This window comes from Dermacentor variabilis, chromosome 2, assembly GCF_050947875.1.
Source record: "Dermacentor variabilis isolate Ectoservices chromosome 2, ASM5094787v1, whole genome shotgun sequence".
Taxonomy (NCBI): domain Eukaryota; kingdom Metazoa; phylum Arthropoda; class Arachnida; order Ixodida; family Ixodidae; genus Dermacentor; species Dermacentor variabilis.
The window spans coordinates 106,958,120-107,093,303 of record NC_134569.1 but is presented as its reverse complement, the minus strand read 5'-3'; the positions used below and the strand labels follow the sequence as shown (position 1 = coordinate 107,093,303).

Genomic DNA, 135,184 nt, shown 5'->3' with positions numbered 1-135,184 from the left:
TGGCCGCTCATAATGTGCTAGAAAATTTTTGTGACGCGCACAATTCCAACTACGCCAAAGTATACAAAGGTGTTCTAATTCACACGGTTGCTAGTGGTGTGGTCATTGGTGCTGTACTGGCCCAACGCTGCGGTGGCAGTGAACATGTTATTTCTTACGCCAGCCACTCACCAAGCAAGCCAGAGCGTAATTACACCGTGACCGAACAGGAATGTCTCGCCGTAATCTTTGCAGTTCAGAGGTTTGGTTCATACTTGTATACGGCCCACACTTCACAATTGTCTTGGACCAAAACTCGCTCTGTTGGCTTGTGAACTTGCATGACCCATCTGGTCGACTTGCCCACTGGGCCCTTAGACTGCAAGAGTGTGATTTTACTGTGTCGTACAAGACTGACCGCTACAACGCTGGCGCTGACTGTCCTTAAAGGTTGCCACTTGGTTCCACGGACCGCGACGCTGACGACTTTGACCACTACGCTTCCCTGTCCCCTGCTTTTCCCGACAACGATATGTCCATGGTTGATCAGCCTAAGGACTCGAGTTTGCAGCTGTGCTTTTCTGCCACATGAAATTCTGCACTATGGCACGCTGTTTTTGTGTTCGCGATGGCCTACTACATGTGCAAAAAGAAATACACTATAACTGGTGCACCCCTACTATTGGTGGTTCCTGAGAACATCCACGTATCATGCTCACTGACCCCATCAGACCACTTGGGATCAGTGCGGACTCTGTTAGCGGGCCCTTTTATTTTATTTAACGCTTTTATTGGCCAAGAAATGCGTCAGGCTACCGATCAATACATTGCCAGCTGCACGACGTGTCAGCGTCATAAGCGACTGAACAAAGCCACCGCCGGTCAAATTCAGCCTGTGCTGCCTCCAAGCTCCCCGTTTGATTAAGTTGACGCTGATCTCCTGGGCCCTTTTCCACGATCCTCCACCAGAAATGTCACAAGGCGGGCGGCGTTTACTTGGAAAGCTCAGTGCTAAAGCACTGGATGGGCGAGGCCGCCAGACCAAACGCGAAGACCTCGTCTTCCTTCCCTTTCACAACTGCTTCCCCTCCTATTCCTGTGTACAAACGCGCTGTTCCAATATAAATCGTTAATTCGGCCGATACTACAATATGCATCAGCTGCCTGTCGTCTTAATTTTTTTTTTTTTGTAATATAAAAAGTCGAGACTGTACACCTGAAGGCTGTGCACATTATACGTATACCGTAGATACGACATATACTGTTCACCGTCCTCTTCTCTTTCATTTTTAAAGCTAACGCCGCACGCCGCCTGTCGTAAAATCGATTTCTTTTAAGTTGATGTGCAATATCACCGATTTTTCATGTTTGCTTTGAAATGATGAATTCTTAATTTTCTTCTAAACATTCTTCAACCCGCAGTTATGATGATCTTAATCTGAAACCACTTCACGTTAGTACTGGCGCATTTAAACAGTTTTTTTTTTCACGTGTGAATTAGTACATGACCGGGGTTGTTGGAGAAGTATGGGAGAGGCCTTTGCCCTGCAGTGGGCGTAACCAGGCTGATGATGATGATGATGATGATGATGATGATGATGATGATGATGATGATGATGATGATGATTTTTTCACGTACCACTGACTGTTGGAGTTATTACCTGATGTTATCCGCTCTTTTCCAAGAAATTGGATTTTTCTCCGCACTTCGTGGCAAGGTGGCTTCGTAGCTTTTTGTTTTCATTGTTAGTTTAATTTCTGATTTTATTGCTCGAAACATTTCTACAGTTTTTAAAGCATACTTCCGCAATTTTCTATTCTGCACCTACAACTTCAATAGGCCTTTCTGGGCTGCAGTATGCTCGAACAAAGATTAAAAAGTCCGTTGCTTCGCGCCTGTTTTTGCAAACCGCTCTATAGTACGAAGTGCTTTGTGCACGCAGCTTTAGGCTTGCTAAAGCTTTTGGTTTCTGAAAGCCACAATACCGACAAACGAGTCTATGGCTCCTGAGGAAAGCGATGACCTCTGTGTGTTCGTTCGCAGATGCAGAACGTGGTGACCGTGTCCTACATGACCATCTCATCTACGCGCAACTTCCGACCAAAATGAAGGCAGCCGAGTACGCGCCGAGACAGCATCACACGTGCTGTTTCGCGAAGCAGTTCGAGCAAGTTCTGCGTCACGTCAAAAGGACGTACCATAATCGTTTGCTTGAATTATAATCGTCAATTGTGCCTTTCTGGTGGTACCAGCTCCCGATGAAGACGAAGCTGCCGATTAAGTGCCCGCGGTCACCTGCGATAGGTGCAGTTCGCGAGTGTTCCGTGTGTATAAATATTTTATGTTCGCGCGTACTACGTCATCTAGCATTCCAGGAGCAGCAGAAACGGGACGGGAATCCTGCTAAATGTGCGAAGAATATGGACGCGATAAGTTGCGTTTTTTTTTTTAATCCGACAAAATGTTTACGCTATTACGACAGTATTTTTAATCGAAAGTATGTTCGCTTTCGTTTTCGGCTAGGATAGCAAGGCGACGAAAACAGCGTTTGTGATTAATCTGAAACCCTGTATTCAGAACTCGAGTACAAAACTATACTCCGCAGCGTACCAACTGTCGCACGTGTGCCTACGCTGAACTTCGTGGGAGGATGGACGAGGCCCCGGAAGCGCCCTTCTACGCCATCCAGTTTTCCGTGAAGGGTATACGCGAATACCCGCGTGTAATCATTAGCTTGCGCATATGCATTCTCAGAGGTCGCTCAAATCTGAATAAATATTGCTGGAAACTTTGAGAACGCTCTGTTGCTGAAGACTAGTCAACTAGGCAAGCTGTTAAAACGGCAAAAAAGCGAAAAGTTAAAAAAAAATTACGCGATTTAGGCAGGTGCACAAAGAACGACGACACCATGTTGCTGCTTCCGCGGCGCCCGCCAACTTAGGTTACAAAGCTTTATTGCTTTGGTAACATTTTACGGACTTTAGCATTTTACTATACACTGCTCAGTGCTCTCAGCAGTACGTACACACACTATGCTTACTCTGTTGCTGCAATGTTGCTTGAATGAACTTTATTAAATGATCGTGGTGACTAGTTGTGCCTCTAAGTATTTTATCTTTATATTTACGTCGTCTGGTCCGCCTATAGTGGTGTGGTTTGAAAGCATCCCGCACACTCCTGATGGAATTAACTATTATTGGCTGACGCTGGCATGTGCAAATGGCTAACCCGGATAGGAAAGGACTTATCGGGATGGAATAAAATGCTTTTTTTTTTTCGGCTGAACTACATTAAACGGCTGGCGCAGTAGCTCCCGTCAATATATAAACATATTTTATTTGAATATATTGTGGAAGCAGTGGAAGCAGATCGGCCTGTCATCAGGGGTACGCCATTCGGACGGGTTGCGGCGAGATGTGGCAGAAAAGGACTGCCGGGGACGAGGAGGGCTGCTAGAGAACTGGGGAACCGTGGGTGCAGACGATGAACGCACGGAGTTGAGACCCATGTTCTCAAATTCCTGCCTGACGACGGCCTGAATCATCGCAGTCGTGGTTGCTGGTGGATCGGGAGGCGTCGCGGAGAAAGCTGGCAAACAGGCAGCCTCGAGCTCGCGGCGAATACGGGTTACGTCGTCACAGGGGGTGGTCTGACGCGGTCGAACCCCACATGTCGACGTAGCAGCAGTGTTGGGTAGCCGCGTGATGTGATGTGTGGTACGGCGGCTCTTAGCTTGTTCAGGGCGACGGCATTCTTTGATGATGGCGTCGATAGTCGAGACGTGGCCGAAAACAAGCAAATTGAAAGCATCGTCGGCAATGCCTTTTAGCACATGCGACACTTTATCTGCTTCAGACATAGTATCGTCCGCTTTGCGGCAGACAGCCAAGACGTCGAAGATGTATGAAACGTATACGGCTCTGTAGATGTCTGAACACGAGACGCAAGAGCCTTTCTCGCGGCAGCCTTGCGCCCAATGGGGTCGCCGAACAGTTCCCTGAGCTTTTCTTTGAAACTGTCCCAACTGTTTATCTCGTCGTCGTGCGTTTGGTGCCACACGCGTGGGGTGCCGCCGAGATAAAAGATGACATTGGCGAGCATGATCTTTGGGTCCCACCTGTTATTAGCACTGGCGTGTTCATAGCTCTTGATCCATTCGTCAACGTCCTGTGCCTCCAGGCCAGAGAACACACCAGGGTCGCGATGTTGGGCAGCCGTGATGATTGGAGCAGTCGGACAAGCCGAAGCCGTTGCAGAGGCGGTCTCGTCACCGGAAGGCATGGGGACAAGCTCGATGTACCGACCACTCCGGAGCTCCGTGGCGAGGACGGGGATCGCTGACCTCCACCAGAATGTTGCGTGTGGAAAGACACAGATGAAAGAGGCTATATACAGGCTATTTACACTGGAGCCAGACCACCAGGCTGACACTCGCTCGCGCCAAGGGCACAGACCCACTTCGTCGTCGTTCTCGCGCCGGCTCGTCCCTTGAGCATCGCTCGATGATATCGTAATAATATATTACATTGGTCGGCACCGCGTGCTTTATTGACAGTGTTCTTCCGCGGCCACAGGGGATTCAGCCAGATCATCGATTTCAGTAGCCCCCAGTAGTAACAGCAGTTTTAGCTTGTGCGTATACGTATACATGCACTCTGATGTTGGTTATTGGCATCCCATTTGAAACGGGGCCGGGATACGTAGGCAGTTAGCCTGCTTGAAGCTAACCTTTAACCTAACTTATAATGGGCACCGCAGCGACGTCTTGTGGCACGCTTATTCAATAGCAACTTCTTATAAAAGGCTCAGTTCCATGAGTGTTTGGGTCGGTATGCATTGCGCGGTAATAATCATGTTGCTACCGATAGTTTGGGCCAGCAGTTGTAATTCGAATATGGTTGGTCGTTGCAGGAAGCTGTGTGTGCTGTGGTTGAACTCGGTGCCACCAGATAGCGCCGCCAGCGCGACTGCTCGGCGTAAGACTCCAGTATTCCGGTATTCCGTAAAATGACCATAAATGTGCGGACAAGCTAAATGTGTCTAACATAGTTACGGATTGACACGCATATTTCCTTCTTGTCGCCAAGATCCCAGGCTGCTCGCGACTAAAATCAAACGCTAACAGTACCGATAAAATTCAATTACCCAAAGGGAAATATTAAGGAACTCATTTTGCGCGAACATGTTTTTTTTTTTTCTTAAATGAACAATTGTCGATCAGTGCTCGTCTACTGTGTGAGTGTGCCTTTATATGCTGGTCGTCAATTCGCCCCCCCCCCCGACTCCCCACCCTAAGTTTCTTGTAATCCATAGCAATGCCCCAACAACTAAACTACTGCAGGTAGAGGTTCTGCACAGGCATATGAATCGAGGTTCTATAAGCTTTATTTATCGGTGTGAATTATGAGCAGAGCGCTCGTTCGTTGACGGTTAAAAAAATTTACCTCGCCCGCTCCCCAGCTCAACGGGAGTGCATTTTTTTTTTCTTAAATCCGCGCCTTCAATAATTTCGACGAAAAGAATGTCTGTAGATGCGCGCAGCAAAGGCGGGGGGGGGGGGGGGGGGGGGAATAAAAAGCAATAGATGGCTGCGCTTGCATACGCGTGCCCTCAGGCACCTTCAGTCGCCATATTTCAGGCTCACAGTCTCGAGGCAAATCGCCCCGCCGCTATTACACTGTCGCGGAAGTTTCCTTCCGCTTTTCTGATTTCCGCCGAGCGGCCTTTCCTCCTCTCCTTCCTCCCCGACGTCGTCTCCGCTACAGCATCGCGTATGTGGGCGGTGGAAGTAACTGCGCTGGCGCCCTTATCGTGGGAGGAGATTTCTCTCATCAGCGAGACGGCAATATAGCGCTTTCTGCTGATGCGCCTGTGACGCGTCTTCAAACCGAATTTCGAGAACCAACTCGCAGAATATATATATATATATATATATATCGAGGCGCAGATTACGAGCGTCCGCACGACCTGCGAGCTTCGGTCTCGCGCTGTCGATTCCATCCAATTTGTCATATCGCATTTATCGGGTACGCTCCCCAAGCTTTTCGCTTTTTGGGCACCAAACTCTCTTCGGGCGCTGAAGTTTGCGCCGACTTATAAGGGAACTTATTTATGGCCTCGCCTCGGAGATTTACTTTGTCAAGATGCCCCGCGGCTGATGGAAAGAAAGAAAGAAAGAAAGAAAGAAAGGAAGAAAGAAAGAAAGAAAGAAAGAAAGAAAGAAAGAAAGAAAGAAAGAAAGAAAGAAAGAAGCACTAGAGAATCCGGATAGCTGATTTGATCCTCCATCGTCAGTGTGCTTTCTTTATTTTTTGTGTTGTAAGTTTTCTCATCTCCCCCCGGCCCCCTCTTTGCCCTTCGTTTTAAGCCAAACTTGGCTAGTGACGTTCCAAAGGGCAGACTGGTGGGTTAGTTGGTATGGCATTATCTGCACTGCAGCAGCGCAGAAGCACACGGACGGCGAAAGAAAAAGACGGTAAACAGCGCTAACAGCTGAGTGTGTATTGCACGAGAGCAGCTATAAATATGACCCCGCAAAAGGTAGGGAAAAGTTATGCGGCTGCAGAACGAAAGCTGTCCAATTATTCTCAGGAGGATTCAACTTGAAACGCATTGCGTGATGTACGTGTAGCGCAAACTGGGCATGCAAGACGACCGAGATTACTAACTTCTATGTCGCTTAGCGTGCCCCGTTTGAGCTACGCATCGCTTCATTCTTAAGGTATCTCCGTGGAACGGAAGCAACTTAGGTACGATTGACCGATAATGTTTGCCAGCCCACCAATCGCTTGCCCCTTTGATGTCTATCGTTCGCTTATAGTGCGCGTGTGAAGCGCACGATGGCTCTTCATGCCCCGCCTTTTCAATTCCACGCAATTTTCTCGCGACAAGGCAAAGTACTGCCATGTATACAGTTCGGTGACAGTGCAGGAACTTCAAATTATTCAGCTTTTCTGACAGACAATACCGTTTCCGCCACTTCACTCGAATACACGGGGGCAACTTGCGGAGCACATGGTGAGTAACCATGGCCGTTCATCCTCCCGTTGCTCTCTTTCCGACGCAGGGAGGGACTGAACACTTACCCTCCGAAATTTTCAGACGCCGCGCACACTGCTGCAGTTAGTCCTTTGAGGGACGAATGCGCTTTTTTGTAGGACTAATTGTCCAGTCTCTCCCGTCTTTCCCGGAACTTGTCTTATGGAGTGTATATGGCCCCATATAACGTGAACAGTGCGCGTCTTATCATATCGGCTTCTCCTTTACACACGCTTAGCGCTCTCCATCTTTCCTGGTTCTTTCTTTCTGTTGTGCTCTCTCTCTCTCTCTCTTAGGTACGTGACTTCGAATATCGCGACTAATATGGCGCCACGCGCAAGGAAGAAGCGGATCTCATTTCGTTCGCTTGTCAGGCCGTATCAGTTCACGCCCCGTGCAGCACGATCATGACGAGACTCGGTAAACTCGAGGGATTATCAAAAAGCCTCCCGAACGGAGGCGTAGGCGCTGCTCGGAGAGTGCTATGTAGGAAGGGCTGAGAGGCAGGAAAGGAAATTTTCAGAGAAAATGAAAGAAGAAAGAAAAAAGAAGGCCGGCGCTATTTAGATAAGCGCAATTTGTTCCCCGAGCCGCAATAAAGAGAGATTTATTGACTGGACGATCTCGCCGCATATATACACTTGTCTTCTGGTTCAAAGAGCAGGTCGCATGAAGGGGAATCGCCTCATCCGAGCGAGCGGAGGCCTGCGTAAGCTTCTTAAGCACTCGACCCAGTTTTTTTTTTTCTCTGTGTGGGCGTGTGTTTGTGTGATTTTATCCATTTCTATATATCTGAGGCGCAACCTGCGCACGACGAGCTTCGTCCTTAGCGGTGAGGCGTATATAAGCATCCAGAAACTCTCGCCACTATACTTTCGCTATCGCTCGATCGAGCTCCTCTTCCTCGTAATATTCTTCTTCTTTGTAGTAATCTTCTTCATTGTGTTATTCTTCCTCGCTGCTTAGATAACGATCCGCTTTCTGCTCCGCTGGAGGACAAGCGATATATATAACGTATAGTGACTGGCCGATTACGGCAGCTTACTGCCACCCGTTTAAAATTTGCTTCAGCGGCAAATTACGTTTTCACGTAGTCAAGGCTACGTGAGCGAAGAAATAGAAGCAAGACATGGTGGCTTAACGAATAGGCCAAATGTCAAATCCGCTAAACTAACTTTTGGCATCTGTCCTTAAGGTTCAGGACTCAGAACGTATTAGATCGGTTTAAAGGTGCTTTGACGGGGGCTCGTTTGTATACGGCACGAGTGTATACGGTTGCGCTGCTCAGGTGGCCGCACGCATAGACGCTGACACGCGAGCTCGCAACGCACAGTGATTCGGCGCACTGTGGGAACTATTTCTTCATTCGCTTGACGCAATATCCGTTTCGTGTGTGCGCCTCAATGTCCCCGTGTGTGCCACTTTAACAGCTCAACCATCTACAATATATAGATTGTTTCGTGACAAGAGCCGATATTTACAGCGGCACAAACTCAAACAATTGTTTAATGAGAGATGTACAGCGTTTGCTCCTACTCATGTGCGCAAAGACGCGATCTAAAGTGTGAAATAAACAAGCAGTATATGTTTGAAATGTGACACACATTAGGATCTCGTTTTCTGTAGTGAAGCAAATTTGGTTTGGCAGGTGGGGCATTCATGATGTGCCTCGGCTGTCAAGGTCTACGTCTTTGGAGTGGTTGCATGCCGGCTCATGCATCAAATGCTTCGGAGAACTACAAGTTTTGCCGTGGCACCGATAACCCGAAGCTTCATTCGGTGAATGGATTTGCTCGCTTGCGGAGGAACAAAGGTTTTTAGTGGAAGACAAATCTTGTCCTATTTTAAACATTTATTTGGTCGCATGACTGGGCTTCGTAGGTCGTCCGAAAGACCGCGTGACGATAGAGCTGCTTAGCGTGATCACTTCTTTTTTAACACGATTTGCGACGTTTTTTGCACAGTTATGTCAGGAACAGGTGTAGCCGGCGCCATCTGCAGGTGTCAAGGTCTCTCTGAGCGCATGCAGCTGGCGCTGCTGATATTGCTACTACTTCCACAACCACAATGCGACAGGTCCTTTGGCTCCTCCATGGAATGCATCGAGGCACCCTATTTCTACAAGGTTAATCACGTGATGCAATTGTGATTCAACAGGTTCTAATGCTGAATAAATGTTCCACTTTCTCCGCACAGTGGCTGGGGGACGTGTTCGTCACTGAAATTTGCAGCGTGTCTCTTGTCGTAACGCGCCGTTATGCCTTGATGGCCCGTGATAAGCTTCGCCTATATATACTGATTCCCAGTGTGAGATCTGCACAATTTTCATTTAGGCTGCCAATTTTTCTTACCAAAATTATTTAAAATTTCAAAACAAAAGAAAAACTATAGGTACCAAGTTTACGACTCTAGCTCGGCAATAAAAAACGCTAGCACAATTCTGTAAACCTTATCTAATTATACCTTTAAAGGGGACAAAACTGATTTATTACTCACTATTCTTAAATGTGCCGCTAATTTGTGATTAAAACTTCGGCGGAGCAATTGTAAACATAGTAACAGCTTCACGTTAAGTTGTACATTCCTATATCAAATTTGTCAGCTTCAGATGCTATAACAAATGCAGCTTCTGTGATATCTGTTTTTGGTGCTACGTTACGAATTCTTAAACTTAGTGCTTCTATCCTCCTTTTTTTTCTTAACTTCATCAATTAAAAAAAATTGTCCGAAATGAAAATTTTGCTTCCTAGACTTACCATACAATTTAACTTCCTCTTTCACATGCAATAAATTTCGTTCAAATTGGTACAGCAATTATCTCATAAACGCATTCCTGCGTTTTACATGTGCTTGAATAAGAGAAATTGGAGTTGGTCTAGAGGCTATAAATTTCTATTAACAAAGAGAAAGAACGAAACAGTTATTCATCACACACACACAAAAAAATAAAGAACTGCGAGAATTGCACCCCACATACTCGTTATATTCCCATTTTTTCCCCTTATGTATAAGGTGTACGATTTCTTTGCAAAATCAGGACCTTCAGGCCTATTTCTGACTTCCCTCGCTCCTTCTTTGCTAACTAGAAGCAAATGGGTTTTATTGCTGTACGGAGGAGATCCGAAACCTTGCCAATATCTCAGGAATATGCGAAAACATTTTTCTCTTGGGGAAAGCTGATCCAGCAACTAGCCACATCCTTTTTGGTTTTGTTTACTTGCTGATGCCGTTTTTTTTTCTTTCCACTTCCGTTTTGCCCTCAACAAACTCCACTCTTAACTCCGAAGAGTCTTAAATTTGGAATGAGTTGCGCGGCATCTAAAGCAAGTCTTGTATGTGCGCTAAGCAGATCCTCCTTCGTTCAGTAATTAAGAACTTCCGCGCACCCTGCTTAGACATTTCAAAACGATCAAGCAGCACTAACCTAATGCGCAGTCGTATTCTGCCGCAATTGTCCTGCTGTTTATTTTTTTATCCGCATTTATTTTCCCGTAGGCATGGAGTAATTAAATCTGGCGAGTGCGCATACAAAACACTACTGACATGATTCGGCAAGCGACGTGTTTTTAGCTATTCTACATTTTCGCTTAACCATACCAATTTATTTTTATTCTTTCCTACTCTTTTTTGTTCTCGCTAGTCTCCTAGATCTCCTATTTCCCTAGGCAGCACTGTAAACGAGTACTGCGCCTTATGATATGTTCGTTTCTATGATTACCACTGACATGGGTGGTTCTACACAGAATTCCGCCACATTGTCAAATTCGCTATACCTTGTCAGATCTTATTGGCCCAGAAGGCTGCTACGGCCTCTCTGATTGGCTCAAAAAGCCACCAATGAAGAATTCGACAATTTGATGGAAATTTAACAATGTCCATAATAAGTCGCTACTTCTCGTCAACCGAATAACCCCGCTCCCCACTGAGGCCACAAGCCAGCCCTCTCTAATAATGTAATAAACTGTCATCGATCCATCGATCCATCCATCCATCCATCCATCCATCCATCCATCCATCCATCCATCTGTTCATTCATTCATTCATTCATTGATTCATTCATTCATTCATTCATTCATTCATTCATGCATTCATTCATTTGAACTGCGCGATCCTTAGTGTTGGTAGTATCATTGAAGCACAGGCTGTAGATGTACATCACTATGTTCACACTAAAAGAATGAAAAAGCATTAAGAGCAACACTTTTGGTCTGGTTTTCACCTTGGAATGGATTGTCTTGCTGCTCCGCAGGTAAAGTAGCAAAGTGTCGCAGACGACCTTTAGGTGGGCCTGGGTCCTTCTTAGAAAACCTAATGCAGTGTAGACACACCCAATCACTCCTGCTAAGGCGCTATCGGGACTATTTGCATTCAGCTAAATGTTGGAAATGCTAAATACTTCCAGTTTTAATTTAAACGAGTAAGAGCGTCACCGTGGCCTGGAAAGCAACGTATACCGGAAGACACAGCCCACTTAACGTGCCTTTGCAAGCTATTAATGAAATAGCCCTTACGTCCGCGCTGAATATGCATAAAACACTCTCATCCCCTGAACTACGACGCGTACACTTCGTCCATATAGTCTAATGCCGCCTGTGCAACTCGCGCAACGAATGAGCCTTTAACCTTGCCACAGGCACTCGCCTTAATTAAATATACTTTATTTTGTAAAGCGTTGTAGTATGTTTCGCACATGTCGCGTATCTGTCACATGCACACTGTTCATGTCGTTTCATTTTTCACCATACCCATCTGGAGTAGCATGCTATAGGTATGTCGCCACGCAAACCTTTTCAGGATTCATTAAAGACACAAGAGAAGTTGACCCGCTGGTCCTTGATTACGCATAGGTTGAGCATACACGAAAAATATAGAAGCAAGCGAATCTTTCCAGCGAGTGAAGCTCCCAGACTCGGCGATCGGACATGACGTCTTGCCTTGAGCGATAGAACATCGCCCCTGCGAGACCTTGGAACAACGAAGAAAAAAAAAAGGAAAACATAATGAAAGATGCGCGCAAAGTGAGTAAACGAACTGCTCTAATGGAAAGCCTTGGTCTGCGAACCTTTCTTTTCCGGAAAGCCGTGCAAGTGTAGACTGATCTCGATTGGTTCCGGCATGTATCGAACGCGAGCGCTGGCGTTCAGCCGAAATAATATTCCTGCGCGGCGAGTGATGGATTGCCTCATTAATGCCAAGGCGCAGTGCGGCACGTTCGTGGTGATCGTTTTTCTTTTTTTTTTTTTTGGTCACTGTTATGGGCACCTCGGGCTTCCTGAACGGTGGAGGGACGCCCGAGGCCCTGGTCCGAAGGCCATGATCGGGAAGAGTATCGATCTCATCATCCACACACTCTACCGTCGACTCGGGAGGACAAAAAAACGCAGCAAAACGATTAAACAAACCTCTACTCAGGCGAACGACGGCATAGTCCATGTAATGTCCAAATGCCGTCGGGGCGCCGTGACCGCCATGCCTTGATGAGAAACGATTTGATTGCTCTGCTGGGTGGCGAACGTCGTTTTATGGTCATTGAGTCATTGGAAAAGCCATCGCAATCTCCGTGTATTCCTGCAGTCTAGCAGGGCTTCGACGTGTATATAGTTGAATGGATATGTGTGCCACACCAACGATTCAGCGGTTATCTAGATGACAATGTGTTCGAGAGTGTCAGAACGCAGGTAGACAGGTACAAGCGTGTAGGAGGGGCGGACCCGGTGTGTATACTTTCACTTGTCCCGTCTGCTTCTGCCTATTTGTACTCGTTTCGATTCGAACCAATCGGACGATGATTAGTGCAGCAGCCGTAGCCCAACAAAGTGTGCGGTAAGCGCACTTAGCCTTCCCCGCATAAACTATGGAATATAGAGATGGAAATTATTTGTTCGAGAAATGCAAGAAATACAGAGATGGAAATTATCCGTGCCTTGTTCCGCAGCAAAAAAGGTACATGTAGGGCGAACAGTTAACGAGGCCATATTCATGTTGCTGGAATCAGATATTGATCGGGTTGCTGTTGTACTTACCAAGAAACTAGAGATCATAGCCTGAATGACCAATTTCCAAGCGACATTGAATTTAGGGCGAAAGGTGGCACAAACCATGGACATACAAGAACTTACGCAAAACACGGTAACACAACATAATAATGTTGCAGTTTTCTTTTTTTTTTTATGAAAGTGGTGAAACATTTAAAATTAAGACGGGGGAAATAACGCTCGTGCAATGTATATTATTATGGTTATTTATTATGTATTATGGTTAGAAAAAAAATTACTCAGGTGCAACGTGCATGTTGGAATACTGCGTGAAACGAAGCTTTAGTGAAGTAGTTATTTAATTAAGTGCAAATGATGCCAGTGTTTAAAATTCATCCTGCTTAATTAAGGTGTAATATAATGCAGCATTTATGTTTACACAGAGTACAGTCCTAACATTAATGTATTGTAACGCTTACGTTTATGCCCTACGCCGCTCAGAATGTATGCTGAAATGGAAACACGGAATGACGACGCGATGAAATGACCATGACGCTATGACGAGGGTGGCGCAACCATCCTGATCTGTCTAAGGTCCCTCTTATTGAGGGACTTTAGATCTGTCTATATTTCCGATAGTGTGCGCATATATATATATATATATATAATTAGCACACAATTACTAATTAGTATTTTAACTAATTACCTGATCGCACATATTGCAATTTACAAATTCTAGCGGGTGAGACTCCAAGGAATGTCCACTTAAAAATAACTGTGTGGACGACACCATTTACGAGATATACGCCATCAAACTTGCGGTAAAAATGCACTTTCGTTCTACTTGCTTTCATTAAAGAAGTCGTTTTATGCATTGAAGCGCAAAAGTAACTCGAACGCCAATGCATTTCCCCGCAAAGCTCGGGAAATGATATCTCGAAACTGGTGTCATCTTGAGAACTCGTTCCAAGTGGATCCGCCTTGCGAACTCCCCGGCTAGAATTTGTCAATTGCAATATGTGCCACAAGGTAACTAGCTAAGAGCCTAATTAGTGTTCTTGTTAATTAATCGATTATGCATTTCAATTTTTTTGCAAGTAATGTCCACCTCTTGAAGTAGGCCAGCTCACGGACTAGAATTGTATACTATCGGCCTCAGGCTACTTCAAAAAAGAATTTGAAGGTGTTCGCTGAAACACACGGTATTTATTAAAGGGAAAGTCAGACATCCACTAGTTCCTAGCAAATGCTACAAAGGAAAGCCATACGGGTTCCTCGGAAGAAAAGCCTCGCAGTTGAAGATTATTAGCCTTTGTATAGCATTTGCTACGAATGGGTGGATGTCTGATTTTCCCTTTAATAATTACTTCTCTCCCCGTTGCGGGTTTTCCGCAGAACTATTACGTCAAACACATGGTATGTACAGGGTGTCCGACGTAACTTGAGCCAAGCATTTAATCCAACTATCATGCAACAAGATTTTAAAAATATGCAAACACGAAGTAGCTGGACAGAATCAAGATAGTGTTGTTTGTCGTCGCTTGGAGATACCCAGATTACTTTTTTCATTCTGCATAATGAGATAATTAGCCTGAATTAATCAATCAGCGTCTCAAATATTATATTTGGATGAGAACTGTCAATGAGAAAACTGTAAAGCAACATGAAAAGCTTCCTAAACAGCTTTCTGTTCTTCTATAGGAGCTACATAAAAGTGTTTTGCCGAGCGTCAAATTGAAAAAAGAAAAAACCGCGAATATACGCAAAGCGCCTCGAGCGGCCAGTAGCGCGGAAATTTTGTAGCACTCCGTATACACAGCGCTTCTGAAAAAAACAAAAGCGTGATAAAAATAACCTACGCAGAATACTGTTATCTGCTGTCATGAGTGTCATCGAACCCCGTCGCCGCTATACTGGTGCGTATACTTTGGTCTGACGGGCGCGTCATTTTAACGTGAAGACAGACGAGGCAAGTTTGTGCGAAAGAATAAGAAAAAGAAAAGCACACGAATGATCCGGATCTCTAAAGAACGGACGTGCAAATATTCAAACGCGTTGCCCAAGCACTTGCGGAAGCTCTAAAAGGGGGGGAAAAAAACGGCGATAGCCCTGCATTAAAGGGTGTCGTTTTTCCTCCGAGTTGGCTGATAGCATTGCGTTTCCCAGCCGCCGTTATAACGACAGCTTCGCATAATTGGTTTCTTGTTTATGCAATTCTTCTTATGCCGTTTTTCGGCGATGAGCAGGCTGTTCGGTTCAGTGTGACGCACAAAAGCCCGCGCGCTAATAATGCGCCCGTCTTTTCTTGTCCTCCTCTCTATATATATGGTAACGTTACATAATGATGCAGAGTCGGCGGTGTATATACGTTGATCTCCGATGCACTATAGACTTTCACCGTTTACTTTCCTTTCTCTTTTATGTATAGCTCTTCGCTTTCTTTCCTCGCGAGCACATTCTATGTCTAAGTGCGAAAGCCCAGCTCCGAGATTCGCTTTAATGACACAAGCGATTTCGTTTCACCGAGGAAGACTTGCGTTACAGAATAGCTAACGTGCGTCCGCGCACGGTATAGTGCGCATATAAAGCCCAAGGAATCGTTTACAAGGAAGCAAGCGTATAAAAGCGGAGAAAGTCTTGATTGCATGCAGAGTTCTATACGCTTACGAAGAACCTCGGTGCTATTGAAAGTCTCGATACTTCGTTGTGCACCGTCTTCGAAATTTATTGTTTTGACGGTTTCTATAAAGCCTTTTAAGAAAAGCTGAGCTGAATTTTAGAAGAAAAAAAACAAACAAGCAAAACAAAAAATAGAATACCTAAATGGCTTGGTTCCGGTGAGCAGAATGAGGAGGCCTAATTCTTTACGGTTCCCTGAGTTTCTTCAACGCATGTCATTTATATCCCTCCCGTTCTCTCGTTCTCCTTTACTTTGTCTATATATTGCTCCCGTTAAATCTGGTGCAGTCAGCAGATAATGCGTCGGCAGAGTTCACTGCATACGCGTTCCTGCCGCAGGACACAGCGTCAAATTACGTCTCCGCCTTTGCAAATTTCATTGACCTTGCAGACGACGTACAGGAAAGCTAATGCCGCGTTCCTTTATGCTAGTGTTGTTTTCACTGACCTAACTGAACTTTCCTGTCAGGTCGTTTTTTTTTTTTTTTTTGTCTGCTTGCTGATGCGTTTGCTTTATAGCTATAGCTGCGCTTTAGGGAGACTAGAAGCACTCTGAAAACGTTATATGCGTGTTTTCGCGACGTCTCGGGAGAACTATAGATCATTCGCCGTGTTTGTGCTCGGAGGGAATAAGAGGCATGTTAGAAGCGCTGTGCGGGCAAAGTTTTGAACTAAGGTGGAAGTTTGTTGCACCCTGAATGATAACGGCTAAACCCTCATTTTGTCTCCACTTAGAGGCGTTTACGAAACGCTTACACTTTCCGCACTGTACTCGGGGAGCCAAACATGGTAGCCACCGCACGCTGATTAGGGTCACGTAATGGGTGATTATTATTATTATTTGAACACATATACAAATATACACAGTTAACATGAAAGGGAAAGCGAGGAGCAGGCTGGAAACTGCCACCGGAAGGGGCACAACGCCTGCCTACTTTTCTGAAGGGAGGTGACAACAACACAGAAATGGAAGATAGGAAGGAGGTGAGGAGAGAGGAAAGGAAGAGCAACAGGAGAATTCGAAAGACTAAAGTAGAACATAGTACACTACGCACGTTGTTCTGCCGAGTTTCGACTCTGCAGCCAGAATTAAAGTGATGAAACCAAGCGTTTGAAATACAGCAGAATCTCGCCGAACGGAAATAGTTGAAACAGCATTGCCGCCTAAACGAAACAACAGTATCTAAATAGGTTGTTTTTGTATTCGGGTAATGCAAAATAACAACAACAACAAAAAGTTCGCTAATCGGAACCACATTTCTCGCAACTCTCTGTAAACGGAACCGCAGAAGGAAGCTCTGAAGAAAAAGGCAAGATTTGAAATATAGCCATCCTCAAGGAAGCGGTGCCAAAGACTCAAGTAAGCAAAAATTTTCATAGGTTTTGATGCGCACGTACAGACGGACAGCTTCGCGGTACCGCCACTCGCCCCAAGCACAGACGACTAAAACAGGGACAACTGAAATTTCTGACACCTTACAGCGCATTGCTGGGTAGCTTGGACTCCTCCTGCACGATCCAACGTGTTGTATACTGTACCACCAATTGAATCACTAAGAGCTACATGTTTTTGTTTTAATACGTCGCCGCGGCGCCTCCTTGAAACCAAAACTAGCGAAGCTACAGTTTTCCAGTAGCCGTCAAGTGCTCGAAAACCACGGGACAAAATAGCTGCTATATTCACTACATCGTGCTTAACATGCCTAACAATGTTTGGAAGGTACTATCGTGAGAAATATGAGCGGGAACACGCGAACGCATGGCAAATAGCCTCGAAACCGAGTTAGCGCGATGCGTGGATGGCGCCGTCGAAAACATAGGGGAAAGGAAGGCGCTCTTTCGCTAACTGTTTGCACTCCCTCTTCGATAGCGTTGCTACGAAACGGCAGCCGATTGCGTTTCACCGGCCGCTAGCGATGATAAGGCGGCTATACTACGCAGGGCGTGGCAATGTGTTGCTTATAGTTCCGCGCAAAATATATATATATATATATATCTTTCTCTTTCTCTCTCTCTCTTTATGACACGCACGGACTGTTTGGCAGTGATACCTGCTTGATACTTTAGCACCTGTAATAGCGTTCACGCGCAGGAAAACGCAGTATTATTTCTTTACACCCATTTTGCTGTATCCTGGTTCTCGTGAACGGAGAGTAGTTGCACGCAGCAGTCGGTTGAAAAGTTTTTATTGGGCGCTTGCGACATAGTAACAAACTTTGATCGCACATAAAAAAAGTACCCAATTATATCAGCATTAGCTTGCCCTTGCGCGTTTGGTGGGCTAATAACGGGCCAGGGCTCCACCGGCTTGAATGGCGGCCTCCATTATTTCTGGCAGAGACCCGTAGAGAGCCTCGACGAAGGCTGTGTCACCTTGAAGACGCTTCCATTCTTACTCTATAGCTTCACACAGTTCATCAGCGGTCGCCAAGTCCAAGGACAGCGTGGAAAGGTTAGCACTCATATGCGCACAAATATGCTCTATTATGTTCACGTCCGCACCCTTCCCGCACCACTCAAGACGCATTACCCCTCGTTCATCTAAAAGACGTGTCGCGACCTTCGCTGTATGCACAGGAGGCAAGTCCTTTTGGAATAGATAGTACCCATCCGGGCGTGGAACATTCAATGCATATGAGATCATCTCGTGCTCCAGCAATGCGCAATAAGCAGCACTCGTAAATATGCCAGAGATGCTTACAATGGGAACTTAGGCCGTCTGGCGAAGTAGCCGCGGCCACACGTTTACAGACGTGCGTCCGCTTGCGGCCACCTCCTTGATGTTCTGCGAACAGAAGCATGTTCTCCATGAGACTCACTCTATTCTGCTGGTCCGAGCGGCTCGAGAAAGTAGATTCGTCGGAGAAGATGACGTATCTCCAATCCGTCACGTTCCATGCGGCGGTGATCGACAGCGAACTTCAGGCGAACAGTTTTCTTGGCAGCAGCGAGAAGAGGCTTCTGAGCGGCGATGCGACTTCGGAGCGTGGCTTCCCTTAACCTTCGTCGTATACCGTGCTGTCAGTTACATTTGCCAGTTCGACATTACTGCGCACGTCCTTCGCAATTTGAAATGGCTTCTCATTGACTGCAGCAACAATTTGTAGGTCTTGGTCCATCGACGTGGCGCGGGGTCCCCTCTTGTGCGGCGCATCCTTAATGCGTCCTTCACCTCGGTATGCTTGGACACAAGCACAGGTAGAAACGTTCTGTCGGGTTTAGGCTACCCATTGCGACCGCAGTACTCTAAGGAACAAACGACCGCAATGCCGGATCCAATACGCGAGCGCATAGTGGTCTCCCCAATCCCACGCAACATGAACAAAACTTATCACACAGCGAGAAGACAAGCGAGAGCTAAACATCTTCAGAAAACCTTCGGCAGTAATCAAGACGTAATGTATACTGATGCAGCTAGATTTAGCAAAGGACATGTAATAGTGGCAGTTCAACCCACACGCCACGGAACGCTTCACACATCAGCCTCGATACGCACTAGGTGCACTGCAACAGCGGAAGCAGCGGCGATTGCTCTCGCTATCGCATACAAGGAAAAACAAAACAGCTCAGCTTTAATAATGTCCGACTCACAAGTGGCATGCAGAATGTATCTACAAGGCAACATACCACAAGTCGCCCTTAAGATCATAGGCGACACATTGAAAGAAGATCATGCAATTTTATGGTGTCCTGGCCACGAGGGTATCTCGGGAAACGAACAGGCACACACTCTAGCTCGAGGCTTTACTAACCGAGCTGGAGATACGCACAACGATGAAAAAGACAATTACCTACTGGTCCGCGATATACTGGAGCACCAGCGAAGAACCCGGCAACAGTACGCCCCACCACACAGGCTACTCAATGTAGAGGAGGCGCAAAAATATAGAAGAATACAGACGGATACCTACCCACATTTGGGTAGATACCATAAAATAAACCCAACCTTGTACACTAACTCTTGCCCGTGGTGCGGGTCATGGCCTTCATTGCCTCACGTAACATGGGAGTGCGCCAAAAGACCTCATGCCATTAATTCACCTTTGGTACTCACCTTGCTAAGGGAGCCCTGGGAGGCCATCCTCGCTCTTGCTGACCTCGAGGCCCAGAAGGGCCTCTTGGACCAAGCTGGGCGGGTCACGATGGCCACTGGAGTCTTGGAATAGGGACCCACCCTGCACCGCTCCCTTCCGCCATTTTTTTTTATTTTTTTCCTCATCAATAAATGTTTATTCCTCCTCCTCCTCCTGGACTGTCTTGTTGACGGTCTTCAACTGGCAGCCTGTCAAGGCAGCCATGTTGCGCTGCGTGTAACCTTTCTTTGACAATTCGACGACCTCTTCCCGCTTACGCAAAGACACTCGCGACATCGTTAGGCGCTGAAACGCAGACGGTTTTATAAGCATATTCCACGAAAAATAATAAATTATACAGCCAGCGCCACCTAGATATGAGCAAATCATGTGTATCATGGCAGGCTACGTCACGGCCGATCCCTCAGTAGTTACGTAGCCTGATGGGTCATTGGATGTGGCTGCGCGCTGATATGAAATCATCCAATCGCTAGCGGCCGGCGACACGCAATCAGCTGCCGTTTCGTGGTGACGCTAGCGAGGCGGGGAGTGCGAACAGTTAGCGGAACAGCGGCGTCCTTCCCACTTTGTTTCCGACAGCAGCCGCCGCGAATGGCCTCAAGTCGGGTTCGAGGCTATTTGCCACGCGGTCGCGCGCGTTCCCGCTCATATTGCTCACGATAGTACATGATATAGTACAATGCTGCTCCATGTTTTTTTTTTCTTCTTAGCAGTACAAACATGGAAAGGTATCATAATCAGTAAACATAACTCCTATAAATCTGACCATATTTCTCCGATACCTTGAGGTTCCCTTTATCAGGATTCTACTGTATCTAAGTTAATTGGGAACATTGGAAATAACATCATTAAATGATCGCTTTCTTCCTCTTTAGGCACGTAATACGAAGCACCGTACTTCATTTGCCTTCTGCTCGCGAGCGCTACACGTAGCACGGAAAGTCAATTTTCATGGGAACTGCGATCATGTTGGGCGCGCGGTGTACTATATCACAGTCGAAACTCTGTAGGTTAATTGCAGCCTTTTACCAAAATTACTTATTCAACCGTTCCAGAGCGTTAGACGCATACTTTACTTACCGCGCACACGAATTAAGTTTGCCCTTGCACTGCTCTGAGAGGAATGAACGTGCCACAGAGTTCGCATTTTGATGAAGATAATCAAGATTTTTTTGGCGGTAATACGCAAACGGAGCTTCAAGAGCGTCAGTGTATTGCGGACTTTGAGAAAATTTCCATACGCAATGGCCCAAGAGGGTTATACTAGGAGAATGCCGTCAAACTCGAGAGTAGATTCTCAAGTTCTCAACTTAGAGTAAGCTTGCAAAACTATGCATGAGGGTCTCGCAGCACAGTTCGCGAAAGGGTGCGTGCAATACCAAGCATGTCGGGAAGCACCGCACGTGCGACACATGTGTGGTGTACAGTATTCCTTTGAAGTGTTGTAGAGATTACATAGGACAAATGGTCGCTGTGTGAATGATCGCATGCGTGAGCATGCAAATGTAATACCCACAGGCACAGGAGATAATCTTCCACTGCATTGTAAGGAGTGCGGTTGTAATCCCATCTTCAGTGACGTTTCAATCTTGGCGAAGGCTAAGACTCAGCAGGAAAAAGAGCTGATTGAAGCCTATCGCATCTATAAACTTGGCCCCGAGAAGTGTGTAAGCGCGCCATCTGTGTTCCTAACCAAGAAAGAGCTTTTATTTCTTGATAAGTGTAGGCGTGTATAGATCCACCTATCGAAACGTCGGCCAGCCTTTCTGAGGCACTTTATCCCTCCTTATGCAACTTCTATACCAAAGCAGTTGCAATAAAAATAAATCATTCGTGTGTAGTAAAACCACATGCGTTGCACGAGTATGTTTAGCCTGTTTGAAACCTTGCCCGCATACTGTATACGGTGAGGTGAAGAGGAGAAGGAGGACGGCTCCGAAGACGACGAAAAGTTAACGCAGGATTAAATTTAACTACTTTAGTCCTGTTCTCCTTCGGAACTTCCGGTTTACAGGCATAAGGATGTGTTTGACACTATTTGTGATTTTATTCAAGCGACAAAGGATTTAAAGGGTTATCATGTTGATCAGTTTTCATTGCAGTGCTTATTGTGCTTCTAAATTCTTGTCAGCTGAATTGTTCAAGGAGCCTTATTATTATTGCGATAATTTTTAAAAGTTGCAGTAATCTGTTCACCTCTGTCAAATTTCTTCGCAAAATTATCAAGTGTATTAATTATGCTTTATTTCCTATATATGTCAGCTAGTTCGATCCCTCCCCCCATTTTTGGCCCATCTCGCGCTGTGAGTACGTGCCATATCTTGAAGGTACATGATCATCACTAGCATCATCATCATCATCATCATCATCTGACTTGACTCTCTTCCGTCTCCGCCAAGAAGTCAGGTTGCCTTCAATATTGTGTAGATTTCGGTTACTGACGGTGCAAACAGTCTTGAAATTGTATGAATCCCCTATTAGAAGATTGAAATACATATTCATTTCTCAGCCTGCACTTTTCTTCGGAGTACACTGGCATCGTTTTCATACACCACAGGTCGTCTTCGTACAAACATTGATAAATCCCTTAAATGTACGTCTCTGGGAGGTACCGCCTATTTGTGATGTGCGAGAGAACCTAGAAATTATATTTGATGACATCTACCCAAATAATGCAAAACATCTCCCTTATAATATATTAAACGGCTTATTACAGGATCATTTATTGAGTTTAGCTATAAGTACGGTCATTGCGACAGACGCCTCACAGTGTGAAGAAAAATCTGGAATTGGCATTTTCTCTCCCTCTCTAAACTGGTCATTTGCAATCAGGATTCCGGACTTTTATTCCGTATTTTTGGCTGAATTTCTGGCTGTAGTCCTAGCCTTACGCAAACTAAATCTGTCAACATCGGCGGTAGTAATTATAACAGATTCTTTATCCTTATGTTCCTCGCTCACAGCAAATGGTGTCACTAACCTTTTACGTACATTTCATTTTCTAGTGCCTGCCCACATAAATTTAATTAGATTGCTTTGGGTGCCTGGACATGAAGGATTAGTCATGAATGAAATGGCTGACAGTCTCGCGAGAGCGGCCCTCAGTGGCCCTGTATTACCATTACTTCCTACAATAGCTTACCTGACGACTACTAGATTCAGGAGATATACAATTACTCAAGACTTCTTGAACCCAGCTGTAGCAAATTTTTCAGAATATCGACACCTCCTATTCCCTTGGCCTAAAAATTCCTTTCACACCAGAAAAACTGAAGTCATCTTTACCCAATTACGTTGTCGAATACCAAAATTAAACTTCTATCGTCACAGGGCAGGTCTGGTGCCCTCCCCTCTGTGCCCAGTCTGTGGAGAAGATGAAACAATAGATCATTTTTTCATATTCTGCCGCCGTTTCACTTCTTTAAGAAAAAATCTAGAATCAAGATTTACACAGCTTGGTTTGAGCTTTTCAATTATAAATATCCTTTCTCTAGGAGCCTCCTCTCTTGGACAGTGCCACAGGGATATTTGCTCAACCGTGGAGGATTTTATAATTGCTACAAAGAGATTGTCTTGAATTCTTAAACATTTTATTTTTGTTGATTTCCTCCAGTTAGCTTTACCATTTTCAGTTTTTTAATAAAGATAGCCTAATTTCATCCAAATCTTGGCCAATCCCCCACAGTGGGTGTGCGCCATCGCATAAGGAATACCATACCATAACATACTGGAAAATGTAGAGAGGTCGGCCGGATAATGGAGCATCTGGCCTGCTACTCTACGTAAGGGAAGGGGAAGAGGGGAAGAAAAAGGGTCACAATGCGGGATGATAATAGGAGGAACGAGGTGAAGGACACATTACACAACTGGTATCACAGGCGTGAGTCCAGGCCCGTGTCACCTAGGAAACGTGAAGGAGCACGCATTGTCTCTGTCGTCTGCCAACTCTGTGGCCATGCGCGTAGCAAGAGGTCCTCCGACAGTGGTCCATTGTGTAAATGTCTCAAGGTATCTGCCATTGTCAGTCTTTCGCGCGCATACTCAGGGCACACCACGAGCACATGTTCTATAGTCTCCACAGCGCCACATACTGAACAGTCCGGGGAGTCTGTCCGTCCAATAATGTGCAAATATTTGCGCGTGAAGGCGACGCCTAATCGCAGTCTGTGTATCAGGCATGTATAGGCATGTATGAGGGCGAGGAATTCCACGCAAAATCAGCGTTCTCTATCTTTGTAAATACATCCTGTAAACAATTTTATACGCATAACATTTCGTGGAGGCGCTGAATATACATCTTCGCAACGGATAATAACGGCTAACAATATACATCCCTTTCGAGCACATGTTAAGAATTTTGTTTTTTACAGGGGCAGTAATTTATCCACACACATTTTATTTCGCGGGAACAGTGGCCATAATGTTCGCCCCCATTTTCGCAAAATTTGATCTCGGAGACGTTCATTGTTTCTTCCCGGACGGCAAGCTGTTCGGGAAACAAAACAATGTCATGTGCGCGTACCATGCCCAAAAAGCGTTGTTCGGTCCAACTCCACATCGTCATGTTTGTACGAGAGATTATATTCGATCTAACTTACTTTCCATGAGGATAGCTATAGGGGCTTGTTGGTACGGCATATCTTATTTTTTTCTATCGCAAGCTCAACAAGGACAACCGAAAGGCACATCAGACACACACAGCGCTGTGTGAGTCAGATGTGCCTTTCTGTTGTCTTGGTTCAGCTTGCGCTACAACAAAATACGTTACATTTACATGCAGCTCAGGCACATCATGAAGGATGGAGGTGATAAGGGGAAACCCTGGCGCAAGCCTCTTTGAATTTGAACTCCTTAAGTTTAATATTCTCGGATGCCATGTGTCCCAGCTGACGTTCGCCAAGCTATTCGACGAAAAAAATATTTTAAAAAACATAGTGCAAGATACGAATTTAAGGCCTATGAGGTTCGGTCGTCAGAGGACTGACAACCGAGTACCGTAGGTCTTGTATTTGTATCTTGCACGGTGTTTTTTCTTTAATATTATTTGTAGTTGAACAGCTTGGCTAACGTTAGCTGGCGCACCATACATATAGAACTTGAGCGATGCTGCAGGGCAAACAGAATAAACATTTAATTTCACCAGTTTCGACAGGTGGAACGATATTCATCAGGGTTCACAAGAAAATTTCTTGTAAACCTTGATTAAGATCGGTCCACCGGTCGAAACTGTTGAAATTAAATGCTCATTCTGTTGGCCCCGTAGCATCACTGAAGTTTTTTACGTTTGAAAGGTGGCCTGAAGAACGGAGAATGGAGTGGTGCCTGACACCGACAAAAACGCCGAGAACCAGTGGCGCTATGCTAATCCAATTAGGAAAGCCCACTAAGTTTCAACAAAGACACTCCCTCACCAGAACAGGAATTGGCCTCCCTGGTGCAGTATTCGGCCACCACCTTCCTGATGATTCCTACAATTAATCCATGGCCCTTAGTCCCCAGCATCTGCGGAGCACCTGACCAAATCGGCGGTCAGTACTATAACGCAGTAGAGGGTGCTAAGAATCTCTGGACCCGGAGAGGCCGCCAATGGAAACTGACCCTTGCAACCATTAGCACCCGAACTCTCTCGAGTTAGACCAGCTTAGCAGGACTCTTCGAGGAACTATCAGGCATTGTTTAGGGTATCACTGGCCTTAGTGAGGGTAGAAGAACTGGGAATAGAAGACTCCCAGATAAGAAGCAATACAGTGCAGGATTCCTAATACATAAAAACATAGCGGGCAACACTGATGAATTCTACAGCATTAACGAGAGGGCAGCAGCAGTCGTAATAAAACTTAATAAGAGGCATAAAGGGGGTACGATCCTAAGCTCCAGCCTCTAGTCATTATGATGATGAAGTAGATCAGTTTTATGAAGATGTGGAATAAGCCATGATAAAAGTGCAAACTCAGTATATATATATATATATATATATATATATATATATATATATATATATACTGTAGTAATGGTTGACTTCAATGCAAAAGTGGAGGAAAAGCAGGCTGGTGAACAAGCAGTTGGCCACTATAGCGCCAATTCTAGAAACACTAGAGGAGAGTTATTGGTAGAATTCGCGGAAAGGAATAAGCTGCGAATAATGAACACCTTCTTCAAAAAGCGTACCAACAAAAGTGAACCTGGAAAAGCCCTAATGGTGAAACAAGGAATGAAATTGATTTCATTCTTTCTGCCGATCCCGGCATAGTGCAGGATGTATAAGTGTTAGGTAGGGTAAAGTGCAGTGATCATAGGTCAGTGAGGTCTAGGATTCACCTCAAGTTGAAGAGAGAAAGAGTAAAAAGAGTGAAGAGAGAAGAAACAGGCCTACCTAGACGCAGTAAGGGTAAAGGCAGACCAATTTAAGCTAGTACTTGCAAACAAATATGCAGCCTTAGAACAGCGAGATGACGATGACATGGAGGTAATAAATGAAACCGTAACTAGGCTGGCTTCAGAAGCAACAATTGAAATGCACATGGAAGGCAAGGCATCAAGGCAACCAGTAGATAAGCTCTCCCAAGCAACGAAGGGCGTAATAAAGAAAAGACAAAGAATGAAACTGTCCAACTCAAGAGATCAGATAGAATTCGTGGAATCGTCAAAACTGCTCGAAAAGGAGAAAATAAAATATATTCGAATTTACAACGTAAGAAAGACTAAGAAAACAGAAAAATATGGACGCGGCATGAAATCAGTGAGAAGAAACCTTGGCATAGGACAAGCCAAGTTGTATGCACTGAATGATAAGAAGGGTAATATGATCAGCAATTTGGAAGATACTGTAAAAGCAGCGGAAGAATTCCATATTGACCTGCACAATACCCAGAGCAGCCAGGATACCTCCATTTGGAACTATATGAACAGGCTACAGAGGCTCCTTCTATAAGTTGCGATGAAGTTAGAAGGGCCTTAGAAGACATGAAACGAGGAAAAGCGGCCGGAGAAGATGGAATAACAGTCGATTTAATCAAAGATGGAGAATACATCATGCTTGAAAATCTTGCGGCTCTTTATACGAATTGTCTCACTACGTCAAGGGTCCCAGAGAACTTCACAGCGTGAGCAATCTCGGTGGTGTAATCTTCCTTCGTGTCATTGTCGCATATTTGCCTATCACTAATACTGTTTCGCCTTTCCAGCGAAACTGTAGCGTCTCTTTCTTTTTCTGTGAGTCCGAGTATAAGCGCTGCTGCACATGAGTGCTGTTCATTCTGATTTCGAGTGAATCCAGCTTGGCCTCATTTCGGTTACTGAGTGAATTATCGAGTGTTCCACAACTATCATGCACCAAGACTTAAAGAAAGAGCAGTTGCGTTACTCCAAGAAAACCTAGTGCATATTGTTTCCGGTATACAGTGGAGTATATCGGCACTAATTCTTTCGTTACTGAGATTTAATTCGGTAATTGCAATTAATTCTCTAACTCGAGAAGTACTGTCCTAATCTTCAAAGTGTCAATGAGGAATTTGTAGGCACCCAAAACGCCGTCTAACGGCAGTGTTTTCAGCAACGTACTAATTGAATATATAATTTTTTTTTTCCGAATGGCAAAGAAACCTCATGAAGTATGAAAAATACCACGTGGCTGCGCTCCCACCCGCATCATAAAGCATCGCACTCAAAAAAACTGATTGAAAGCAACTGCTTTGCCTGTAGCAAGCCCGAAGAGACAGCGCGTGACCTTGATTATGGCACGGAAGGAGCAACAGCAGGTTTCGCGGCTTCACAGCTATTCCTTCCTCTCATTTCTATGTCACACTTAATATCCGTCTCTCAAGGGCGACTGATCCCATTGATGACAAAAGCCCCTTGATAACGCGGCCGAAGCGCCGCTCTGGCCACGCACGAAATGCTAAAAGCAATGTAATAGGCAGAGAAGGTTCCAAATCGCGGCTTTGCTCGCACCGCATCGAAAGAGTGCGCGCGAAGCTATATTTTGCGCCGGAAACTTCCTTCGGACCTAAGCCAAATTAAAGTGACCGTTTTATTTTTCATGAAAGTCTATGCGTGCTGCAAAAACATGTTCGTGTAAAAAATAAAATAAAAGTGAAATAAACAGACTGGGAAGCGACCAACGTGTAGAGAACATGCGATACCGGTGCCTTCAAGAAAGTAAATATACAGCTTCTAAATGAGCCGAATTGGCAATCACAATGTCTACACACACAAAAAAGAACCCACACAAAAAAAAACCATCAGATTTCAGTGTGCCCTTATTATCTACGAATTCGTAAGCTCCGCTAAACACCGCCTGCTGCCTACAGGACGTGTTGGAATAGGTCTCCTTTTGCGTATCACGTCTTCAGTGGCTTTCTTAATTGATGACCGACGCCGGAATTCTACGGCAGACATCCGTTATCCTTGCCTTGAACTAATCTGACGTCCGTCTCGATCATGTGCGCACGATCTTTCACATAACCCCTAAGAAAGAAATCGAGTAGAAAGAGGTCAGGTGACTATGGCCAGCCAGTTTACAGGCCCGTCCCTTCCAATCTATTGCGCATGAAAAGTCGCATCCAGCTAGTTTCGTGCTCGGCTGCAGCTGCGTGCTGGCGTCCGATCCTGCTGAACAGAAGTGGAAGATGTGACAGCGGTACTTCGCTGGGAAAGTCATCCACCAGTCCTTTAAGGATTTCGTCCATGTAACCCTATCCAGTTCAGTGTGCGATCAAAGAAGCTGGGACCGATTATAGCACCGGCGTAATTTCCGCACCACACATTGAACGACCACTCGGTACTGGTGCCGATTGCGTTTTACCCAGTGCGGATTGGAGTCACTCCTATACTGTGCGCTGCTGTGTAAATTTACCCGGCCGTTTCTGCAAAAATTGGCTTCATCTGTGCACATGATGTTGCTCAAAAATTCCGGTGACTCATCGGCTTTTGCGAGGACGCAATTCGAGAAATCTAGACGATTTTATAGGTCCCTATCTTCCAAGGATTGGTGCTGGTTAAAGTGGTACTAGTGAAAAGCCGTCATTTAGAATCCTCCAAACTGATGACTTGGAAATTGATACCTGGACCGCCACGTCCCACACGCTAGCATGAGGGCTTGAGGCCATAAATGCTATAATCAGTGCCTATAGGCTATAGGACTCAAAGATGGAGTCCTCCGCCACTGTTTCTTGAAGCTGCCGGTTTGTCTCAGGTTTTCATAATTTCTGATGATAGTCGATGCGTTTGGTCTACCGCCACACTTCCATGACTGACATATATATATATATATATATATATATATATATATATATATATATATATATATATATATATATATATATACATTTGCGGCTTTCCTCTTGCACGCCATTTGCAGATCCCAACGCGATGATCGTGTTTACCTTTTGCTCATTAGAGAAAGGCATGGTGACTAGGACGAAACAAAACGCACCTTTAAACCTTTGCGCTGACTTGGCCAATTCGCTTTTGTGGTGATAGGTGTTGTGGCAAAAAAAAAAAAAGAAACATCCGTGCACTTTATCTATGCTAGACAACAGTTAATTATCACAGCTTGTTTCCAACTATAGCGCCAAACGCGACGTGTTACTTCGGCCGGCTATGGTGTTGGGCTGCTGAGCACGAGGTCGCGGGATCGAATCCCGGCCACGGCGGCCGCATTTCGATGGGGGCGAAATGCGAAAACATCCGTGTGCTTAGATTTAGGTGCACGTTAAAGAACCCCAGGTGGTCAAAATTTCCGGAGTCCTCCACTACGGCGTGCCTCATAATCAGCAAGTGGTTTTGGCACGTAAAACCCCAAATATTATTATTATTACTTCGGCCGGGGCGCGGCAGATAAGGCACTATAGCTCAATCACGATGCTTTTTTTTTATTTCCTTTATTTCGCTCTGTCTAATCGGAAGGAACCTGTTCGAGGGCGCTGCTTTATGATGCGGGTGGGAGCGCAGTCACGTGGTGTTCTCCATATTTTGCGGGGTTTGTCAGTCGGAAACAAATTTGTACGCATTTAGTACGTCGCTGAAAATACCGCAGTTAGATGTCCCTTTGCTGTGCCTTCATCTGCCTCATTGACACTTTGATAATCAGGATGGAATGTCTCGAGTTAGATAAGTAATTACAATTACCTAATTAAATCTCAGTAACGGAAAAGTTACTGGCAGCTAGTCTATACTGTAATGTAAACAATATGCACTAGGTTTTCTTCGAGTAACGCATTGCTCTTTTTTTTAAATCTTGGTGCACGATAGTTAACTGGGACATCCTGCATACATTTATGACATTTGCATGCAAGTGACGATGTTTCCGTCCTTAATAAATGTTGCAAATTATTAGAATCTTTTTTTCATGAGTCGTTAGCATTTCTTACTGGAAAGAGAAGCGATAGTGAGACACACAACATTCACCTGCATTTCACACGCCATTGATAAGACTCTGCCGAAGGGGTCACTGAAGTCTATAGGTTTTTTTTTTTTTTTCATGGGCAAGAAAGGCCGCAAAGCAATTTGAAGCGTGCTGAACGTACAGCAACATATTCATTCTCTAGGCATAGGCTATACATACTTTTAGAAATAATTTTTAATTGGCTACCCCCCTCCATCTCTTTCAAAAATATAATAAACTTTGTCCTGTGTATATAGCTAAATATATTCTATTTGTGCGTGGTGTTTACAGTGGAAATCTAAAACAATGTTGAAGTGAGAAAATACCGATGAGGCAGCCGCCGCTAGTGCTTCTAATGCGCGTGTCTACCTATTGGCAGGACTTGCAGAAATAAAGCGAAAGTATGAATTAAAAGCCGTGCAGATACGCGCCGACAATGACGCAGTAAGTTATTAGCCCCAGTAAAATTTCAAATGAAAAGGCCGACGAAAGTCAAAACAAACCTCAAATGATGTGGGTGACAAAGCTCTGGTAATGGCACTTTAAGTGTGCGTGTCTGGGCGAGGGGGGGACTCAGCCTCCCTCACCCCCCCGGAAACTCCGGAGGGGAATCGGGCACCCTCCCCCCCCCTCCTCTCCCGGAGTCGGCGCCTACGCATGAAGGGGTAAGGCGTTGATGGATAGTAAAAAAAGAAAAAAAGAGGTGGACCAAGGACAGACCACTAAGGGACACCTGAAAATACCGGAAGGACGGAAGACTGGTCGTTGATAGTAACGAATTGCTCGCGGTTAGTGAGGAATGTTTCAGGCCATTACAATACGTGCATCTTTAAATCCAAGAAAGAAAGTTTATGTAATAAATGATGGTGAGAGACTTCGTCAAAAGCGTTTTCATAGTCGAGGAAGATAGCGTCAGTTTGTTGATTACGGTCGAGATTCGCATGAAGTTCATCAACGAAAAGAGCCAGTCGGATCTCGCAAGAAAGGCCCTTGCGAAACCCATGCTGTGCAGGATGAAAGAAATTGTTGGCGTCTAAATGGTCCATGATGAGTGAGTAAATGACGTGTTCCATTATCTTACAAGGAAGACTCTTTAAGGAGATGGGGCGATAATTTAGTGGGTTATTGCTGTTGCCTGCCTTATAGATAGGGATGACCTTTCGCATTTTCCAGTCATGAGGGATGCAGCCTGCGGAAAGTGATCGAGCAAACAAAAGACACAAAAATAAAAATGATATCTTTAGTATTTTTTAACAGTTTCGAGTTAATTTTATCGATACCGGCGGAGGACGAGAGTTTGAGGCTATCAATTACATTGGAAATACCATCTATATATGTATACGCAGAACGTGATGGCCGGCATTACAGATAGTATGTTGCTAGACAATAATGGTAGAGGAGCACTAGTACGTACCTTTAGTAAAAACTGAGGGGAAGGCATTGTTGAAAGAAATGGCGCAGTCGGCCGGTATCAGTCGTAATATATTCCGAATAGTCAGCAAGAGTTATGGCGCGAGCTTGAGTGGGGTTTATTACTTCCCAGAATTCCTTGGAGTTTTCTCTGAGTATTTTCGGTAAGTTAATTGATCTTAAAAAAAAGTGTGCTTGGCACTGCGAACAGCAGATAAGCACATTTCTTCGGCAGAGTAATACTTTTCCCATGTACTGGCATTCGTACTTTGCTTGGCAGCTCGAAAAAAATATTTTTTTCTTATTTTCTAGTCTCTTTGCATGATTAGTGAACCGTAGGCTCTGACGATTGGCACGGAAGGTAATTTTCGGTGTATGTTTATCCGCTAATTCCATAATTTTACTTTTAAACAGCATCCAATTATTGTGAATGGGTCCTTCGTAAAATCGAGATTGAAAGTTTGTTAGCAAAGCGGTCAGTTCGTAATCAATGGCTTCGAAGTTTCCTTTATCGTACAGGCTGATAGTTTTGCTATATGTTGCGCTTCGTGGTGCGGAAAAAAAGAAGGTAGCCTGAAGAACGTTGTGGTCACTGATAGCAAGAAGGAAGGTTAAAGATAATAAGCTTTCTGGATGATTAGTTAGTATAAGGTCTAAGATGCTTGCAAAGTCACGCGAGACACGTGTTGGTTCAGAGCAAGCTCTGAAAGATTGAAGTTCAAACAGACGTCGATGAAGTCTCTAGCCTCAGCATTAGTTGATGCTGCTCAAGAGAGGTCACGCCCAGATGTCATGCCGATTGTGCGATACTAATCTTTCCACGAAGCTGCCATTAAATCGACATCGCTGGGAGGGCGGTCTCGGACAATGGCACGATAGCCCTTACAATTCTGCGTGCGGATGGCTTCCGAGATTGCGACGTTCGCCAAGCAAAAACTAGTTTCGAGTACACTACCAAAAACCAATCATCATCTCGCGAGAGAAAGGCGATTAAAGAGAACAAACACCCTTCGAGAAAGCCAGTTTCACTAAGTGTACCGAATTTCAAGATTCCGCAAAATCCACTCTAACGTCGTTTCCTGAAGTCCGTCGTCTTTGCTTTCCGTGGAACAATAATGGGTGCCCTTCAAGGCAATGCGAAGTTTCCTTAAAAAAATTGAGATGTTGATATTACGCCATGTTCCGTCATTCAATTTTCATTCGCACAGGTCTGGTTGTGTCCCCTCTGCGTTATTTTTGCAATATACCCGAACATATGGAGCATTCTTTTTTCTCGAGCCACTGATTTTTAATCTAAAACACTCTATAATAGAAGCATAATTTCGACAAATTGACTGTCGCTAACCTCACCAACCATTCTCTCTTTCGGGGCGTCTTCGCCATAGAGTTAGTATACCAGTATAGTAACTCTATGGTCTTCGCTGAGATTCTGCCGCAGCGATGCTTTTCTCGCGATTTTATTGGGGACACAAAAAAAGATGAATTTGTTGAGTTTCTAAGAAAAAAAAAACCAATAATTCCCATCATGCTAATGATGTTAAAATATTTCATCTCAAATTTCTATTTCTTTTTTTTTCGTAATTTCAAAATGTATCGTTCTTTGACCCACGCTCTGCTATGCAAATTTTATTTTTGTTTTAATCCTAATACATAATATGCGAAACCGCGTGCTTCTTGGCGAATCTTCCGTAGTGGATATGAGCCAGTAGGGTTTGGACAAAAGAACAAGAATTTACAGCGTAGAAAGGCATGGGTGGTCAAAAACGAACTTCGAAACTCAAAGTAGTAACAGGTTCGCTTCGGCACCTTTTGAACTTTCCGCGATTCACGGCTTCAAACCCCAGAAAAGCGTCATCGTCATCGCCAACGTCTTACCGATCTTACCGATGATTTTAATTAGTTTAAGGAGATGGGGATATAAAAAAAAAAGGGGGGGAGCAAAAGGCTAGGTGGCGCCAGCCGCCGCCCGTTACAAAAGGTGTAGCCGCCATCCATCCATCCACCCATTTTGTTTTCACGTCCGCCGTCACAACAGAGAGCACCCGGTGCTAGTGCTGCGAGCTGCACTTGATATCAAGAGCGTCTGTAGTGTTTACTAGTGCTTGTTTGCGTATACATCACATAGAAGGTCACAGACGGTAAGCGCTCGGGTGTTACGAAACCTAACGACTTTTTTGAAATATGTAATCGATGGCGCTATTCTTGTGGTGCATGTCGTGAGTCATGTTGTTGACCTCGTTCGCTTATCGCTGTGTGCGTGTCGAGTGTTTTATGCGAAGGGCACTTTCCAGATCTTGACATGACATTTGACTGTCACCAGTCGATAGCCAACTGCTTTAATACTGCTAGACATATTTTGCACGATTGCGAGTGACTGTAGTATTCTTATTTTAAAACCTTTAAAAAGCTCAAACGCGGAAGTCTCAATGTTAGCACCTCCGCAATGGCGTCTTTCTTCGTCTCACCAGTCCCGTAGCACAATAAGGCACAACGCCAATATCAATGCTCAATGTTATCGCGCAGCATCTCGTCTAAGCTGTGCTGTCAGACGTAAATAGGAAAGGAGATACCGGGGGTATTGGGGGGTATTTCACAACCGTCTGCAATGGCGTCACATCGTGTGCTGGCCGTGCATTGTTTGTAAATCGCCCAGCTCAAATTACTGCGACCACGTTCGCGGCGCAGTCGACTACTTTCCTTACGTTCATGACTGCGCCTTCTTTTCCTCCGTACTTATGATGTACGCTTCTTGAGTCGCCCGCTCTGCGTGTTCAACGATGTTTCCTCCTGTCACTTGCACGCAGAGCGATGATGGCCGTCAGCTCTCTTCAGGAGCACAACACCGTGCCGGCTGGCTCGGATGGCAGCGACGACCTCATGTCGGATTTCGAAGTGCTACCGGCGAACGACGAAAGCCTCGCGTTTGGGCCTATCGCTGGCAACGGGCCTCTCGAGACCCTGCATCTGTCGCTGCCCCACGGTGACAGCACCTCGCTGTCCAGCGCGAGCGATGACCTGACTCATCAAGAGGCGGAAGAGCGCATCGCCAAAGTGCTCCAGGAAAACGCCAATCTAAAAGGTGATCTATGCTGCCTCTTTCAGGCATCAAAATATGCATGTGTATGGTATGCTGCGCACAAAGTTGCGGTTTTATTTCACTTCCGAAAAACACTGAAGATGCACTGCTTTGATGCCCGCGAATACATGGAATTCTCATTGTTCAATATCTTGATTTGGTTGAGATGACTTACGCGGCACTCACGGTGCAATCCCCAGCGTGATCGCCCAATAAGGATTGTGAAATTTACTATACAATTGAGTGCCTACTGCAGCTGTTGTGTTTTGCCTCATGTACTTTCGACATGTCGAAACATGTTTTTTTTTTTTTTAATGAGGATATGAGCAGAGGAATCAATGGTACAGATAAAATTTTACTGCATGTCAGTGCCAGCTGCTTCACCTTATGCTTGAGTAGTGTAGCATGGTAGGATAGGTATTCCCCTTAAGTAGTACCCCAACATCTTTTAATGTGACAAATTTAGAAAGCAAGCCAAGTGGAATGGGATTTGGGTAAAAGGCTTCTTTGTATGTCACAAAATAGGGAAATTGGGATGGTGGGTCATGTAACACTGTTGTCACTGTTGTCGAAGCACAAGTCATTGCTGACTTGTGCTTCGACTCATGCTTAAGGGGTGTTGGCACAGTAGATGAGGCAGTTCTGTGATAGTTTTCCGAAAGCTTCAAAGGGGGTATGCGGGGGCTTAAAGTGGACTTTTGAACCAGTGCACAGATGTTTATAAAAATTTATAGGTCTGTGTATCTTCTTGTTATAAGTACATATCCTAAATTTTATTAATGCAGATTAAATAGAAAAGAACTATGGAAGAAGAATTGTGGCTGTAATATGGACCGATTAGGCATGTCACCTTGGGAAAACTGTCATTTCAATGATAATGCAGACACACTGGTTGTTATTGTTAGCTACCTTCTAGGGGAGTTCTAGTGCAGGATAAGGCCAGTTGCATGTTTTTCATTACATATCTGTAACAATGTTGCCACTTTGAGGCTAAGTTAGATTCTTTGCATTGACATTATGTGTCAGATGTGTAATACTTTTCGCTGTGAATAAAAATTCAGAAATATAAAAAGTGCCTCACCTTGTTAATGACAAAATTTCATCTCTGAGTCAACTTTGAAAGCAGGTTTTGGCAAAGCAGTTTGAATATGATAGTTTTCCAAGAGATTTTGCTCAGCCAAAATGTGCAACTTGTGAAAAATCAGCTTGGCGATTTCAGAACATGCTATTTGTTCTTTAAGACCAAAAAGAAATTTAGAGGACACATAACTGTTGCCATTAAGAGTGGAACACGATAGCATTCAAAGACTCCTGACTGCTTCTCACACTTCCAGGGCAACTGCGCCTTATGTAATCTTAATGTCTAACGGAAAACGCTGGCGGCGAATGCTGTGCACGTAGGTGAGCTTTCTGGTACAAATGTGGTCTGTTGTTCGGACCGCACCAAAATAATTGCATCATTTTCAGGTTTCTGATATTGTTTTGTACATTTAATATTTCAGTCTTAGACGAATTAACATAAATGGCATGCACTCTCGGTGTTTTGTTTCATTACATTTATTTGTGGGCTGTCATTCTCAAAATTCTGAGGAATAACTTTGTCAAGAATGTTAGACAAGGTATGAGCAACTTTAGTGATAGAATGGTGTTGCAATATAGCTCGCATATACCGCATGTCATATAGCAAGGCATGGCATATACATGTACCTAAATATGTAGGAGAATTTTCACACATGGGGACACCACTGATGGACGATGACACTGGATCTTCTGCGACGCAGGGCCCTGAACGCTATCGCATTAATAATTGATCCAAGTGCCCTGCTCCTTAGGTTGGATCCTCCTCTTCAGTTTGAACCTGCTCTGTGGCAGTTGTTTCCAGGTGTTTTACATTTTTTCTTTTTTTTCAGCTTCAGAGCAGTTCAGCACCCTTGTCTGCACTTGCAGACAAGTACGCCGCAGCCAGAATTATGCCTCTTTTTTAGTTCTTACTTTGCAGTCTGCTGTACTTTCTATGGAAGGTCTCCCATGATCAAAACACGCGAAAAAGCACCCTTTCCAATGCAGGCAATCACTCTGTGCTTGGTTTGGGGCACGCTCTGTGGCCGCGTGTCGAATACAGTGTTTGTGGACACTATCGACAGTGAGCATGCGCCACCTTCACGAGAAGAGAATTCATTTTATTCTTTTCCACAGTGCAAATTGTAACCAAACCTGGTGATGAGCTTCTTTATACGTACAGTAAAGCCTTGTTAAACCATACCCGCTTAAACAGTAGTTTCCTTTAAAAGTAGTAAAGTCAAATCCCCAACTCAGCGGCCATTGAACATATGTTTTATATCCGGGTAAACAGTACCAGCTTATTGCGTACGTATCGGTTAACACATAGTGTTCCCAATTTTCGTCGCGCAAACACGGCGGTGTGCCGAATCCATCGAGTCACCCGGCAGAACAACAAGCCTCAGAGATCGGAACCATGTATCAGAACAACAGCCTCCAAGTGCCCTGTGCGTTTGCGCATGAAGCCACATCAACATCATTTCGCTGCCATGCCATAGAGCGATGTGGCGTTGTGCAAACATGGACTCGCGTCATGCCGAAGCTCGGATAAAAAAAGATGCCAAGTGCTCAGTATAGAAGAAAAATTAGACATCGTTCATGCTATCGAATGTGACACGAAGAAGTCTGTGCTGGCACGCGACAGGAATTTACTGTTGACTACAGTGTGTGACATTTGGAATGCGAAGAAGTTGATTGGCAGCGCTGCTGCGACTGCGAAGAGATGTCGGCTACGAGGTTCGACTTTTCGCCATCGTTGCCTCTGTTGCCGAAGTGTTGCCTAGTGACAGTGAAGGACGACATGGAAAAGTAACAGCACAGGCAATTCAGGCCTGACAGTGGCAGAAGCTGCACATTACGTCAGCCTCATGAATGCAATCGTTGCAACGAGAACAGCACCCCACAATGAAAAAGGCACCCCGCGACATCTGCAGCACTACCGCGCTCGTGCATGGAGAAAATGCAATGCCAACAAGGAATCTGCCCTGCGAGTGTGCCAGGAAGAGGGGACTGGCTGAACAGCTGGCTCGCAGCTTCAGTAAGTTTGAGGCCGTGGTCGTCGCTGTTAGGCCGCTGCAGCATCAAACGAAAATAACACTTTTGTCGCGCGAAGTCAATAAATACTGAATGTTTTTTTCCTTTTCGTCACACTCTCTCTGAGTTCCGTTTTTGACAGGTAAGTGGGGGATTTCATGCTATTTCGGTTAAGCAGTACTACCGTTTAGTACATACTTTTTTCGAGCTCTGGCCAACTATGGTTTAACGAGGTTTCACTCTACATGAATCGACAATAAACTAAATTGGAAAATGCTTTCTTCTGGCGAAAATTGCGACTTTAGCCCCGTATCCTGCCTTAAACAACAGCAAAGGACCAAGCTTATTATCCCCTGTCGAATGTGAAAAAGTGCAGAGTTAAACAAGCAATAACAGTTCGTGCAGTGTCCATTCTGTGCTACTACATTGTAGTGATGCCTTTTCTCCTTAGTGAGTGGTCAAAGCGGTGCTTTAATTTGGTCCGCATCGAACGCGATCACTCGCGAATGCAAAGGGCAGCACCATGTTCGAACAAGGCAAGATGTGTTTACCGCTAGCACTCAACCTTCGTCAGTCCTGTAAATGGACATAAGATATCTTTAACTAAATGTTTTACCAGTCTAAATTGACTTCAAGTTACTCACCACTTTTCCTGTAATGAATTGCTCGCCTCCAATGACCCCCACAGAAAAGATGGCACATAGCACGGCCAAAATCCAGCAGCAGTACGACACCTTTGTGGCCTGGCAGAACAAACTGGCCGAGGCGCAGCTCGTGCTTAAAGAAGAGCTGGCAGACACGCACCGCAGGCTGGAGGAGAAGTGCTGCTTGGAAGTCCAGCTCAGGGAGATGGTGGAGAAGCTACAGGCTGCATGCACAGAGGCAAGTTGCAAAGCTTTACCTATGAACCAATGAAAATTTCCCTATTCAAGTACATGTGAATCAGAAGTGCACTTATTAGACTGATTAGAAAGCTGCATTCTACTGGCTATTTGAAGTAGAATTCAGATTCGTAGCCTAAAGTTTTTTTTTTGATTGCAGCGAAGTTTGAGCTTAAAAAAGAACATTGAAGTGCGAAGTTTGCAAACTTGGAACTCTGTACCAAGAACAGATATATTATCAAAAGTTATCTTCAAGCTAAAATACATTGGCCTTCTCTCTTTCACAATAAACTGGATTTCTGCCTATTTAGCAAATTGCACACAGTCGGTTTAGATTAATGGTCACCACTCGCACCGTTTGCTGGTTACTTCCGGGGTACCGCAAGGTAGCGTACTGGGACCACTTTTATTTTTTAATTTTTATTAATGATATTGTTAGCGTTATTACTGATCCAGTACAAATACGTTTGTTTGTCGACGACTGCATTTTGTTTCATGAGATCGCTTGCCAAGAGGATCAGGAACTTTTTAAATACTAACTTTCATAACATTTATTCATGGTGTAAAGAATGGGACATGAAGCTGAAGGAAGAAAAAACAGTATACGTTAAGATAAAAAAAAAAAAACGTAAGTGAGCATTTCCCTAGTCTTCCTTCTCATCTTCTCGTTGAAGTAAATGAATATAAATATTTGGGTGTGACAATAACTAACAACCTAATTGGAATTCTCATGTCGTAAGTGTATGTGCTACATCATTTTGCAAACTCTGTATTCTGCATCATAAACTAAAACAAACGTCCCTAGAAACTTTCATGCATAGAAATCACTCATTAGGTCGAAAATGGAATACGCATGCACCGTCTGGGATCCACATAATAAACACAATATTAATGCACTGGAAATGATTCAGTGGAAAGCGGTTAGATTTATTTTTTCCAAGTACCATCTAACTGACTCACCAACAACTATCATGCACGATCATGGTATACAGACATTACAACTATGGTGGAAAATTCTAATGATTAAATTTCTTTTTCTACACAAAAACAATAAACTCTCGATCCATCCTTCTCCATATGCCCGACCATTAACCACAAGGCAGACCAGACATCACCACTCTGAATCCTTAACTCCCTATCAAGCAAGAACTAATGCCTTCAAATTTTTCTTTTTTCCCTATACTAAAGCATGGAACGCACTACCATTATCATTCTTACGCAGCACTGACTGAATTGATCTGATTAATTTTTTATCTGTTAATTTTCCAACAACGATGTCAGCGTTTTTTCTTCTGATGCATGTGTGATCTTTTTTTTTGTAATTTTACCACTCCTGCTTGGTCCTGCATGGGCCTGCAGTATGTTGTTCCTAAGTAAATATTGCAGTTCTGTAATGTGCGTCTGTTAGAGCCTGCAATGGACAAATTAGGTATGAAGGCACGACTTACATGGAATAGTTTATAATGTTTACAAAGGTTTTGCAAAAGTCATACCTATAAATTACCTAGACCTATCTTTTAAAGCAGTGCATAACACATCAATTTTGTCCACTTTAAATGTCTTAATATGTACTGCTTACAGAATTGTGATATTCTTTTATTGCAGAGTTGCACATTTAATATTTCAGTTCTCTTTTGCTTTTTTAATTGCACTATTTCCAACAAGCTTTACTAAAAAAAAAAATGTATGCCCATAATAAATTATTTGTTCCCGACTCTTGATAGATGTTAAGATTCTTCATTAAATGCAGCGAAGTTGCCCAAATTTGATGCAGTGGGTGCCTAGCAAGTTTCCATGTATTTCAATGGGAGCTCCTGAACTAAAGAACCCTCCTATAGCATCTACCAAAAACTGAGATATTATTATAGCTGATGTTTCCGCGCCAACTTGACATTGTAGAAGGCAGTGTGCATGCTCTATCTGTAATGACAAAGGCAACTCGTAATGTTGTATGTGAGTCGTTTCTGTTAGCTACGTCCGATTTCATTAGGTAGCTATTGATTTCCATGCTCTTCTTTTTTGCTGCCCCAGCATATTATCACCATTTCCTCCTTAGCTGCGGTGATGTTTGCACTTGAGCTAGTAGACAATTATGATAAGCCAATAGCATGAGCAGATGGTAAGGACCACTTGTCTTCTGCGTCCTTGTCTTTCGCTTTGTGCAGTTAATTTGTTCTTCGTGTTGGGATCTGTGTTTTCTTGCCAACTTTTCTTAAGAGGGGAGACGGGCTCAGCGCCGAGCAGCAAAGATGGACTGGCGCCGCGCCCTGCTTTCTCAAAGGTTTTCAAGAAGACATATCACTCAAACGCATCTAAAAATTCTATATTCTGCTTCATGAAGTTGTACGGATCCTGTAGATATCAGAATCTTGGACCAGGAACAACTTTACAAGGAGAAACCATTTTCGGAAGTTTGGAAGCACATGTAAGGACGCTAACCCTCCCAACAACTATGGCCGGCATTGCGCATTGCGGGAGACTCTTGCATGTGCAGGGTGCGATGGCTTTGTCTATGTAAGGGCACACGGACTAACAACCAGTGACCTTTAGACACTTACCGACACGGACAAAGAAGTCAAGGCGAGTTATATTTACCTCGCCTTCCTGCCTTTGTGTGTGAAACGATAAAAAAAAACGGCAGGAAACGTGTTAGCCTAATACCAGGCCTAGCCGGGCTTGATCTCCTTTTTTGCCATATGTAAGTGTAAAGAGCTTTCTGGCCACTCTCAGCTGCCGAAATTTCTAACCAAGGAAGTTCGGACAAGTTCGGATGAAGAACAGGCATCTGCTGATGCGACTCTCGGAAACGAGAATAGCAACACAAACTGTTTGGAACACCACGCTTGGATTGAGGACGCTTGACACACCGTCCTCTCGCACAGGCAACAGAAGAACCAGTTAAAAAAGCAGAAATCCGAAATGGAAAAGCCTGCGAACATAAACGCAACATCGAAAAGTGATCCACTCGCTGAAAAAGAAAAAAAGGCAAGCCATTCAGGGATTCCAACAGATGAAATGCCGCGGCCCACCTCCTCTGCCAAATGAGGATATCAAGGTAATTCTGAGGCCACACATGGGTCTTTTGGTGAAAAACATGTTGGGACTGGAACTCTCCAGGGCGGTAATAGCTGCCTGCCAACAAAGTTTCAACGGCAATGACTTTCTTTTGCGGATCTACCTAGGATCAAACATTGTAATCATATCTACGCCAAGCGAAGACGTGGCAAGCAGGCTGCGAGAGATCTGCCAATTAAACATCAGGGAGCTAATTCCCTCCTTCGGCGCACACGTGGCCGACCCCGAAGGTGTCCGGCAGGGAATAGTTCACAGAATACCGCCCGAAACTTCTCAGGATGACCTTGGAGAAACTGCGTGTCTGGACACAAGGAGTGAAAATTCAGAGACCAACGATGTTGGGCTCGTCAAAGACGGCAATAAGCACATTCATTGGCAGTGTACTGCCAAGGAGTTGAGTTAATCTGCTACCCATACAAGCCAACAGTACAGGTATGCAAGATATGCCTCTTAACCGGACACCTAACGGACGTGTGTCCAACTCGAAATGTCAACGTGTGCCTCAAGTGCCAGGCAAGAGATCCAACACTAGGATACAACTCCACCCCCAAGTGTGCCATCTGGAACGGGGAACACACCATAGGAGACAGTCTATGCAAGAACAAACTAAGCATTGCTCCTCCCAGAAAATTGAAGATAGAGCAGCCAAAAAACAAGGGAGGCCAACCTGAGTGGACCGGCGATGCCTACTCAGAGATTTCCCTCAACTAGAACTCCACAAGCCTTGATGGTTCAGCTCGGATTGGCAGGAACAGCACCAGTCGAGATCAAGATCCCAATCCCCAGCGAGTTCTCGATCAAAGAACGGGTGTCAAAACAACAGCACGGTACTTTCTCCCGCCGGGACATCCAGCCTGAACAAACAGAACAAGAGTGGAGGACCCCAGACCAAAATGGGCACCCTCCAGGCCAAGGAAACAGAAAGCCCGCAAGACCTGTCGAGTGCCTTTGACAATCTCATGACAGGCATCTGCTGATGCGACTCTCGGAAACGAGAATAGCAACACAAACATGACATATCTCATGAAGCTATACTCTCAGAGTTAAATATAATTGGTTGCAGGCAAAACATATACAGCTATATAAGGGCTTTCATCACGGAGAGGAAGGCAACACATGGTACTTCACAAGTAAAGTCTGAAGCTTTCCAAATGCCAAATAAGGGCACACCTCAGGTAGCCATCATATCTCCATTGCTGTTTAACATCGCTATGTGCAGACTCGTGCGGGTCTTGGACGGTGTCCCACAGCTGGATTATACCCTCTGCTCGGATGGCATCACTCTATGGGCCACGCGCAGATCTCTGGCCTGCAAGGAGCAGATCCTACAGGAGGCGATCCTGGCCGCACAAAACTTTGCCAGAGCCAGCGGTCTCAGCTGCACTCCCGAAAAGTAGTAGGAGATCCGCATACATGGAAAACATTACAAAAGTAACAGAGAAATAGAAATTGAAAATTAGACACTTAAAGAGGTCACCGTTGCCTTGATCCTGGGATTGTGGGATCAGAGCAACGGTAGGGCAGATTCCACTACTGATCTCCTAAACTCGGCAGCTAAACAGGTGGCTACGATTATTCAGAGGATCACCTTCCACAGGAAGGGGATGAAGGAAAGTGATAGTGTACGTTTAGTGCAGGCGCTTGTAATAAGTAAGTTGACATACAGCTTGCCATTCCACACGCTAAACAAGAGTGAGGAAGGGCAAGTAGACTCTATCATCAGTGGAGCCTACAAGGCGGCATTAGGTTTACCGGTAGGCACTCTGACAGACAAGCTCCTCGAGATGGGCGTGCATAACACGTACGCCGAGCTCAAAGCAACTACATTAATCTCTCAGAGGAAGTATCTCAGCCAGACGAGGTTGGGAAGGGAGATCTGGATAAGGGCGGGCATTCCACCGCACCCCCAAAACTTGGAACGAGGTGCTGGCGGACATACCAAAACCTGTTCGACGCAACATCTCAGTCGCCCCTATTCCGGAGAATATGACCAAAGACCGACATAAAGAAACGGGAGAGGAACGAATAAAATGGTTACAAAATTTAGTCACAAGCAATGAGAACATACTATTCTTAGACATTTCCAAATATAATTGGCAACGCTCAGTAGTTCAATAGCGACACGAGTAGCGTGGTGTCAAGTGTCTGCATGTATACGTCCTCGACAACCAGGGCGGAGTCTTTTGCCATCGCCTTGGTAATTAAAGATTGAGAGTGAAAAGTCGGGAAGGTGTACATCATCATCATCTCAGATTTGCAGGAGGTGTGACGCCTCTTGGCGAATGGCCGCCTCCCATTAAAAATACTCAGCCTGTTAGGAAAGGAACTGAAAAACACTTATACGCTGGTCTGGAGCCCGGGACATGCAGGCCTAGAGGGTAACGAGAGGGCAGACACTCTAGCTCAAGAGCTCGCAAACCAAGTGGAGCACCAGCTGCCTTCCCAATTACGACCAACCCACACGACTCAGGATAGCAAGGAGCAGGACAGTGACCCTGCTTGGTTGACCCCGTGCAAGATTTTTGCTCATCAGCGAGGCGCACAGCAAAAATATGGCACCCTACACAAATCTCTTGAAGGGGAAGACACACTGGATCTCCGTAGAATTCAAATGGGGGTAAATCCAAATTCATTTCGATTGCACAAAAATTTCCCAACTCTGTACGGGCCTGATTGTCCATGGTGACACGACTCACCACCAACCCTCTACCACATCTCATGGGGATGTAGTAAAAGACCAGATCCACTAAATTCCTTACAGGATAGGAGGCACTCCTTGCTAGCTCGGACCCGGAAGTGCAACTAGCCCTTCTGGGCCACGTCTGGCTGGCAACAAAAGCCAGTGGAGCCCTGGACTTGAGGCCCCACCTATCTAGCTTGTAAACCCTTTCCCTTTTATCTCAATAAAGGTTAGAGCCCTAATTTCCTCATGTCATCTGAGTAATTTGTCATAACCCTGTATGGCTTTTGTCCTTCATTATGTTAATGTCTTATGTGGTCATTTTGTACTTTTGTCGTAATTAATTCAGCTATTCCTCAGTTGTCGTTGGCTCGAACTTTTGCCTTGCCTGTCATTGTGTTTCCTTGCGTAGCACTTACACAGAGCTAGGGATACATTTTTTCTCTCTGTTTAGCAAGAACTTTAGCTATTATGAGCATTACATTATAAAAACCCACACAAAAGGACTGATGCAAACAATATACAAGGAATAGCTTTAGGAACATACTGTAAAGCAAGCACACATTTTCAAAGCCTTATCAACTCAATGCGATGCACCCATTCATTAAAGCATTTTAGCATAGCACAATACATGATCTACCACAATTTGCGCTGGTAAGCTGCGATTGTGAACATGCACAGATGCAGTCCCGAGAGACGGAGGGAAATGGGATGAGATAAAATGGGAGAACTGATGCATCACTTGTGGGCAAGCATTATAGCTTTTGCTTTTTCTTAAAAACGCTCGCAGGCATAACAGCCTCTCACATGAGTTTTCAAAATGTAGAAGCCAAGGAAGTGTACTTTATTTTCACAACCTGAGCACACAGCTGATAATTTTAGGACACTGCTAATGCTCCGTTCAGACTACGTTCGTAAGGCGGCGATTTTTCGTAACATGCGTGAGCGGAAGCACAACAAGCATATGCGTCTAGTTCAGACTGCGAACGTAAAGGTACCAACGTGCGCAATTCACGCGAAAATCGCGGGTGAGAGTGTTAAAGGGCCAGCAACATTTACGACTGTGATATTATGACAGTTGCGACACAGCCAATGACCGATAAGCTTTCGGTTTTCAACAACCGGTGACGACACTTCCGTCCTCCCGTCTGCAGACAGCTCCGGCCGCAGGAAGTGCCATTCCGCCGTTCTGTGCGCACAATTAGCTTGGCTGTGTTCGTGAAAATTTGTGCAGTGTGCCTTGCGAGACTGTTTTCAGTTCATGTGGTTTATTCGCCGAGGAAATCGATGGCCGCACATGCATGCTCCGAACTTCGATGAGTGGTCTCACTAGGTTTTCAAGGAAGCGGAACTGCTGGGGCGACATGCGCATGAAGTTATGAAACATCACAGCGTCCCCAACTCGGAGCTTGGCGAAAAGGTTGTAAAAATCGCCGTTCACGGCCCTGTCGAAAAATACTTGCCGCACCCAAACCCTGCTGCGTTGCCTTCGTCGTCTTTGGGCGATAGAATACATGACTATAAGTTTGTTTTGAGCGTGAATTTCTTCGATCTCGGCCAGCGCTCGCATGTTGACAGGAGCCATATTGGACCGCTGGTGACGTCGATTCTGCAGCTCCAAATTTGATTGGCCTGTTGTAAAAGCCGTAATTTACGCAGCAGTAAATGTGAACAAAGGTGCCGGCTTAACTGCCGCAAAGTTTTCTACAGCCGTTACGTTCGATACGCCGAAAGAGCTGTTACGCGCGTTACGACCGTAGTGTGAACATAGCTTTAGATCGCAGGACCTAGTACATCCAACAACTGATTTCTCGGACCTGCCTGATAACTTGTACGCCTTCGCGGCAGTGCCACATACCCAATAGAGCCAATATATAAGGACGTCTGAAATTTGAATGTTGAAACCCTTCGTTGTCCAATTTTTCACTTTCTTCCATGACTGCAAGTCAGAAGCCACTATCGCTGCCATTTTGATTATTTTGCAGCCTCAAACCAGTGCTCTCATACGCCACTCCACTGGCAGCTCTAGTAGCCTGTGTGCTTTTGTTAGGCCTAGCTGCTTAAGATGTTCAAAACCAAGCTTCCTGCATAAAGGGGCCTTGTTGATTTAATCCTTTAAGTACCATGGACAATTGTTAAAGGGGCCCTGAACCTCCGGCTTGGTGAAAAAAAAAACAGCTCATGGATAGTGTGCGCCACTGTGAAGATCTCAGCCAAGTTTTGCAGTCGTGCTTTGTGCATAGAGCTTGCAAGCAGAGCGCATAGTCACCTTTCTCTGAAACGCTCTCGTTTCAACAGAAGCCTACTCCTCACTTTCTTTTGGGTGCTTTATTTTGTAATACAGTCGAACCCGGATATATCGAACCCACATATTTCGAATTATTGGCTACATCGAACACACAGATTACCCCCTTGAAAATACTATGTAAAAGTATAGGACAATTGCGTAGTATATCGAATTCCATTTTCGTTGGACATTCGATATATCGAACGGCGCGCTGCGCCGTGCCCCTGGAAGGTGCGCTTTTCCCAAAGACATTCGTGTCCGGTCCTCAGAGGAAAACTTTTCCGCAGAGTCAGTCAGCAGGCTCCTCCTCTGCGCATGCGCGGCCATCGCCTAGCGACGGAGACGCAGAGCCTTTCCCCTGTTCTTGCGCCCCACCGGCGCGAGCTCTCTCGCTCCTCCTCTACTGCCGGCGTGTGCATTGGGCAAGGGCATTGGAGCTCATCGAAGAGAGTGCGCGGCATGGAGACGCGGCGACGTTTCCAAGCCACGCTTCCTGGGAAAAGGGAGAGAGAGAGAGTGAAGGGTCGGCACGGTCGCTCGTGGGCCAGGGGAGACAAGAGAGCCAGAGAAGGCTCAAAAAACGAACATAGCGCCTTCGACGGCATATTCGGCCGATCTTTTTCCCCGCTCTCTTCTTTCTTTTCCCTTTGTCGTTCCTTCGCATCCCCGTTGACTGTTGCTCGAACAGGCTTCGCTCGGACTGCTCCATCTGCGCATCGTGCGTGTTGTTGTGCGTACCTCTGTTTCAACGTGCCGTGTGTAGCATGTGTGATTGCAGTCATCTGGTGAGCTATGGCATCCGCGGACATAAAAAAGAGGAAGAATCTGGACTTTGCAAGAAAGCTTGGAAGTAATACGGCGTGTCGAGAATGGAGAAAAGAAGTCCTCCGTGGCAGACGCATTCGGCATTCCGCGGAGTACTTTAAGTACGTTGTTAAAACACAAGCAGGACATCAACCTTAAAGCAGGTGAGGAAAGTCGCTCGGGAGCGTGTCGTGTGCGCCCTGCTGCTTTTGACAAAGTGGAGAAGGCACTCTATACGTGGTTTCTTGAAATCCGAGCGAAAGATATTCCCGTGGATGGCCCGATCTTAATCGAAAAGGCCAAATGGTTTGCTACGGCTCTTGGCGAAGAGAACTTTTGCGGTGGCACTGGATGGCTGCAACGGTTTAAAAACCGCCACGGCATTGTAGGAAAGGCCATTTCAGGCGAAAGTGGGGCTGTCAGCAGCCAGGAGATACAGCAGTGGCTTTCTGAGGAGTGGCCGAAGATCACTGAGATGTTTTCGCCTGCAGAAATCTTCAATGCAGACAAAACTGGTCTCTTTTGGCAAATGTTGCCGAATAAGACACTCACTCTTCGTGGAACCTCATGCCACGGCGGTAAAATGAGCAAAGTGCGTGTGTCGGTGCTGCTTGCAGCCAACATGGACGGCTCGTGCAAGCTACGGCCATTCGTGATCACGAAGAGCAAGTCACCGCGCTGCTTCAAGAACTGTAAACAGCTTCCCATCCGCTACGGCTGTAATAGGAAGGCCTGGATGACACGTCAACTTTTTGTTGAATGGCTGCAGGTTTGGGACGCTGAGTTGGGCAAGTCGGGCCGCCCAGTTTGCCTTCTGGTAGACAACTGTTCGGCCCATCAAACAACTTGCAAGCTGCAGCACATCGACTTGAAGTTTCTCCCGCCGAACACCACAGTGAGACTGCAGCCCCTCGACCAGGGTATCATAAAGGCATTCAAGGTAGGCTATCGGAAGCGACTTATTCAACGGCTCCTCATAAACCTCCGCATGGGAACCGACCTCAAGATTGACCTGCTTGGCGCGATCCAGATGATTACAGGCGCTTGGGGCAACGTGAAGCAGGCCACAGTAGCCAACTGTTTCGGCAAGGCAGGCCTTGAAGTGAGCCAGAGATGAATGTCCGGAAGCTTTAGATGACGATGAGTGCTTGGAGGATGCGTTCCGCGACTTGTCAATTTTTCCGGCACCGCCCCGTCCGTAGTTACTGTTGATGACTTCATTAACGCTGACAGCGAAGTTCAAGCGGTAGCCGACCTCGCTATTGAGGATATTGTGGCCGGAATAGCTGGCGTTCAAGACAGCAATTCCAGCGACAACGAGGGCAACTGTGTTTTCGAAGAAACGCGTCCATGCACAGCCACTGAACTGGCGTCAGCGTTGAGCCTGATTCGGCGCTGATGCGGCGAAAGAGAAGGCACTGGGCTCTCGCACCTGGACAGTCTCGAGAAGATTGAAACTAGTGTTTTAAACTTCATTTCCCAGAGGAAAAAGCAGCCCAAAATTAGTGATTTTTTTTCCGTGAAATAAAGCGCTTTCATATTGTGTGCACATGCTATGTGATTCGCGGCTGTTCCAATCGGTAAGCCACAATTTTTTATGATTACGAGTGCTTTTTTGGCCTATATCTGTATATCGGATTTTCGCTATATCGAACTATTTTCTGATCCCCGTCGAATTCGATATACAGTCGACTCCCGATAATTCAAAACCGCTTAATTGGAATTTTCGGTTAATTAGAAGTGAAGTGCTGGTCCTGTCAGTTTTGCATGTAATCCTATAGAAGAAATCGCTCGATAATTTGAAGTCCTTATCCAGTAATATTGTTTAATTGGAAGTTAATTTTCAGCCGGGATCCTCGAGGTGACCGTCATTCTTTGGTAGAATGTGCAATTTTTCAAGTGTTGCAACAGTTCCGTGCTCCGCGTTGGTGTCATCGCCACCGCAGCCGCCCGCAACGCCATCCTTCTTGGAGCGGCGCGATTATTCATTGCTACGGCTGCCGTGGCCTCCGCGATGAACTCCGGCGGGAGGCGAAGCGGCTCCCGCCGGAGCTGATTGCGGAGGCGACGCGGGTGCCATAGGTGCACGCAGCGCTGCATACTGGCAGTGGCGAGATTGTGCGAGATTAGTCTTGCAGCGTGCGCAGCTCGAGGCGTGTGTTGGTCGAGCGCCTTTGTGCGGGAAGCTCGTAGGCTAGGTAGTTCCACGAGTGATTCGGAATTGACTGTACCTAGTCGCGCAGTTTATAGCCATGGCAAACCGTGGCTCTTATCGCACGCTCGACCTGGCAACGAAAGTCGAGGTTTTGAAGGAAGTTGAGAAGGGAGGTGCCGCCAAACAAGACATAGCGCGGAAGTACGGGATCAAGCCGAACATGCTCTCTAACTACATCAAGAACAAGCGCACAGTAATGGATGCATTTGAGAACGACAAGTTCAAGACTTCTCGGAAGCGAATGCGCACCAGCGCTTACCCAGAGTTGGAGAAGGCTCTGCTGGTTTGGATTAGGGAGGCTAGGAGCAACAAACTTCCTCTCAGCGGAGACATCGTTGCGATGAAACCCCGAACGCTTGCAGCAATGTTGGGGATCGATGACTTCGTTTCGTCAGATGGATGGCTGACGCGCTTTAAAGATCGCCATGACCTGGTTTTCAAGAGCGTGTGTGGTGAAAAGGCGTCTATTAACCAGGAAACATGCGCCACGTGGAAGGACGGACAGCTGCGTGAATATCTCGCCGAATGCAGACCGGAAGACATCTTCAATGCAGATGAGACTGCACTCTTCTATCGGCTTCTACCAGAGAAGACCCTGACCATTCAAGGACGACGACTGTGCTGGGGGCAAACGCAGCAAGGAGAGAGTGTCTGTGCTGATCGCGGCAAACATGACTGGCACGGAACGATGTCAGTTACTTGTGATCGGGAAAGCCGCGAAGCCGAGATGTTTTAAAGGCGTGAAGACGCTGCCTGTGGACTATGGGGCGAACAAAAAGGCGTGGATGACGGCCGAAATCTTCAAGAGCTGGATAAGCAAATTGGACCGCAAGTTTGCTGCTTCGAACCGCAAGGTGTTGTTCCTTGTCGATCACTGCAGCACTCATGTGAATGTGCCAGCCTTGAGTGCAATACGCCTCGCATTTTTGCCTGTAAACACAACGGCTGTTTTGCAGCCAATGGACCAAGGCATCATCAAGAATGTTAAAGTCCTGTACAGGCGGCACCTACTCGAGCGCATGATTTTGTGTATGGATAGCTCCACAAAGTACGAGGTGAGCCTGCTTAGTGCCATCCACATGTTGGCACGAGCATGGGATCGTGTGAAGCAAGAAACAATCGGAAAGTGCTTCAGGGCTTGCGGTTTTGTGGCAGCTTCTTCGGAGGATGCCTCTGAAATTTCAGCGGAGGAAGCGTCAACAAGCGAGCTTGACGGCACTGATTTTGGTGATGCTCTCGGGGACGTCAGTTTTGAAGATTACGTCGCCTTAGACAAGGCGGTCGAAACGTGCGGTGCGCTGACGGATAGCGAAATTGTAGAGATTATTCGGCCCCAGGAAGCGACCCAGGAAAGCGACGATGACGTTGAAGGCGAGCCGCAACCTAAGGCTGCCGATGTAGCTGCGGGCCTTGCTCTTGCGGAGCGCTTCTTTGCCGCTGAAGGTAACGCGAAAGAAGCGTTCCGCCACATCTACAGCCTGCAGAACTTGCTTTCAGCAGCGCGATTCGGCCAGAAGCAAAGCAAGATGACCTACTATTTTTCTTAGAGAAAATACTCGATTTCGCCACAAATAGAGTGCTGTTTTTTGTGTTTTGTGCTTAATTGGAAGTTCGTTTAATTCGAAGTTTTTTGCGGTCCCCGTGAACTTCGTATTAACGGGAGTCAACTGTATCCGGGTTCGACTGTAACAGACTCCATATGGATATCAATCAAGAAGTATGTTTGATCAGTGCGCTTCTTCCTACCATTGCTGTGTATATTTATTGATGCATTTGAATAAACAGGCTGACATAAGAGAAAAACTGCTTTGGAATTTCTATAATTAATTGCGTACTTCTGGAAGAAGCTGACTATCGCCTGCTCATGCTCGGCCGTAGCTGTCCAGGTAGGAATTAAACTTTGGCTACACTGCTTATCAGTGTTGTAGCCGTTGGGTACCGCTAATTTCGACTAGTCTTGAACATTCAACTAGCCTCAAACCAAGCGAGACTTAAGGTCAGACCACACGCACTCTTGCCACCGCGCACTCACTTCTGGCCACTTCTGGTTACCGTAAAAACCGGACTATAGGTCAGACCGGAATATAGGTCGATCCCCTAACTAATGAATTCTAAACATGAAAAAATCTTTTTCAATGGCAAAAGTACTGAAAGACACCCTTACGTTGAAACAAATGCGACTCAGCCGGTTGCACAATGGTGATAGTATTTATTTAAATGCTGCTCGTATGTGCAGCTGGCCAAGATTTTAACAGTATCCAGTGACCACCGACCCACGTGTTTGTCAGCACCCTATTAATGGCACTGAGCAGCGAAACAAACGAGATACGCGCATGTGTACACATGCGTTTACTTTCGCTTTTTCGCCACTCCTTGCCGTGATGATAAGGTGCTGATAAACATGCGGGTCGATGGTCACGCGATACTGTTAAAAATTGGCCGGGCGTACAGTACACAGAAGGGCACGACGTGCGGAAGCGCCACTCCGAATCGGAGCAACGTCTTTGATCAGAGTCGTCCAAACTAGAGTCGGGTGATGAATGCTTCTCACTGCCCAGTCCAGAGGTGCGCGCGATCTGTACTGCTTTCAAACGGATGCATTGGCAGTCACAGGAAGCGATCTTACACGCAGCTCCCGAACGAACTCCGCATCCTTGTATTCCAGTTCTGTGGTCTCCTGCAGTCCGCCCATGAAATGACATTTTCTTTTGGTTGCTGCAAGTTGTAATATGCTGCTTCTGCCTCCGCCAGTACCGAATGCTCTTTTCGGATACTCCAAACTCACGCTGTGCCGCCAGGTTGCCGTGGGCTTCCTCATACTCAATCGCCTTTTTCTTGAAGGCGACGGTGAATTGCAGTCGGCTTCCGCTCATTTTCAAACAAAATGCGAGAAAGCAGCCTTTAGCAAATATGACTTTATGACAATGGAAACGCAAAATTTCGGTGCCACAATGTCGCACGCCGCGCTGCTGCTGATGGTGATGGCGGCTGTTTACTTTGTCTGCCCATTGTTGCAAAACTTCCGCAGTTTTTCCATCAGTGTTCGGTATATAGGACGAGGGTCGACTTTTCGCAATGTTTTTTTGAAAAAAAGTTCGACCTATATTCGGGTTTTTACGGTAGATGCTTTGGCAGACTTTGAGCTGTTGATAGCGCTTCAGAATGTACAAGTTCAATGTGGCTGCTATCCGTTGGCCAAGCTAGTGCAAGACTAAAGCCAGTCTGCACCATGTAGCACAGCCAGACAGGAGCATATGAGCAACATTCCTCCAAATTCATCAGCTTTTTACTCCCAGTTATGTCTAAGAAGCTTCACTGCAGCACCCAGCAACGGTTTTGGTAGCTTAGAAATGTTTAACATAAGCTGTAGCTCTTGATTTCATGTTGTGTGCTGAATAGAAAGCATGAAAACTGGGCTTGTCCTTGTGTTTAATGTTTGGGAAATAGGCATGAGCAGCTGAGAAAACTTGTGGCGAAGTTCCTTGTTAGCTAGCTGGACATCTTTGACAGCTTTGTTTGGTTCCCTGTTCATTGGACATGCTTCTTTAAAGCTAATAAGATGATAGTCTTTAGACAAGACGCACTTATGAAATTCTTTCATGTTCTTAAGGAGACTCTACTGTATGTGTTCATAACGCTGCAGCTTGCAGCACGTGCAAAGCGAAAATGCCAAACAAGCTGCTGCAGTGGCATTCATTTCTGTTGCCAGGTTGCTTTGAAGTGAGCAATGTTCTTTTGATGCGCAGCATGAAGTGGAACGCCAAGCTTGGCTGGAGGCGAACAAGGCCCTTTTACAGGGGGATGGCAAGGCCACAAAACAATGCAGTGTGGTTGAAGGAGCAAGCATTGTGTCAGGGGTGAGAAACCGTCGCTTGGCATTCCTAACTCTTAAACCTGCCTTATAGATTTTATGGTTGCAACTTGTGTGTACTGGTTGAGATCAATTTGTTGGAGTATGTATGGTTTACCTTTTTTTATTTGACCCTGATGAGACCAACGAAATTGATGGGATTATCTAGCGGATTGGATTAAACAAGGAAAAAACAGAACACGTGGCTGATTTACTTGGCAGTGTTTGCCCTAACTTAAACATGTCCCCTGATTGAAAGCACATCCACTTTTTATGGGTTCGTTCTGTTGTCATTCTCGGTCGCATTCTGTGGTCACCATCTCCGATGGCTTGGCAATTGCACTTGTGATGCTGTCTTTGACAGTAGGCTGCTGCTAATGCGGTTTTGGTTTCGTCTTGGCTTGCACCACCCTAGCGATTTCCGGGTGAACTTTCTTGAAGATGGGAAGACATGAGATAAAATGGGGTAAATTCTATAATAATTCATTGTGAGCTACCGTTCTCACTTTGCAATTTTCCTTGGGCAGGCCAAAGTTCTCAACGAAAGATGCCGTGTGTTCGACGCATACCCTGTACCTTAAGCATTGCCAAGACAGACAATGTCGCTGTTGGCATTACCGCTGCAGTCACTGTTGGGATTGGGCGTGCGTGTGATGATGACCAATCAAGTTCGAATTATCCAATGAAGGCTTATTTCAGCATTGACATTGGAAAAGATTGGCCCCATAGAAATGTATAGGCACCAGCCTGTACCTTTGATCAGGTTCGGAATAACTGAAAAACTTAATTAACCCAACTCTACTGCATATGCTATATATAAGCTTAAAAAAAAAAAAAAAAGCTTGCTTCTCTGTAGTGTTTCTTTAAGCCACATACAGAGCATTTTTACCTGATAACATATCTTTTTGTGGGGAGTTTAGCGGCTCGTAATAAATTGGCTTGCAGAAACTTGACCATGCAGCATGTTCTTCTGATATAAGCTTGCTTAAATTTGCAGTTGAGCATGAATATTTTTTGGTTTTCTTTAAAGATAAGGAAAGAGATGGCACTTTAGAACAGGGCATGGTTAACCCTTTCAGTGTCAATTTTTTTCGTCATATGCGACAGCCCAGGGTCGATTTTTTTTTTTATTGCAGATTCCAATAATTCTGAGGGACCTATTTCGAAAAAAATTGCCCCTAATTTTTCTAGGGTGACTGTAAAGTGAGAAAAAGATAGTTTGCATTGGTATATATGTACTGTTTATTCATGAATAACAACAATAAGAAAAGGGAACAAACTTATAAGAATAAAAAATTTGATGCGTTGTTATACACACAGTAGTTCCAAGGCTTAGAAAATGCGTGCACGAGCATATTTCGCAACTCTCAAATAAATGTTCCTGCTCTTACACTAATCTTTACGCCTTTAGTGTAATCGAACTGCTTAGTTGAGTGCACTCAAGAAAACTGTGTGGTTGTGTGTCCGTCAACAAAGCAAAATGTATGACAAACTTTCGCTAATCTTCATCTTATTGCCAACCAGAGGCAATTAGTTTTCGCGCATCTCCAAAAAAGAGAAAAGAAAAGGAAACGCATGCATGGCAGCATCCTTCCTATGTGCACCCCTGTGAGCACTAAACGAGCAAGAAACAGGCGGTCGCCCTTTTAGTGATCAGTAACAAGATAGCCATCAGTTTTGCGAGCGCAAGAAGCTGAAACCGCCCGCAGAACAAAACCCAAACCGCCACCCGCCGTCGTGCACACCAACGCCCGAGTGGTAGTATACAGATGCGCCAGAGCAAGCTAACTCTAAAACAAACCATGCAACGAAAACCAAGAGAGGGAGGCATGAGAAAAAAATTCCCTGTATTCCCACATAGTGGCAGCACATGCCAGAAAAGGAGAAGTTAGGAAATAGGCACGCTTTTTAAACGTACAGACGACGCCGTAAATATAAGGCATCAACCATTTTGGGCTTGTTCGCGGCACTGTATATTTATGTCATTGACCCTGAAAAGGTTAACATACGCAAGTACTCGTGTTTATCAGCATCTGCATGTCCTGTTGTAAAGTGGTGTCCCGCCACTTCTCTTTTTTTTTTTTTCACTCATGTATGCACTAGCCAGCCTCGATTAGCGCTCTATCTTTTTATATCCTGTAGAATGTAATGTGAGAAGTTAGGTCACCGACCATTGTTATTTGTTAAACAGTGTACACTGACATCTGCACCTCTTTAGCATAAAGCACGAGCAGAGAAGTACAATGTTCATACAAATAACATGAACTATAGTGAGTGACAAGTCAAGAATTCAGGAGTGGAGCTTTCAAGAAAGTGCATTGCGCTTGCCTGCCCATCGTCCCTCAGCACTTCACAAAGAAGTTTGTGCCATTGCCACGAAGGGGAAGTTCCCCATTCATTCACCAACATAATGAGCATGTCATTCGTAAACCACATGCAGCAAGAACAGTCAAAATCGCTAGATACAAGGTGACAAAGCAGAAAGCTCACAGCACAAACAGATTATTTGAAAAGTTACTTTGAGAGAGAATTCCCTTACCTTCTGTACAGAGTACCACCTTCTGAAATTGCACAACCCTTCTCTTGTGTTTGAATGCATGCGATTGCCTAGAAGATCCCCCATGAAAGGTTGAATGTACCTAATGGAACCGATCACAGGGAAGCCATGTTTGTTTATCAGTAGCGCCCAATTTGCAAGAAGTCCTCCTAGCATGATCAAGAATTAATACCTGCTAACTCTCCTGAATTTAATGTAGTTCATCAATTTCAGCACATGCATTGGGGCACGTTAAAGATCCCCTGGTGGTCAAAATTAATCCAGAGTTCCCCACTATGGCATGCCACATAATCAAATCATGGTTTTGGCACTTAAAACCCCAGAATTTAATTCAACCAGTTTAAGCTCATTCTATGATTTCACAAATGTTTCGTATAAGTTATACGAAAAATAAATTGTGCTCCTGAAAACGTTCTATTAAAACTTTTGAGAAAGGTGGAGACATAAGCTTGCAAGAAATGCATGCAAAGAAAAAGAAAGAAAGAAAAATTGTGACAGTACCTGCACTGCCGTACTGTGGTGAAAGGCACCATATGAACTAGAGAGTATACTTGCTTCAAGCAAGGTTTTTCAGAAGTTTCTTCAGTAGGCAAAATCTGCAATGGCAAAGTCACTGCAAAAGTGTCTGTAATCTAAAAATATCTGTTGCTTGTCTTTATATGCTATTTTACATTTGCTGCTGCTTGTGTACTGCTTCTAAAGGTAAACAATCGTTCATGCTGTTCGTATGTACCTCACAAAAGGTTCTGGAGATGGGTTTGCTTAAGGCTCACCCTATGAGTGACGGCTAGAAAAGGGCACAATGCCAAGCGTGAAAACGAGAAGTCGTGGGAACGAAGCTCCCATGTAACCAACTCATTGCAGGCCTGTGAGCATCTGCCGCACAAATAAAGCACTCAGCGGAAGAGAGCTCGGGTGGAAAGGGCGCCTGGGGGCCACCACTCAAGAGGCCAATCAGGGCTCGTCCCGGTGACACTTGCTCACGTGGTGATTCAATCCAGGGAGGGAGAAGCACGGTTTGCGTGGGAAATTAGCTCCGATGCACCAGCTGTGTCCGCCATGTTGCTGTTGTGGCAGCGGTTCCCGGTTATCGAGCAAAGCACAACGTGCAAGCTGGGGGACGAGGCGCGGGAAGGCACCTTGATCCCCACAGGGTGTGGGCTGAAGGCAAACTAGAAAAAAATGCGTTATATAACCCCTCCCCACACCTTTGTGTTCACAAGATATTTATGAATTTTAAGTTTATAGGCTGACAGGTATGGGAATTGCATGACTAGGAAGTGCTTGAGCAAGGTAAAGTTGGTGAAATAGATACAAAATGACCAATAAGAAGAGGGAGCAAAACTAAAATGACATTAGTCGCTGGCACATTTATGCATATTTCCTTCGAGGGGCACTTGTTATTGCAATCTTTGGCTTACCTTCCCTCAATATAATAGTTCCTAATCGCATACAGTTCTTACTCGTTTCTAACGTACACACTAAGATAAAAAACTATTTGCACCCACGCCTAACACTCGCCTGATATTATAACTCATGGAAAGTAGCATGCCTCCAGTTCTTGTGACCAGAAAAAGATGCAAACCCATGCAGTTTGCCGTTGCAGAAGGGAAATTTATTTGCAGTCGCTCTTGAAAGGTTTCATCGCTGTACAGTTGAAGCTTGCAGTGACGAAATCGGCAGGGAAAGTGAAAAAATTTCCTTTCGCAGGAATTTCATGGTTATGAAATGAGGCAGCAAGAAATGCACTGAAAAACAAAAGTTTATTGTCAACATTCACTTAGTCTGCTTTGGTGAGCCTTGCTCGAGGCTATCCTGAACTGCATTGCTGACAGCGTAATGTGCGCCCCATCTGCCAATTAGCAGTGGCAGTACTGGCGTGGAGTGGTATTCTCTATCGCTTTCGGGGATACGATTTCGTGTATTTCAGCACCGGATGCATGGGCGTCTATGAGCAGTGTTCCTGCTGTGCTAAGCACACTGCCTTGGCGCCAGGGATGCTGTTGCCTTGTGCGTGAAACAGTGTAGCCAGTAGGCACCGACACATCTGGTGCTGACTCACGTGAAACCTTGTAAAAGTGATGATCGAAAATATGAGCCTCTTTCGGGAAATGTCTATCTGACGACACCAAATCCTCATGCCACGCCTGCTCGGTGGTACTGAAACCAGCATGCTTGAATCAGGGGCAGTATTCTTGGACGATCCCTTTTGGTAAGACAATACGGCCCCAGTTCGCAATCAAGGCTGGAGGTGTGGCAGCCACCATCTCAAGTGCCATAAACTAGTCCACATCTTTGTTTTTGCGGCACTTTGTTTTCTCTCAGCCACACAAATCATAATCTTCATCGTCAGCTATAATTGCTTCCGATAATTTGCTGTTTTTGTAAACAGAAATAACGGCAGCCACACAAGTGCGCCGTGGCAATATAGTATGCAATTAAAGTTGGCAGAAAGTGTATTTGGCTACTTCTTGGACTCTGTAAGCGATACACGGGTAGAATTTGATTTCAGGCAAATTTCGTTATTGTGAAATTACGGTTAATTGATGTTCCATTGTCGAGAGATACGAAATGCATTGAATACTATGTGCATTCGCCAGAGCACAAAAATATATCATTTTGGCTAAAATTTCCTTGTCTCTGGCTTTTATTATTGGGGGTTCGACTGTATTATATGTATCACAATGTGTCATCCGTTATGTGGTCCACTGCCTTTGATATTTCACATTTCTTGTACAACTTAACAACAGTCTCTAATGGGATGGTGGCACATGCCTCTCTCCTAGCCACTTCACCAATTTGTCCGGTGATATGCACTTCTCCAGAACGGCGAAATTGGGTGATGTGGCTATGTTAACACTAGTTTAGTATGTAAAATAACTTCCCTTTTGAGTGTGCTTTTATTGCTTTCGTAATGAAAGCGGCACTTCATTGTTGCCAATTTGCATGAAAACCTGTTCTGTTGCCATATTGTGATTGCACTGGCACTGGCTTTGACAGTAGGCTGTTGTTGGCTCCGCAAAAGGATTTTACAAACGTACGTATATCATTACAGTGCACAGGCAATTTCCAGACCCATTTCCTTGGGTAACTTATTTATTTAAAGGGACCCTGAAACACTTTTATGAGTAATCATAGAGTCACCTTACTATTATGTTATCCCACAAATCTTATGTTCCCAAACTTGTTACAAAACTTTAACTATTTTTTTATCGCACAAATACCCAGCTTTCTCTCTCTTTTCGTCTCCGCTATCGTACTGGAAGCTGCACAACGGAGAAGCCACAACGGCAAAGCCCTGGCCGAAATTTAAGTGTCGCGACAGCGAAAGGGTTCGTCGCGGCAATCTGTGGTGGCCGCAGTAGACTATGCTATGCAGTTTGCCTCTGCCATCTCCGAGGCAACGTGCATCTGTCGCAGCTGCGCACAATGCGAAGGTGAAATTATTTTTCTGTCTTATTGGGATAGCATACAAATACATTTTTCGTCTATTTAACTCAAAATTAGCAATTATGTGTTACAGAGAATGCTCTCGCAATCAGAAAATCAGCCAATAACATGGGTTGGCCAGCTGCTTTCGATGTGACGGTATTGCAGAAGCTAGGACAAGTGATTTTTCATTGTGTTTGACACGATATTGCAAATTCCCTGCTGCATGCAGTGCAGTAGCGGTAATATTTGGCTCACATGTTCACAGCAGCCTCCACGAAAGATCGGCAACGTTCTTTTTACTATGTTAGAAAAGTGTTTCAGGGCTCCTTTAATAGGCATGGTGATCCATGAGTTTGGTAAACTAGCACACTTGTTTCATACACCTGTTTATGTCCCAATCATTCATGTCTGTGTGAACGTCTTTGTCCTTCAAGTGGGCTGCTTCTCCAAAATTCTTAGGGGAGAAGTGTGTATTTGAATCGGAGAAATGTTATTTGTAGTTGGGGGGGGGGAATGGGGGAAAGAGCAAGCTGGGTATATCAGGCTTTCCGTTCCGTTAACTAATTTAAACATGCGCTGGCTCCTAACCTTTCCCTGTATGTTGTGCTCATATAATTTGGTTCCGTGACTTGGACAAAAATAAATTTAGGTGCTAATCACTGCAGTGTGTGTCCTGCGACCTTCGGTGAAGCCCCTGCCTTTTTTTTTTTTTTTTTAGGACAACTTAGATGCTTAGTGCACTGTGTTTTCTGTATATTCTGCTGGGCTGTGCAAGCCCACTTGTCCTTTTAGACTTAATTTCTCTTATTCTTTGTTGAACCCCTGGGCTATTCTCACATGCACCCTGTTGTGTACAGTACAGGCAGCACTCCTGTTTTAGTAACGATTGTTTTTATCTTGCCTCTACATAGTGGTTTGCTTGGTTTCTATCTTTTCAGGATCCGACAAGCTTTTGTGAACTAGTCCCTGGGCTCTTGCCAAGCAAGGACAAAACTGAACTGGTGGGCTGCTTTCCGTCTGTCGCATATAAATTTATGATCATAAAATCCTTGCAGTATTGAGCTGTATTTTCAGTTATACACTCAACAGTACTGTCTCTTTTCCTTAGAATAGTGCTTAGCAGTGACGCCATGGTGTAGTGAAATTTTGCTTCAATTTATCAGTGGGTATAAGTTAAGTCAGGACCTGCTGAGCATGCTATCAGTACCGTTTTAGCATTGCGTATGCTTCAAAATAACTGTATATCATTGTACCAGAGACATTTAAGTACTGTATTTACTCTAGCAAAGCCCTTTTTCCACTCTAGAGTGCAAAAAATCTCCAGTAGGTGCCACTTGTATGAGGGTGCAGCCATAATTCTGACTCATGTAAATGCACCCTGTGAAAAATTTTTGAAGAGATAGTGTGTTGTGTCTTGCAGCTGTAAAAAAAAAAAAAAAAGGTAGATTCAAGCGGGCAATCTGCAGAGGTCATAACGAGTGACTCATCGCTACAAGTGTTTATACTGGAAAGTGTGACTTCGAATAAGCGCAAAAAGTGTCTAGGGCATGCAGCACTTTGCTTAGTCCTGGAAGTAGACGGTAGACAGTCTCTTTAAAGTATCTCATTTATTGCCATCTTCATTTCAGAGTCTGTCACAGACAGTTGTGATGCTTCATGATGAACAGAGCAAGACAGCAGAGCTCGCTGAGAAAATAGAACAACTGAGTGACCGGGTGAGAGTGCCTTTCTTCTTGAAACATTGTTTTAAGAATATTGGTAGGAGAATCTATTTCGTAAAAGAGCTTAGACACATACTGTGCTCATTCTTTCAGACGTTGATGTAGTTCATAGGTACCTGGCACCAAAGTTGTTGCCTACTGTACAACTTACAACTCTCGCATAGTGAACTTGAAATGTAAATTGTGTGACTCTTCTGCTTTCTCATTTGGAAATATATAAATGTAATCTGGTACTATTCCACATTGGCTGGATACTCTTTATTATTACTCATAAAACTTTATCATCAGATTTTGAGAAATGTTACTGCATCATGTGCACCTTAGTACAAGATGAGAAATATCAACCTCTGGTCTTCGAACAACTGCATATTCTTAGTGGCAGGTGCCTAAGTTAGGTAATGGTTAGCAGCTGCATTTTGAAGTGTTTCTTAAATTTTAACCATGTCCTGTTGCAGCTCGAGGCTAGGGCACAGCAGCTAGAAGACTCGGAAAAGCTTGTCTCCAAACTAAGACAGCAAGTTAGTGAGGCCGAGAGCAGGAACTCGGCTATTACTTCACAGGCGACTAGCAAGTAAGTCACTGAAATGGCACCGGTGCTTTTGGGATCTGTATCAAAAGAACACTAAAAATGAATGTTAAGTCATGCTAAAGCAATAAGTTACCACTGTGAGGTGTCCAGACAACTTCTGTTTACTAAAAGGTATTTTGTATGTAAGAAGAAGGCTGTAAACATAGGACAGCATTGGTGCTAGCACTATAAAAAAAGTAGTGCTGGCTTCTACAGCACTACATGTCTTGCTTTTAATCAGTGAAGTTTAGTCATCCGCTGCAAGTAGAGAAGTTTCACGTTGAACACAATGGTTCAGTGTGAGATGCAGTTCAGCTGACTTAGATTGATTTTCCTGCAAGAGAATTCATTCACACTAGCTCGTCACATCAATCTTTAGGTGCTGCTTGCTTGGTCATGGCACTGTCTCTGTGCTGGCCTCTGGCTCAAAAGCAGGCAGAATGTGGTCTCTTGGACTGATGGTATGACTTCGAAGGTTGATGGGGCTGCCTATGTGATGATTCACATTTATTGAGGGGACTTCTTAAATTTCGGAGGAAGTGTGTGATGCCTTCGGTCACTATTTCCTGTGCTACTTAAATCCTCAAGTCCTCTCTTGGAATAAAAAGGCATCACAAGGTTTCTAGGAGGGTATTCTAACAATTTAGTAGCAGTTCAGCATTAGCCTTTTGCATCCTTTTAAATATGTTGATTTTACTGGACCCATTAACTCTGTAAATGAGTCCTACAATTTCCCTGCATCAAGGGAAGGGTCCTTTTTGCTGCATCTGTTATTAGGCATGATGTTTAATGAAACTTTGCATCAGGATGTTAAGAAAGCAGTGTCCGCGGAATGTTGACTCATTTCTTCCTCGGCAGTGGCAGGATATTGCGAAAGCCATCACTTCCAAATTAAATACTGGCACGGCTGGCTGGGACAACTCTCTGCGCAAGTAATACAGTCAGAGAAGTGTTGCCACCCATTCCCATTGCGTTAAGCTAGGCCCGTATTTGGTGAAGTCAACATTTTAGCGCACGGCAACCCCTGCATGTGGAGGGATTGTTGCTTAGCATTTAAAGACTTTTGCAGGCTTTCTCATTTTCATCAGAGAAAGGGACCACATAAGACCAGTGTTGTTTTGAACGCTACTATTGGTAGTTTCTCGACATTCTGCGCAACTTTTACCATTCATGCTCTGTGAGGATTGAGGTGCACCCCAGCGCCTTCGTCTGGGCTTTCACCTATTCTGTCGTCCCTACGCCTCACCCTTTCAGCCTTCCTCCCGCAGCAACATGCTAGCGGTGCCCTTTCCTGCATTTTTGCCCTGAGCTTCCCGCACTTCCCCGGGGCTGGGTGTTGTACACAGTACCAGACTGTGCTCAGTGACAGTGGGTGGTACCACTGAAGACAAATAAACTTGTTTCCCTTAACTTAGGGCCCTACTGTGTTTTGTTGCCTGTGCAGTGCTTCATGCCCCTTTTGTAGGCACGCTAGATGGCACTAATTGGTGGCTGATGGGGCCCTGAGGCTCGCTAAGCCCGAACCTGTGGGGGTCAGTACTTCTATGAGATACCAGACTTCCCACATGTGTTATTGATTAAAAAGGTAATTAAATGTTACCTTATTAAACTTAAATAAATGCTTGTGCAAAATGAGAAAAATACTCTTGTCTAGCATGAACAGGGCTAATCAGCATGCATTGTTAACCTTTCTCGTAAAGTCCTTTGTTACCGTATCTACTCAAATCTGGGCCGGCCCCGATTCTAAGACGACCCCCAAATGTCTGAAGCCAGAAAATTTTTTTTAAACACTTACCTCGAATGTAGGCCGAACAAGAAAGTGAGGACAGCGTTCACAAAATAAAAGTAGCATTTATTTAATATGAACATGCTGAGCTCACTCTACGTCATCATTGCCGCTAACCTCGTACACATCGAAATGCGGTGCGATCTTGGTGAACAGCTTCTCCCTGTTATCGCATGCTTATCTCCCTTATCTATGTCGTCTCCTCATTGCGGCACAGGCAAATAGTGTCTACCGTTGCCCCTTCCTATGACGGTTGTTTTTCTCATCGACGCTGAAGTCCCACCTGTCACCAATGTTTAACGATGCCTCTGTAGCTAGCACAACTTTTCATTTGAAAGCGGCGCTAGATGGTGCTAGCTATGCAGCATATTTATCATTGCCAATTACAATATGGCGCATTTTTTTTATATCCTCGAATCTAAGTTGACCCTAAAGTTTGGTATATGATTATTTGAAAATAAAAAGAAAGCTACATTCAAATAAATACGGTAATAAATCTTGGTGACATTTATTGTACTTACTTGTGTAATGCCTGCAGTGTTTCTCTCTTGATAATTTTTACAGGGTGTGAGCCTTAAACGAAGCAAGCTTATGACTGCTTGTTGAAGCCTCCAACTGAACATACCGTAGCCCCTAGCAGCTGACTATGAACACATTTTTTTATTCATCCTCGTCACTTCCACTGCCCTCGTCGTTTGACGAGTTTGGCTCACTCATGATCTTCCACAGCTGGTCATCCTCAATACCATCCATTACTGATTGATATTCGTGTCACTTTAAAGCACTTGACAGCAGTCTCAAAAAAAGAAGCACACCACAAATTGAAAATTGATGCGCACGCTTCTTGCGGTGATGCCCTCTTAATCCTTTGAAGGTTTTAGCCGTACATGTACGGCTGCGGTTTTCTGTCCCGCAAGGTCTTTGCCGTACGGGTACGGATTCGACCCTCCGTTTGAAATTTCGTGCCATAATGCCGATGTGTGCTTACTGGGAGGTGCTGCCACCTCTTAGGATTTACAAGAAGCGTCTGAAATTTGTGCTACGTTCTTGGGGAGATAAACAGAACTGATTTCTAGCTTCAGCGCGTCGCGCAGACTGCGGCTACACCCCTTTTGCGGTTTCGGTTTTGCCACGTGATCGCAACGAAGGCGCGGGAAACGTCATTTTTCTCTTTGTTGGCACTCTCTTGCAGAGGTAGTGGAAGTTAATTTCTATCTTGATTGGTGCTGCTCTTAGCATGTTTCTAACCGCCGCTCGCGAGGTGTTCTCGCTCTCAGCGGCAACACGGTTTCGCGGTTTCGGTTCCTCCGCGCGATCGCAACGGAGGCGCGCGAAACGTGATTTGTCTTTTTGTCGGCACATTATCGCAGGGGTGGCGGAAGTTGATTTCTATCTTGATTGACGCTGCTCTTAGCTTGCTTATCACCGCCGCTCACAAGGTATTCTCGCTCTCTGCGGCAACGCGCTTACGCGAGAGGGTGCCTCAGACCTCAGCCCAAGGCAGCCGCACGCAGAGAAGATGTCATGTGTGCGCCAACACAACTCTTCGCTCCAAGAGAAGAACATACACGCATTTTAGGTGTGCAGACTGTGACAAGGCTCTGCGCGGAGACCCGTGTTTCAAGGAGTACCACACTCTGAAATACTATTCAACATTTTGCAGTTCTGAGTGATGCTGGCACCCAAATACTGTTCCTAATTTTCTTTTACTATTTATTCCCGACTTTATACATCTTGTATGTTGAAGATCCGCAATAAAGTAATTTGACCACCTGGGAAAGTTTTTTTTCAAAATAATTAGACCCTCAAAGGGTTAATGCACCTGAAAGCATGATGCAGCTTCTAAGACAGCATATTGCATTATTTTGTCCCAAAGTGTATTCAAAAGTGTAATAAGAAAAGAAATCCTTCAATTAACAGGGAAGTAATTTACATGAAAAGAAAAGTTCAAAGAAAATGGTATGCATGTTTCAGAAGTCCATGTTTCAAAAATCCATGTACCTTTCATAAATTGAGGCACAAACTAATATGCCATATTTGGAATAGAAGCACTAAGATGTAATGTGACATCAAAAGAACTTCCTTTTTGAAGCACCATGTTCTGGCACCATGTAAATCTACCTACCAAGCCCATTATTAGCAAAGATATGTCTTCGTTATTGGACGAGGGGGAGCGCATCCTGTGCTTGTCCACATGTCTATCCTTCCCAGTGGTGGCGGTGATGACCCTATGTGTGCACAGAGTTGTGAGCATTGTGCAAAAGGTCTATTCACGCTAGTGCTATCAAGTGGGGTCAGCTTTTTTAAAGCAAAGCTTTCTTTGCCTCTTCCTTCAACTTTCCCACTGCTGCTGCTGCAGTGGGCTGTGAAGTGGGGGGGGGGGGGGGAGACAGGAAAAACACCTTTTCACCCCACCACATCGAATGTGCACAAGGCCCTGCCATATTGGCCACTTGGCAGCTATAATTATCCGTGACTCCCCTCAGAAGCATTGCAAAAGCTGCAGCGCTTCCCTTTCTACTAACCTGTGTGTGAGGTCAGAGGGGATGCAGACAGAACTGTAGAGAGGAGAGGAGAGGGAGGAGAGGCAGTTCCAATATAAGAGAAGGGGGAGGTGACGTGAGAAGGCAAGGAAACCCCACTACTATACGGCAGCGGTTGCGAGGAAACGGGATAAGCTTAAGTTCAAGATACGGTACAGTACGTTGCTGCTATTTCTGAAAAATAAATGCCATGCAAATATGTCAAGCAGGCAACTTGCGTAAGGCGTGCAGAAGCAGAGCCGCATTATTTTAAAGTGCACCGCAGGGTCCAGGAGACGCTACGGAAGTGGTCGGCCGTCAAATCAGCACTTCTGTGGCCACCGCATTAGTTTTGCGGCATGGCATCGCTAGAGGTCGTCGATTTGCTTCCAATCGTGGCAGCTGCATTTCGACAGAGGCAAAATAGAAAACGCATGTGCACTTAGATTTTGGGACACGTTAAAGAACATCACAGTGTCAAAATTAATCCAGAGTCTGCCAACTATGGCTTGCCTCATAATCCGAGTGTGGTTTTGGAACGTACAGCCCCATGATCGAATTCAAGTTTAATACTTCTGCCGCAATGCGATGTGCCGTGTTAGCAAATGACAACGCTCAACCCTCTCAGAAGTTATAAAATATGGCGCACAATGACACCTCAGACAAACACCTCTCCTTGTGTGTTCTGTGTACTATGCAGACAAACAGCAGTGGTGCACGCAAGGTAACGTTGAAGAAATTAAGCTTTAGCCATCAACATCACTGCTAATTATCGTCAATTAAAGCATCCAGCACGGAAAGCTTCGCTTACATCGATTTCCACAGTGTGTGGGATCTGCATAATTTTTTGTTGGCGACTTAGAGTCAACTGTGTTTATGTGGTATCCGTTATGTCCAATTTCTTTCTTTCTTATGTGTTTGTGAGAGTTATATGAGAAACTTGGCTGACTCATTCACTAATAGGCATTTGTGTTTAACTCTGGTCCATGTCACTCTTTATACCATTTTGCAGGCAGGCAGAGCTTGAGACAGCACTTCTTGAGAAAGAAGCCCTGGTCAGGGCTCTGCAAGGACAGTGTGAGGGGAAAGTCGCCGAGATTGAAGAGCTGAGGTGAGCAATCCCTGTGGACATAACCTCCTGCGTGCAGTTTTTACTATACAGAAGAATGGTTGACTCATACTCGTAAGGAAGTTGTGGTCGTAGTGTGGTAGATATAATTTTCAAAATGCATTCTCTTCTTACAGGCCCTCGTAGCTTGTGTCATTATGTTGTGAAATGTTGAGAGTTAATGTTTTTATTTGTGTGTGTCCCCTTTCACATCTGCTAACTGGGAACAGCTTTCCATGGCATTCAGAATTCTCAAAAAGAAAAGACGCCGGTTGTTTCACTACTGTAAATTTCTAGCAAGCATCTGGGCTTGGGGATAATACATGCCTTGTATTGTTTGCTTGTATTTCATAATTGATTCTGTTTGCTTGTATTGTATGCCTGCATTTGGCTAATTGCTTCTGTTATTTTGTATTATCTTTATGCACATTTTAACAAGAGGTCCCATTGCAGTATTCACACTAAGGGACCTCTTTCTGTATACCTTTCTCCATATATAACCCCCCTCCCCATGTGACGTTCAATAAACTCAAACTCATACAGTAGTAGCTCATTCATACGTTTAGGGAAAAAATAGCGAGAATAAACATACTAACCAAGAAAACATATGATTAGAGGTCACTAAAATATTTAACAGACTCAACTGTGTTTGACGTACCGTATTTACACGATTGTAAGTCGACTCGAATGTAAGTCGACCCCCCCATATCGCATGACCGAAACAAAAAAAAAAACCGAGGGCGCATTCGATAACGAAAATTTATTAGTAGCTGACATGGTCACTGGACTCGTCTTCACTAGTGCTGCCATCGTCATCGTTGCTGCGGTCCCACAGCGCGTCGTGGTCCAGCGAAATTTCAAATTTGGCGAACGACCGCACCAGGAAATCTTGCAGAACAGCAGCCCACGCCAAATGCACCCAACCACACGCAGCTGTCAGGGAGGCTCTGTTGACAGGTCCGGTTGGCGTAATTTCGCAGTCTTCTGCCGCCAGCCACTCGTTGCACTCACGGCGGAGCAGAACCTTAAAATTAAGGCGAAGGTCCGGGCTTGTTTCATGACCACGTTGCACTTCAATGGCAGGGACCGATCACGCATTTCAGCCGCATTTCAGCGAAGTACGCCGCAAGCTTAGCCTACAGCTCCAGAAAGCGTCCAGCTTCGGCACGTGGGAAATTTCTCACTTGCCGCCACAGGGTGAAAATCTCGCTTCGCTGCAGTTGCCACTCTCGCACCATCTGTTTAGAAACATCGGAATTGCGGCCCGCTGCGCAGTGATTTGTTTCTTCGGCGTAAAGGATGGCAGCCCTCTTGAACGCTGCTGTGAACGAGTGCCGAAAGATTAGTCGGCCTGCAGCACTCATGACGACTGGGGAAGCATAGAAGTAGCACGTAGCCGGCAGTCAAGTGGAGCGCGTGAAAAAGTTAAACCAATACCAATGCACCCGCAAGCGGTGTCTGCTCTTCCATGAACTACCGATACTCCCCGCAAGCGCCGCCGTTCTGAGGGTGCCGCCGCAAATGGGAACAGCGGCGCTTCCATCAACTATTGACACCCCCCCTCCATGAGTTTTGCATGCACTGTAAGACTCTAAAAAATGTTGAAAAACCCTTCCGAAAAGCGAACAAACAGGCGGGATAGCGAAAAGATACGGGTAGGGCCATAGAGCAAACATAAAATTGTAATTACATTGTAGCTCTCGTTGGTATCGCTTTTTTTTTGGCGGGGCCATGTTTTGGTTTCGATTGTAAGTCGACCCCCCAACTTCAGACTTTCAAATTTTAAAAAAGGGGTCGACTTACAATCGTGTAAATACGGTACATAAAGCGGAGCGTCGCCCGAATCATTGCAGCACGAGATGTCGATGAGCGCTGCTCACATTGTCGTTTTAATGGCTTTGGCAAGCTTACATCTGCACTCCCCGAATTCTGCCTTGGCCAACTGCTTCTTCGAGCGGAGCATTTTTGGCTGGAGATTTCAACGTGCCAACTCAGCACAAATAGTTGCGGCATGAGATGCTGATGTGCGTCTAGCTGGTAGGGCCCAGGCAACCTGAGACACACATTTTGAAAGAATGCTTTATCTTTCCAGACTGATTTAGAGTTTCTCTCTAGTGCCCCTTTAATAAGCTCAGCTTGCATGTTGGTCTCTCGTGTATTGCATCTGACACAGCTGCTTTCAAGGATGCTGGTTTCATTGCTCTGTCTTGGTGCAGACGTGCCCTGCTGACAGCCGAGAAGAACTGTGAGCGTGCGCGCAGGGACTATGCGGAGTTGCTGCGAACTTGGCAGGAATTTGAAAACACCAATGACGCTGGCGAGGTGAGTTGTTGGCACAGGGCAGTGGCCTGTGGTCGAAATAGAATGGGAACTAATGTGGTGGAACTACGATGGAACCCAGTTGACACATTCCTCACTGCGGCGTTTGCTGTTGCGTTTTCGTGTTGCGACTCCCACGTATTGCGTTCCCCTTGGATATGTCACCATTGTGTAATGTTTTCGGATCTTTTGTTGCGCTGGAACGCGGCGGTCACATAAATTTATGGACACAGCCAGCCGGTATACTGTTGCAGCAAGCGACCTGCACTTTGCAACAAGCAACTGGACCAAAGTTTGCAATATGCGACTGAAGCTGCACAAGCGAAGCACTGCACGAGCATATAGGGAGAAAACATGCACAGAGCAGTTGGCAAAGTACGCGATGAGTGCATCCATTAAATCCTACCGGGAACTACGCATACAGGACCAGGTCCACCCAGCACAGGGCTACATTTGTTACAACGAAGCTGTTTATAGCTAGGGTTTCCGTGGAGTTTTCATGTGCGCCAGAAAAAACTATCATCATCAGCAATGGCTTGTGCCACTGCTCGCTTGCTTGTCGTCATCTTCTTCCACAGCTGGCTTTTTGGCGCCCCTCAGTGCAACCGCATGAATGCGCTTGTGCCACAGCCCACAAGTTCGTCATGGTCACTTCTTCCACAGCCTGGTCCGATACCCCCTCATCATGCCAGCATTTTCATGTTGCCCCTCGCGCTCGTGCCACTGCTTGCGCCTTTGTTGTCGTCTTCCACAGCTAGCTCCGATGGCACTCATCATGCCAGCGTTACCATACTGCCCCTCCCTCTGTGAAGGCACTGATGGTATTGGCCTACTTCCAGTTGGTGCAGTGATTTCGATCTCAAATTCTTTACCTCATTATATCATTTGCGCCTTTGTCATCGTCTTCTTCCACGGCTGGCTTCAATGCCGCTGATCCTCCCTCTGCCGAGGTGCTGACGGCACTGGCCCACTGCCAGTCGGTGCGGTGATTTCGAAGGCAAATTCTTTGCTTCATTATATCGCGAAATGAAAACACAAATGTATATAATGAATGTATAAAAATAAATGTGTGCGTACCGTATTTACACGATTGTAAGTCGACTCGAATGTAAGTCGACCCCCCCATATCGCTTGACCGAAAAAAAAAAAAAAAACCGAGGGCGCATTCGATAACGAAAATTTATTAGTAGCTGACATGGTCACTGGACTACTCGTCTTCACTAGTGCTGCCATGGTCATCGTTGCTGCGGTCCCACAGCGCGTCGTGGTCCAGCGAAATTTCAAATTTGGCAAACGACCGCACCAGGACATCTTGCAGAACAGCAGCCCACGCCAAATGCACCCAACCACACGCAGCCGTCAGGGAGGCTCTTTTGACAGGTCCGGTTGGCGTAATTTCGCAGTCTTCTGCCGCCAGCCACTCGTTGTACTCACGGCGGAGCAGAACCTTAAAGGGACCCTGAAACGCTTTTGACGATTTTCTACAAACGTACTGAGTCGTTAGAGTAGGTCCTTCTGATCATTAATTGACACGTCTAAGTTCCCCGCGTAAAGCGTGTAATTTATTATAAGGTTTTAAAGAAGCACATCGCTGCCGATCGCAGCACAGTGCTCGGCGAAATTTTAAGCCGCCCCTACCCATATGACCGAAATCACCCATACGACGTCAGTGGGGCGAGCTATCCGATTGGCTGACAAGGGCGCGTGATCGATAATTTTTCCAACTTTATGGTAAACAAATTATCTTCATAATTGTTGGAATGTTAGCTAATTTGTTTTTATGAAAGGAAAGTAACATAAAGAGAATGCACAAGAATAATTTTTTAGTACACTTGAGCACTTCCGGCACACAGCAAGTGTCGTCTGCTTGTGTTACAACGTACTCCATTTTGACGAGAGCTCCGCGGTCAGAATCGGTTTCAGTCTTTTCGCGAGCACTATGATTCGACTTTGTTGCCTTGTGGACTGCAAACGTAGCGAGTGGCAATGTGTCAAGCTGCGACATCGTGTCCCTCTGCAAGGCAGCGTACGAGCGAACTGGCTGCTGGGCATCGGACTGCCGCCATCCGATCGGCGCCAGGATTTGCGCGTTTGTGGCCGTCACTTTACACCGGCAGATTACTAACGCAATAGCGTTTCGCGAGTCCGGTATTAGGGCCAACGCAAGCGCAAGGGGACAGAGTTTGGCCGCTTGACTGTGCCGTAACGGGATGACCCATGAGATGAGCAGGGCAAATGTGAATGGTCTGCACGGTGCAGCCACCTGGTGGCAGAGAGCTCAACCATACACAGTAGCAGCAACGAAGTGTATTCTTCTTTGTTGCTGGTGTGTATTTTTCGCAGGAGTGTAATCATCAACACGTTGTTTTTATAAATGTTTAAAATGTTTTACACTTGGTTAGAGCAACATTAGCGCTGTGTTTGGCTGGTTAAGCGCTGCGCCAACAAGTGTATGGACCGTGCAGACCGATCAGGCCGCTCACGTACGTCTACGCTAAAGTATCTTCATCAGCTTGAGTTTATGCCTCCAGTCATTTGCCGAAATGACCAGCTTGCCTGTGGTTACCGCGTGTGTAGTTAACGGAATACCAGACATGTTCGGCGCTACGACAGAATGCTCGCAACGCACGCTGCTTCGATAGCTCTCGCTTGGAGTTTACGGCCAAGCGGCTAGCGGAGAGGTCTCGCGCGGGCGGGGGCGGGCTCCAAAACAACCGGAAGTGGACGATGTGACGTCGCATCGTGGCGCTGAACCAGTGAAGGCGGAGCTTATCCCCACTCGCTAGGCGAACGAGTTGAGGAGGAAAAGCATGGCTAGGGAGGAGGGTAACTTCTAATCGCTTGTAGCTCCTTTAATACGTAACGCTTCATTTAAATTGTGGTGCGAATGTTCTACTTAAGCTGAACCCTACGCGTCTACAAAATTTGTCCGAACCGTTTCAGGGGCCCTTTAAAATTAAGGCGAAGGTCCGGGCTTGTTTCATGACCACGTCGCACTTCAATGGCAGGGACCGATCACGCATTTCAGCAACGTACGCCGCAAGCTTAGCCTACAGCTCCAGAAAGCGTCCAGACTTTGGCATGTGGGAAATTTCTCACTTGCCGCCACAGGGTGAAAATTTCGCTTCGCTGCAGTCGCCACTCTCGCACTACCTGGTTAGAAACATCGAAATTGCGGCCCGCTGCGCAGTGATTTGTTTCTTCGGCGTAAAGGATGGCAGCCCTCTTGAACGCTGCTGTGAACGAGTGCTGAACGATTAGTGGGCTTGCAGCACTCATGACGACTGGGGAAGCATAGAAGTAGCACGTAGCCGGCAGTCAAGTGGAGTGCGTCAAAAAGTTGGTCAAACCAATACTAATGCCTTTAAACAGAGAAAGAGAAACCCGCGAGCGGTGTCTGCTCTTCCATAAACTACCGATACTCCCCGCAAGCGCCGCCGTTCTGAGGGTGCCGCCGCAAATTGGAACAGCGGCGCTTCTATCAACTATCGACACCCCCCCATGAGTGTTGCATGCACTTTAAGACTCTCAAAAATGTTGAAAAACCCTTCCGAAAAGCGAACAAACACGCGGGATAGCGAAAAGATACGGGTAGGGCCATAGAGCAAACATAAAATTGTAACTACGTTGTAGCTCTCGTTGGTATCGCTTTTTTTGGCGGGGCCATGTTTTGGTTTCAATTGTAAGTCGACCCCCCAACTTCAGACTTTCAAATTTTAAAAAAGGGGTCGACTTACAATCGTGTAAATACGGTACCTACCTTTCGTCACAATGACCACCGATCAAGACAATAAATGTGTTTGTACCTTTGTTCAAAATCCTGTGTCACCACTTTGTCATGTGCTACACATGCCAATCTGCACGACAGACGGAAGTGGAGAGTGCTGTTGGATACGGGCTATTAAATAGCATCAGTCAAATTCTCCGAATGCAGCCACTTTGTGCTGAGCACCCGGCATCTTTTTTATCCGAGCTTCAGCATGACGCAAGTCCTTGTTTGCACGACGCCACAACGCTGTCTTAGCTTTCTGGCACGGCGTCGAAATGATGTTGATGTTGATGTGGCTTCACGTACAGCGTGCTTGGAGGTCGTTGTTCTGATCTCTGAGGCATGTTCTGCCGGGCCGCCCGATGGAGATGACACCACCGTGCTTGCACGACGAGAAGTGGAAACACTACGTGTTAACCGATACGTATGCAATAAGCTGGTACAGTTTATGCGGATACAAAACACATTATATTCAATGGTCACTGAGTCGGAGATTTAACTTTACTACTTTTAAAACGATACTACTGTTTAAGTGGGTACGGTTTAATGAGGTTTTACTGTATACTGTTCACGATCACATGTGCCTCGCGCATTTTCTTGTTTACGTGGGATCTAGCGGTCGGAGAACGTATCATACGATCGCAGTTTGGCGACATACTGAACGTTGGTGCCGAAAAATCTTGTTTCCTGGGAAAGTATGAAGCAGTAAGAAATGAGTGTAACTCTTTTTTTTTTTTTTTGTATGTGTGTTCTCAATTGCTAACGTTGGCGCCGGGAAAATGGACGTAATTGTATTGTATCAACGAGGTTTTACTGTATTTGGTATTTGCACACTCCTAATTCATTCACTAATTCAGTGGGCAATGGTACATTAAACAACTAGCATGGGACTTGTCAGCGGTATTTTCACATTGCATGCTGGTCTAGCGCATTGATGGTATGCTAAGCTCATTGCTGCAGCGAGGCACATAGGGCTGCACACCACGGCATGCAAAAGTGAAAGTATCCCTAAGAATGATCCACCTGTAATGTGGCCACAAGTTGCACCCAAGAGTAAAATGAACTTGCACATGAACTAAAAGAAAAGCCTCTGAGGCACACCAGCCTGCTAAGAGTAAAAAAATTGTCTTTTGAGTGCTCAGTGCATTGAGTGTTCACAGGGAAACTTTTGACGACATGCAGCGGACATTTGTGCGTGTGGAACAGCAGTCCGGCGCGGCTGCATGGCGTGATGCGGAGAAGTTGCGCCGCCATTCCGAGAGGCAGGCACAAGAACTGGCCGAACGTGAGAGCCAGGTCGAGGTACTCCGGCAAGAGGTGGAGCGACTCAGGAAGGACCTGGAGATGCTGGCTCCTCTCCAAGCACAGGTAGGAAATGGCGACAATTTTTGGTGTGCAATCGATTTCAAGCTGGCTCAATGTTAAAGGGACCCTGAAACAATATTGATGATTTTGTACAAATCTACTTAGATTTCAAATATCTCTCTTGGAAGAAAATATATGACAGAATACCATAGTCCTAATTAGGTCATTTCTTATGGGCCTTTGTAGTAATCTCACATAATAATAAAGTGTTCTTGAGAATATGCAGACATTTTCAAAGGCTCACTGCACATCGTAAAGCTAAGCAAATGCCAATAAAGTAATTGTGATTATCACAAATAAATACCAAAGTTGGGAAGAAAGAACGATGTGGCAGTGGTTAGATTTCATTTGATCTAATTAATAATCTATCGCATTTAAGAAAAAGCGGGAAGCTTTAGGATGTAGCTGGGATACTACTAAAAAAATGATGCCTAGTTCACTGAAATCAGCTGATGCAAACATTATCAAAACTTCCGTAAGGCAAAAGCACTTGACGAAAAAAAGAAAGCTGAGAAAATTGCATTTAAAGTTTTACTGCCACTACCTCTTTTGTCCATTGAACATATGAAAAACCTTTAGGCTCTAGCATGTTACCCAGGTGTCGCTGAGCACAAGAACACCAAATTTACTGAAATTGATTCATGAAAACTATCAAACCTTTCATAAGGCAAAGGCACTTGATGAAAAAACGCATCCAGGAAGTCAGTTTCAAGTTTTCACTTTCAAGCGTCGCCCCTTGAACGGAACTGCTACTGAAACGGAGCCTCGTGATTGGTTGGTTTTGTATTCATGCAATGCTCTTGAACCATGCAACTTTCAGGACACATCTAATCTGAGGTGCTGCTTACAAATATGCAATTAAGCTTTTTCTAAAGTCAATAAAAAAATGTGGTTACACTTTTTCTTGCATTAAAAATTAGGCATGTGACTTGCAAAAAATGTACTGCAACAGGACAGCTAAAAGTAAGCAGGCATGTTCCTGGATGTTCAAATACAGTCAATGACTGAATTTTCGGACACCCAAATTTTCGGACATGCCTGATATTTCGGACGTCTTCGCGGCACTGCCACGAGCCCCATAGAATCAATGTATAAGGACATTTGAAGTTTCGGATGCTCGAATCCCCCCCCCTTCCAATTTTCCGGACTTTTTGACGCGACGGAAGGTCTTTTGGCTCCTCGCGCAGTGCCCTTGCGAAGGAAATCGACTTGCAGCCGAAGCATATCACCGCTTTGAACCACAACTAGCCGAATCTAGCCGTCATACACCGATTTGGTCTGGCCACGCTGGCTATGTTATCGCCGCACTTCCGCCTCCGGCGGAGTTTCCGGAGCGGCGCCATTTCGTTGGTTTGCTCAGGCCATGTTTTGGCTAGCGTGGTGTGTGATTGTGCTGTTGTGTCAAGTGTGTTCTGCGACGTAAGCCTAGGTGCTTCGACGCTCGTCAGCGAACTCCGCTTTTCGCAACTTCAGGATTTCGCTTGCCTTCGATGGCCCCCACTCCGTCTTCGTGGTCCTCGCCGATGGCATCGAAGCCTGGAAAGCAGTATTGTCGGTTAACGATGGAGAAGAAAGCCGCCATTATTAAGCAAGTCGTGAGCAGCTGATCGCAGGCTGACGTGAGCGAGGAGTTTGGCATCGGCTCCGCTCTGCTGGGGTTTCCATACCCGCAGAAGTAACTTTTGAACAGTTTGTTGACGCTGACAACGAGCTCGACTTCTGCGCAGAACTGACTGACGAGGAAATAGTCCGTCAGGTTGTGGGGGATTCAGAAGACTCCGATGTTGAAAATGAGGAGCCAATGCCTGCGCCGCCTACAAGAGCCAAGTTGATGCGAGCACTGTTGACTCTTTCATCGGTGTACAGTGCTGACATGACCCTTGCTCAGATCGAGGCGAATATGATCGCATGCAACCGTTAATGCCGTCCAAACAACAATCAACAAGTTCTTCAAGCCACTGCAGCAATAACACCGGCTGCCCGACGATGCACATGTACATAATAAACCGGCAGTCGGCTACATACAGTTTTTGAACGCCTCTTTTTATAGCCACTTCACTGATGCTTTGGCAGGGTTTCGGAAGCCTGGTAGTTCGCCCTTTACCTCTAGATCCGAGAAAAAAAGAAAAAAGTGCGTTTTTTGCATGCATTCATTTTTTCGGACTGCCTGAATTTTCGGACGTTTTTACGTTCCCTAGAGGGTCCGAAAAATCGGTCGTTGACTGTACTGCAAGTTAGCACTTGGGTGTTTGTACCTGTACTTTAGCCAGTTATGAAATTCTGTAGTTGCATGTAGCTTTACAAATGTGAATTCTTGTTGGTGATTTCTACAGGATTTCAAAATATTTCAGTGTCCTAAGACACCATATCATAGTTTTTGTGCACTCTCTGACTTGCCTGCATTCAGGAAAAAAAATGGCGATAATTGAATGAGTAGAAGGGACACACTGCTGACCCCAACATTTGAGACTTTAAGAAAGCTATACTTTAGAAAAACAAGAAAACTTGAAAGAAAACTGGGAAAATATAAATTTCAAGCTTCAAAACCGGGAAATAATAATTACAATATAATTAAAAATGCTAAAATCTTCTGCTATTAGGCACACGTATAGCCTCCTAACAAAATCTGGAAGGCACCAGCACGAATCCGTGTACGTGCGAGAGGCACGGGAATAGGCATCGGCACATCGTCTACGGTCTCCAAAGTAAACGTACATGCTAGGACAGTGGGCAATGGTTTGCTTCGCTGCTGCATTATTGCCAATGTGGTATGAGATTGCGCGACGCAGGGACTTATCTCCAGCTGAATCTTGGCAGCTCGTCTAAACCTTGGGATAACTGCCTCCTCATTCTTGCCATAGGAAGCAGAGATGGCTTGCGCTTCGCTTTTCGTGACACGTATTTGGTTTCAAATTTTCTTTTTTTCGTTTTTTTTTTTAAAGAGAGCGTCCATTTTTCGCTTATGTTCCGAATACAATGAACTAAGAAACGGATTATCAGCGGTTTTCAAAGCGACCCACTGCCAGGCCTAGCAGACAAGCTCGTCTGCTAGGCCTAGTTACTATAACAACAGCCAATCAGAAGGTGCCTTTCAGTGCATTGGCGCACTGACCCAATAGGAGGGCCGCATGCATTGTCAACTTCGTTAGATCGACCCCTGATTGTTTTACGTTTTCGCTTTTTCTATGCGACCATTGTCGGCGAAGATGCGAGGAACTGAAAGGCGGAAGTTTGAGCTTTCGGACGATACCAAGATGGCGGCGCTCAGCGGCGGGAAAGACAAGAAATAGCTACATGAACTACGGTGTTTCTGCATGATTTTGGGGTCGTTTCTCACCGTCCACACTGACAAAATAACTTTTTTTTTATGCTTAGGGCGTGTTTCCGGGCAAATCGTTTTGATACTGTGTAGATAAGGCATTACAGGTGCCAAAACAAGTAGTTTCAAAAAATTTGATTTCCTTTTTTGCAATTTTCAGTTTTTAAGACCCACGTCCCCCCTTAATTGACGCATCGATGTGCTCCTCGTAAGGCGTGTAATTTATTATAACGTTTTAAAAAGATACATTGCCACTGATCACAGCAGGCCTCAACTGAGTTTTCAGCCGCTCCTAACCAGGTGACGCGAGGTGACCATATTGCGCCAGTAGAGCGAGCTGTCCGATTGGATGCCCAGGGTGTGTCCTCGGTAATTTTCCAACTTTATGGCAAACAAATGCTGTTTGTGATAGATAGAAAGTAACAGAAAGAGAATGCACGAGGACAAATTATCACTACACTCAAGACTTCCGTCACAGCAAGTGTCGTCTGCTTGTGTTACAACATACTCCGTGTTGACGAGAGCTCCATTGTCAGTGTTGGTCTCAATCTTTCTTTTTGCAAGATTGTGGGCTGCAAACGTAACAAATGGCAACATGTCAAGCTGTGACATCGTGTACATCAGCAAGGCAGCAGACTATTGGAGTGGTTACAGTTCATCGGACTGTCGATATTTGAAGGGCGCCAGGATTTACGTGTTTGCAGCCGTGACTTTATGCCGGAGGATTGCTACCACCATAGTGTTTCACGTGTCTAGTATTCAGGTAAACACAAGCGCAAGCGGACTGAGTTTGGATGTTTCATGGCGTGAGGAGAGGTGCAAACGTCAACGGTCTGCGCAGTGCAGTCACCTAGTGCCACAGAGCTCAACCAAACACAGAACTAATATAGCAGTAATGAAGTGTATTCAACTTTGCTGCTGGTGTAGATTTTTGGCAGTAGCGTAATCGTGAACACATTGTTTTTCTAAATGTTTAAAATGTTTTACACTTGGTTAGAGCAATATTAGCTCTTTGCTGGTTAAGCTCTGTGTCACCAGGTGGCTGGACCGTGCAGAACGATCGGGCTGCTCACATACGTCTACGCCAAAGCTCCTTCCTCACAGCAATAGCAATATGGAGGGGCTTTAATTTATGCTTCCACCCATCTGTTGAAACACCCAGCTTGCCTGTGGATTCTGGAATATCGGATAGCTTGGTGCTGCAACAGAATGCTAGCAATGCATGCTGCTTCGATGGCTCTCGCTTGTGATCAACTGCTAGGCAACTGGCGAAGAGGTTGGAAAGACTTTGCACACTGGTCCCAAGACAACCAGAAGTAGATGATGTGGCGTCCCATCATGACGAAGAGCCAGTGAAGGCGGAGCTTAGCCCGGATCACACGGCAAACAAGTTGAGGAGGAAGTGCATGGCTAAGGAGGAGGGTAACTTGTAATCATCTGTAGCTCTCTTAATATGAGATGCTTGACAGAAATTGTGGTGGGAATGATTTACTGTAGCTGTACCCTACGTGTCTACAAAATTTGTCCGAACTGTTTCAGGGACCCTTTAATACTCCCACGTTAACGTGAATCTGAGAGAATTAACGTAAGACTTTGTTTGCAGTGATAGCTGTTCTGGGCTTATTCTCCTAGTGGCACTGATGTGTGCCAGGGCAGCTGGTGTCCATTACTGGAATCCCAAGGTGCTTTGCCAGAATTTCATGAAGGAAGTTTAGAAAGTTGCATTGCTCCGTGAGGACTCAAACTTAAGACCTCAGATTACCAGTCAGATTTTACCTCCCAGGTACTCCGCCAATACTGTAGCAAAGAATACTGTGCCTGGACAATGTTGTGCGTGGCCTTTTGAGCTCTCTTAACGTTCAGGTGCTTGAATGCTTGCACTGGAAACATGGCTTACCTGTGCACCACATTTCTTGGGAACATGGTACAGTTTTTGTCATTTCCTGTGGTATGGAAAGGGTCAAATCTTTCTGACCTTCTACTAGCAGCAAGTACAATGCTCAGTGTGTAACTCACAATTGCCTCATCTTCAGAACATTTACTTGCTTAATAAAATCAGGAAATTCTTTATGCACATCAGAATGACTGAACTTATTTTGACATTGCCTTCATTTTAAACATAAATATGAAGTCATCCTTTTTGTTCCTTCTTTTCTTTGTTTCCTCTATTTTTTCTTGCCCTCTCTCTTTCCTCGGGCCTTTAAACCCTTCATCTCCCTTTTCCATGCATAGTAGCATGTGAGCCACTGTACACATTCTGGCCGACATCACTGCATTTCATTACTGAATTTTCACTGTGTCCCTCACAGGATCCAAGTTATTCAGAGACCTGAAGTTTCCCCGGGTTAAATACATGGGTAGACATGAAGGCTGATGATAATCATGTGGCAGGGTCATTCAAGCAGCTGTCACATGTGTATTACGCAAACGAATATCCCTATTTCGTGTGTCCGCAGGTGGAGGTGTACCGCACGGACTACGATACAGAGCGAAACCTGCGCCGCCAACTGGAGACAACAGTGCAGCAGCATTTGAACACCATTGAGGAGCTCCGTGAGCAGATCACCGCCCTGCAGGAGCCGCCATCAGAGCAGAGGAGTAGTCACAGCAGCAACCAGAGGTAAGGCACAATGCTTTTGGAAGAAACAGTGCAGTGTATTAGTTAAGACAATCATACCTGTAGGTGGTACCGGAGTCCTTTGATACTTTTTTACCTTTTTTTTTTTTTACTTTTAAGCTTCTCCGTCATGCTATGCATGAGCTTAATACACTGCCAACAGTGGCCATGTGGCGGTGGCGCTGTTTCAGCAGAGGCACGTCGATGGGCGGTGCGCTTGGCAAGCGGCGCAGTGGCTGGCTGATGTGTTAGTGTGATTTTTTTTTTTAGCATTTTTACACACTCTTTCTGCCTTTAAGCTTGTGCAGAGAAGTTCAAATGGTCCTCAGGATCTAGTATAACGTTGCCGAAGGCCTGTTGTATGCAGCATTGTTGTTCCGGCTGCAGAGGGATGGGTGAAACCAATGGCCAACCTACTTGAAATCAACCGCTGAGCGAAAACATCACACAGAAAACACGATTGCTGCAGCATTTGTCCTTGTACTATATATGCTGACTGTCCCAGCTAACGTTAATCAAGGTGTCAAAAAAATAAAAGTTAAAAAAAATGCAGTGCTAGATATGACTACGAGACCTTCGATGCTTGGTTGGCAGACCCTGTTTTATTTATTATTATTTTTAAATTTTTTTGAGCTTGGCTAATGTTAGCTGGGACACCCTATATTTATTCGCACTTAAAGTGGACTAAAATGTACTTCTGAAGTTGAAATGTATAATTTTCAACTCTTGCCAGCTGTTCAAACCGAGTTTGAGGCTGTGGTATCGTTAGTGAAGGTTAGGCCCATCTCAGCAGACAAGTTCATGGACTGACTACTGATCGACTTGAACTAAGTGATAAGTAATTGGGACGAAGAAAACTGCTTTTGTAGTTCAGTTCTGGCCATAGCGATTTGAAGTGTTGTATGGTGCACACACAAGAAGGAGAAAGTTGGAACACGGTGCGAAGCCAATGTCTGTATGTCAACATTGTCGATTGAAGGCTGCCGGTCGTACTCGCCGGTGCTTCTATGAATGAAATGTGACTACATATAGTGGCAGCTCTGTTTGTATTGTTCATGACCTATAGAGGAGGCTGTGATATTCTTATACTCAAAACATTTGTTTACCTCTTGTGCAACAAGTGTCGTAGTAGCCTTTGTGCCATTCAACTTCATTAATCATCATAACCACCTCTAGGTGCGTGCAGACCCTGTGAACACTACTTTCACAATGTATTGTACGTACCTGATTCTGACATACCTTCTTTCCCAATTAATAGATCTGAAAATTGTCTGCATGGTATAATTGAATACAAAACCTAAGTGCATTTGAAGTGTTTGCTGCTATTTTTGTTCGATGTAAGCGTAAGTTTTGCTATATATACTCATTGTAACTAAACCGTGTCCAGAAATTGTTCGATATATAGAATAATTTTATGTAAATGGGTTCGATGTAGTCGGGTTCAACCGTATACGGAATATCAAATGCAGTGAACTGCACGGAGAAAAATATCTAATCCAGGCTGCTCTAAAGAACTCTGTGGCAGTGACGATAACCTTTAGAGGGGTCATCACATGGTCGTCCAGCTATTCCCAGTTTATCATTGTAACTGCTCATAAGAGTGGCTTGTTGGGCTAGTTGGTACATGTTTATACTAGGAGAATGCCAGCAAACTTGAAAAAGGGAAAAAAAAATCAAGAGGCAGACATAGACAAAGCGACAAAAAAGTGGCGGGACCGGCCATTTTCCTGCAGAATCCAAAATCCAGCAGACTGCTGTACAGCAACTCCTATATTATAATATGCAAATACGCATTTTCTACTGTACTGAATGGGCTCAAGTTTTGCTGGTTGCCTTGGAGACTTGTATGGCTTGACATGCAAAATAAAATTCAAGATCTAAAATTTTATGTAATGGCCTTTAACTCTTCCCTACCATCGGAAAAATAGGTATTTTTTGCAGGTTAAGCCAGATTTTTTTTTTTTTTGAAGGAACTACTGCACTCAATATTTTATGTAATGCATAAACATTTTATTAACAGATATTAGTTTTATTAACAAGATGTATGTCATAAAAAAAGATATAAATTGCCGGAATCGAGATTGTGGGATAAAATTGAACAAAGTTTAAAACGACCTGCTTGTATCTACAGTGAAACCTCGTTAAACGGTAGTTGACTGGAGCTCGGAAAAAGTAAGTACTAAATGGTATTATTGTTTAACCGAAATAGCAAGAGATCGCCCACTTACCTGTCAAAAACGGAACACGGAACTCGGTGAGAGTGCGATAAAAGGGTAAAAAAACATACAGTATTTATTCACATTGCGCGACAAAAGTGTTATTTTCGTTTGATGCCGCGGCGGCCTAGCAGCGACGACAGCGGCCTTAAACTTACTGAAGCTGCGTACCAACTTTTCAGCCAGCTCCTTTGGCAAACACTCGCATGGCAGATTCCTCATTGGCGTTACGTATTCTCCGTGCACGCGCGTGGTAGCGCTTCAGAAGTCGCGGGGCGCCTTTTTCATTGCGGGGTTCTGTTCTCATCGTGACGATTGCATTCATGAGGCTGGCATAACACGCAGCTTCTGCCACTGTCGGGCCTGAATCGCCCTTGCTGTCGCTTTCTGTGTTTTCCTCATCACTGTCGCTAGTCTACACTTCGGCAACAACAGAAGCAACGATGGCAAAAGTCGAACTTCCTAGCCAATATTTCTGCGCGGTCTAAGCATCGCTGCCGGGCAACTTCTTCGCATTCCAAATGCCACACACCGTAGTCAACAGCAGATCGCTGCCGCGTGCCAGCACTGACTTCTTCGTTTCACGTTCGACAGCACGAACGATGTCTTAATTTTTCTTCTATGCTGAGCACCTTGCGTTTTTTTTATCCAAGCTTCAGCTTGACGCGAGTCCTCGCTTGCACAACGCCACAACTTTCTGTGGCACGGCGCCGAAATGATGTGATGTTGATGTTGATGTGGCTTCACGCACAAACGCACAGGGCGCTTGGAGGCTGGTGTTCCGACCTCTGAGGCTTGTTGTTCTGCCGGGTCGCCCGATGGAGGCAATGCACCGCCATGTTCGCGCGCCGAAAAATAGAAACACTACGTATAACCGACACGTACACAATAAGGTGGTATGGTTTATGCGGACACAAAACACATTATGTTCAATGGCCACTGAGTCTGAGTCGGGGATCTCACTTTACTACTTTTAAAAATTAACTACTGTTTAAGCGGGTACGGTTTAAAGAGGTTTTACTGTACTAAGAAAAAAAATGCAACAAAAATTACGAGATATACAAAATGGATTGTCATCTAATAAGCACTACCTCAATCAAAATTTTTCATTTAACATGTATTTCACTACAAAAATTGACCTGCAAGCACTACAGTTGGGCATGCCAGGCTACAGCTGCCGATGTTCTAGGCTGGTTTGCGTCGTCGTTGCTTTCAAAGTCTGACAAAAAGGCTCCCTACTAAGACTCCCTGCTGCTTGATCCATCGATACAGTCTGCTGCAGGCGCTGTATCGCGACACCTGCGATCTTTAAAAGCACGTGTGCAGCTCGTGGAGGTGGCCATTTTTTGCTTTCTGCTTTGACGATTACAAAACTTACGAGTGCATTCAAAAGTTACCGCCTGGTAGGAAAGAAGTCAAATTGCTTAGAAAACAAAACTAAAAAAAAGTTCTCTTCCTTCACGTCTGATAGCGCAGTGTGTCCGTGAGCGGCACAGAAGGTCTCGAAAGTGTTGTTTCAAACCATCATTAGCAGGCTAACGATGCCCAATGGGTGTGGTACAGAAAGAGTTAAGTATGAATAAATTTGTATCCTGTGGAGGTAAACTTGCGGGTATCACTTTGTTCCGATTGCAAAAATAGAAGACAAGCTGCTTTTTCTTGTTTATAAAATTGAATGTGCATTAGATTTGGGTGCACATTTTCTTGCCTCGAACCTATAAAACTGAGGGCGCATTTGAATTGGGTAAGTATAGTGCTTCTGCCATGTATTGTGATCGGACAGCGGAAATTTCGGGATGTCAATGAATGCCCATCACTCCTTTGACGCATTATGCTTGGACGTTGTTGCGAAAAAGTATCTTCAGAATAGCGTGATTGATAGTGTCGTTTTCACTCCTACTGCTTTACACTGTCTGCATGTAAACTGCGAATGGCTTTTTTTCATGCAGGTCTTCCGAGTCCAACTCTGCATCAGCACAGCAAGCTGATGCTCAGGTGAGCAGCTTGCCTCTGTACACATTTAGTTTTATTTTTGAGCAACAAAGGTTTGTTTATCATGTGAGCATCAAAAATATACTTTGTGGGACAATGGCATGAGACATCTGTCTAAAGAGCACTGCACCAGGCCTCATTGGCAATCTTGTTATATATTGGAAGTTGTAAGGCATCGTCTAGGGTGCGTTTTACTGCAAGAAATTTTTTTTTTTCCAAATTGGTTCATTATTCTATAAAAGAAATTGAGATGTCACGTTGCCATGCTGCGAGAAGGAGAGCTTCACTGCCAATGTAGACACACTCCCTTTTTGCCTCGACCAGGGTCTGCAAGTGACATTCCTTCCCGGCCTTCTCCTGTACTGTAGCTAAGGGATTGCGCCACATTTATGGCACGAGCCCTGCTTTTCTTTTTTTTTTTCCCTCCTTTGTTTTGCAGCATGGAGCACTTCCAGAGGTGAGATTGCCGCTTCTGTGTTGGAGGAGTTAACAAAGTCACGTGCCAGATTCAGTGAGGCTGCAGGCAGTGCGTCTTTCATAGAGGCATTTGTGCATATGACCTCGACTCCAGCAAAAAAGCAGGGCTCCCTCGAAAGGAAGGGCGCAGGGGTTTAAGCGGTTGTCATGAGGGGAAGCCATTTGATACTCTGCAACATGATTGCCACAGCACAATCTATGCGCCGCGTTTGTTTGTTCGCAATGTCCAAACCTGGGAATGAGAGGTCGGTTAAGCTAGATTAGCATTAAGCTAGCTAGTGTCCATTACATAAGTTGTTCATTTGGAGTACCAAATAGGTTACTCTTGCAGTGAGGTGGGAAATTCAAGCCAGAAATGGGGCAAAAATGAAAGGCTGGTGATGATGCCAACTTGAAAGCATTGCACCATTTCCTTTTAACAATTGATTGTGGAACCGTTCACTTGGCACTGGTCTAGTGGCTACCAAGAGTAGGGTTACGCTGTGCTATAAACTACAACTTGAAAACGATTCTGACTTTTTGAAGCCTGTCCTGCACGAAACTGGTCGAAATGCACCAAAATGCATGGAAGGTTGTGATGTACAATTGGCACTCCGGTTCCAGCTTGAAAGTAATGAAAAAAAAAATGTGTTCCCCTCCCAAGACATTACAGTAGGTGGGGTTTCGTTGAATACTTAACACTGTGATGTCCCATTTTATTGTAACTGGCTCAGCTAAAAAGGTTCTCTTCGGTTGGCAAGAAAAGTCGGTTACTAGTGGAGAAAATGACAATCAATGTTTCCCTGTCTAAATTTTGCACTTATACTGCAGCGCCTGTAAGTCAGTCTGTAGCCACACATTTCAAAGCATTCTCATGCGTATGTGTCCCAGTTTTGTCTAAAAAGAAGTTCTTGAAGCTCTCAATGGTGACTTATTGGTTCCTCTATAATGCAGTATAGTTCTTGTTTATAAATGAAACTGTTCAACTACTCCTCAGCAGGGACTGTCAGAATCCATGATGTCACATAAATCTAGTGTCGGAACACCGCTGACCCAAAATCGCTTGTAAAGCTCATTTGTAAGTCACTCCTGTACAAACAAGAATTTCAGCATTTGGTTACTATTATTTAGTATAACTTGTGTAGTATCGTGAAAAAAGGGATGTGTGTTAACAATTTGAACAAACAGTGCGAAAAGTAAATTCTGGTATGAATATGGGACACACTGCAATGGAGCCCTCCGGATTTATTTTGACCACCTGGAGTTCTTTGATGTTCACCTAAATCGAAGTACACGAGTGTACTTGCATTTGACCCCCATCGAAACGCAGTAGCCGCATCCGGGATTGGTCCCGAGACCACAAGCTCAGCAGCACGACGACTAGCCACTAAGCTACCACAGCAGGTTGTGAGCAAACAATGTGTGTGTACGTGCGTGCATACTTTAACAGTTTTATTTGCATGTGTTTCCACATTGTATGATCGTGTCAGGGCATTCTCTTGCTTCTGAACTGAGACCGTGTATGCTGTGTGCAGGGAATGGAATCGACGTTGCCGTGTCCTCTGTGCATGGAGGTTTGTTCAACACGCTCGCTCTACATAGCCCACGTCCAGAGCTGCGCAGATGGCCAGGAAGTACGCTAGACTCAATTGCCGTCAAGCATGCATGTGCCAGAAAGGGAGTCTCAGGCACATCACCTCCTTGTAGATATGACCTGCCAGATTGTTCTTCAGTCAGCTTGGATTCTGAAGCGAGGGTCAAGTGTGAAATTCTCCGTTTGGGCATATGGAAGCACTCTTTGGAGCCGCATGTTCTTTTTCAACTCTTGGCTATTGTCGACTATGCAGTGATTCTTTTATTGGCAGTACAAACATAGGCTTCAAAATTGCTTGGTTCAAGTAAAACGCTGCACTAAGTGCTCTCTTGTGTCTGCCAAATTGCGCCGTCTTTGTCTGAAACACGCTAGCCCACATTTGTATGTGGTTATGCATCCTGATTAATTGATGTTGCGTAGTTATAAATGTGCTGAAATTCTTACCTTCTGGATTAAGGCACAGTTTTCTGTGCACATTCTTTTTTAAAATAGATGTGCAATAGCATGCTGTGCCTTCGTCTATAGGATCGTGAACATTTTCTCGAGTTCCATGGTTTTTCACTCAGTATTAATGTGTTAAGTTCAAGTTAACCACCTTCATTATGCAGCATACTGACTGTCTCTGCAAGTGTCTTCTGTATTGAACCTTCTGCAAAGCAAGGAAGAGAAATTCTTCCTGCTGCCATTGCTGCGGTGAGCCAGTGTATTCTTTGTTCTCTTTAGTTGGCTGCTTGCGTGTTAAATGAGCCTGAAATACTAGAGCTGCGATGTGAATGTTAGCATGTTTTACATGCACCTTTTGTCCATCCAGCTTTTCAGATAAGTGCAGCCATCTTCAGTTGAGACTGTTGCTTCTGTTGCAGTGTGCACTGAGAGAATGCTTGTGCATTGTTTAATTATTATGGTTGGTTATGGATATCTGCTGCACTACACATGTTATGGTCAGAACGAGGAACGACATTTTTCATATTCCTTCTAAGATTTTGATTGATTGTTAATCACTTTATCAGAGATGTTCGAGTGTCCGTTCATTGAAACGTAATGTAACGCTGTTGCACACCTTAATTGCAACAAAGCTGCATCTTGTTGGAATTTATGCTTGACCGTACAGACAGTTTACTGAATGCCACCGATTTCCATCCATGCATGGGATGCTGCAACAAGGTTGCTTTTGTTACTAGTGACTGAATGATATGTGTCACAAATATGACTATTGTGTGAATTATTTTCTTCTAAGGAAGGTGTTGCAGTAGAAGAAAGAGTCTGCGATGTGTAGCATGGATAGAAAACTGCTGTGTGGTGTAGATTTGTACAGTGAACAAGCTAATGCTTAATGTAGTTGTGATGTACACATTTTGTTGCTTGTCTTTATTTTTTTTTTCATATCCCAAAACACTTCTACATGCTTAAGATGCAAGGAAGCTGCGCATTATTGAAATCAAATTGCAGTGTGTTAAAAGCTTCAGTTATGCACAGAACTTTTGATAAACACTGTTGTTTGGAAATACAATGAGGTGCATTGCTAGTTAGTGGAGATTAGTGGTAGATAGCCTGTTGCTATAATTTAAGTATGCGAAAGCCTAGATAAATTGGTTCCGGATAGCTGACGCATTGTGCAGTGGTTGGGTATATGTAATATTTAACAAGCATTTAAGAAATTTTCTAAAGCCAGATTATTATTCGTACTTTTTTTTTTTTTTTTAGAAAGATGCACATGCTTGTGTACTGTGTCTAATACTCGCTCTCTAACGTCTACATCGGTAGGTGCCTGCTATTAAATAAAATAATGTTTGTCACAAAGCTTGACAATACTAGAGTGTAGATTGTGAAAGTGTTCTGTGAGGTTGTGCTGTATCAGGCACATACCTTCAAGCAAAAATTCCCCCATGTATTTTTTTCATGTTTTTCTTTTTAAATATATCCACACTGACATGAGCACAATGTATAATTTTTAAGGAAGCCTAAATAAGTAGCTGACATTGCATTGCTGACTAATGTGTGCTAGGCTTGAGCATGCCTGACACTCTTTATATCAGTAGTGTCAATCTGAAGGCATTCATTAGTTGCTAATTTGTACTAGTTAGTACTCATGTGCAGTGAAAGTGTTGTGGAATTACATGTCCATTGATACCGTTAGTTCTGTAGCTTTAAATATACGTATGTTACATGTGAAATGCTTTTTTGCTCAGTAAGTTACTGCAGCATGCATCTTTTGAACCTTACCGCCTTATTCGGCATACATGTACATTTGTGCTGCATGTGTACTTGAGCATATGTACGTAAAGAAGTGAAAGATTGACGCCATTTCAAATGAGAATAAAGAGGCTTTTATTCTGTCTGTGCTAGTATGTTTTACATTTGAACATCTTTTTTCGCTTGAATTTTATAAAAGTCTGGTAGTAGTACAAAAGAATGGCATTTCTCTGCCTCTTGTTTAGCTGCAATACACCTGCCAACCCATGAACTTTAAAATTCGTGACAATCACGTGAACATGATAATGAAGGGGAATAGCATGCCATCTTTTGTTCAAGCTTGCCCTGAGCGCATGCCTTTTGTGATACACGTGCGCTTTATTTAATGGTGACTTCTAAACGCAGCAACATAGCCAGTAGAAAACATGGAACAACAGATACTGATAAGCAAAACATTGTTTTTACATCAAAGTGTCATTTTCAACGGCTTTGCTGTTAAATGCTGCCTGCTTTAAAAGCTTTCTTTAATAAACTTGCTTGAAACAAGTACAGTTGAATCTCGATATAATGAACTTCAGTATAACTAAATTTTCTATATAACGAAGTATTTAACTTTTCATAACATCTTGCCCATAGAACACGTATTTAAAACCTCAATATAACGAAGTGCGTTTGTCTGTGATTTCAATATAACAAAATTTCACTGCCGCCGCAAAGGAATGCTGAGACAAATGGAAATGTCCGCGGATGCAGATGGTCAAATGTTTGAACTACAAGTGGCTCCTTGCAAACACACCTCTCAAATCGTGCACCATGTGACAAGAGCGACTGCCGAAGGGGAGCTGGTATATAGTTCTCTATAAAGTCCTAGTGCGATAGGATTGCGCCCCACGCACTGTGTGCTTTAAGTGCAAGTGAAAGTGTGCGAGAGAGAGACAAGAAAGGTGGTGGCTTCACGAGTGCCACCTTGCCGTGTGAGCAAACGGAAAGAAGGGGAGGGGAGCGGGCTCGCGGTAATGCGATCAACCGCGCACAAGGGGGTGCGGGTGGTATGTTTGCATGCATCTCGGCCATGGCTGTAAGTGCGACTGAGCACATACGCAGCCGTGCACCCTGCTTTAGAGGTAATCTGCCGCATGTGCAAAAAGTGGGCATGACGGGATGGCGTGACACCATGTAAGCTTTCTAACCGCGTGCTTAGTATTGGGGCTTGCGTAATCTCGAGTTTCGGTGACCCGTTGGAGCGAGAGGCAGACGAAGCATTCGCTCCCCGCTGCCGGCGCTTTTCCTGATAGCAACTCCCAATGCGGGCGACGCTATCAGCCGCGGGGGCATAGTGCATGCAAAAGTGTGGCTGGCTTTGCCTAATTCATACTCCAAGAAGGTATTGTCGACGTATGTGACGTGAAACCGTGTCATCGTTGCCGACTCCCAAATTTATCAAAATCAATTGTTTTCTCATTCAAATTTGCTTTTTCCAGTTGCCTGTTAATTCGCAAAATTATGTGGCCCCTTTCTGTGCAAGAAAAATCTATCGGCGACTGTACTTTGTATAAAATGTCAAATTTCTATAGAACGAAATTTCGGTATAGCGAAGCGAATTGCCGATTTTACCAACTTCGTTATATCGAAGTTTAACTGTACTTTTCCGGTATATGGCATCTTGTGCTAGCATATAAGAGCGGCGCAGGTACAATTGCAATTTCTTTTGCGTGTATTTTTTTAGACCTTGCAGCACACCATGTTTGAACACATTTAATGGCGTTAAATCTTAGCGCAATATTCGTAAAATCGTACAACCAGCCCAAATTCGTAGCTGTACAAAAAATTTTAGTTGGAAAGTATGTAGGTGCAATGCTTCAGAAGTGCGTATATAGGTGCGTAATGACCAACCTTGTTAATTGGTGACATTCAAGTCGCACATGTCAAGGCCCTAACGTAGTAGGCACCTACTTGGAAAATGTGATGGTGCTCAGGAGAATAGACTATGCCACTGAAGTTGAGTACATTTTCTCTTGTCGGTTTTAGTCACTGCTGACACAAGGCCTTGCACAGAAATGTTTGAACTTTGCCAGCTATGTGAGGTGAACTATGACTACCTGTATCAAAGCTGCTCGCTACTGTTCTTCAGGCCTCGGTAACTTCGAACAGCCTGTGTCCTTCAATTTTTCATTGTAGAAGAGTAACCAGTGTAGCTGTGCTCAGTGGGCAGACAATGTCTTGTTTCATTCTTGTAGTGCATTAGTCGCCTGTGTATAAAAAAGGATACAGAGCAGCCAAACTGCTAGAGGCTGCAGATACTGACATTTAGCAATATCACAAGCACAATGTCGACATTTTGTTCTTATATGCGTTGCAAATTGGGCACACTGTGTGTTCTGTTATCTCTCCAAGATGGTTTGTTAGCTGGCTTTGCCACCGCTGTGCAGACAAGTATGCTCAAAACAACCACAGTAGGCAATTTCAGTCTCACACTTTCTCTGCCTTAGTAACTGCTCATACTGCACGTTTGAACAAGGCTTCTTTAGTTAAACATTCCATCTGTGCCCCGTGCTCGTGGCCCATTTATAGACTGAAACAATGGGAGAAAGTATTTATCGGCCACTGTCGTATGCCTGCTACATTGCTTCGCTAAAATGTTATGCACGGACCTTTTTCGTAACTGTAAACTATAACTTTCCCACGTAGTTTGCAAAGCCAATGACAGTGTAGTCATTTCTGCAATCGGCACATACAACGCTGTTTGCTTAAGACACAAAATGTAAATGTGACCCTTGTGATGAAACCATGGGCATTTCTTGATTTGAATCGCGAATGGCGCCACCATTAGTTGGACAACTGTGCTATGCAAAGAAGTGCACCTGTTATGAAAATTTTTATACTGTTAGCCGCTGAGCCAGACAACATAAACTGGCAAACTTGGATATGTCATGTTACATGCAACAGGCTTTCCTATGGGAAATCGTGCAGCGATGAAAGCATGAATGCGATAAGCACCTCTTTCTGGCTTAGCGATGCTGCTTTTGGATCCATGGGATGTTGGCGCACTAAGTGTAATGTTCGAGCTCTTTTTTCACTAGCGTTGTGTTACTGACCTCGCCCACTACTAAATATGGCACTTGGTCACACTCAAGGAGCTGTGTACTATGTAAGCAATCGAAGCTTGAGATTTCTTACACAGAGATAAACTCGCCCATTTTGCCTCTCAAACAAGTTCGGCCTATCGCTTTTATTTGTGCAAGTAAAAAAGATTAAAAATGCATGACCTGCAAAGTTCCTTGCTGTAGAGATAAGAAAGAAGCAACGTGCAGACATTATGACCCTTGCAACACATTTCGTACTTATTTTAGTATTCTGCTGCCTGCCAGCATTAGACAATGCCCCAAGGATATTACTTTCATTGAATAGAGAAAAAAAGTAAGGCAGAGTGCTCAAAGCTGCTTACAATGCAACAGAAAGCTCCACCACTATTAACAGTTCTATTTCAGTATGTCTATAAAACAAATCCTTCTGTTACAGTACTGTCGTCATCGAATGGATTGCCAATCTTGTTCAAGGTATTTGGACACTTCTGACCTCATTTCCGTGCCTTATGGGCATGTATTACTGGATGTAAATTCAATAAGAAGAGTTCTGGGAATTTCAGGAAGATTGTATGATTCGGCAGTCAAAGAACTGTGATCCAGCAGGGCAACTAAATGAGTTATCTCATTGCGTCTGTTGATATCGCATGTTGCTAAATCTTAACTCTATTCAAAAGTAACATTGAGCTTTTCATGATGCTGTGCAGGTTCTCAAAGCTAGGAATTCATTGCAACTGTGGCTTATGCTATGCCTGATGGGCAACCTTTACTCCTATGCTGCCCGCATTGTGTTGCATAGTTCTGTGTAGTGTAGACAAACACGTGCAGATGGACCAGCACAAGCTTAGTGCTTTGACATGTATTTATTAAACACCATAGGGCTTTGAAAGCTACCTAAGATAGTCGGTGGCAGCCAGCTATAGCGATAAGACAGATGAGGCAATTGCTGCACGTTCTGCCTGCTAGTAAATAACTAATACGTCTTTCCCCAGGCCGTACAACATATAAAACGAGCACCCACCAGTCTGTTGTTTTTAAAGGCTGTGCTGCCAAAATATAAAGCAAGTTTGCAATCTATACTGTCTCAATGCTATAGTGTTAAGGTGAATAGACTCGAGAATCTTTTTGTGTTGTTGTTTGTTTAACGACTGTTTGCAAACCGTACATATATTGTGGCTGTAGAGTAACATTTTGCAGTGGCACTCCCAAGGTGCATCATGCTCTAGTATTTTACGGTACTAGAGCATGCTGTCATCGTGCTCTAGTAACGAACGAGACTTTTGTTGACACCGCTTGCTGCTAAACGATGTTTTCATGTCAGCTCAGATGAAAGTTAAAAACTATAGGTTGAACTTGCCATTATTATTGGCATGTGCTTGTCTCAGATCAACAACTACTGTGCATTGTTTTGCTCCCGGAATATGTTATTCTGTTACTCCAAAGTACACTGACTATGCAAAATTTTATGGCAGGCACTACTGTCATTTCAACTCTGTTAGGCCTAATCACTGAACAAATGGCAGCAGATGGCCTTCTCATGTCTGCACGAACAACGCCAGTCCTGTTAGCTTTGTTCTCTGTGAAATGGCGAATCAAACGAGCAGCGCACAACACATCACTACCGGCATTGGTTAAGCTTCTTGCAGCGACTGCTTTGAAAATTCGTGTTCTGTAACAGTGTCACGGTTTCTCATTTACAAAAGGGGCTGTGGTCCTCGACTATCTGGCACTGAGTTGTATACGAACTCTATCGTGGTTGCCAGTGATTCACGAAAAGGAATTATAGGAACGAACCACGGCGTTTCGTGATATCGGGCCGTCAGTCCACGATATGAGGCTGTCCAGTGTGTATCTGTTACAAAGCCGCCACGCTCTCTAAACAGCGGAAGCGGAGGGTCGGCTTGCACAGACGTTCACCTCGATGGTAGATAACCTCGCGACGTCGATCGCTCGAGTTTAGAGTTCAGCAGACACGGCGTGATGTTCAACAGTCCTCGTTGGACGAAGAGGCCGGGCTGAAAACCCTCGAGTACCAGTGCGCGTACGATGTGGCGTGCAGCGGTCCCTTGAGCACGAGCCGGCGCCGCGGTAGGCCCATCTCACGGTCCACGTCCTCGCGACGGGGGCAGGGCTCGGCTGGTGGTCGGGTCGGCCGCCGTTCCACGCGCTCCACTGGTGCCATGGGAGCCTTCGCCTCGCCGCACGAGTGGCTCACCACTCTTCGCCTGACGGGGTGAAAGGCAATTGGTAACAACTGTCATCATCACTAGGAGTGAAGTACGGGAGGGGAAGAGCAGGCTACCATGTGGTCAGCATTAAGAGCGTTTGTTGTCATTCTGACTGAATTGACTGAGAGGCCGCCTGATAGATTGGGCTTAAAGGGACGCTGAAGAGAGGCACTAAATCAGTTTAGACTGATAAATTATTCTTTCAACTCTGTCCGTTAATTTCGCGCCGTAACTTCGGCCACCTCCCACACGTCAGTGTGACATCATGAATTGCCAAGTACTTTTCGTGTTTTAGCCATTTTTAGCTCAGTAAAAGTTCTTGAAGCTTGTCATGTTAAACCTTTGGTTCTTTGGGAACACAATTTGTGGCCGATAAAAAGTTCAGCAGCATGTCACACTCGTGTAACCAGCGGAGGCGAAAGCCTGCTGCACACTTGGTAATACGCCGTCTCACATCGTCGCATTGCTGCTTTCTCAGTTCGGCTTCTTCGGCTCGTTTTCGACGCTTAGCTGCGGTCTTCGCGCGCTTGTATAGCGGTGTCAGACTTACGCCAACAATGTTTCTCTTCGACTTTGTGTTGCATCCTCTCAGCAGGGCATTGAAACGTATGCGGTTCTGTTGGTTGTATCGATAATTTCAATGAATGTATGCACTGTTCGCTTTTACTTTGGTGAGCGCTTGTCGCCTCAGCCTTACGGGGGTATGAGCCATTGCGTTTTTGCTTGCTTACGGGGGTAGGAGCCATTGAGAAGGTCACGTGGGTTTTTGTTTCACTCGATTAGGCGCCGCCTTTCTGTACGTTGTATGCGTTATTCCAATGAATGTATGCACTGTAGGCTTCACTTTGCTGAGTGCTTGTAGCCTCTGCATTGCGAGAGGGATGAGCCATTGCATTTTTTGCTTGCCTGAGTAGGGGGGGGGGAGGTATGAGCCATTGTTGATGACGATAGTTTTGTGCCATCGGACCGGACGACGCGTTCTTTTTTTCTGAAGGTCATCGGGGGCAGGAGCGACTTAATGCCTTCGTCTTAAATACAACGCCGTCAAATTTCATGACGTCCCGGCAAGCTCACCAAGTTCATTTTTATAATGAGACATGTAATAAGAAGCCAAGAAACAGACACCACGTCAAGGCCGTGAGGTGTGGCACTGGCTAACACTCCCAGGTTTAGTTCTAGTACATAAATACCCCAGAAAGTGGATGGGAGAACGGCGCCGAGGTAGCTCAATTGGCAAGAGCATCGTACGCGTAATGCGAAGGCATGTGTTCATATCCCACCTGCGGCCAGTTTATCATTTCTTTGTTTCAATTGAGAACTGCAGATAATTTCTCCTATGCTGTCATTATGTGTTGGCTTCTTATGATATGACTGATATATGTGTATGCATACTTTTGATGAAGGCAGAAATTAAATGCTTGTTTTTGCTTTTTTACTTGCGCCTGCACTTTCAACTTAGTAAACACTGGATCCGAAGAACTACGTTATATATATATATATATATACACACACACACACACACACAGTGTAGGACGTATACGCGCAGCGGTGTCACAAGCATGAAAGAAAACTATGCATGGTGCTTGTTGAGAGAAGAATGATGATAACACGTGTATGCACATAAAAGTATAACAAGCATCAAGCAACAGTTAGGGAATCTGTACCTCGATCTTGTTTCACAGGGGGACATACCCATTCTGTAGGATTGGTCAAGAACAGGCAGACCCCCGGTGGCACATAGGAATGGCCAAATAAAAAAAAAGGAGTATATCAAAGGTTCCATGAAATAATTCACCGTATTCTATTAACAGATTGATGTGCTTTAGAGATATCTGTGAGCCGACATATAAATCGCAGTGGGGAATCCCCATACTAGAAAATTGGCCAAGGACGGGCACACACACAGTGGCATCTCATCATCATCATCACCATCATCAGCAGCAGCAGCCTGTGGTGCACATATGGGTGGCTAAATAATGTAATCCGTTAAATATAATTCACCATTCTACGAACAAATCGGTGTGATTTAGAGATATTTATGAGCCGACAATATATGTCCAGGTTTTATACACGAAGCTTATTTTATTTTTTTTGCTCAAAACAGGAGGCCTAGTCAGCGCGCAAGGGTTATTATATAAGTGACTTCGGGGGTACTTCCGCACAACCTTTATATATAAATGCACAAATATATCAGGTGAGATAGTGACCGACCCAACAGCCGAGCGGTCACGCCAAACCCAGAAAAGTGGGCAAAGAGGAAAGAAAGAAGGCTTCGCCGAAATAGAGACAGTTGTGGGAGGCAGTCGCATACCGGCCCCTCTTGCGGATGTCGCTGTCGATGTACATGTCGGCGCTGATCTGCCACTGGCTCAGCGGGCCCTGGTAGCGGCCGATGCCGCCGCGCAGCACCGATCGCGGGGGAAAGAAGGGCACCAGGGGCGGGCCGGTCGCAGCAGCCGCGGTCGAGTGCAACGAGGCCGCATCCGGTGCCGCGGGCCCCAGGGTGCGCAGGGACACCTGCGCGAGCCGCGCGGCGATTTCCTCGAGCTGTACACGTGGTTCCTCAGTCCAAAGTTCACTCGCACGACATTGAGATACAGAAGTGCGCTGGTACGTAATTGCCGCAGGAGGAAGTCTCAAGGTAGAACTCGGGGAAACCTCGATTGTTACTCCATTACAGTTGATCATAAGGCAGGTAAGTATAAATTAGCAGTAGTAGTCCAAGGAATAAAAAAAAAGGACGTAACTGAAACTATAATTTATTTATTTATTTATTTACACCGTTAGCCTTGTGTCAAGCCTGTCCACAGTAATGCGTTTAGCTTTGAATAAACATAGCGGCAAGACGTATTGTTACCGTAGAAACGAGTTATGTACGAGGCGTGTACTGCAGCGGGATTCCTCTTTCACGCTTCCCTATAAGAACACTCGGCGCCATCTAGCGCCGCCGCCGCGAAGCTTGCGCGCGGCCTCCGAAATGCATGACGCACCGGTACGTGTGAATGCTGTGAAACGCTTCAAGCGGCAACCGGGCTCCTGTCTCGTGAATCCCTCTTGACACGCTGTGCTTCATTTAGCGTGGCATTGCCGAACAGTCTGGGCGCGGCCCCCGAGACGGCAAGCGTGGAACGCTGAGAATTGTTCCCTCGCTTGCCGCACACTGAGGGCCACGTACTCAGCGCCTCAAATTGTCGAGAGTTTCATTGAAGAGTAGCACATGCCCAATGCATTCGTTGGACAGCTCACTATAGCGTTGGCGTGAAAGGAGTTCATTGATAGCGGCGCATGCCCTGTGAATTTGCGGCCCAGCCTGCAAGTGCGTCGTGTTGCTGTTCTCGGGTAACCCTTGTGACGTGGATTCAATTCCGCTCGGCATAGAAGAAACTTGAGGGACATTTTTCGTCATTGTAAAGCGACACAGTCCCACTGGCACATACCTAGTTACCCAAATTGACGTCAAATAGGTCAATTGAAGACTAGCACAGACCGAGTGGCACGTATACTCAGCGGTACTGCGGCACTTATACCCGGTCTGGCGTCTGTCTACATTGACCCATGTAGGCGTGAAAGTGGTTCGTTGAGCGGCACGTATTTACACACTGTCACATATTCAGTGACCCAAGTTGGTCCGATGGTTTGCTTCGCACCCTGTTTCCTCAGCACAGCATCCCAATGCGCTAACCAGTCTACCCTGTGACCCAGGTAGGCGGGAAGACTGCTACATACATACATACATACATACATACATACATACATACATACATACATACATACATACATACATACATACATACATACATACATACATACATACATACATACATACATACATACATACATACATACATACATACATACATACATACATTTCTGTGATAACTGCTACGATCCCGGCGGTGTGCCTTTGACTTCTGTCTCACAAGTAACTTGTGATTCATCCATGCTTTTTCCCCACTTTATCTTATGACATGCTTTTTCAGGTTCGATTTTAAATGAAACGTATAATAATGTGTTTAATCTGTCGATGTTATTTGAGAATAACGCTTATTTTCTGTGTATAAATATCACCATCAATGTTGTTATTATTAACCGAGGGTCCCACTACAGTTCTTTCACTTTGGGATCCTCGTCTGTATATTTATTATGTAATAACCACTTTTTTTTTGGAACCAATAAATCTGAATCCGAACATGTAATTGGACCTGCACATTTCTTTCACAATATGGTACATGAACATGGGTTTCAACATTTATCTAAAAGATGCAGTACCACATGCAGTGAGAAAAAGTGAGAAAAACATTTTAAAGCGAATCAACTCTGAGACACGTTGCGTTGCATTTAATTTAATATCGACCTCGCTGCCGCACGACGGCTTTCACCATGCACCGCACAAGAATATTTGCGTACCTCCGGTCAACAACGTCGCAGTAAAAAAAAAATATAAAGAAAAGAAAATCAAGGGGCATTTAGTTATCCCTACGTGGATGAATTCGAAAGCACTGCGACCACCGCGCGATGCTTAGACATTATGCAACAACGCAAGGTCATCAGTTCGACTCCCTCCATAGCTCATGGGTTCGAGCGCCCTAATTAAATGTGTGTTAATTCACCGCGCACTAATTAATACCAAAGGTTCGTGGGTTCCACTCACACAAAAGGTTGAGGGTTCGAAGACCTTTTAGATTATCGTCGGTGGTGAAGCCAACGCCGACAACTAGTATATATATATATATATATATATATATATATATATATATATATATATATATATATATATATCTTACCTTTTTGTTCACTAGTGTACATGTGTGACATTGCACTGCTTCCAGGATAGGTCCGCTTTACAAACCAGTAGTATTAGGATCGGCCAACCAATTTATTACCTTTGATTATATTGCCTTTGGGAACGTCTCCGATACCGGCGCAGTTTGCTCGGCCAGACAATAGGCGGAAGAGGCAGAGAGATATTCGCTTTGAACAACTTGAGCTACGCAGGTACGTGGGACACGCGTGTATGTATGCGTGTTAGTGTAGCCATGGGATAGGTCGTTCTGATTAAAAAATAAACAGAGCTCACCCTGGACCCAAAGAGAGCCGAGCCGAACTCATCCTGTGCAGCATCCTGGGCAACTTTTGGCTTCTGTAGAAACTGCGTGAAAAAAAAATTGCAAACTTTACGGTAACGGCACAAAGCAGTAAATTCGCCAATGCCTATTATAATATATTGCATTTTGCACGACTGAGCGAGTCACAGATGACGTGGAAGAAGGTGCAAGGACTCAATTTTGAACATGGTAAGGGAATCGTTAACTTCGAGTCTTATATCCATGTAGGAACTTGCTTAGCTTTATCTACTCTTACATTTACGGCGCCCTGTTCTCCTATATATTTTTTAGCCTTGCACAAAGTTCGGCAACGCTTCCTCCAAAATGACTTGCCTGTCTTCGATAAAAATGCTTCGTTAAGAACCTTTCGTGTTTCATGACGTCTATCGCATGCAAAAACACAAGTGCGTGTGTGTGTGCATGTGCATTGGTGTGCGTGGTTGTTTGTGAGAGAGAATGTGAGTGTGTGCTTTGACACCTCTCGTCACTTATGGTGAGTATATACTACAAAGGTGCTTCGAATCACCAGTAAGCTTAGGTAATGAGTTTTCACTGTATGTAGCTGCATGGGGGGAAAGAAAGGTATTGTGAAATGTATTGGCACTTCAAAAAAGGTGGTTGACAGGCCTATCCCTCTAAATACCCGTTACTCGTGGATTCTTGTACGATAAAAACTGGAATAGGAAAATCACTTGAGCAGTTCAGAAAGAAATTTAGTAGTTGCACTGAACGTAACCAAGCAGTAATATGAGCACGTACGGCAAAGTTTCATAGTCATGAGCATCAAATGCCTCGAATTGCAGTGCATTGAAGATCAACACGTTGCATACGTAACGATATCTGCATTGTACTCACCACTGCTGCTTTACATTTCTTCATTCACGCTGAACGCATTGCATGAACGATCGCATTGCGTGAATATTGTCGCGTATATGTAACAGTAAACCGAAACAGCAGGTGCACTAGCATTTTCTAGCAGATTTGTAAAGCAGACTTTTCCGCGTACACAACGGGATTCGTCGTTCTTGAGAAGTTTAACACAAACGCACCAATGGAAACAAGATAGTCTTCACATTCATGCCAAAGTTTCACATACGTACTCGAGAGAAATGGTTCACAAAAATGCTCGAATTGTTCGGTATATAGCATGCTCTGTACTCACTATACTTTACACGTGGCGACGGGCACGCGACAAGCCTGGTATTTCCTACGTGATTGGCAGAATTATTGTCCTCCTGTTAAAATTACTTAATTTTCTAATCACCAGATACGCGGTACTCTCTTTGATACCGGTGTGCTATGGATTTTTTTAAGGAGAGTGCGACTTCACCTACTTCATCGCTCAACGATTGGTCTAATTTACCCGTGTCACTGTCCAACAGATTCAGCCAGAACAGCACATCAAGGTAGCGTATATATCAACGTTTGCAAAAATTTCCTGTGTATAGTTGCGAAAGAATGTGCCTGTCGCAACGATATCATAGGCGTTGAGCATAACAAAACGTCCGCACAGCGCACCTTGCGATCCATGTACCGATTGCGTTTGTATCTTGCGACTACGGTGGGGTCGACGCCAGGGTCCATCTGCGACACGAGCGTGGGTTGAGGCGTTTTTTCCGGTGCTTTGCTGTCCGCTCGCGGTGGGAGCGGTGATTTCTTCTCCTTCCTCCATCGGAATTTAGATAGAGTCCACGAGTCGTGCTTCATGACGGCCACGGAAACTGCGTGTTCCAATAAGGCCTCGTGAGGTCGTCGGTTTACTACAGCACGTGAAAGCCATGCAGGCATGAAAAGAATGAGAGAAGCGTTTGGCAAGTTACTTTTCGCACCGCTACTTGAAAATTTTCAGCTATGCAAAGTGCCTCTTCAACCAAAGGAAGTAAAGTCATTGAACGCACCGGACTTTCTCTAATGAGAACTCGTCAGCAGTGGACGAGTGAAAGAGTGTTGAAATTGAACGCACTTGAATTTCAGCTCCGAAGAAACTTGACTCGTGTCCTGATGACGGATCGACCCTTCCGTGGAATGAACCTCCAAGAGCAGCGGCAGGAACATGTGCTGCGCGATAGAACGTACGTCAACGCTTAAGAAAGAAACTGCCAAGGCTTATATATTGTGCTGTGATGATGAAAGCTACAGTTCAAAGATACCACAAGGCTGCTGAGTGCGAAATGTATTGAAGTGACAGAAAGCCCATGTGGATATACAAAAAATATCATTGACAGAGACGAACTTAATGTAGAAAGCTCTTTCTGTGGGCCCTGAGGATTTAAAGCATAGATTTTAGTGTCTTAATTGTATGTCTTAACTGCATACCACAAGAGCGGTTATGAATGTGCTCTGACATACAATGGAACGACGAGCCGTGCGAAAGAAAGGGGCAGTGTCCGAAACAGCCCCAGTTATGGAAAACGATGGACTGACCACTTTGTCGCCAGTGGACAAGTATAGACCGAAAATTGTTTGCAGTGAAGGCACATGAACACACACAACAAAGCACAATACAAGCTGCATTGCAAACAAGTAATTGCCGTAATTCACCCGGAAATAGAAAGTACAGGATAAAAGGAAGTGAGTTTGGCCAGATTTCATTTCAATTGATGACTTCTGCACATATAAGGAGGGACAAGAGAATTTCTTGGAAAAGTTGTGGCAGAACATTAACAGAGTATTGTTGGTGTTCTTTCTGATCCGCTGGCTTCGAGTGCCGTGGCAGAGGTCTTTTGGCTTTCTGCGTTATGGACGTAGGAAGCTAAATAGCCGGTACGTGTTTCCGAAAGCACACGTAACAATGTATTGTGCAACATGCTTAACGCTACTCAAGGCCGGGTCGTTGAAGGTTGCAGCGAGGACAACGAGACAGGTCGATAGTGTGCTTCACTCTGTGCCGGCAACGTGCAGTAGTGTCTTATTGCCAAACAGTACGTTACATTGTCTAACAGACCAACTCACTTCAGTTTCTTTTTGCATTCTGTCACTCTTGAAGCCATTACAGCATTCTGAACAAGGACGAAGTCAATGCCAAGTATAAGCAATGTTGGCGGACCTGCAAGCCCATGTCGGCTTCGGCATACATCGTCGAACGTCGGTTTGTAGGGCATGGGTTCCTCAGAGGTCATTGTCTTCTAAGCAGCAAACTAAGTCCCTTAATTGAGATAATGTTTTTTGCTGACGAGGGCTTCAGCTACCACGCTTATCGGAAGCTGATTACAGTTGCTCGGTCTGTTTTACAGCAAAACTGTATAAGGAAGATCCGAGCTCTCTCTTCAACCGCTTCTGTATGTGCTACTACTAAGGAAAGCAGGTGGAGAGCGCACAATTAAGGTTGCTATGGTAGACGAGCCGTCAGCTGTGGGGAAGGAGTCGCAGACCTCTTTCTTCACTCGCATGTTGCTGGAGCCACGTGTGTGACGTCAGCATCTTTTCATAAAACGACTACACCGGTGGCTGTCGCTCATTTCCATGGTGTCAGCGGCAAAGAAGCACGATAATCCGGAGGAGCGCCGTGCACAGAAAGCTGCGAGTCAAAGGGCGCATGCGCGGAGCGAATCGTACATAACAACTTGTCGACGCGTATACACAGTGCTGAGTGATCAAGAAATGGACGAAACGTGCAGGAACTGCTGTAAGACGCATGGAACAGCAAGCAGCACATCGGGGCGCTGAGGCTCCGCACTAATTGATGCTCGTGTTCCGTATGGTTGCCATATATCCGGACCATTTTGTTTCGGAAAGTGCCATATTGCACCATATTGCCGTGCGACATGTCTTTCTACGTGCACCCGACGTATAGTCGCGGCCTTGTGCCAAATACTTGCGTGATATTGCAGATCTACATGGTGATATGGTGATGAAGATATTGGGCCCCAGGTACCAGGTGACCTAGCTACGCCACTGGTCGAGTGAGCTCATGAACAACATTTTGCAATGTGGTTAACGCTGTTTAAACAATTTCTCTCGCATTTATCGCTGAATCGCCACTGAATTTGAATGAGTTAGCATTCTTAAGGTACTCCACGCGCTTTCCGGGTCTATGCATGTTTGTTTCTAACCGTTTTCGATCCTACCTCGGTCACTGGGTAGTCCATGGTCGAATTGGTAGCGCATCGGGCTGCTGTGCTGTGGGAAGAGGGTTCGAAAGCAATCTTCGGACCAACTAGGGTCCCTGAGCATATTGCAATGTGTACATACGTGAGTAGTTTAGAAACAATCTAACGGAGTGGTTCTATCGATGCCTTTCATTGTTTCTTTTTTCGGTGATGCAATGGTTGTGAGGAAGCAGCCTGGGTACAATTTTAATGCCTTGACGTTCTTTAGGAAACTTCATGTTTAGGAACCTTTAGGAACCTTTCTTCCGCCTATTTGTGTCACCGCATAGTCATTAGTGGAATGCTTGCGCATCAAGCTGCTCTGCGGAAGAAGCAGCGTTAGAAACCAACCATCGAACCAACTTGGGTCACGGAACATGTGGCAATGCTTACGTACCTGCAGCTCATATCAACGAACACCGACTTGGAGCACTGGGTATGTGTCACTCGGTCTGTGCTGGTCTTCAATTAACCTCTTTGGCGCCCACTTGGGTCACTGGGTATGTGGTGATCCAAGATTCTTTAAATTTCTATGATGCTGGAAGGAATCAAACCCACGTCACAAGGGTTCATCAAGACCAGCAACCCGACTTGTAATTTAGCTGGATGCGCCACAAATACACTGGACAGTTGCCGCTTTTCAATCAAAGTCTTTCACGCCAACGCGAGCCGCGCAGTGAATGTATACTTTGTAGGTTTCGCTATTCAATTAACCTATCGCCTAATTGGGTCGCTGTGTATGTGCCACTGACTGTGCGGCAAACGAGGGGACAATTCTCAGAGTTCACACGCATTAGAGCGCCACGCTTCTCGTCCCGGAGACTACGCGCGCACTTCTCGGCGGCGCCACTGGATGGCACACCGTGTCCAAAAAGAAGTGCGAGAGAGTGGTTGCCACTTGGTTGTCGCAACCGCGCCACAGTTCCCCACCTGGTTGCCGCATGGCGCGTTTTCGCAGCGTTCGCACGCACCAACGCACCGTTAATCTCGGGGGCCACGCGCAGGCTTCGCAGCGTGTCGCTAGATGGCGCCGAATGTTGTTAGGGGAGCGCGAAAAAGCATTCCCGCTGCAGCACATGCATCACACATAAGTTGTTCCGACGGTGGCAATGCGTTGTGTCACTATATTGATTCAACGCTAAACGCATTGCCATCGACATTCATCGTGAGGTAGATTCTGTCGATCTTTTTTTTTTTCTTTGGTGGATATCAGATGGAAAAATTGTTTACTCTTGCTTCTTGGCATGGAAGGTTAGAGTTACAGGTACTGAGGACTAACTTTGTGGGTGATTTACGAGGTTGGCTTGGACAAGTCAAAATCCAAATGAAAAAACAAAAACAATGTGATTGCTTGTCGCTTTAATTGTTGCTGAAGTGTACGCAAAAACATTTCGAAGCGAATTACAAATCGGTTGATCACCATGGCCGATTTTTCTTCTCCGTCTTTCGAAAATGCCTTGAAGGTTGGGCTGTAGCGGACAGATCGATTCCACCCCTTCAGTAGAAGTACTTGAAGAAGTTGACGTAATAGTGCTGCGGAAACCCGCAAGGTGGTGGTAAGTAATTATTAAGGGAAAATGCGACGTCCACCCAATCGTAGCAATTGCTACAAAGGAAAACCATACGGGTTCCTCGAAAGAAAATCCTCGCAGTTGAAGAAAAATTCGTCCTGGTCCGGGACTCGAACCCGGGACCACCACCTTTCCCGGACCAGGACGAATTTTTCTTCAACTGCGAGGCTTTTCTTTCGCGGAACCCGCATGATTTCCACTGTAGCAACTGCTACGACTGGGTGGATGTCTCATTTCCCCTTTATTATTACTTGAAGACGTGCCATCATTCCTTGGCTTAGCTATTCGCCATGGGTGTTTAGACGGGCTAAAATATCGGCCAGCTGGCATTTCATTAACGATTTATAGGCATCATGTTCGCAATCTCGGAATTGAAGCTGGCGAGTGCACAGTGGATACGCACTGTGGCTAATAGAAATGGTAAAACTGGAGCACTTGTTCCTACATATACGTTTCAACACTCACGGTTGAATGCATTGATGTTCACGTGTTAAGAAAACTTATTTTGCTGCAGGGCATGATGGAGTGTCACTGCATTATGCCGCGCATTTTGGTGATGACCAGATATCTCGGCACTGGTACCGAATATATATTCACGTTATTTTTATTAAGTGGCACCTGAGCAACGGGAAGCTTGAATAACGAAATTGCAATGCGCACTGTGCCTTAAGTAATACGAAATAAATAAGTTAATTCTTTAAGTAGCTAACTTCTGGTTGTGTGTGTGTGTGTGTGTGTGTGTGTGTGTGTGTGTGTGTGTGTGTGTGTGTGTGTGTGCGTGCGTGCGTGTGTGTGTGTGTGTGCTAGCAGAGTCTGCCTCAAGCGACGAAGCTTTATAGCTTACCTTGGAGGAGGTGTCGTTCGCATGAATGCATCGGAATTAAGGAAGCTTGTTCGGGCTCATGGAAAATATTCAAGTTAAAAAAAATATAGCTCACCTTATGCCTCTTTTTTCCTTCACTCTTCGGACCCTGGAACAGAGCGACAAATATATGGTTCAAGAGAACGCAGGAAGTGACACAAAATGTTCTTTTTTTTCTTATAGTTCCACAAAATATTATTCTCGCAGCGACGCCAACTGACTCAGCTCGGCCGTTGGGAAAAGCCATAAGCCGGCCTGGTGTAATTTATCGCAGTCGAGTACGACACCGGTGCATGCAAGCAAAAAAAAAAAAAAAAACGCTAAAAACGACGATATTGCTTACAGCATGGTAGATGTTCCTGAAGTTGGTTCTGGTGTCCTACGGAAAACAAAAACAGAAAAAAAATAATTTTACTTTGTAAATTTAGAAAACGTGTTTGCGCCGACTACTCCATGTCACATACATGCTATCGTCTAGTGCGCAGTAAGCGGGGAAACCATTTTATCAATAACCGCGTTACAAAGCATTCACAGATGTAGAATTCCACTCACACATATGTGCAGCGCGAAACAAGGGCATCATGAATAGCAAGCACAGAGATTTTGCGAGAGACTTAGTGGTCAAACTGTCGCATCAACCCTATACTCACATTAATTAATCACGTAAATATTCACACATATTAAGTTTGTGCACGCGGCAGATGGTAACTGTGGATACAAATAGTTATGTGTGGAGGAAACGTGTATGCATGTCGTTGCTTTTTTGAAATAAAGAGAGAGAAGTGATGGGAATAAAATCAGGACATTAACCAGGCTGACCCCGGTTGGCTACCCTGTGTTGAGAAAGAGGGAAAGGGGTCTGAAAGATGACAAGGGGAGAGGAAAACTGCTACCAACACGCACTCACACACATCCTGAAGCATTCACTGTTCAGTACGTCACAGGTGGTCATATACAGGCTGGCGCATCTCAGTAAACGCAGCAGCGCTTCTGTGGCTTTGTACGCCGCAGGCACGCGAGGCCACGGTTTCAGGATCTTCCCTAAAATCCATGTCGTCTGCTTTCCCTGGAGTGTTCCCCCAAGGGCAAGCGTCGTATGATAATCAGTCAGACAATGGGGGCCTTAAAGTTGCTTCTGAGCCACATTTGTATTACGATTCGCTTTGACCACCATACCAATTAGGAATGAATGGACTTTTGAAAACAAAAAAAAAAAAAACAAAGAACGCATATATAAGTAACTTACAAGAAGCTGCTGCGTATCAGCTTCCAGTTCTTGTTTTAGCATTCGTTTCTGTTTTTCCTTGGATAAACGAAGGCCAAATAAAACGATTTGTTTTTCAAATACCCGAGCATTCTGCCTTGAAATGTGCTTTGCAATGGTATATTATTGGCATGGTAGTGTGTCACGCACTTTATTGCACTCATCACACGCATCGCGTTACCCGAGGCCGTAGGTAACCATCTGAAGCGGCTAGCTTGCGGTTCGGTCGATGGCAACCAAAATATACTTGACTACGCTGGCTGTGCTCCAACGGGAAGCAAAACACATCAGCACCCGAGTGCTCAACTTTTGGTGCCGTCGAAGGGGACCACGATCCCAGTGCTGTGTAGCACCTCACACAACTACACTGCGAACTGTAAGAGTAAGCGAATGGTTATATCGTATACCCTGCAAGAACTTCCAGCTTCTATGAGAGTGAGAGAAAACATTTTGTTGTAACTTGCATGGGTGGAGCACGTTCGTTCTTACTCATATCTCTCAAAAGTAAAGTTTCAGGTTGTCATAAAAAATTTTCTCATGAGTTATTAATCATTTGGTTCTCGACAATACAGCGACAACTGTATCGCTACACGTTCCACACGTACTCCAATGCTTTAATGCCAGGCTGTCTTGACAAGAGTTGCAAGCGAGTTCTCAATGTCCGTACAACAACACACTGTGTTTATGATAGTGACAATGATGGCATTCTTTGTTATGTTCTAATCAGCTTCATAGCATTTTTTTCTATGCTCTCGGTGGACAAGGTCAGTGAAGAATTGCACAGGAGCTATCAATGTACATAACACGTGCACTGGAGCACCATGAACGTAACGCTGTTATTGGAACTATTTAATTTTTTTGTGAACATGCCTCCACATCTATAGACAAGGTATCCGCGTAATGCGTTGCGAGCCAGAATGAACTTTATTTCACAAAGCCTTGCGATGACCTAGCTGAACCGGCGGAGCGTTTATAAAGAACAGCGCAAACGCCCACTCGCCGTAAATTGCGAGTGACCAGCTGTATCTGTGTACGACGCCCTGGTAACGTCGAGATTAGCCGATGCGCAGGAGATTTCGCAAGTTTGTCGCGCCGGACGCGTAATCTGCGGGCGTTTCATCTCCGTCGTTACATTTCTCTCTTTCTTGCCGAAACCGATAAGAGCGGTCGTTAGAACTGCAGTACGTATTTCGAAAATTGCTATAACGGGGCCGTGCACGTAACCGCGTTGACGCTCGGTGAGTTGGATTCTGAGAGACCATGCACGGGCGTGCCGTGTAACAATAACAAAAGAGTATATAACAGGAAGGCCGACACGTCCAAAACGCCTGACCCTCTTCGTTGTGGAGACTCCACCCCTGCAGCACGAACATTCACTTCACTTGCTCTCCGGTCATCACTTAGTGACGTTCAGCAGACCGCTGAGGCTTTGGTCGCTGTGTCCTCTTTTGCTCCCTTCTGTTTCACATTTCAATAGTTCTCTGCAGTACAGTGAAAGAAGTGGGAACATGACGAATCAGTGTGGCAACACTCTGCAACTTCGTGACATTTCTTGGGACAGTCCCACACAGTATCTCCTGGGGTTTTATTTCTTTTTCTTTTTGTCACATTCCTTCTTTCTAGGTGCACTCTCGAGTAAGCTTGTGTTGGTATATTTTTAGAGTGGGCTAGCGAGAGCAGGCGCCCGAGAATCCGCGTCATTTACGACCCGCTCTTCCTGGCTCTCCTGCGAGCTCTCGGTGCTATTTTTACAGCATTTTTACGCCTTTCGGAGTTGTTGCTAGCAACTTCTCACTTGGCAGTGATTCTAAGTGCTTCACGGGAGACCGAGTACACCGGCAGCTTCCTAGAACATACGAAACAGACGCGTCACTTTGTGTCTAGCAGTTCACGACCTTCGGGGAAAAACTGTGACCACTGAAGTATGGGCTGTCATGTTCCTCCACCGTATAGTCCTCTTAGAAACGAATCACACTCTCCAGAAACGCGGACAGCCCTCCTCTCCGCCCTCCCCCCAAAGATAACATCATAGAGCATAGCAAGTCATGCATATGAAAATGAAACTTCCAGTGTTATGCAGCTGTAGACTTGGGTATGCCATAAAAAGCACTGTGTATGTGCGGCATAGTTTGTCACCCCGCTGTCTCTAACCACGCATCTTCAACCTCGGCCATGATGCAGATATAATGCTATAATATCATCACTATACTCCTCATTTTCTGAGCTCCTCTGCTCACCGTCCTCTGGTTCATCCGTTGATGTGTCGTAGGTTTCGCGTGCCGCATGTTCTTCGCAAGTAAATACGACCTTTATGAAATGGATACATGGTCACTATAGGAAAGAAAGTTCGTAACGATTATATTCCAGGAACGACCAAAGCAGTTGTTACTGAAATAACGGAGCAAAAGTTGAGATATGTTGGCCGTTAAATTAGGAAGGGATGAGTGATGCATCGGCAAGATGGCAATGACGGCTGACTCTGTTGGCAAGGGGAAAGGATGCTAGCCTAAAATGTGGGAACAAAGGGAATTCTGGAAGGATTACAGCACCAAAATTCTGAGCACCAAATAAATTGCCGACAAGGCATATTTCAACAAAATTATTTAAAAAACACAGCTGCATGACGATATATAGACAAAATAAACCACACATAAAGACGTTCGCCTAGGCTAGTGCTCTAGCCTGTTATACTTTGCACAGGGTGAAATTGGGGAAAAAAGGCGGATGAGTGACGATGAGTACAAATTGGAGGGATGCTAGATGCACAACCTTACAGCATCACTAATAACACGGGCCAACCTCGATATTCTAGAAATGTTCGAGAACATTCTTCAATCAAGGTTGTTGCTCATCTTGACAAGCGACCATTGAGCGCGTAAGGAACTGTCCCTGAAAACTTTTAGAAGAAGCGGAGGAGTTTACGAAAGGGATTGGAACATCATACACAGAAGATCTTTACACGATCCCCTGCCCGTAAAGGCATAATTATGAGTACCGCCAACACAGACGGTTAAAAAATAAAAACCGCACTTTTGCCGCGCAAATGATATTTCCTATTTCAAAGATTCGCAGACAGCAACACGGAACATATGTTTAAGTGGAGCGGGATAAAATACGGTGTAGAAGCAAAAATATGGAGTGTTTAGTTGACGATAAGTAATTATGCGACTCGAGGGATAGACAGTGTGGTGACCGGTTTCCACTTTGGCTGCGCCATCTAAAAACAAAAAAAAAAGGGAAAAGCGAAAAAAAAAAGAAACACCAGGTTTGCTGGGGTTTTCCGGGCTGAGGCGGCGCTGCACAGCACAGAACTATCAGGAGCGAGTACAGGGAGGGGCGATATTGCGTAGTTTCAGCGAGAGACGCCATAACGCCGGGACAGAAGCGTTGCCGGTGAGCTGCGATCACACGCATATGCCATCGGACGTGCGAAGCGAGCTATCCGGGACTTCTTTTTTTTTTTCGTTTTATCTTCGATAAAAATTAGTTTAATGAACGGTCCGCCCTGTGGTTACTTTGATCTTTTGCTCCCGGGTGAGCCGAAAAAGTGTGATAGGGAGCAACGGAACCACGCGACGTAATGCACTGACTGCCTGTCGTTTCAAGTTAAGTTAGTATTAGGTAACTGTGTCGTAACAGCAATGGCTGCAAAGCAAGCGAACAGTGCCGATTCGAAAAAGGAACGTTCTGATAAGAGTTGCTCGCAGTGGCAGACTCGGCATATAAGAGCCACAGCTGCAAAACTATTTGATTTGATTAGTCCTAAATATGGTCAGTACCTTTAGAAACCGACAGTGTGCTTTGGTGAGCGCCGTACATGCAGGTATTGCAGGGATTTGCATCACTCATACTACATGTCTTGTTTAAATACCTTGTAAAGAGAGAGATCTTGTTTTATTTAAGTTCTGTTTTGTTTCGCTGTATGACTAGTTTTGAATTCAAACAAATGGAATGTGTTCTCTGCCATACATTGGTCATTGAAAGTCGCTATATCTGCACAACTGCTGATTAAAAAGAATGAAACAAGAAGGTTTAGGTTAAAAAAAGAGAGCTCAGAAAAACTATGGCGCGAAATGTCCTGGAAATATGTACGACTTGCTGTTGGTCGTCGTATAAAACGTGATTGCAAAAAAGAAAAACGTATAAACATGCAGGAGCAACAGTGTCTGGAGAATTAGCATTTCCGTGATCTCACCACGATCTCATCACATGAGGCCGAACTTCCTTCAGGTGACCTTATTCCAACCTTTAGCAGTAACCAACAAACTTATATCTAATACAAATGTTGCCGTACAGCTTCATGGAACCTACAAGTCAACTTGACATCGTGTTCACCAGAAAGTACAATCTTAGATGGACCAGAACTTCGGCTGCCATCACCGTACCATAAAACAGCAAATAAATTTTTCTTATACTCTGCGTCAATTTATATGCCGACAAAAAGATAGATGTTTAGGATGATAGGCTATGTCAATGGTGAAAAAAAAACATGTTACGCCAACCGTCGGTTAACATTTTGATTAAGTGATCACGCTTTAAATGTTTGCGTAACACTGTGTCAAGCGACGAAACATGATCCTAAGAAACATGATAGATTCATTTTTCTCGTATGTAGAGATCGCAAATCAGCGTGATCACGCTCTCAAAACGAAGGCTTTTATAATTCTGCTCTTCAAGTTTTATAGACGACGCAGACGGCTGCTACGTCAATGACGGCAAGACAGACGCAGCAGAATGCTTGAAAATCATCATACCGAAATTCGCAGGTGAGTTAGGTTACTCAATGCCACATGGGACCATGTATGAAGTCACGTGACGACAAGGTCGCACTCATACATAAGTGCATACATAAGGTCGCCGCCATTCACTTCGCTCACGCTACTTAAGCCAACTATATCTAACCCAGCTTAGCCTCAATCCATGTGGCCGACCCCACGAGAGCTAAACAGTATGTTCTGTACAGTGAACACTTCCGACCAGTCACCTTTGCAGTCCACTGACCTTTCAGAAGTTACTTATGGCTCGCGGGTTCTGCGTTAAATGGCTCAGGATTTACAACCTCGAAAGTGAAACTAATTTTGTTTCACGAAGACATGCGAAAGGTAAAGATATACCACCCAGGAGGTTGGCGTATCTAAGAATCCGTTGATGCCTGCAAATCTAGCATCGGATTTCGACATGGATCTGCTTTGAAGTAATCGCCCTGTAAATCGTGACTGGGTAGCACGAACGATATACTGTCGTGAAACTACACTGTGAAAATCAGATATACTTGCAGGAAAGAACAGAATTGCAAGGAGACTTGGTCTATGGGTGAGCAAAGGTGTCCTAAGCAATTCTGGCTTCTTGTACCACCCGCTCTTTCTTTCCCAAAGTTCCGGCCCTCAAGAAGAAATGGTGCTTCGTTAATACTATTGCCTTGAAGTGAGTTTGTGATCACTGCTCTGTCTTTAATTATATGGTACACAGGAGATGTTGTCGCCTCTAATTGGCGCAGGCTACACCTTTTCACATAGAGATATGAGAAAAAAATTAACATAAACTCATTAAAACTAAAAGTCAATTCCAAATCACAACTAAGACACATGCTAAGACAGCTCTTAGCCCGTGGTTGCAAAGCGACAGGTTTCGACCAGAACTCCAAATCTTCAGATTTATTTCACATTGACAAACCATTTCAATTTAAAACCCCGTCCACATTGGATACAACCAGAGCCTTTGAAATAATCATTCACCGTCTGCGGCTCGGTACCGCGTACACAGAACACTTTCTACTGAACATTTCAATAGCTGATAGTCCAGAATGTACTTGGAGCCACGCGGATGAGGATGTACTTCTTGTAGGATGTCCGCGACACGAGACACACAGGCACGGTTAGCATGGGCGAGTGCTATCGGATGAATACACCCTCCGGTGGTGTGACGGTATAGGCTTCAACGAATGTCACATTGGTAAACGTACTCGTATTGACAATAGATCCTCACAGGCAGTAGACTGGATGCATAGAAGTGTACCTTTTCATATCGTGAGTGCATGCAGGCTAGATGCTAGTGATACCTTTAAAGAAAGCTTGGATTGCATTTGGAAATCATTGCAAGCGTCTAGATGTTCGATTACTACGCGGATGCTGTTCTTGGTGTAGTGTTTCTTTTTTAAGTTGGCATAGATATTCCAAGGTTTCTTTTGCTTCTGTATGGCTGTGAAGAGTTGGATTCATTTGCTTGACTGGTAAATGTGCAATAAAAGTTTAATAGAGCTTTATGTATGTGTCTAACTATATCATTCAAATGAACAGCTAATTTAAGAAACGTGTTCCTGCTCACTCGCACAAGAAATGTTTCGCTTTAGGAATCGGCTGTCCTTGAACGTCACAAAATGAGATAAACTGATCAGTACCCTTAAAAAGCACTGAAATTAAAAAAAAATAGTTAAGGTTGGATCGAACGGCATCACTTGTGATTCCTGACCGCCTGTTCCCTGGTCAATAACGGAAGTGGCCAGCAAATAGCAGAATATATGATCCCAAGGAAACGCACTTGTTTGAATTTCGCGCAAGTAGTAGACATAATCAGAAATATAACAAAAATGACACTCTTGCCATTCTGTCAAATAAGAATGCTGGACGCAACAGTCAATGAAGACATGACAATTATTAACACCAAACTATTTTTGTGACTATTAATAGCATGTCTAATACATCATAATCGCGTCAAAACATTTTTCTAGCACTTTTGACAACTTTCGCTTAATTTAACTGTGACATTGCACTCATATCGTTCTCGGAGATCAACCACTTATTTTCTACTCACTGCTGATACGCAACTGAAGAGTTAATCCGAAAATGTATCAGGCATGCTGTAAGGTTTGCCCATCCATGCATCGATAGCGAAAACCTTGAAATTTCTACCACGTACGGCACATTTCCATGCTTTCAGTCGAAGGATCCACGTCACATCGGGAAGCGTGTGTGTCCTGCATAGCTATGGCGGCAACGCGTAACTCTTGATATTAATAGCACTGATGAAACGCCCACCTCTGTTATGGTTGTGCGAACGTGACTAAACTATAAGGACCTAAAGCACAGACATATTCAAGAGCAGCGGTCATCAAAAAGCATGCGCTCATGCGGTTGCACGGACACGAGGACCAACCTGTTGGCACGGAAGCTTTCATTTTTTTAAGCATTTAAATATGGATTCAGTGGTGCACCACGTGGCACCCACGGGCCAAAACCTCACAAGTCAAGTGACGGTCGCTATTCTGTCTGCATAAGATGAGCATATCTCACCTTTCCCTATCGGTGACGGCATGTGGGAACTAATAACGCTGGCCAGACTGGCAGGTACCTCTCATTCCGCAAAGCGCGTACTTGCTGATTCCGTCTCTTTGGCAGAACGACTCTCCCAACTCAACCATCTCGACCACTTCCTCCCCGCGTTGTGGCTCGCGGTTCAACACCTGGTTCTTCGCAAGGTCGCGCTTCTGCCATTGGGCAAGTCGGCTCCAATCACAGAGCGACCGACCGGCAGCGTCGTCCCATTAGGCCGATTAACCGGGCACTCCCTCGCTACCAACCTGCAGCTCCACGCACACACTACATACACACCCAGTTTTCTTCCTTTGGAATTTATTCGCGCTGCTTTCATTTATGGACCGCGCACGCTTTGCGCTTTTTGAGCGCGGCCGCATTTTTACGTCTCCTGGGACGCGAATATGGGTGTCACGTGGGCTCGCGCGACTCTCGGGCTCGGGGCGAATGTGTCGCGGTGGGCTTTCCCCGCGCACAGTGCGGGGACAATTAGGCGTCGGTGGGACGGGAACGACCTGTTCCCCCCCGAGGGATTCGGGATACTAGAACGGCCGCTGCCGGCGGCGTGCCAGGGACGGGCTGCCCCCTCGGCTCTTCACCGCGATGGATTATCTCGCCGAAACTGCCAGCCTGCTAGCGCGGGAGAGTCCCTTTCCCTCCGAATTCGACGCAACCTGCGCACAAATTTCTTCCTTTTTTCCCCTGTTTATTCCTTTCCCTTACAGTTTATGTCACTGCTCTGGTGGGCGCGCGTGATCCGAATGACCTGACCCTCTGAGAACCGCTTATCGGGTTTCATCCCCGCGTTCTGTTTGGCCGTACCGATTCTTTCGCGGATTAGTCCTTTGTGTATACGATCACAGGTTAAATGCAAGGGCGCTTCTGCCACTTATATATAGCGAGCGATTTTTCACCTTTCTTTACGTCCTCCGGTATAACTCCAACTTAATATGGGAAAACAGGCAAAACGTTAACCATATGTCACGTGCTGCTGGCACGCTACAACGGCAGAGACTGACTTGCACCTACTGTTGAACGCACTCTTTCCTAATCGCGGCTTGTCGTTCGGTCATTGTCATTGTCGTTATTGCTCTTCAAGCGTCACAGGTTGAAGAGAGAAGGAGGAACGGGAACAACTGGCCAGTGTCTAAACCCACTGTTCTCCAATGACTCACTTTATCCATCATCTCTACGCAACTGCGGAAGAAAAAATAAAAACCGATTACTGAAAAAAAAAATGAATAGAAGCTATAACCAAAAAAAAAGCAAGTGAGGGGAAGCAGGGAATGCGAACAGCCATTGAAGCTCAAGCGGCCAAGGGCGGGATCCTCGTGGCCTCGATAAAGGCGCGGAGTCATTTTTCAAACTGTTTATGCGCCTACGTAATGACTTTCCCCCCGGACGGCACTCCTTGGCGCTCGTTTAAATTCGCGCCTACAGGGTTATTGTGTTTGCGGGGGCTCGATTAGGCGTGATTGTTGCGGCGGGAGTTCCGGGAAGTGCACTTCATGTGAGAAGTTGGCCGGTAGCTTAAAAAAATGGAAAAGAAAACGTGAACTGAAAAAGAAAGCGAGGTGGAGAGGGAGAAGGACAGTTTGAGTTGGTCGGGCCGCTTTCACGGAGTTTTATGATGAGCCTGGAGCTAGTGTTCACACTGGATATCACAATTCGCGTCTTTGTGCAGGCGCTTAGTTGTATTGAGCCTCGCAAAAAATTACTCGTGCGGTCTATAATAAATCATTTACTGGTATTCTTTTTTTTCTGCGAGTGGCACATGCTTTCTGTAGGCAGCCGGTCAATAAAATTATGGCCTTAAACTTTCTTGTTGACTAATATATCTATATACTTTCTGCAAACAACCAATTTTGAAGTCTGCGGATAACAACATATTATATTAAGTTACTTGTTGGCGACTTTTGGACAATATATATTGTCACGTGTAGATGGACAAATACACAAGAAACTATTTATACTACACTGCAGGCAAGTGGCCATACCGAAACTCGCTGGCGCCAAGAGCCCAGACACTTCGTCGTCTCCCTATAGCGGCAGCGCTTCAGCATCTGTCGATGGCATAGACTAACTCCCGGCAGCGAAAGCACCGTCCACGTGCTGTTATATGTCTAAGGAGCGCGGAGAGATATAAGGCTTGAGACTGGCGACATGGACAATGTCACTGGTTGTCATCTCGGAGGACATAGTGGGCGTGGCTAGAATGATCTGATAGGTGACGTTGGTCACTTGGCGGAGCACGCTGCACACGGAGCTGCGTAACGGGAGAATAGTTTTTCATAAAGGCCAACTTTGCGGGATGGTGAATAAAGCCGCATGAAGGTGCCGGGCTAAAGAGAGAGAGAGAGAGAGAAAATGGAAGAAGGAAAGGCAAGGAGGTAACCAGACTGAGTCCAGTTTGCTGCCCTACACGTGGGGAGGGGAACGGGGAGTGAAAGAGATAGAGAGAAAACATGAGTCTATACCACACTTTCACATGCACTAAGTTAGGTGCAGGATGTCTATAGTCTGGCACTCAAGTCTGTTGCCTTCAGGTAGTGAAGAAGCGGTCGATATGCTTTCTGGGCTAATGAACTGTGAGGTCAGGCTCCCAAGATCTTTGCTCCTGTGAATGGCCTGTCGTCCAATCTATTCAAGGCACACTGGAGAGTCTGACGTTGGTTATCAAAGCGAGAACAGTAGCACAGAAGATGACTGATGGCCTCTTCACACTTACACTTAGCGCACATTGGTGAATGGACATCACTGTTAAGGAGGTCATAAGCGGTGCTTCTAGTTCTGTTGAGACACTTGCAATATACAGGTATTGAGGCGCGTATATGGAGGCTGGACCGAACCGAAGTTGGACTGAACCAAGGTAATGCTGTTTGCCGTCGCTTGGAGATACTCAGATTATTTTTTGCATTCAGCCTAATTAGGTCATTAGTGTTAATTAATTAATCAGCTTCTTGGCTATTATAGATGAAAAGTGTCAATGAGAAAATTGTAGAGCAACATGAAAAACTCCCGATACAGCTTTCTGTTGCTCAACACGAACTACATAAAAGTGTTTTTCCGAGCGTGAAAGAAGCCCACGAATGCATGCAATGCAGTCCGAAGTATACAGAATCATGCATAGTAGAGAGAGAAAAAAAGGCGAGAACAATTTGCACTATATACAATAGTAAATTTGGAAGGGTGGAAGACGTTTGTAAGATGGCGATGTGTTCGCGACCACCGTGATAATAACTGTTGCAATTGTTCGGTACAGACAACGCTGAAATGCCAGCGTGCACATGTACTTACTCGATATGCTTCAATCCTCAGGGAATGCATCACGGACCTAAGTTGTAAATTTCGGCTGAGAGAAAATCATCGTCATTATTAGCCTAATTTATGTCCTCTGCGATGTACTTAGTGTTCTAGCAATCTCCGATTACATTTATCCGGCGTCGGCTGGTTCAGTTCTACACTTACAAATTTAGTAATATCTGCTTTCATAGACAGCGTTCCCCGTCCCCCTCCATTCGCCTGCCCCGGCACACGTTCGGTTACTCTGAGACATCACCGGTTACCTCACCTATGTCATATCACATGGTCTGCCCAACTATATTTCTTCCTCTGAATCTCAACAAAAGCATCAACTACACCCGTTTGCTCTGTAAACTATTCCGCTGCCTTGCTGTCTCTTAAAATTACATCTGACTTTGTTTCCTTTCATCACTCCTTGCGCTGTTCTTAGCTTCTTCTCGGGCTTTTTTTTTTGTTGCCCTCGTAGTTTTTGCCTCACAGTTCAGTACGCGTAAGCCATGACTTAACGAAGTCGATGGGACACGAGCATTATTTCGTTAAATCGAGAACTTCGTTAGATCCCAAACACTTCGAACACTTTCGCGAATAACAAAACGGAGGTACGCGGAAGTATGGAGACATGAAGGGATGAGCAATGGTCAAACAAAGGATGTCTCCGGAGCTAATGTTTCGACAAAGGGAACTTGTCTTCGTCAGAGTAAGGGCGTCAGTCCTTGAACTCGCTTTGCTCCTTCGAGGTTTCCAACACATTTAGCTCAATGAGCCGAAACGTTGGCTTTAACGAGACATCCCCTTTCCGAGCACTGTTGAGCCCGCAAATAGCTATATATTCATTCAAGACCAAGAAACATATTTATTGTCCGCATACGCACTTCGTGATCACCCTTACTGTAGACAGCGAGTCCGTTAGCGAGATTTGTGTTACTTCGGAGAAGCGGAAAATCTTCTTAACAGTTGAATGGGTATCCGACACCTCGACTGAATGCTGCCACTTTAATGCATTTCTAACATTCTACATACATTCGTCCCCAAAGCCTCGTTAAAGTGGGCAAGGCATGTAGGTCGCTGCGTTGCTACGAAGTTTTCAGCCCGTTACGCCAATGAATGCGTGTCGGTGAATCGCGAAATGTTCGGTAAGTTATAAAAAAGAAAGTTAAATCGGGTGTTGGTAAATTGAGGTTTGGCTTAATGCTTTTTTTTTTTCAGGGATAACGGTAAGGTCAAGTAGAAACATCATAAGTAAATTTAAAGGAAACGACTTTTGCACCTTCGGACCGAGCCCATCCACAGCTCGGAAACGGAAAACGGGTGGGTGATCGGTGACGGGGGCGCCCTTTCACGCGCCGGTGCACGTATTTCTTGCAGCTTTACCATTCAAATATAGCAAGCGTCCTCGTATTTCACTGGCGTCCACCTCAGACTGACCTTGAACGGGGGCATGCCCGGGTCGCTGGTAGACGCCGAGTCTTCGGCACCGTTGACAAAGGCGACCGTTCGTCGACCGCCCGCTCTGCGGCTGTCCCGCCCGCGAGTTGCCGTGCGTCTTCCCGAAGCGTCGCCTCCGTCGCCGCCGTAGCACGAGCCGCCGTCGTCGTCGACGCGTGCCCATCGGCTGAAGAAACCCACGGCCGGTCGGAGGGTGTCACCGGGCGCGCCCGCCCAGCCCACCACGTCGAGGGAGTCCAGAACGGTAGCCAGACTGGCCGCGCGACGTCGCCGTCCACACGCTCAGAACAGTCCTGGTCGGTGAACTGCGCGGCCGTTTATTCCCCGGAAAAGAGGTGCCTGCACGTGAAACATGTTTAGACGTTGTGAATTCGCAATAAAAGAAGTCATAAACGAAGCGAGTGAACGCAAACCATCTCTAAATTTGTGAGGGGGGGGGGGGGTTCAACTGTAGAGGTTGGAACCAGTACGACTCCGGCTGCTCCGTTTCACGTACAGGAAAAAATGTAAATTTGCTTTAAGAATTGAACAAATTAAAATAAAGAAGCTAACTGTTCCGTCCGGAGGGCCAAGCATTGACAGCGATAGCAAGTTTTGGCTCTGAGCTTGAAGTCCTCGGTTGGTGTTGTACCTACATGCGGGTACTCATTGCTCGGAACAGCACACAAGGTAATTACCTTTACAGCTGCTGTGGAGCGCGCGTCTCGCGTTTTGCATTCAAAAGGTGAGACGCGCACGAGAGCGACCCAGACCGTTCCTTCACAAGTAAAAATGAAGTTTTCACCACTGTTTGGCAGAAGGGACAGCTCCTCGGCAGCTACCAGGAATCTGAGAATGCTAGCGGCATGAGCGCCACCAGTGGCGTTGCAGGGCGTCGCTGTTCGACGCTGCCCGAGATAAGACTTATACGGGAAACTGTCGGCATTAGTCGGCGCCCAGTGAAATATCACACCCATAAAAAGCACTGACGCATGTACCAGTTAAATTGCACAACTCTCAGAATTTAGGTCGCGGGATCGAATCCCGGCCACGGCGGCCGCATTTCGATGGAGGCGAAATGCGAAAACACCCGTGTACTTAGATTTAGACGCACATTAAAGAACCCCGGGTGGTCGAAATTTCCAGAGTCCTCCACTACGGCGTGCCTCATAATCAGAAAGTGGTTTTGGCACGTTAAACCCTATAATTTAACTTTCAGATTTTAGCTCTATTATTCTTTTGTAGTTTTTAATACTTAGATTAAAAGGCATATACAGTGCGAATGAAATGTTGATGAGTCTTCCTTACGCTCTTCACTTGCCAAAATTCAGACGAATGAATTCGTCTGGCTGTAAATTTTGGCCAGAGCAACTATATTATTTCATTATTATAGCATATACCTACCTAGCATATCGAAAACTTCGTACCGACCACCATGTCAACGTCGACAACCACGCCGTCGATGACGGCGAAAATTTACCAGGGGCGTCCGTATAATTGCCATCGCAATAAAAGTGGTAAACAATTTATCACGAGAATATGCCAACAGATCTAAGTTAAAAATAAAGACCAAGTCACTGCCTAAAATTGTCACCAGTATTCTGAGCACAGGTCCGTACACTAATACGAAACCCCTTAATTGAAATGGAAGCAGTTTTTTTCAAGGGCACTAACAGCCCATTGTCCAAGCATGGTGCCAAGGGACAATGAAAGATTGCTCGGAGCCCTAAATTTCTGGCATAGCTGTTACTCTTGCTGTGCATACTATATACAAGGGGAATTTCAGCAATTTCAGCAGTCGCTAACTTTAACAATTGACGTTATTTCTCTGTAAGGTCAAGGTGGGGTTGGTAATTGATTAGTGGTTGTTTAACTGCGCAGACAAAGCGCACACAACTATCAGGACGCACTAGCTCAGGCCAACCTGTCTGTCATCTATCTATCTATCTATCTATCTATCTATCTATCTATCTATCTATCTATCTATCTATCTATCTATCTATCTATCTATCTATCTATCTATCTATCTATCTATCTATCTATCTATCTATCTATCTATCTATCTATCTATCTATCTATCTATCTATCTATCTATCTATCTATCTATCTATCTATCTATCTATCTATCTATCTATCTATCTATCTATCTATCTATCTATCTATCTATCTATCTATCTATCTATCTATCTATCTATCTATCTATCTATCTATCTATCTATCTATCTATCTATCTATCTATCTATCTATCTATCTATCTATCTATCTATCTATCTATCTATCTATCTATCTATCTATCTATCTATCTATCTATCTATCTATCTATCTATCTATCTATCTATCTATCTATCTTGGGAACCTCATTGACCATGTAAGCTACATGAGGTTACAGGTTGGTGTGGGCGCAAGACCAATTACATACCGTTCCTGTGACTTCGAGAAGAACATAAAAATTTTATTATCTATGCTACCGCTTAAAACTTTAAATGAAGATGGACCAATCTTCTGAGCTTTGGATTTTTGTTTCGAGGTTAGCGCTCGTGCTTGCTTTTCAGCGCTTAGTATTTTTTGGTTACCGCTTCTACAATTTACCCGATCACGACGCACATTACCGTTGAGACAATGCGTATGCATCTCAGGCATTATGCTAGGACCCCTTCCCACCACATGGCGAGCCTCACTGCTGCAAGGCCCTGCTCGACATTTAGCGGTATTGTCAGTGCACATCGTGCGTCATTTACTTCAGGGTACGCACCTGCGGCCAAGCCAGCGTTTCCTCCGTGGTGTTTGAGCCGTCCACAAGTACATATGATTCCAGGACTACACAAGAAGACAGATCTACCGGCCCCCGCTCTAAAACAGCAGAGCTTACTTCTTCTGCATGAAAAGTACAGCAACCACGTGCACATCTATACCGATGGATCGACTACGTCGTGCAGTTCTGGTGGTGCCGTGGGTATACCAACGCAAGGAATGACACTGCGGTTCAAGACATCGCATGTCACGACCTCAAAGGTGGCAGAACTAACAGCCCTGCGTCGAGCACTGGAATTCATTGATTCTGAAAGACCTAGAAAATGGGCTGTGTTCTGTGATTCAAAACCGGCATTACAGTGTAGGCAGTCAGTTCTCCGACACAGATGTCGTGACCAATTGACATACGAAGTCGTGAAACTTTACCATGATGTCCAACAAAAAGGCCACGAGGTCGCTTTTCAATGGGTACCTGGCCACTGTGGAATCAGTGGCAATGATTCCGCCGATAACGCTGCTCGCACAGCTCATCAAGAAGAGCACAGCGTTCCAATTCCGCTTTCGAAGACTGACGCTGCAAGGCAGCTTCGACACCTGGCACGCAGTCTCACAGTGACCGAGTGGAACTCGCCGAACTTACGACTTACACGACTACATCGACTAAACCCCTCCCTGCAACTCCGGCCTCCACTCGGACTTCCTCGACGTGAAGCTACGCTTCTCTGTCGCCTTTGGTTAGGAGTTACCTTCACAAAGGCATACCCTACATTAATTGGAGTGACTGACAGTGCATCATGCGAGGTTTGTGGCACCGAAGAAAACATCGACCAACTGCTGTGCCGCTGTCCAAGATATGCCCTAGAGAGACAAGAACTTGCCAAAGCTTTCTAAAAACTGGACAATCGGCCGCTTTTTGTGCAGGTGCTGCTGGAACACCGGCCCCATCGCCCGTCGGTCCATAAAGCGGTGAAGGCGCTTTTGTGTTTCTTAAGGACGACGGGTTTGTGCAACCACCTGTGACTATTAGTGCAATTTCTGTAAAACCACACGCGTCAGCGAACTTGCCGCAATTTCCTTCTTTCCTTCCCTCCTCCCTCTCCCTGTGATCTTTGCTTTCCCTTTTCCCATTCCCCCGGTGTAGGGTAGCCAACCGGACGTTATTCTGGTTAACCTCCCTGCCTTCTACTTTTCTCTTTCCTCCCCTACGGAGTACCGGAGATGCATACGTGACCAGCTAGCAGGTTGGTGGCGCCAGTTTGTGACGTTGAGTTCAACTGTTCGCAGTGATGATGATGATAATGATGATTTATTGGCATCCCCTTTGAAACGGGGCAGTAACAAATAGTCACCTAGTCTGAGTTAGTCTGTTATGCTGTACATGCTTTCCATTCTAGCATTTTCGTTTACATCTTAATTTTTTTTTCTCTTCCTGAGAACTTCTCTATGTGCCTTGTACCACTACTTATGACTGTAAAGGAACCGGCCGTATCAATCGTTTCCCTGCCTTTTTTCCACCAATATTCTAAATTTGTCTCTTGCTTATCTCGACTGATGACCGGTTGATGCTTCCGTCCACATTGAATCCGAGCGCTTCTGGAAGGATTACGTTACCTACGAGTCTCACTTTGTGAATTCTTTCGCATTCCAATAGGGTGTGCGGATTTTTGCTGCAGCATACACATGCCTTATCTTGTTGCGAGTGCTTGCTCCGGTATGTTTTTGTCCTTAGGCAACCAGCTCGAGCCTCAAATAGCAAGACACTTCCCTTCGCGTTATGGTACAGATATTCCCTCCTGATTTCTTTCCTGCCGTTTTTGTAAATCTCCATCGTCTTTTTCGTTTCCATCGTTTGCATCCAATCTACCACCTTTGTTTCTCTCGCTTTCTTTTTTATGAGTCCCGCTTGTCTATCTGCGCTTTCAATTACCCTGTACTTGGTTGCCAACTTTCTTGAACTCTTCCTCCCTTCTGCGTCCACGCTTTTCAGGTACAGATACTCGTGTACTTTAACAGCCCATTTATGCTGAACCTTGCTGCTGGGTCTTTCTTTAAGACTAATTTTGTTCTGCGCTTCTCTCACTGCAACGAGGCCCTGACCATGTCACATTGCACTGCCTCGTTTGTGGTTTTGCTGTGTCCTCCCAAAGCCAACCGGCCTACTGATCTTTGGTTAACTTTCAGCCCCCACAATATATCCGATTTTAAACACAGGGTGGCATTTGCGAACGCTAGCGCTGGTACCATTACTCCTTTCCAGATTTCGCGCACCACCTCATATTTATTGTGGCCCCAAAGGGCTCTATGTTTCTTATTGCTGAATTCCGCTTCCCCTCTATTTTCAGATTATCTTGTTGGGTGCTTGACTAAGTCTTCCCTTGGTTTATGTATACGCCGAGGCATCTATATTGCTTGACTATGGATATGACTTGCTGTTGAATTGACACCACGTAACTACTCGTTTCTCCATTCAAGATCACAATTCCCGATTTCTCTGCGCTGAAATTACGGCCTGGATTTGTCGCTGCGTTGCCACACATATTCGCAAGGGCCTGTAAATCTCTTTCTTTGTCCGATAGTAGCACTACGTCGTCCGTATACATCAGTCCGTGAACCTTCTGTTGCACCATTTGTTCATCGCGCACGTGCGATAAATCAAGCCCTAATTCACTGTTTTCCACTCGCCTTTCTATGCCCTTAACATAAAGCGTGAACAACAATGGAGACAGAGGACATCCTTGCTCAGTACATGATAAATTTCCACCACTTCATTAGATTTGCGGCCTTCCAATACAATTTGTACTCGGTTGTCTCTGTATATCTATGCCTTCGTGCTTGAGAACATCCCACAAAAATTCCCTGGCTACGTTGTCGTATCTTAGTATCTAAGTATAGTACCCATAAAGGTCTATTCTGAGGCACTGAAATATCTGTTCACTGGTTTAATACAAACATATGATCCTCGTCCGCCTGGTTTGGACCCATTCTGTAGTACATCATTTTTCTCTACCCACTTCGACGGTTCTAATTTTATGGCTTGAATTTCCATTCTATATAACACTGACGTTACTGTAACTGACCTGTACGAGCTCATCATATCATTATCACCTTTGCCTTTGTAGATAAGGCCCCTCGTGCTTTCACGCCACCCAACCGGAATTTTCTTCGTTTTAATCACTTGCTCAATTGCATTAGTGAGCAGTGCCATACTCTTTGGACCTAGGTTTTTGATTGGCTGTATTGGGATTTCATCGGGTCCTATGGCCGTGTTATTAGGTGCATTTCCTTCTGTTTTTTTTTTCAGTAAATGTTTTCTATGCTAAATTTTGATATCTCAGGCTTCCCTGTTGTTGCTGGATCTCAGTCTGAACTACGCTTTCTTTTGTGTCGAAGTTGTCCCCAATAACATCTTTAATGTACGTACCGCAGCAAATCTTCTCCTTCGAAGATATTACCGTCTCCATCACTTATAGTCATTTGCGAATTTTATTTCGAGCTCTGAATGCTCCTACATGGTTCCAGAAATTTTTTGGCACTCCTTTGTCTCTTTTGCGATTGTTGAATTGTTTCTTGCGCGAGCTCACTCACCACCCTTTTCTTTTCTCTGTATTCGTTCAATCTAAGGAGCACCTCTTCGCATAATCCCAACACTTTGGCTCCTCGATGATTACCAGACGTTTGCTTACACTCTCCTATAGCTTACTTTATTTCCTTGTTCCATCAATTACGTGGTTTCCTCTTTCCAATACAAAAAAAAAATTGTTTGCCTTATCTGTCTTACCTGCTGCTGCATAACGTCTACGAATTCCTTATATTCCCAGAGTGTTGCATGAAATGCCTCCATTTTCTTGTCTATTTTTTTCGCAATCTCTGTGATTGCTCTTCATTCATTTTTCGAAATTTTGAAGCTATTAGTTCATGTTTTGCTTTAGTATCTCTCCCAAATTTTAAGGCTAAACGTTTATGATCGCTGCCTAGGCCACCTTCTTTTCCATGTTCATCTATCATCATTTGGTCTAGTCGTTCGTAGACCGTTTCCGGGACTAAAGCGTAATCGACGCATGACTGCCTATTTCCCCATTGCCACGTTGCCTGCCCATGACACTTATTCGCCCTGTTAATACAGAGACCGTTCTACTAACATAGAGACACACAGAGACCGTACTAGAGAACCGTTGTAATCAGTATATCCGTCTAAATCCTCCATGTACCTATTCATATTTCCAACTAATATCACCTGGCCTGATTTCTTGAACTCATTACTATTGCTTCTAATGCAATCGATCAATACTTTATTTTTATATTTGCTGTCACTGCCTGTAGTAAGCTGCTCGAAGCTACGTCTTCTTGCCTTCACATGTGCCGCTAATCCACAAATACTCCTTACATGTCTCTTTTACCCTTTGCCGCTTCAAACCTCGCCTAATTAGCATGCCTACGCCTCCGCATTTCCTTGATGCAGTCATTCTGTTGCACGCCTCCCACACAAAATTGTCAATAACATGTAGGCGGCTGCTCCAAATCCCGTAGATGCGTTTCGGTCAAGGCGTACACACTAATAGCTTCGTCATTCAGGCGCGTTTGAATTTTCAGCCACTTTCCCTGCTTGCGGCCATCCTGCATGCTTATGCAGCAAATTTTACCGTTTCTATTCTTATCCTTTGTGCGTCTCTCCTTCACTCCTTGTAGCCTAATTCTACTCCTTGGTGGTATGTCGCTACACTCAATACTTAATGTTCCATCCTGATTGTCTGGGGCCCGCCCAAAACTCCAACCCCAATTAAATGCTCGCCCCCTAGCGGCCGCGCCGAAAACCAGCCTATCTAGGTTCGGCCGCAGGTTCTCACATTACGGCGGGTGCTACAACGTTCCTCGTAGTTCTCAAATCGTCGTGATGTCGTCGCGCACAAAGCCCGCAAAAAAAAAAAACGATGTTGAAAGAACTTTACTTGTACTATTATGGCATGTCATCGCAGTGGAAAGATAGCAATTCACAATTCCATCGCTTCCCGAAAGACGCACAACGGCGAGCGACATGGATAAGAAACCTGCGCATTGGGAAAAAAGGTGACTGACACTAGGGTGCTTTGTTCGAAACAATTCACTCAGGACGACTTGCTTATTCCCGTAGAGTAGACTATTACTTGCCTTTTAAATCTTATAAATATGTTGCTGGCGTTTCAAATCGCGGAGTGGGCTTTGTTTAGCTAGGTGCTCTTATAAATTAGCGATGTACGCTTAAACTTAATTTGGTTAGGTTAGTTCAGTTTTCTGCCTCAACATTAGTGTTAATGATGCCTTAGGTGGCAGGATTATTCTCGCTAATGTACTTTTGTCCGCAGGCACTTGCAGCAGGAACGAAACTAGCTCGGAAAGTCTGAAGTTGGTCATGACACGTGCTATGGCGAGAGTCGACATATCGTTTTGATAGCATGCTTTAGTATAGCGGTGTAAGCCGAAGAGGTCTGTTTTCTCATTCAGTGCGGTAAGTCGTCAGTTTATTTGCTCGCAAGAAACTTAGAAGCAACAGTAAATAGCGCTCGTTTTGGAGATTTGGAGCATAGGCCTGGCCATAGCGCCACTAGTTTGCTTGTCGGCACTGTGCGCCCATCCACATTCACTTGTAACTCATTCAATTCGTTTCCCGAGTCATGCATTTACACTAATACAAGTGATATTACTCAAAAGAAAACCTTCGCTAAATTTCGGAAACCTGTTGGAAGAAACGCAACTTGGTCCGATTAGGTGTAATGCACTTCTCGCCTTTCACCGGGGTTTGAGAATGCCTTCGGATGGCGGGTGTCTGTTTTGTTCCCTAGCCTGGACCCTACCTCGAATACTGCGTACTACGAGCACGACAAAGCGCCAGTCATCAGACGCAGACTACCTTATCACACGGATCAGCTAACTATAAAGAGAAAAGTGGGCCCTGACTCAAAAACGGAACTCTCGTTTATTCTTATCCCAAGGCACACCGAACAGGTACATTAAAAGATTTTAGCCTCGTTCTATCATTGCGCAATATCCGTATTTACCTTCTGAAAGTACGACATACATTGCTGCCTATATATTGTGGGATGCTATGAGATAAACTGCAACACCAGTCACCGTGCGGAGTCGTCTATGAAGATCGAAAACAGTCACGTATCATACCTAGTGCAGGAGCAACACCGCAAACAAGTGCTTGCACCTTTCGGAGGCCCGCTACGTACAATCACTTCCTTTTTCTTTAACCACCGGCTCGCTTGAAAAACATTGCATTTAAAGAAGACTGATACGGCTTGCTAGGCAGGCCGGACGTTTGTACGCACAGGGCAACAATCTCCGTGGCTTCGTCGCTGAAATTCTTGTGCCTGATTAAAATAAGGTAGTCGGTAGAAAGAGTCCTTTCGACTTCGACAAAACACCTCGGTTCTGCGCCACATACGAGAAACTTGAGCATAGCACCAAGCGAAACAGCCGCACTGAACCTGGATGTCATAGCCATCTTTGTTTATTTGGACAGTGTGGCCAGTACATATATAACAGATTCTGCAGTTGCCGATAGCCACCAGAACATGACATCTTGCGCCACCGGGAGGCAACGCACAGAACTATCAGCGCATCGATTGCAGTAAGCCCTCATTATAACGAAGTCGCTTTGTTCGAAATATCGCCCTATTCGAAGCTTTCAGCGGTCCCGACGGCAGTGCACGCATTTTCAACTTGGTTCATTCTATGGGCAGCGCAGCACCGGACTCCGCTTAGCACGAAGTGCAGAGCGATAAACACGCATGGGGCAGATCGGCGTACCATACACGAGTTTTGAGTCTTTTCGGCCCAACCCGCCGAGACAAAGAGCATGGATGGATTAATGGATGTTATGAGCGTCCCCTTTGGAACGGGTCGGTGGGTTGCGCCACCAAGCTCTAATAATATTCTAAGCTCCAAGCTCTATAACACCAAGCTCTATAATAAGCTCTAATATTCTACCTAGGTTAACTAATGAAAAAAGAAAAAAAAAACACTATGAACTACCACGTCCAAATTTTCTGATCCCGTATTGCGAACTGTGCTTTTGTACGTCTCCGTCTTTTGTCGTTTCCCTACTTTTCTTAAACCAATCCTCCAACCGCCTCTTACTAATGTCTATTGCGGACCTGGTTGCTTTACCACTGCTCCCGCTGAACCCAAGGGCTTCAAGGAGGCCAGTGGTGCCTAAATCGACCGCTGGGTAGACGTCTTCACATTCTAATAAAATATTCACCGTCGTTTCCCTAGCTTTACCGCAGCAAGCGCATGCTTCTTCTTCCTTCTTCCTTCTTCCTTCTTCCTTCACTGCGAAGGTTACCCCGCCACGTGGCGGCAGATTCTTAGGACCGTCAGTGTCCCGTAAAGGTAACCGACTGACGAGGCGGTAGTTCAAGGTCGTCGGCAGAATTTTACGGCTGTCATGTCGCCACTATGGAGTGCTGTTTCATTTCTACGTACGTTGGATGAGCTCAAGCGTTGCTGGAGTGTGCTATAGCGCCTACGCTTTTAACAAAAAACCGCTTATAACGAAGTGGACTTTCTGTCCTACTGACTTCTTTATGACGAGAGTTTGTCGCACACATAAGAATCTTTCGTCGCTACGGCAAGAACACTCATGCAACACCAGAACGTTTCTGACGCGATGATGTCGCATAAAAAACCTAAATTATGACGTCGCTACCAGCGCTGCAGCCATCGTATAGTTATCCGGTATCTATTCCATGTTTGAATATTCCGCATAAACGGCTTTCCGCAAACAGTAATCCGTAAACAACAATAATGTACGGGCTGGCTGAAAATTCACTAATAAGAAATCGTTCCGCAGGGCCTGTTTACCATAGTTTACATCGCAGTGCTTTGTCGAGGACCTGTTTCGCCGTTCACCCGTGCGCTGCACCGTAATCCAAAGTGATCGCCGCTTATTAAGCGCAATAGCACCGTCACGAACTGGCGCGTTTTCGAAGATGAACGATGTGCTTGTGAAGTGCGTAGAGCCTAGCGGCTCTGATAGAGGCCTCCTATGCGACGTGACCTGGGCGTTAAATACGATACTACCGGGCGAGGTCCGAAGGGCGCACAAAGTGTTTTGTTTTCGAAAAAGCGAGCGAGGAAAGAACGGTGAATGGCTTGTTTTAGCTTCTTGCATGACAGTGCGTCAAAAATGTGACGTGACTCTTCATGGTACGTGCGCGCTTGACAATGGGAGCGCGGACCTCCTGCTCAGTAAAACAGTTTATTCCGGACCATGTGTAAGCAGAGCTCACTCATCGATGCAAGAAGTTTCGATATTACTGGAGCGTAGCCACTCTCAATAATTTTCCGCACACACGTGTTAGCGGCATTGATGTTAGCGGAAGCAGTGAAACTTGAACAGGTCAAGTAAGCTTCAGTGTTATTAGTCCACGATAAGCGGCAAATTACCATAGGAAGCACAAACAGACTAGCTTCGAATATCAGGGCCACTGCGTGCAATGTGCTCTTGTTTTCCAGATATCTCTCATCCGCAACTGGGTCAGGTATGGCTTCCTTGCTTAATGAAGGAAATATTCGGACGATCAATTCTTATAAGTTTAGCTATCCCCAGCAAGAAATGGGCACAGATAGTGGCGATTACCTAGTTTCACAGAAAAATGCACACTGAGTTTAAAACGAAACATTGCACTTATAGAAATTAGCTCGTCCTACTGGTACGAAAGTGGCCGTAGTGTCGGCTTGGATTGTTATTCCTGTTATTGTCATTGTTTCTCTGCACAAGTGGCACATGCTTGCCATGGGGGATCGGCCAAGAATTGAATGCTTTGCACAAAAATGAGAAGTTTACAGGAAAAAGAACTGTTCTGCTCGGGAAATAGGTAATATTGCACGGTGTGCATAATGGAACGGTCATCATACTATAGAGTGAATCGAGAAATGTATAAATAATGATCATAAATTTACTTTTTTAGGAAGGCAAATGATAGGTGTCAATAATAAAATCGTTCATCGCATTGCAAACATTCCGGCGGTTGCAGCTTAACGGGGGGAAAAAGCAGGACAAAGACATTCATGTTGAGGCCAAGCTTGCTTATAGGGACCTCGATCAACCTTCTGCTGAGGAAAATCGCCGAAAAGCAAGTAGAAATGCCGTAAAGGCGAATCTGTGTATGTAGAATTTTTTTTTTTTGCCGGGATGCGGCAGTGTAGCCTCTTTAATGTGACCTCTAATTTGCCTGTTGGGCAGAATTTGCGGCACCAGGGGAATAGTAGGTAGGAGTAATCAGAATGCGAGGTCAGGTTAGATTGTTACAACTCGTTAATTATTATTAATCTCTGAAACCTAGCAGCAATGATATAGGCGGATTGTTCTTGTTGTTGCTGTTGTTGTTATTGCTGTTGTTCTTCGCCGCCGCCGTCGTTCTTCAGTAAAAATACGACTGGCACCCGCTGTGGGGAATTGGTCAAAGGATAAATGGATTATTTCAAGTGATGATCGGAAATCGAAAAAGACAAAAGGAAGGAGAAATACAGGGATTTTAACTAAAAGGAAATATCTGGTTTCCTACCCTACAGTGGGTAACGGAGGAGGGCCGGTAGAAAATAAGAAAGTAGAGAGAGAAAGAGAGAGAGAGAGAGAGAGAGAAGGAGCACTAACACACGATCACAGCTGGTCACTCACCGAACACTATCAAAGCACAGTATCACTTGTAGTACAACGAACACCAATTATGGGCTTGCGTAAGTCCGTTGTCCTTAAAAACTGTAACATGTGTTCGTCGCCCTCAGCTGCGATGGCTTATGAGGTTGAAAAATGAAAAAAAAAAGTCCGTCGAAACTCATCTCACGATCAATGTCAACGTTAATGCGATTAGCATTGAAGTAATGTAGCGACACACCGTACTGCCACCACCTCAACGCTTCATGCATGAGGCGCATACTGCTTCCTGGCTCCTATCTCGCGCCTCACTCTTGACACGCTGCACCACCAGGCGGCGCTGCCGCCGAGTCTGGGCGCGGCACTTGTCTGAATATATGAGACGCGGGTTCGATTCCGTCCAGCACCGGAGAAATTTTAAAGTACTTTTTTTTTTCTAATGGAAGAGCAGAATATATGCAGTCGCACATACCCTGCGATCCAAGTTGTCGTCAAGGAGGCTCATTGGAGAGCGCCACATGCCCAGCGACCTAAGTAGGTCTAACGGTTGGTTTTGAACACGGTTACATCAGCACAACAGTGCGATGCTCTACCCATTATAGGCCACAGCCTACACAGTGAACCAATTTGGCGGGAAACCAGGAAGAAACAAACGTGCCAGAAAGTGCGTGAAATATCCCAAGAATGCTAATCGCATTAAAGCACTTGTGTACTTAAATATTAGGTGCACGTTAAGGAACCTAGGTGGCAAAAAAGTCGCAGTCTCGCCCGCAAGGCAAAGCATCGATTGCGATAGCAAATTAGTGCACAGCCATCCGCCGTGGTTGCTCAGTGACTATGGTGTTGGGCTGCTGAGCACCAGATCGCGGGATCGAATCCCGGCCGCGGCGGGCGCATTTCGATGGGGGCGAAATGCGAAAACACCCGTGCACTTGGATTTAGGTGCACGTTAAAGAACGCCAGGTGGTCGAAATTTCCGGAGTCCTCCACTACGGCGTGCCGCAAAATCAGGAAGTGCTTTTGGCACGTACAACCCCATAATTTAATTGAATTAGTGCACAGCTATACGAGGATCCTCAGTTCCCCTTGCCCGGTCGCGAAATGCAACGGTCGCAAATGAAGCACAACGCCGCCCCCTCCCTCTCCCTTCCTCCCTCCCCTCCCCCACAGTCTTTCGCGTGACGAAAAACGGCGCGTTCGCTGTCCGCTTTCTTTCTTCGCGCGCGCTAGATTGAGCCGCGTTCATCAGCTTCCCTTGCGCGCTTTCACTCGCTCATACAGCATACGACGCGTGGCGACGGTGTCGTCGCACTTCGACTTTGAAGGAACATCACGGCGACGGCAAAAATTCACTTGGAGTGTCGCAGTAAGCTTAAGAGGAAGCTTTAGCTCGGGCCCAACTCCGACGCGGCCTATTCAAATACATGGAAAACGCAAAAAACGTTTTTCTGAGATAACTCCTGTGCCGATGTTAATGGAATTAATTGTACTTGAGAAAGAAATTTGTTATAAATTTTGTTATAATATGTTATATATGATTTGTTATATATTTTGTTATAATTTGTGAATGTTTTGTGAATTTTGTTATAAAGGTTTTCAAAAACTCGGACGTTTGAAAAAACAGAACCACGAAGTTTACAAATTAATCGCTCTGCGTCAAGAACAGAAATCGCAGTTCTGTAAACGGAATCCATTATATAATGGAAAGCGGACAAATTTGATATGTTATTTTATATCTTACGTAAGTTTCCTACATTGTGTACAATGGCTCTGCAAAAGCTTTATTTCCATATTTCTAAGGTTTTCAGATTCATGTGTAACATGTAAATTTTGTCCGCTTTACATGAACTATTACATGCAATTCATATAATTGTGATATCGTTTTTTACTGCTGAGTTGTAAAGTTGATAGTTTCGTTTCCTGAAATTTCTTTGTGTTTGCCACTTTTGATAAAAAATTTACGACCTAAACCACAATTTGAAACTAACAGTCACTAGATATTAAGTTTTTCTTTTAAATGCAACAAACCCCGCCGAATTTGGCGCCGTGGTTCGCGAGAAAAACGAATTCTCCGTTTACATGTATTTAGACAGGAGCGCCCGAGCTAAAGCTTCCTCTTAATCAGGGGTCAGGATCTGATCACTACGACATGCCTCATAATGATATCGTTGTTACGGATCGTAAAACGACATAGTGATATATATATATATATATATATATATATATATATATATATATATATATATATATATATATATATATATATTGCAATGCCCGTGGCGCCGACGTGGTAATCGTCTTCTTGGTGAACGCGTATGTACGTATGTAGCCGGCACTGGATTCCATGTACTTTTCTTTGGTGTCTGTTGACTCTATAGTTTGAATTCTCATAGTATTCCCGATTACTTTAGCTGGGTTGCGCGCGCAAACAATGCGTCAGGGTGCGAAGACGCACATGTTGCGCTTACAAGTGCAACCTTTGCTTCGGTGCCACTGAAATAAGAGGCAAGAAGCTGATATAAACTGAACTAATACCAAAGTTACAGTTGGTGCGCGTGCGCTCCATCGTGATCCCATATATCGCGCACGCACTCCCTACCAGAAGCTTCAAGTGTGCTCACGCCAAAATGAGAACGTACTATTCATTTTGTGGCCGCTTACAGTAAGCGGCACGGACCTAAACGCTGCCTTTATTGCTGGCAGGAGACCACGTCAACACTGCTCAAGTGCAGTCATAAGGCTGATTTCTGCAGGCAAGTCTACAAACACAGAGTCACACGGCAGCATTATTCCAGCAAGCGGGCCGAAATAAGCGAAATGACCACCTGTGTGCTGTTCGTGGGTCCCGCAGAGCTTTAAATGACTGTGCTCGCTTCTGCGAGGCCACACGTCGGAAAGCACGCTGCGTGAATATGGCTTGATTGCAATCTGTAGCTGCAAACAGCTGTCCCAGCTCTTGACCCACCGCAGCGACGCTGCAGTGGCCATGGCGTTCTGGTGCTGAACATGAGGCCACAGATCGATTCCCAGCCGGAGCGGCCGCATTTTGATGCGGGCGAAATGCAAAAACGAAAAAAAAAACAAGAAAAAAACGCTCGTGCGCTTACATTGGTGTGCGAGATAAAGAACCCCATATGGCCAAAATTAATTGGCGCCCCACCCACTATGACGTCTCTTATATGTATATCCCAGTGTTGCTTTGGGACGTTAAACACCATGAATCAATCAGTAAGCCACTCAATCAGCTCTTGACTCTAAACTAAGCTGTCTATACCTGGCTTACGCAAGCTAACGTATACATTTTCATTGAAGAACGGAGATGTTTGGTTGTTTTGTACACCTGGGAGTTTCATTGTAACTTTTTAACAAATTACACGAAACTGCACTGTAAAAAAATCTTCGCACGTTTTGGGGTTTATCTTGTCCTCACGCGATGAGCCTCATCTGTTTTCCGTGCATTCCTTAACACTCAGCACTCTTTACTTTCCTACCAGGAACG

The 135,184-nt window shown here is 45.1% G+C and overlaps 2 protein-coding genes across 3 annotated transcripts; one reads left to right on the top strand and one right to left on the bottom strand.

Annotated features, from left to right (window-relative positions):
* Positions 1–33,590: 33,590 nt before the first annotated feature.
* Positions 33,591–89,200, top strand: LOC142572487 (uncharacterized). Of its 2 annotated transcripts, XM_075681642.1 has the most exons (13): positions 33,591–33,698; positions 34,365–34,639; positions 38,418–38,611; positions 53,418–53,528; positions 60,449–60,511; positions 61,139–61,225; positions 61,687–61,802; positions 67,120–67,218; positions 69,432–69,537; positions 74,486–74,671; positions 80,444–80,607; positions 84,770–84,815; positions 86,804–89,200. In XM_075681642.1, the coding sequence occupies exons 2-13, from the start codon at positions 34,369–34,371 to the stop codon at positions 86,909–86,911; spliced, it is 1,551 nt and encodes a 516-aa protein (XP_075537757.1). In that variant the 5' UTR covers positions 33,591–33,698; positions 34,365–34,368; the 3' UTR covers positions 86,912–89,200. The 2 variants fall into 2 exon arrangements, with proteins under 2 accessions (XP_075537757.1, XP_075537758.1); XM_075681643.1 differs by lacking the exon at positions 53,418–53,528.
* Positions 89,201–92,844: 3,644 nt separating this feature from the next.
* On the bottom strand, positions 92,845–114,673 carry LOC142572489 (uncharacterized). The gene is made up of 8 exons (XM_075681644.1): positions 114,546–114,673; positions 106,336–106,371; positions 106,069–106,101; positions 101,435–101,529; positions 100,990–101,192; positions 99,444–99,515; positions 96,678–96,883; positions 92,845–94,363 (listed from the first exon to the last, which is right to left on the bottom strand). Exons 5-8 carry the CDS (start codon positions 101,176–101,178, stop codon positions 94,123–94,125), a joined length of 708 nt encoding a protein of 235 aa, XP_075537759.1. The 5' UTR covers positions 101,179–101,192; positions 101,435–101,529; positions 106,069–106,101; positions 106,336–106,371; positions 114,546–114,673; the 3' UTR covers positions 92,845–94,122.
* Positions 114,674–135,184: the final 20,511 nt, after the last annotated feature.

Coding starts and splice junctions, on each gene's coding strand:
- LOC142572487 (XM_075681642.1), top strand. CDS start 34,369: ATGATGGCCGTCAGCTCTCTTCAGGAGCACAACACCGTGCCGGCTGGC. Junction 61,803..67,119: donor ACTTCACAGGCGACTAGCAA/GTAAGTCACTGA, acceptor ACCATTTTGCAG/GCAGGCAGAGCTTGAGACAG. Junction 67,219..69,431: donor GCCGAGATTGAAGAGCTGAG/GTGAGCAATCCC, acceptor GTCTTGGTGCAG/ACGTGCCCTGCTGACAGCCG.
- LOC142572489 (XM_075681644.1), bottom strand. CDS start 101,178: ATGAAGCACGACTCGTGGACTCTATCTAAATTCCGATGGAGGAAGGAG. Junction 99,516..100,989: donor ATCGGTACATGGATCGCAAG/GTGCGCTGTGCG, acceptor TTTTTCACGCAG/TTTCTACAGAAGCCAAAAGT. Junction 94,364..96,677: donor GACATCCGCAAGAGGGGCCG/GTATGCGACTGC, acceptor TCACCCCGTCAG/GCGAAGAGTGGTGAGCCACT.